At 45.1% G+C, this 144,179-nt stretch overlaps 1 protein-coding gene and 1 non-coding gene across 4 annotated transcripts; one reads left to right on the top strand and one right to left on the bottom strand.

The window, feature by feature from the left end:
• Positions 1-49,675: 49,675 nt before the first annotated feature.
• Positions 49,676-124,925, bottom strand: MAP3K9 (mitogen-activated protein kinase kinase kinase 9). Of its 3 annotated transcripts, XM_041759422.1 has the most exons (13): positions 124,169-124,925; positions 123,484-123,623; positions 117,245-117,658; positions 81,036-81,216; positions 71,843-71,991; positions 70,736-70,911; positions 66,201-66,441; positions 64,664-64,786; positions 63,107-63,260; positions 60,619-60,687; positions 59,073-59,185; positions 57,299-58,102; positions 49,676-55,934 (listed from the first exon to the last, which is right to left on the bottom strand). In XM_041759422.1, the coding sequence occupies exons 1-13, from the start codon at positions 124,633-124,635 to the stop codon at positions 55,450-55,452; spliced, it is 3,516 nt and encodes a 1,171-aa protein (XP_041615356.1). In that variant the 5' UTR covers positions 124,636-124,925; the 3' UTR covers positions 49,676-55,449. The 3 variants fall into 3 exon arrangements, with proteins under 3 accessions (XP_041615356.1, XP_041615357.1, XP_041615358.1); XM_041759423.1 differs by lacking the exon at positions 123,484-123,623 and having other exon boundaries at positions 124,169-124,704; XM_041759424.1 differs by lacking the exons at positions 60,619-60,687; positions 123,484-123,623 and having other exon boundaries at positions 124,169-124,704.
• Positions 124,926-140,040: 15,115 nt separating this feature from the next.
• On the top strand, positions 140,041-140,147 carry LOC121493959. The gene has a single exon (XR_005988609.1). It is a non-coding gene; the product is annotated as a U6 spliceosomal RNA (small nuclear RNA).
• Positions 140,148-144,179: the final 4,032 nt, after the last annotated feature.

Genomic DNA, 144,179 nt, shown 5'->3' with positions numbered 1-144,179 from the left:
ACAGCTGATCTGCAGCTGCTCTGATGAAGGTGCCCCTGCATCTTGTTCCTAATACCTACTTGCCCTCTCCACCCAGCCCAGGGCTGGCCACATAGCCAGGGAAAATGCATTCAGCCCATCAGGCATGACAGAGTTCAAATTACCAAGTCAGCATGAAAAGTCCCACTCTAAATGGACTGAAATTGGATTCTATTAAAAACCACACTCAGTGAGGCCCTTGGCTATTAATATTTGTGAAGACATGGAGGAGGGGGAGGGGGAGGAGGCCCCTGCAAAAGGTTGGGGATCTCAGCTGTTCAATTGAATTGCTTGTCTGGAAGCAAGCCTGCAGCTGAAAGCAGTATGCCCTGTTTTCAGCATCTCACAGCAGATTAGGGCTGGGAAGAATCTTAAAGCTCACTAGTTTAACCTTTCATCTTACAGCTGAGGGATCAAGTCCCAAGAAGGTAAGTATTCAAGGTCGCACAGCTCGTCAGTAACAAAGCCAGAACTGGAACGAGGTGAGTTTACTGACAACAAATGTAATATTCTGTCCCCGGAGCCAAAATATGCTTAAACAACACCTATCTTTAAAAAAAAAAAAAAAGATTCTGTAAAATTATTCTCTTCTAGAGAAAGAAGGAACAGAGCACCCATTCACATTCATTTATTCATTGCCTCACTTGGTATTCATCATTCCACTCACTACATTATAGGTGGTTCAAAGGTTAACAAAGTATTTTCTCTGCTTGAGAAGCTCAGAGTCTGTAGAGAAGGAAGAAAAATAAACAGGAAACTGCAAATCTGTGTAATAAATGCTACAAAACACCAAGGGCATAGAAGGAAGAGGCATCTATATCAACCCTGGAAGATCAGTGAAGACTTTCCCAAGTGGGTACCAATTGGTAGAGCAGAATAGGTGAGAGATGAGTGAATGTCAAGGTCAATGGCAAGGCTCTGCTACTCCTTTTCTTGGATGTAACATAAAAGGATTTGAGACAGTCATCGTGACCTACCTATCTTTTCTTACCCCTTTCCTAGTTTTTCAAGCCTGGGCTCAGGCAATGTCACTTTTACCATTTATGTAGGCCCAAGGGCTGAGAAGTCACAGAAGACCTTGCAGGTTATACCCGATTAAATCCCCTCTGTGTGGAACAAGGACAAGTGACTACACATGTTGTCTCTGATTGCAGTCAGAAGTTCTTTAAGACTAGTGATTTCCATAATAGGCAAAAATTCTACACAAAGTTTCACAAATGTAGCTCCAGAGGCATAGCATCATGAATGCCTTGGATATATACCATTGTTTTGTGTTCCTTTGTTTTCTCTGATCTCAGCCTCTTTATTCTAGAACAGCACTATCTATCTGAAATAAAATGTGAGCCACCTACATAATTTTAAATTTTTTAGCAGCCACATTTAAAAAAGTAAAAGTAGGCAGAAAAATTACTTTTAATAATATATTCTAAAAAAATAAAGTCAAGAAAATAACCAGAAAGAATAAAATACTCAGGAATAAATTTAGCAAAAGAAGTACAGAGCTTAAACTCTGAAGACCACAGAACATTGATGAAAGAAATTAAAGACTTAACTGAGTGGAAAGATAGCCCATATTCACAAACTGGAAGATTTGGTATTGCTAAGATGTTAACCTCCCAAACTGATCTATAGATCAACACAATCTGTATTAATATCCCAACTGACCTCTTCACAGAAATTTACAAACTGATCTTAAACTGCATACAGAAATTCAAGGGACCCAGAATAGCCAAAACAATCTTAAAAAGGAAGAGCAAAGTTGGAGGACCCACAATTCCCAAAAGCTTACAAGAAAGCTATAGTAATCAAGATAGTGTGGTGTTAGCATATAGACAATAGATCAATGGGATAGAAATGATGGTCAAGAAATAAGCTCTCACATTTATGGCAGATTGATTTTCAACAAGGATACTAAGATATTTCAGTGGAGGAAAAAAGTCTTTTCAACAAATGGTGCTGAGACAATGGGATAGCCACACGCCAAAGAATGAATTTGGATCATTACCTTACATTATACACACAAAGAATTTACTCAAATGGATTAAAGACTAAATGTAAGAACTAAAACTTTAAAACTCTTAGAAGAGAACATAGGTGTAAATCTTTGTGATCTTGGGTTAGGTGATGTTTCTTTGGATATGAAACCAAAAGCACAAGCACAATTTTTTTATTTTTAAAAGAAAAAATAGACAAAATGAACTTTTTAATCTATTAAAAATTTTCCTTTTGAGCTTCAAAGGACACCATCAAGCAAAATGACAAGCCACAACATGGGAGCATCTCCCACCTTTTGCAATCATATATCTGATATTTGTATCTAGACTATACGAAGAACTATTACAAATCAATAATAAAAAGACAAATAGCCCAATTTAAAAATGGGCAAACATCTGAATAGACATTTGTCTAAAGGAAATATACCAATGGCCACTAAGCACATTGACACATACTCAACATCATTAGCCACTAGAGAAATGCAAATCAAAATCACAAGATACCACTTCATGCCCACTAGGAGGGCTATTATCAAAAAAGACAGATAAGTGCTGGTGAGGATGTAGGGAAATTGGAATCCTCATACACTGCTGTTGGTAATAGACTGATGGCAGTACCTCGAATGGTTGAATATAGTGTTATCCTATGACCTGGTAATTTCACTCCCAGATATATACTCAAGAGAACTGAATACACATATCCACACAAAAACTACACAATGATGTTCATAACAGTATTATTCATAATAGCTAAACAATGGAAAGAATCCAAATGTTCACCAACTAATGAATGTATACATAAAATATGGTACATCCGTAGAACCAAATTAGGTACTGATGCATGTCATGACATGGATTAACCTTGTGAACATTATGCTAAGTGAAAAGAAGCTAGTCACATCCACATATTGTAGGATCCCATTTATATGAAATTTCCTGAAAAGGCAAATCTAGAGACAGAAGGTAGATTAGGGGTTGCCTAGAGCCAGGAAATTGGGGGTAGTGGTGGGAAGATGAGGGCTGATGGCTAAAGGGTACAGGGTTTCATGTTGAAATGTAACGAAAATGTTCTAAAATCAATTGTGGTAATGGATACACAACTGTGAATATAAAAGCCATTGATGTGTACATTTTAAATGAGTGAATCATATCAATAAAACTATTAAAATAATATATAATTACCATTTAAATGAGTGAATTATATCAATAAAACTATTAAAATAATATATCATTACCATTACATAAATCATTACCATCTATGTCGATTCTATATAATCGACACAGAAATTATTCATGATATATTTTACATTCTCTTTTCATAATCCAATGTGTCATTTACACAAACAGTGCTTCTCCATTTACACTAGCTGCATTGTTGATTATCCAAAAGTTGCATGTGGCTAGTGGTGACTATAATGCACAGCAAAGTTGTAGAGTTTCAAGAAATATCCTATCTGATCAGTCACCAGATTAACCTTCCAGTTCTTTGAACCCTGCTTCTTCATGGGGTTTCTATGTCCCCACCCCTAGATCTTCCACAGCTACTGTCACTGAACCAAGGCAGAGGAGCAAAGATTGCAGGATTGCAGGAGGGAGAGGGCCAGGGGAGCAGAGGGTTCAGTCATCTGCTCCCTGGGCCTCTACTTCTGACCCCATGGTGGTCATATACCCTTTGTCCTGTGGGTCAAGTCCTGTCCTATGGGTTCAACTTCAGACTCTAACACCTATTAGATGTGTGTCTCATTTCTGAAACTGGGGATAATAATAGTACCACTCTCATATGGTTATCATGAAGATTAAAAGTGGTCATGTATATAAACTGCTATGGATGATGTCTGGTACAAATTAAGCATTGTTTAGTATTAACTAATTATTGAATAATAATAATAGTGAAGAGGAGGAGGAGAACAGGAATAATAAGAAGAAAATTATTCTCTTGGTGGGGAAGGGAAATTACTATCCTTAATTTTGTCTCTAGGTTTTAGCGGAGTACCTGGCACACAGCAGATACTAACAGATATAACATACGCACAGGAAGCCATATCTCTCTACACCAGAAGCTATGGTATCCCCAACAGTAGATTCTCTGCTTAAGGACTGGAAAGGAAGTTCTATATCAAAGAGCCCATTCTATTTTTAGGTAGTAATACTTGTTAGAATCTACTTTCTTATATTGGACTAGAACCTGTCTTCCAGTAAATTCCATCCACAACCTGCATGTAGCACTCTTTGGAGCCAGCCAGGCCTTCTCTTCAACATGACATTCCTCTATCTGGATTCTCCTTAAAGTCTTCTATTTTCTGGCCTCTATGTTCCAGTTCCTTCAACAATTCTTCCCTCACAGGTTTTCCAGCACTAGCCCTTGTTTTTCCATCTATTCCTTTTCCTCCTAAAATGTGACACACAGAACCATACCTGCCAGCAAAGAAAACAGGGGACCCACATTGTCTCTGTGCATCTCTACTGCAAAGGTGCCTAGCATTTTTATCAGATTATTTCACAGCTGGCTTGTAGTATACGTGTGTATCAGTGTCCATTCATACCACTGATTTCAAAATTTTTATTATTGAGTTATAATTCTGTAACTTATAAAATGCACAGATCTCAATTGTCAGTTGACACATCTTAAACATGAATACATTCCTTCAACTAATACAACAATCATAATACAGAACATTGCCTTCATCCTAAAAGTTCTCTCATGCCCCTTTCCCATCAGTCTCCTTCCTGAAACCCTAGAAGTAACTACTGTTCTGATTTTAGCCCCATAGATAAGTTTTGCAAAACAAAACTTGTTCTTGAAATTCATATAAATGGAATAATACAGTACTGTAACATTGTATTTTTATCTTAATGCACAGTTTTATTCCTATTAAATTTAATCACATTGATTTCAGTCTGTCCTTTATAGTTTGTGCTGAATGTTTTCATCTGGGTTCTGTTACCCATATCTGCTAATTTCCCCAATGTTGTGCCATCTACAGGTTTGACAACAATTCCTTCTGTCCTTAATCCAACATAAACATAAGAACAACGATGTAGAGTGTAGCAGCACTCAACTAGAAACCTCCTTTTGGTTTTCAAGCTTAGGAGATGGAAAGCATTGTGGAAGCATTGGCCAACAAGAGGCATGGGGAGATGATCCATGGTGATGGGAGGACTGGGTTCTGCTTGGAATGCATTGAAAGAGGGAGGTGGCAACAAGACATTCCAGCGGGATGTGTGCTGGGAAGGGGCAGAGCTGCCTGGGAAGGTCTGATCCGGGTCACATGCATAACTCTGAGCACAGACGCCGAGGGAGGAAAAGAGCTCACAGGGAGGAGATCCCAGGGCCAGGTCAGTCACCTGGGGTTAGAGAGCCAGGATGTGTTCCATGGTCGCCTCAGGGGTCCTGGCTAATGTTATTGGTAGGTCTAGTTTTATGTTTTGTTTTATTTGTTTTGTTAAGCTCTCAGTGGAGTCTGGCAGCTTACAAGGAAAATTATTTTCTTAGACTTAGAATCTGCTGAAATTGCTAAAACCACAGGGAGCTCTTCGTCTCTCCTCTCATTCCCTCAGCTCCAAAGCAGTAAGTGAGGCTTTGGGTCCAGGCTGCGTGTGGGCTGAGGGCCTGGGCTGAGGGCCAGGGCTGGGGCTGGGACTAGGGGAAGGACACTGGAACATGGTGGTTCTTCTCATCTTTCAGCCAGGGGACAACTCTGCCACAATAAAGTTCACCTTACCAAAATGTTACTTGCATGTTTACTTTTTGATTACTTTGGATTCAGCACAATAGGGCTCCTGTTTCTTTGACACATACACGTGGGATTGGAAATGCAGATAAACAAAGACCTGTGACAGAGGAGACCTGACCCTCCCTGGATCTGCCTTCACTGGCTGCCAGACCCTGAGTCTGCGGCAGGCCTCCACTACCTCATCCTCATCTATAAATGGGTGGAAGTGGGTCAAAAATCTCTCTGGGTCTCAGAATCACCCAGCCAGCATTTTTTAAAAAAAATACAGATGGAGAGGTTCAGGAAATTACATTTCTTTAAAAGCTAAAATTCTTTACTGGTACATAGACTGATATTTGGGAATCACTGAATTGTGTTAATATTCTATAAATATGTAGTAGGGTGTCTTTGCTGACTCCAAACAGAATTGGTCCTTTCTGATCCATGTGCTTATTTCCTGTATTTGCTTGAATTAATAAGCTTGTTAATCAAAGATAGGAAAGGCTTTTTTTTTTTTTTTTGAGAGAGAACATCAAGGGGTAGAAATAAAGACACTGGGGTGTCTGACCATCAGGCATGGTAGACATTTCTATAATAAGGGAATGAAGAGACTAAAAAGGCATTGCCCGTGCTCCTATTTGGCACATGATTCAATGTAAGGAAGGTACTGATACCTCGTTGCCAGTGGACTGGACTGTGTAACCTCTGAGGCAACCCAGGGCTCTCAGGTACCATCAGAACTGAGCCTGAGTTTGTAGAAGGGAAACATTCCTTAGCTTCCTTCATTTCCCTTCCATTCCTTGTGACCACAGCTACCTCTGGAGTTACTAATTCGGCTGTCCTGGCCTAGGTCTCATCATGCACTTGCTTAGGTTTCTATCAGCTTCTAGTTTTGTTCTGAGACCCAAAAAAAGAAAGCAGAAAAGGAGCTGAGAGCTGTTTAATGGGCTCTTTTGGTCAATCATGTTGATCATTTTGCTGGTGAGAAACTGAGGCACAGAGCAGTGATGGGTCCAAGGAACTATGATGGACACAGCAAGAGCATTGCCAACCTGGCCTTTGCTCCTTCAGGGATTCACTGCACAGAGACCTCAAGGTCTCCCTTCAGGGTTACTACAGGTTGCTTGAATTGATTTCCTGCATCCACTGGCAGGTGGCAATAGGTGAATTTCAAATAAGACTATTTATAGAAGTTACCCATTAGGGAATGTCTCGTGAATCCACTAATAGAGAAATTATGTTTTGTGATTTTAAAAAAAGCTTGTACTGAATATTGCTGATGTTAACTTGTGTATATAAGCCAAGGCAGGCTTATATACACAAGTTTGTATTTGATATGTCAAAGGCTTATTGGTGATGTGGTTCCCCTCTTACCATATATACAAAGACTTTATTTAAAGATGAGCCCACTAAAGTATAAAGCCGATTTAAATTTAGAATGGAATCTGGTTCTTAGCCTCACGTGATGTCATTCTATCCTGGAACAAAGAGTTTAAAAATCCCAGCAGCTCACATATCCTACTGTGGGGACAGCCTGGGACTGAGCTGGGTGGTTGTCAGCACCAGAACACTAGTGCTTCTCATGCTGTCATATGCCCAACAAATTACCTGGGAATCTTCACAGATTCTGATTTAGTAGGTCTGGAGCACGGCCCAAGATTTTGCCTTTCTAACAAGATTCCAGGTGATGCTATGCAGCTGATGTGTGGACCACACTCTGAGTAGGGAGAGAACAGAGAACTCACTGCTAAGTAGAGGCAGCCAGTCTGCAGAGTCAAATAGTTCCCAACTCTGTATTCAGAGACCTCCACTGACCATATCTTTATCTAGCCATGTATTATTTATAAATAAACCACTATATTCTTAAGTGTTACTGAGACTTTAGGGTATTCCCACCACCCCAAACATCTTGAGAATCAGGATAAGAACTCCATGCCCCACCTCTGCCTCCAACCCCCTCTGCTAACCCCTAAGTCCTTCTTTGCACAGGCACCCCAATCCATCCCTTATAATTCATTCTTTCAAGCCTATTCACTCCTCATTTTTCTCCCTGCAAAACAATCCCATCCTATATTGAGCATCTTCAGCACATGAGAAATTGGCTAGAGTGATCTCCAAGAACCCTAGGCTCCCCTTACCGAGTCACCCTGCTACCCTCCATAGGACCACTTTACGGCCCCCTCCTCTACTCTCTTCAGGAGCTTCTGTCTCTCTTTGTTCTCTATTCTCTTTTCCTTCCGCTTTGAAAGTGGCTTTTAGAGAAAGATCTGAAAACACTTACTAGTGATTCCACATCCATTGGTTTTTTGAGGCAGTTTGCATTTTAAGCCTTATCATTTAACCAAGGGAGAAAAGTCTCAGGGAACTTAGGTCCAAAAGATTAATGCTTGTTCATTAGGCCCCAGCTGGAAAGGGAAGTGGGAAGGGCATTCTGGGCAGGAGGACCTATTCTTGCATGTCATCGTTACTCATTAAATGTCTGTGGATGAAACACTGAGGAGGAGAAGGGCACATTTAGGTCCACTGGGATCAGAGGGAGATCTCCCTGCAAAAACCCTAGCCTCCCCTCCTGAGTCTTTTTGTCCATATCTAAGAGAAAGAGCAGGACAAAAAAGGCTTCATATGTGGTGTCTTCCTTCTTCACCTGGACCTATAGATTGATTTTTCCTTAAATGATATTCTAAAAGTAAAGTAATGCTTACACCAGATACTACTTAAAGAAGAGGAAATCTATGACTTTCAACCAAAAGGCACTTATATCAACAGAACTAGTTGGTGTAGGTTCCCTTAGCCTCCCACCAGTTCATTCAGTTACTTGGGCCTCTATACAGTTTCTCCTTTTAGGATTGCTGTATAGTCATTTGGAGTCTGGCTTCTAACCTCTGGGCATTATCAAGAATGGGAATCAGATTTACAGCTGGGGAGGGCACACAACACAATGTGTGACCTGGCAGTTCCCTCCATTTTCTTTCTGTAGCTCATTTTTCTTGCCTTCACTCTCTAACTCCTTAGCTTCTCTGAGTTACGGGGACCTGTGCTGCTCCTCCAAGAGAGAAGCAAGCAATAAGATAGTAGCAAAGTCAGCTCTGAGGCGAATTTGAGATAGCTTGAGGGATCCAGGATTAGTTTATGCCTTTGCACCTCTGAGTAGAAGTATATTAGACTAGAATAGAAGATAGAAGTGTGAAGAATGGGAACCTGGGGATGCCCTAGGACCATATGTATGGGCCAAGGAATAAGGGCCCAGACAAACAGTCAGTTCCCTTCTTATCATCTTCAGAAACATCTCCTGAAACATTTCCCTATTATCTCTTGGATTGGGAACCAGAGATGCTTCACCAGTAAGAGCCTATGTATAAGAACAAAGGGCAAGATGAATGTGTTAGCACAGATGTTTAGAAGGAAAAGTCTGAACAAGGGTGGGATAAGAGCATCACAAATATTTGAACCAAGTCTTTGAACCAGTAGAGCATCTTTCCAGATAAACAAAAGAAAGGTTCTCATCCACAGAATGTTTGGACAGTGACCAAAGAACTAGCTATTCTAGGGGCACTTGGATGACTTGGTAGGTTGAATGGCCAACTCTTGATTTTGGCTCAGGTCATCATCTTAGGGTCATGAGATTGAGCCCCTGTTGGGTTCTTTGCTCCCTGGAGACTCTGCTTGAGATTATCTCCCTCTCCCTCTGCTCTGCCCCCTCTCAAATAGATAAATAAAATCTTTTTAAAAAGAGAAAAGGAATATGGGCTTTCACATCACTGGCTTGAAGGAATAGCTCCAATGCTGGCTTAAAGATAGCTGGCAGGTCCTGTGTTACCACAGAATAGAGATTCCCCCTCTGTCCAAAGTGAGGAGAGCTCAAATTCTTTTTCTACAACCCCTGCTGGTGGCCCCCAACAAAGCTAATGAGGGAAGGGTGACACCCAAGATGTGGATAAGTCTGCATCTTGGCAATTGAAAGTTGCCCTTTTGTCACCTAGATGTCATGTGTATAGCCCTGGAGCCTACAGAGAAGTTTCATTTGCTTTCTGAAAGACAACTCACAAGAAACATGAGAATAAAGAAACTAAACTCTGCAGATGTCACCTTCTCTCACCCCTCATTTCTGCTGACTCACTCCTTCTCCCTTCAGAGATGAGCATCATTAGCTCAGGCTCCCCAAGTGAGGCCCATTGACAGGAGGGTGATGAGATTTCCAGGTCATAGCCTGGTTACCTAGCTTAAAGGCATCTTTTCTGTCATCAGGCCATTTTGCAAAAACGTCATTCACCTATCTCTCTTGAATCATAGTAGGTTAAAGTTAAATGAGTGGAGACTCCGAAGAAGCCAAATCTGGAAAAGTAAATATCTCAGATAAACAAAATACTTTCATTGCACAAATTTCACAGGCCTTTAGAGCTTAAAAGGAGCTCATCTAATTGAACCCCCTTATAAAGAGACTTGAGGCCCATAGCGAGAGGATTGGGACTCAAATCCAGTTCTTTGGAGTCCAAGTTCAGTTCTTTGTAATGGTGCTAGTTCTTCCATGTCTTGATAAATTGGCAATTTGTTTCCTGGAATGGAAACTCAGTCTTGGGATCCCCAAATGTGTACCTCAAAACTAAGAAGGGAAAGACTTTTGGGCTTCACTGTCAGGTCACTAAAGAAAGAGAGCTGCCACCACTGTAAAGATTCTTCACATCTCCTCTTTGGGGACTTGGATTTAGAGCTTCCAGTCCCCAGGAGCCATGGCTGTGACCTTAGAGGTCTTAGAAAATCTTCTATGGGGGCAGCCCCGGTGGCGCAGCAGTTTAGCGCCGCCTGCAGCCCAGGGCATGATCCTGGAGACCCTGGATCAAGTCCCTCGTCGGGCTCTCTGCATAGAGCCTGCTTCTCCCTCTGCCTGTGTCTCTGCCTCTCTCTCTCTCTCTCTCTCTCTCTCTCTCTGTGTGTGTCTCTATGAATAAATAAATAAAATCTAAAAAAAAAAAAAAAAAAAAGAAAGAAAGAAAGTCTTCTATGCCTCAGGTCTCCATGGAAAGGGGTGACCTTTGAACATGTCTGCAGTGACATGGATTGGAAGGATTTGCTGGCAGGAAGAAGGACCATGTGCCAAGTTATGTTTTGGGGCCCAGAATTGGAATTTATGTCACTGCTAGTAGAACAAAGCAGTAGTTAAGCTGAGAAAATCCTATCAGTGCTACTTGCAAAATATATTTGGAATCTGACCACTTCTTTCCACTCCTACTATGACCATTCCAGTCTAAAATATGAACTCTACTACCCTAGCAAAACTCTAACTAGACTCCCTACTTTTGTCCTTGACCTCCTCAGTCTATTCCAAAATTATTCTGTTAAAACTTGAGTCTGAGCATGTCATTCCTCTGCTTAAAGCCCTCCAATGGCTTCCCTCTTACCCAGAATAAAAGCTGAAATCCTTACTATGAACTATGTGATCCTACAAGAGCTGGTCCTGTAATACTCTGATTGCATCGCTACAACTCTCCATCTGTTCCAGTGACACTGGCCTCCCTGTGATTCCTTCATGGTCCTTTGCACTGGCTGTTCCCTCTATCTGGGATCCTCTCCCCTATCCCATAACATGGATAGCCCTATCACTTCTTTCAAGGTCTTTAATCAAAAGACACCTTTCAGTGAGGCCCTCCCTGACTACCTCCATTTCAAATGTCAATACTCACCCCACTTGCCTGACATTTCACATACTTCTTTCACATTTTATTCTCTTCTCTTTAGCAGTGGCCTGTAACATATGACGTATTTTACTTATCTATCTTACTTATTGTCTTCTTTTCTCACTAGAACACAAATACCTTGAAGGATGCTGCTAGACCTCCAGCAACCAGAACAGTACCTAGCGCACAGTACGTATTCAACTGATGTCAGTTAAATGAGAGAAGGAATGAAAACATGTTTTGAGAGCATAAGCCCCTGATATGGTAGCGCTGACTTACCCTCCAGCTGGGAATTAGGAGTCAGGCCTCCTCAAACAAGAACATTCAAGCATCCTTTTCCCTAGATTTTTACAACTCTGTCTCCCCAAATAGAAGATGAATGGAGACACAGTCCCCATACTCAAAACCCTCCCCTTGCCTATGCCTTCTGCACATCCTTTTCCACACAGGACCAGCCCAGCTCAGAAACCCACCTGCCAAGTCCAGAGAACCTTACCATGAATAAGAGCAATTGTTCATTGAATAACAAAACTTACCATGTATTAATTGTGATGCTAAGTGTTTTTGGTAGAGTATTTAATTTTTATGAAATCGGTAATGTTATTCCCATTTTTACATGACAAAATTGATGCTAAGAGACCACAACCCTATTTTTTTCTCTTTTCTGAGAACCTTCCATCTACCCACAAGGGTGGGCTTCTGCTGGCATGTTGTTATCAGGCACACACTAGCAACTCCTCAGGCCAGGGGCCAGGGTAGAAACTTGACCCCAGTGGGGTAGTTTTGTTTTCCCAGGAAATGTGTACTTGGATATAGAGATGTTTGTCCTCACTGTCAGGCTTCCCAAAAGGTAGGGCTGGGACATGTACCATGACGGCCAATTAAGAAAGAAGAAGGAGGGGTGCCTGGCTGACTCAGTCGGTGGAGCATGCGACTCTTGATCTCAGGGTTGGTAAGTTCAAGCCCTTTGTAGGGTGTAGAGGTTACTTAAAAATAAAATGTTGAAAAGAAGAAGAAGGAGGAGGTGGATGTGGGGGTGGTATGGAAGGGGAGGAGGCGGAGAAGGAAGAATCAGCAGGAGCAGAGAATTTTGCAACTCCAGAGAAGAAGGAAAGAGAGGTCATGCCATGGTCCCACGGTGGCTCTTCCACTAGCACTCAGGTTTTCTGGGAATTTGTCCTATTCTTCCAACTGAGCACTCCATTTCAATTAAGACAAACCAACTGGTTTTCAATTATTCATAACCAAAGGGACTTGATTCAGAGAAGTTAAGTAACTTCCCTGATGCTACAGAGTTCCAGAAGGATGCAGCTAGATCTCCAAAGCCTGCACATTTCTATAAGTGCCAAACCATCCAGACCTTGCCTTCCTCCCAGAGGGAGGGAAGGGCAGATCTAGGGCACTCCCTACAAGATCACAGCGTCCTTGTCCCTTCTTTCATACCCGATGCATTTGACCAAAGAAATTGAGGTCACAGTAACCTCCAGGGCAGCCTAAACGAGAAAGGAAGTCACTCAATAATAAGAATGTGTAGGAAGTAGAGAAGGGCAGCACCAGTTTGGTGGGTAGGGATAGGGCATCATGGCTACGTTTGTTTTTGCCAAGTCTCAGGTCTTTGAGGGAACAGGTGGAGTCCTGGCCTTCCCTCCATGAGCCCCAGTGAAGCCAATGGCTAGGAGGCCAGAGGGCAGGAGGGAGCATTGGAACAGCTGAGCTTTTGGAGCAGGGACTTTGGCCGTGAGGCCTCTGGACCCAAATCCCTCATCAAGGGATTGCATTTAGACTTGCCCCAAATACACAATCAAGCCAGGTGAGGCACAAAGGAAAGTGGGTCAAAAGCTTCTCTGGGCAGATCCATTAGAGGTAGCTACTCTCTCAGAGCCACTTGAAGCCTGCAGTTCCTGGAGCTCTGTTTATTGACTCTGTTTATTTCTCTAATTTGTCAAGTACTGTCTGCAAGCTTGAGCTTGCCTCCTAAGTGCTCAGCTTCTATCCCGCCTCACGGGCTTCCCCAATTTGATTAGCATACTCTGCACTCCATCTTTTGAGTCATTAATGAAAACACTGATGAATACTGGACACAAGTCAGACCCCTGGGAGGCCTCTCCTGGGCTGCAGGATCCTCTTGTCTAGCCAACCACCAGGCAGGGATGACCCCTCTTTTTAGAGAGTCTTTGTCCACTATTTGAGACTTTCTGTCTCCTCTCTTCATTCACTCATCGTTCAATCACTCATTTGCTAGTAGTGCTAGGGCTAGAGACTTACCACGATTCCTGGCAAGTGCAGATTCATGGAAAATGCTTAACAAATGCCATTTATTACTTCTGGGAGGTGCTGTGGGGAAAATGAAGATGCACCGACAGACCAGAGCCCACAATAGGAATGGGAATAAGAGTCACAGCTGTCACTCAGGAAACAATTGCCGGTGCTGAGCTGAGTATCCTACAGATGTCATTCCACCTGTGCTGTGTGCCGACCACCTTTGGGAGGCAGGTGTTGGTAACGGTGAGGAGTAAGGATCCTGAAGTCAAAGTTTTTATTCTGGCTCTTCCACTTACTGGCTAAAACCTTCTTAGCTTTAGATTCTTCCTCTGTAAACTAGTACCCCACGGGGTTGTTATAAGGATTTAAATTATTAAGGTGCTTGGAGCACTGCCCAGCACATAAGCATTCGATAAATGCTCACCATGGCTATTATTTCAAGCAAGACAAGTACTGATATGAAGTACTACTATCTGTTTTTCCCTCATACAAATATCATGAGAAAGGCAAAGTCATTTGCCCAAAGCCCTGGTGCTGTAATAGAACTGGGTCCAATCCCAAGTCTGTCCAATGCCAGATCCTGCTTGCTTTATTATGATACCCCTAGAAAGAAAATGCGCATAAGTAACTATTTGACAAGATAGAAGAGCAAATGATGTGAAGCACAGAGTATTTCATGGCACACAGTAGTTTGCAGATAAATGCTACCAAATAATGATATTATAATGCCATCCTGAAGTTTCAGAAAAAGATATTTTAGGGTGTCAAAGGGAAGAGAAATCATTTCTGAACAAGGAAATAGTTGGAGCCTTTCATGAAGATGGTGCCATTTGGACAGCCTTAGCAGATGGGTATGAGTTGGACACAGTAAGAAAAGAGAAGGGCATCCCATGTTGAGGAGAGTGGAAGAACAGAGGTGCCTGGGTGGCACAGTTGGTTAAGCATCCAAATCTTTTTTTTTTTTTCAAGATTTTATTTATTTATTTGACAGAGAGAGCACAAGTAGGGGGAGCTGCAGGCAAAGTGAGAAAGAGAAGCAGACTCTCCATTGAGCAGGGAGCCCAATACAGGGCTTGATCACAGGACCCTGAGATCATAACCTGAGCCGAAGGCAGACACTTAACCGACTGAGCCACCCAGTGCCCCAGTATCCAGCTCTTGATTTCAGCTCAGATCATGATCTCAGGGTGATGAGATTGAATTCATGCTGGGTGTGGATCCTACTTGAGATTCTCTCTCTCCCTTTCCCTTCCCCCATGTGCATGGGCATGTTTGCTGTCTCTCTCTCTCTGTCGAAGAAAAAAGGAAAGTAGAAGAGCAAAAGCAATTAAGATAAGGATGGTTAGGGTATGTTTGAAAAAAATAGCAAGAATTCCATTTAGATAGTGCATGGCATATAAGAGGAAATATTTGGGGATGAACTAGAAAGAGAGGAGACACACCAGCTTTGATAAATGAGACTGTGACCAAAAAAGTGACCAAAATAGATTTCTCACACTATGAGAGCCTCTGGAAACTCACACTAAGGGAAGAACCACAGGAAGGATTTGGGGATGTGGAATGGGATTTCTTTAATATCCAGGCATGAGTAGCTTCTAGAACTCCTGTGCAATAGGGTGTGTGTTTGAGGTAGAGGTGAGGCAGGGCTGACATTCAGCCAACACCTGTGCATAGATACACATTCGTTAAAATATTAAAGTGCTTTGAACCTTGAGGACATTGTGCTAGGCAAAATAAGCTGGTCACAAAAGGACTAATACTGTATATTCCACCCCTATAAAGTATCTAAAGTAATTAAAACCCTACAAATAGAAAGCAGAAAGGTGGTTGCCAAGGGCTAAGGGGAGGGAAAAGGAGGAATTAGTATTTAGTGGCTATAGAGTTTCAGTTTTGCAAAATGAGAAAGTTCTAGAGATCTGTTATACAACAATGTGAATATACTTAAAACTATTGAATGGTACTCTTAAAAAAAGGTTGAGATGGTAAAGTTAATGTTACATGTTTTTATAGTAAAGTGAAAAAAAAAAGTGAATACTTCCCACCCCCACCCCATATATAATAAAAGTAAGTGCTTTTATTGGCACTTTTTTATGGCATTGCCCTGAGACACTCAAGGCCCCTTACCCTGGCCCCCCGAACCTTCCTGACGTGCTATGAAAGGACTAATAAGTGGCACTCTTGAAAATCACCCCTGAGGCTAGGGGACTTGGCTTGAAGATGCTTTTCCATCACATTTTTTTAAGATGGAAAAACAAAGTGATTGTATCGGTGAGTGGGGGAGGTGAGCAGGGCGGTTGCTGGGAGGGTTGAAAAGCCAGCAGGCCCGACCATGACACAGTGGCCTCAGGTATTCCTCAGGACAAGATCCCTGCAGAAGACAGTCAGCATTGCCTGGAACTCCCTTCCTGCTGAGTCATGGGGCGGAAGGCCGTGTGATTTGGGAGTCTGGAGGTACCAACCCCATATAAGTCCCTTCCTGAGCCCAGGGAGACCACAAGGGTCCTTATCAGGCTATTGGGCACTGTCATCACGCAGGCACACATGTCTGTTTGCCTCAAGGGCCCATAGTTTCCCTGTTGCTCCCAGCATTGGATACCCCCGATCCCTCCCTTAGCTTCGCAATGCTGCGGAAGGTGCCAGAAAAAACAATCCTAAAGAGTTGGTTCTTGGCAGCTTTGGCTCAGTCATTTCTCTTCCTAATGAACCCGTGGAGAGCCGGTTCTGTTGGACATTATCGCTCCTTGCTTTACCCCCAGTGCATCATGGGCAAGGCAGTTCTGCTCCCTCTGAAGCATGAGGTAGGAGGGAGCTAGAAGCTGCGGCCTGCTCCCCACCCTGCTGCAACTTTTCTTCTTTGCCCTAAACATCATGGCTCTCAGCCCTACAATTCAATATGATCACTCCTGCTCCCCAAAGTCCCCTTCCCTGTCCCCAGCCCTTCACAAGAAAGAGCCGAAAGCAGGGAGCAAGGGATCTGAGGCAGGGTCTCTGACTGGGGAGGGCCCAGGGGATGACTCCGGCGGTCAGATGTGAGTGGTGCTCCAGGATGAGTGTGGGGACCTAGTGCTCCTCTTCCTTGGGAAGGTCTCACCCTTGACCCAGGTGCTGTGGGAAGGGGCTTCTAGACCTTCACCATCGGCCCTCCTGCGGGGTGATGATATTGTTCATCAAAGCCAGAGCCTGCCATATGGAAAAAAACTTAGAAGACACAGAAGACAACCTGAACTCATTCCCCCTCCAGGGTGGCTGCCATCAGAGGCTTTTTCAAGGGGCCTCTCCCAGGAGAAGAAAGGAGAGACAAGGGAGAAAGGTGGTGGGAGTGGGTTGTGACAATTAAAATGACCTTTACTGGCTCATCAGCCCCCACATGCGATGGCTCCCATCCACTCATCCCCAGTGGGTTCCTGGGAAACTTCTCCATTTTAGCCATTCCAGTCTCCCTACTGCAGTGGCAGGTGCTCCCTGTTCTGACCACTGCTGGCCCGATGCTCACCAGCAGTCCGGTGATTGTTGGAATGATGACATCCTGCCACTTGCCATTCCTTCCCTTCACTCACTCCTCTTCTCCACAACATCTGCCAAGTCTCAGGCCCACTGTGCTGGCAGGGGATCTGGCTCAGCCCATCCTGGCCATCACCAGTGCTGGCCCGGCCACTCCCGTGGCCCGGTCACCCCACGATGGGCCTGGATCCAGCTTACCAGGGCTGGAAGGGGGCCTGTCCTCCATGCAGAACTGTTACTGAGCTACAGAACATTAAACCTATGTTGATAGCAACCTAAGATAGCAACATCGAATTCTTGTAAAACTTCCCCGGCTCCAGGCACTGTCCAAAGTATTTAGCCGCATTTATTTAGCCACATTTATTGAGCTCTTGCAACCCCTCGGCTTAGCTCTGACCTCTGGATTGAAGAATCCAGAACATGAAAGTTTAGTAACATACACAAAGCTGCATGTGAGGAGCAGAGCCTGGGTTCCAGCCCAGGCGGGAGGGCATTCCCATCCAGCTCCCATCATGCTTCTGGGGGGGCTGCCCTTGGTTCAGCCCAGGTGCATTCCTCGCCCCTAGGCCCCCTCTGCTGTCTCTCCTTCCGCACCCCTGGTTTCCTCTCCTCCTCACTCCCACTCTGCACCTTTGCCAGGAGAGCCAGGTTGGGGAACAACAGGGAGATGAGGACACTCTCGGCTCGCGTAACAGATTCCAGCGAGGGGCATTCCTCCCCACTCCTGTCTTCCCTGTTTCCCCAGCGTACACGCACTTGGCCCCCCGCACATCCTGTACTCCATGATAGAGGAGTGTGGGGTGGGACAGGGCCTGCTCATTTCACCCCAGGAGGCCAACCCTCCTCTCAAGTCTAGGACAAAAAAAAGACAAACCGGAAGATGCCCCTGGGTGCTGGCCCCTCTGTCTGGATGACTGGCCCATGCAACCTGTGACTTTGGGTGGGAGGCCTGAAAGTAATGGCCAGGCGGGGCCAGGCAGTGACAGATAGGGGGCTACGTGATCAGGCTCACCAAAAATGCCAGAAATGCTGAGGCGTTAGGAAACCAGAGATAAGCGAACAGAGCCAGACCACCTCATTTGTCTTAAACATCAGAGACAGAGTTGTTCAAAGGCTGAAGTAATCATGGTGCTATCAGTGGTGACGTCAAGAAGATTTCAGTCCCCTGGTCAGTTTTCTGTAAAAGATCTCAGAGACAACTCATTCGGAACCTCTCTCACTCTAGACAGCTTTCTTTCTGCTCTCACCTTCACTTCATAAGCCATCATCTCACAGGACGCCTGGGTGGCTCAGGGGTTGACTGTCTCCCTTTGGCTCAGGGTGTGATCTCGGAGTCCCAGGATGGGGTCCCACCTCGGGCTCCCTGCGAGGAGCCTGCTCCTCCCTCTGCCTGTGTCTCTGCCTCTCTCTCTGTGTCTTTCATGAAGAAATAAATAAAATCTTTAAAAAATAAATAAATAAACTATCACTTCACCCTTTTGTGTCCACAAGATTCATTCTTCGACCCCATGAGAAAAGAACCCTGCAAAGAAAGCATTCTGTTCATCATGGCAGCCTTCTTTTTGACCAAGTTCTTCCAAAGGTGGAAGCCCTCTCCACAGGGCTCCCCAAGTCCTGGGGGAGAGAGGGCCAGGGAAGCAGACCCAGAGACCAAACACTAAAGCTTCTGCCAGGCAATGCCAGCCCCCTGACCCTGACGCAGGCAGCAGGCTGCCAGGACAGGCACAGGCCAGGCGTGAGGAAAAGGAGGAAGGCCACCCCAAGTCCCTCGGAATATCTTGTCAGCAGGCCAGTTGTTTTTGGAAAACACTGCAGAGAAAACAGCAAAAATGAGACAAAGGATTTCCTTCTTCGTCTGGCATGTCAGAAATTCCCTCGGGGGTCTTTCAGGAGCCTTGTGTCTGTCCTTGTAACAATCCTAGACACTGGTCAAAAATTTTAATCCACCCTGCAAACAGGAAACGGTGAAGGAAGCAAGATTGAAAAGAAGAGTCAGAATCTGGCCCTGTCGCTGCGGGAGCTTGCCGGGTCTTGTCAAGGGGGATAAGCTGAGGAAATACAGATCTTTCTGCCTTGCACTGGATGGGGGGTGGAGCTTAGAACTGGGGTCAGAGGACAACAGAGTACCCTGCTAGAGAAAGGGGTTAGCAGGAAGGAAGATAGAGAGAAGCAGAGGCGGATGGGTGGGGGAAGACTGTAGGGAAAAGAAAGGAAGGAGGGTGAGATGAGGAGGAGAGGGGGAGCTGGGGAAGGAAGGAGGAGGGGGCGCGGAGAGGGGGAGGGCAGGGCAGATAGAAGTGGAATCAGCTAGTCCCACTTCGCTTCTTCCCCTCTCCCGTTCTCTAGATACTTCTGGTCAGCAGGTTCTGACACTGACACTTAGGTGGTCTTCCCTCTGTCAGCCCCGCTCTAGCCCCTCAAGCCCTACCCCTCTCCTGGACCAGGTCAGTGGTGCCTACTGGTCTCCTCAGCTTCTGTTTCTCCTAGCTCAGGTTTTCGGTTTCATTAGTTTCTCCAACTCATCTTTTTACTACTCTAGGTTTACCCTCCCCCAAATAATGTTTCCAGGCCATTCTTCAACTACCATATCAGCTTTTCATAAACCCCTCTTCAACTCCCACCCCATAGTTTGGTGTAATGGAAAGAACATGAGCCTTTTGTTAGAATAGACCTCAGGGGTTCTCACCCTCAGCACTATTAACGTTTGGGGCAAGTAATTCTTTATTTGGAGGGGGGCTGTCTTGTGCATTGTTGGATCAGCATTCCTCCTACCCAGTAACACATCTCTACCCACCCCCACCAGCACCACTTGTGACAACCAAACATTTCTCCAGCCAAATGTCTCCTGAGGGACAAAATTGCCTCTGGTTAAGAACCATTGACCCACATTCAAATCCTGACTCCGTCACCTAGTGATTGTATTCCCCTAGGTAAGTGACAACACTTCTCTGAATCTTAGTTTCCTTGACATTAACTGAGGGCTAATAATACCTACTTTACAGAGCCATCATAAGAATTATAAAATAACTTGAACACAAAACACATACTTAACACAATACCCAGTGCATGATAAGCGCTCAGTGAATATTTGTTCCTTTTTTCATGCAAAGACTTTGGAAATTACCACTGTATATAATATACACCAGAGGACCCGCCACCATTTAGTGCCATCCTGTACGTATTAATTAGAATATCTCTTTGTCATAAGGAATAAAATTATGGTTGATTAAGCTAGACAGGAATAGCTCTCAAGTAACAGGCCAAATAAAAGCAGTCCATGGCTGATACAGTAGCCACGTGTTGTCAATACCCAAGGGAGAAGGAAAGAAGGGTGACAGGAACATACCTCTTCCTTATATGGACACAACTGGAAGTTGTCCACATCGCTTCCACTCACGTTCTCTTGGCAACAACCTATTCACATGACCACACCTAAAATGCCAAGGAAATGTCTCTGGCTAGGTGGCCAAGTGACCAGCTGAAACTACTTTTACCAGGGATAAAAGAACAGATATCAGGAGGACATACAAGCAGTGCTGGCCTTTGCATATCACCCCATCTTCCACAATTCTACTCAAGGAGCCACGCCTTCAGTCAGCCTGAACAGCCTGAACAGCCTGAACTGTCTCTCTCACCACCTCTCATTCTCCTCTCCACCCCTTTGCTAGTCTTGTCCCCCTAGAGAGGCTTCCCACCCCTTTTCCCTGCCAATTCCCAATCTTATATGTCCTTCAAAGCTGAGTTCGATCCCACTTCTTCCTCAAGACCTTTCCTGGTTACCTCAGCCCAGAGCAACGTACTCGCTTCTCTAACCTTGTACAGTGTTTGTTAACAACCGAATTACCCAAACCCAGGGGTTATACTATACTAATCTCCACGCTTCTTCTTTTCCTAAAAAAGTGCTAAGTTCCTTGAGGCCCCTAGGCCGTGTTGTTTGCTTTTTAAAATGCCCACATAAAGCATAACGTAACCCTATATTAGTTGCTAGGGCTGCCATAAAGAAGTACCACAGACAGGGTGGCTTAAACAACAAAAATCTATTTTCTAATAATCCTAGAGTCTGGAATTCTGACAAGGAGATGTCAGCAGGGTTAGTTCCCTTGAAGCCTCTCTCCTTGGCTTGTAGATGGCTGTCTTCCACCATGTCTTCTCGTGGTCTTCTTGCTGTGAATGTGTCTCAATCTCTTCTTATAAGGACATCAGTCATATTGGATTAGAGCTGACACTTGCAATCTCATTTTACTTTAGTTACCCCTTTAAATATCTTATCTCCAAATAGTTACATTCTGAGGTACTAGGGGTTAGGACTCTAATATGTCTTTTTGGGGGACACAATTCAGCCCATAGCATCCACGCTATAGATGCTCAGGAAATGAATTCCTGTGCCTAGGACTTCTCTATCATCTTTGACAGATTTTGCTTTCCGATCCAAGGTCAACCATGGTCGAGAAGCAGACAATCCTCCTGCTGACCTATCGTCAGAAGTTCAATAGTAGCCTAATGCTATGTCGCGGCACCTGTCGCTCCCTTCGTTTCATCTCATCGTGCAAGCTTTTTATCATCTCACATCATTACAAAAAGATGGATGAGTACAGTGCAATTAGATATTTTGAGAGAGAGATCACATTCACATAACTTTTTTTCACTTAACTTTCATTACAGTATATTGTTCTAATTGTTCTATTTAGTTATTGTTGTTAATCTCTTATTGTGCCTAATTTATCAATTTAACTTTATCATAGGTGTGCGTGCATAGAAAAAACACACTTTATATAGGGATCAGTACTATTCATGGTTTCAGACATCCCCTGGGGTGTCTGGGAGCATAACCCTCATGGATGGGGGTGGCAGTTTCCTGTATTCTCTTTGGCTTTTATGATTTCACTTGTTTTTATTTCTCCTTTTCAGGCCACTCTTTCTCCACTTCTTTATGAGTTGCTCTACCTCTACCAACCTTTAAAAAGCTCATATTTGTTGGCATTCTTTCCTCCCAGCTCTTAACTCTTTCAATGGTGATCTCATGTGCTCCATTGCTGCCATCATCATTTGCCTTCTGATGGTTCTCAAATCTGTAGCTTCCACTAAGACCGCTTCTGGACAATTTGTTCAAAGCACCAACACTTCTATTTGCACATCCTACTGGTACCATCCAAGTTTACTTTGGATGTCCCAAAGTAAACTATTTATCAATACCCTCCATCTTCTCCACCTTGGTACACGCTCCTCCCCAACATGCGCACGTGAGTGCACACACTCATTCTTCCTTCTCTTAAGATCTTTATCTCAGCAAACTATGTCACCATGTTCCCAAGACTAAACTTTCTCTCCCTCTTCTATCCAATCCCAAACTCCCACCAGGTTTTACCTTCTGGATACTTCTTTCCATCCACTCTTCTAACAGTTTGATGACGTAACAAAAGGCAAGCTGAGAGCAAACCACAAGCTACCACTCCAAATCCCCCCTGCCCTCCCCACCCCCCCACTCCCTGTGGGATATGTGGCACTCCTGGCTGCACCAAAACAAAGGAAAGGGAAAAACAACCGGTTAGCTGATAGAGATCACAGTCATGCAGGGCAGGAGTCTCCATCAGTTTGCAACTGTCTTAATGATTTACAAGAAAAAAGCCATCCCCAGGAACCTATAAACTTAACATCACCCTCCCCTCCATGGGATAGAAAATCTTCTATAATCAGTCACTACTCACGATCCCAGTGCAGCTCTTTCTCCACTCTGGTCCTGTCCCCGTGCTTTAATAAAACCACTGTTTAGCACCAAGACATCTCAAGAATTCTTTTTTGGCCATTGACTCCAAACCCCAACACCTCAAACCACATCAAGTTGACTTTGGAGCACTGTCATGTCTCAGTGAAAGAAATAACCTTCTTTCTAATCCCTCTACCTTTAATGCACTCTCTTCTCTTCAACCAAAGTGATTTTCTAAGACAAATAATGATATCATGCCCCTGATGAAAACCTTTTAAGGACTTACCACTGGCCTTAGACAAAATTCCAAATTCCTTAGTCTGGCAAAAGAATTCTTCATGCTCTGGGACCTTCTGTATTCAGCTTCATCCCTCACTTGTCCTCCTATACACTGCTAGATTACATTACTTTATTATATCACATTACTTACAGTTTCTCAAATAGTTCTACGCTCTCTCTCAGCCTCTGGCTTTCACATGTGTGTTTCACTCTGTCTTAACTACTTTCTCCTCTTGTCCTCACTAATTCTTATTCACATTTCAGGTCTCAGTTCAGACATACTTTCTCTGAGAAGCCTGATCTTCATCTGAGAATCAACTTCTCTGTCTTCCTTCCCAGGAACCAATTTCCTTCCCCAACCTACAAACACATTAACACCCTCCCTGGCAGAGTTTTTTTCCTATTTCCTAACCCCAGAACTTCTCTTGTACCTTGTTCATAGCTTTATTAAGGGATTTATCATGCTATAATCTACTTTTACACTCCTTTTCTCCCCCCATAGTGAATGCAAACTCCTTGAGGACACAGGCTGTGTCTGATCTCTGTGCTAGAGATTTGTTTGTCCTTCTCTGCTCTACTGTGAACCCCAAGAGGCTGGCCCATCCCAACTACATCAATGGAATACATGGAGAGAATAGAGAGAGATGAATGAAGAGAATAGAGGGAGATGAAGGTGTTTTTTCACCAGTTAGATGAGTCCCTCAACCAAAGGTCATGCAACTCCTGCCAAGGGGCCCTAACCACACAGCTCTTTCCTGGATTCTGGGAGTTTACTCTTATCCCTATAGCCCAGGGCTAATCATCTCTTCCTTATGTTACCAACTCCAGGGTACTACACTATCCCTTGTTTTTCTATACTCTGTCCTCACTCTTGAAAATAGTCTTTTTATTAAACTCTTCACAAATTACCAGTTACCCAAGTTAAGTTTGCCACAGCCTGGATAATTTACTCTTTGAACCGCTGGCAGTGTCTAGCACTTAAATGTTGAATAAATGAATGAATGAAATGAGGAAAATAACCCTAGCCATTGGCTAACTCAGCTTACTAGCTTTCATCCCCATTTCATAAGGACAGGGGCAAATCCATAGTTTAGAAGTTGAAACTGAAGTGAGGCAACAGTGTCAGGGTCGGCAAATTAAGGGGGTCACCAGGGTTACTTTGGCAAGAAGTGTGGTGGGAAATTGGGGTTGTTGGACAGATGCCCTCTTAGACAAGTAGTCCCCAAACTCTTCTGCAGAATTTCCAGAAGGCGGAGCAGATCCCCTGAGTGACCATTCCCACAAGAGAAGTCCTTTTACTGTAGTGACTCTGTCCCTGGTTGGGTGGGAAAGCTCTCAAATCTTCCTTATCTGTCTTTTGGTCTGGCCCCTAGAGAAGTGCTTAGAACACCATTGGAAATACTGTCTCCTATGTCCTCCTACTCAAATCCAGCAGCCTGAAACTCAACCTCAAGAGGTGTGGGAGGGGCCAGGCCAATAATCATCAAGGCTGGAGAGACTGCATTATTGAGAGTGAGGTCGAGGCCTGGGGGCAGGATCCCTGAGATGATTCATACACCACAGAACCCTGTGGTGTCCTCCCACGGTCCAAGGCTATTACAGCTAAGAGAGACCTCAGTGCTCATCACAACAATAGAAGCAGGTTGCCAGGGAGAGGTGATTGCCCAAGATCACACAGTTAAAGGAGGTACCAGAATCTAGGTCCCCTAGAGAACAAAATATTGTCAATACACAACATTGCCTCCTTTTTTAGTTTTTTTTTCTTTTTTTTCTTTTTTTTTTTAGTTTTACATATTTATTTAAATTCCAGTCAGTTAACATACAGTGTGATATTAGTTTTAGGTATACAATTAAATGATTTATTACATACAATACCCAGTGCTCAATACAAGTGCCCTCCATCACCCACTTAACCCATCAACCACTTAACCCATCCACACCTCATCCCTCCAGCAAGCCTCAGTTTGTTCTCTATAGTTAAGAGTCTGTTTCTTGGTTTACTTCTCTCTTTTTTCCCCTGTGTTCATTTGTTTTGTTTCTTAACTTCCATATAGGGGTGAAATCACATGGTATTTGTCTTTCTCTATTTCATTTAGCATAATACTCTCTAGCTCCATTCACATTGTTGCAAATGGCAAGATATCAATTTTTTATGCTGAGTAATATTTCATGGTATATATATACACCATATCTCCTTTATCCATTCATCTGTTGGTGGTCATTTGGGCTCTTTCTATAGTTTGGCTATTGTTGATAATGCTACTATAAATAGTGGAGTGCTTGAGTCCCTTTGAATCAGTCTTTTTTTATCCTTTGGGTAAATACCTAGTAGTGCAGTTGCTGGGTAGTAGGGTAGCTGTATTTTTAACTTTTTGAGGAACCTCCATATGGTTTTCCAGAGTGACTGCATCAGTTTGCATTTCCACCAACAGTGTAAGAGGGTTCTCCTTTCTCTGCATCCTTGCCAACATCTGTTGTTTCCTGTGTTAATTTTAACAATTCTGACAGGTATGAGGTGATATCTCATTGCAGTTTTGATTTGTATTTCCCTTCTGTGATATTGAGCATTTTTTCATGTGTCTGTTGGCCATCTGTATGTCTTGTTTGGAAAAATGTCTGTTCATGTCTTCTGCCCATTTTTTAACTGGATTATTTGTTTTTGGGGTGTTGATAAGTTCTTTATATATTTTGGATACTAACCCTTTATCAGATATGTCATTTGCAAATATCTTTTCCCATTCTGAAGATTGCCTTTTAGTTTTGCTGATTATGTCCTTTGCTGTCCAGAAGCTTTTTATCTTCATGTAGTCCCAATAGTTCATTTTTGCTTCTATTCCCCTTGCCTCAGAAGATGAATCTAGTAAGAAGTTGCTATACCAATGTCAAAGAGGTTACTGTCTGTGTTCTCCTCTAGGACTTTGATGGTTTCCTGTCTCATATTTAGGTCTTTAATCTATTTTGAATTTATTTTTGTGTAAGGTGGAAGAAAGTGGTCCAGTTTCCCTCTGTTGCATGCGCCGTCCAATTTTCCCAACACCATTTGTTGAACAGAATGTCTTTTTTCCATTGGAAATTCTTCCCTGCTTTGTTGAAGATTAGTTGGCCATATAGTTGTGGATCAATTTCTGGGTTTTCTATTCTGTTCCATTGATCTATGTGTCTGTTTTTATGTCAGTACCATATTGCCTTGATCACTATAACTTTGTAGTATATCTTGAAGTCAGGAATTGTTATGCCTCTGGCTTTGCTTTTCTTTTTCAACATTGCTTTGGCTATTCGAGGTCTTTGTGGTTCCACACAAACTTTAGGATTGTTTGTTCCAACTCTGTGAAATATGTTGATGGTATTTTGATAGAGATTGCACTGAATGTGTAGATACTTTGGGTAGCATAGACATTTTAACAATATTTGTTCTTCCAAGTAATTTTTGGAATGGAATGTTTTTCCATTTCTTTGTGTCTTCAATTTTTTTCATAAGTGTTCTATAGTTTTCAGAATACAGATCCTTTACTTCTTTTTTTAAAGATTTTTTAAAAGATTTTTATTTATTTATTCACGAGAGACACACACACACACACAGAGAGAGAGAGAGAGAGAGAGGCAGAGACACAGGCAGAGGGAGAAGCAGGCTCCATGCAGGGAGCCTGACGTGGGACTTGATCCTGGGTCTCCAGGATCATGCCCTGGGCTGCAGGCAGCACTAAACCGCTGAGCCACTGGGGCTGCCCAGATCCTTTACTTCTTTTTTTTTTTTTTTTAATTTTAAGATTTATTTATTTTTTTTACATTTTTATTTATTTATGATAGTCACACACAGAGAGAGAGCGATAGAGGCAGAGACATAGGCAGAGGGAGAAGCAAGCTCCATGCACCAGGAGCCCGACATGGGATTCGATCCTGGGTCTCCAGGATTGCGCCCTGGGCCAAAGGCAGGCGCCAAACCACTGCGCCACCCAGGGATCCCTAGATTTTCCTTTACTTCTTTGATAAGGTTTATTCCTAAGTATCTTATGGTTTTTGGTGCAATTTTAAATGGGATCAATCCTTTGATTTCTCTTTCTGCTGCTTCATTATTGGTGTATGGAAGATGGAACAGATTTTTATTTATTTATTTTTTTGTTTTGTTTTGTTTTGTTTTTTGGAACAGATTTTTAAACATTGATTTTGTATTTACTGAATTTGTGTAACAGTTCTAGCCATTTTTTGGTGTAGTCTATATACTTAGAGAACCATGTCATCCGTGAATACTGAAAGTTTGACTTCTTCCTTGCCGATTTGGATGTCTTTTATTTCCTTTTATTTTAGTGCTGAGGCTAGGACTTCTAGTACTATGTTTACTGCGTTAACCAACAGTATCACATTGTTTCCTGACGACAAGGGAAGCTTCCGAGATGTCAGTCTTCAGTGGAAAGGACAGATTCATACACACACACAAAAAAGGCAGACAACAAGTCTCACTCACTGAGTGATTTGGAGATGAAAACTAGTGCTGATTGAGCCATGGCTATGTACCAGGCCCTGTGCACTATGTTGGCAAGGTTAAGAGTCCTGGCTTGGGGCTCAGACACATGTGGACCTGAATCTTGTGTGGCCCTGGGTAGGTAACACAACTTCTTTAAGCCTCAGGTTCAACTTCTGTAAAATGAAGATAAAACAAAATACCTCACAGGATTGGGGAGAAGGATTAGATAAAATAATCCATATATAATAGTAAGCACTTGGAACTTTTAAGAACTGGCACTGAATAAGAGGCAATTTGTGCTGGTTATTATTTTTATCTACAACAGTTGTCTTATTTAACCCCTCACACCTTCCTTTTAGGAGAGGAAAGACATAGTCTCAGAGACGTAGGTTACTAGCTCAAATTTATGTATTCATGCAAATTCATTATGCTCCTGCCAATCACCAGACACTGTTCTAGACACGGGCATATCACAGTGAACAAAGCTGAAGGAGTTTCTGGATCTGAAACAAAGGTGGAGCTTCTGTTGTAGCTGGGAAAGACAGACAATAAACAAAAGTCTAAGGGAAGTGCACGCTCTGCTAGGGAGTCATAAGTGCTATGGAAAAACAAAGAGAGGAAGGAGATAAGATAAGGGCATGGGAAGATTGCAATTTTAGAGATTGGCCATGGAAGGCCTCTACCTGATGACATTGACTACAGTCTTAAAGAAGGCAGGATATAGGCATGTGGATCTCTGGGGGAAGAATTCCAAGGCAAGGAAGTGTAAGTGCAAAGGCCCTGAGGCAGATACCAAGTATTAGAGGGACCACGCTGGGTAGTGCTCAGAAACGGAGGAGCACAGGGAGGAGCAGTAGGAGATGAAGCTATAAAACACTGTAAATCATGGTGTGGGATGTTGGGAACTGAACCCAGAACTGATTTCCAAACTCATGCTCAGACATACCCACTGCCTTGCTGGTCCCCATAACAGGCTCCCTAGATGATAGGCTGGTATGATTGCAGGGGTGTGTGTGGGGAGTCAGGTTGATTCTGTTCTTTCCAGAAAGGGCTTTGTGTAGTCCAACATCAGCCACCAGGAAGGGAGTGAAGGATTCCATTTCCAACTCAGTATTGTATCTCTATCTTCAGAACCAAACATCAGAATATAAGTTTCAGTAAGTACCTGAACTTAAAAAGAAGTAGGACAGAATGTTTGAGATCAGGGCTCCCAAGACATCTAGGACATGGTCACCTTAAGCAGAAAGCACAAATGCTCTTCAATCCCAAAGAATCTCAGCTACTTTACCTTTATTCACCTCAAATAAGAAGTCGCAGAGAATCTCCTCCTTCACTGGCCTGAGGAACAGACAAGTGGGACTCCTTTAAAGCCTCCATCTGCAGTAGCAGCAAGGTCCAAATGGACAGAGTGTGGGAGGTGGGGGGAGGCCAGGAGGCCAGGTCTGACTCCTGGTCACTCTCAGGAGTGCCTTCCTCTTCCATCCTAGGAATAGGACCTCCATCTGCCCCCCTCCTCTGCCCCAGGAACTTGCTAGAAAGGATCAAAGAGAACCTCTTGAAAGGGCTGGCTCCCACTCCAGGTAATTGCCAGGTAAGCACGCAGTACCTTCCTGATGTGATGGGCCTGTGCTGGCACAGCTGAACAGAGGACAGTGGTCACCTTGAGGAGGGGGCAGGAACTCTTGCAGGCCATCACAGCCCACTGGGAAGGTTGCCTTTGCCATGGTGACATGGTCCCCCACGACATGAAAAGTGACAATTTTCTACCATTTCACAAAGCAGTTCAATTACCTGGCTAATACCTTCCTCTTCTTTCTCCATCAGAGCTCTGCAGCAGAGTCAGCATGCAGGACCTGTGTTAGAGGGTGCGAATTCATGGCCACAGAGAGGAGACTGCTCTGTCGTTATAGAGGGTGTCAGGGTTACACCGGAGAGGACCTCGTGCCAGTCCAGTGCCAGTTCGGTCCCGATCACTTTCTGGTAGCACCCACCAGCACAGCAACCTTGAGCAAGTCAGTTTACCACTCTGGCCCTCAGATTTCTCATAGATAAAGTGGGAAGATAAAGGCCAGGCTCACACTCAGCTCTAAAATTCTGTGATTTTAATTGAAGAAGAGATTACATGGGGCCTTTGCAATGAATGGGATGGCTCACGATGGAGTGGAGATGACCCACCTTTGTTTCAGATCCAGAAACTCCTTCAGCTGAGAGCATCATTGCCGCAGGCCAGTCTGAGGCCTAGATGGGAATGTTCACACCGACAGCAAAGCAAAAAACAAAAACATTAAGAGGGCTGGTCCTTTTTACTTGGAGTTGGGAGCTCTGAGGAAAAACATCAAATAGGGCTAAGGACACACACACACACACACACACACACACACTCAGCCTCTGAATTTTAATATCAGAAGATCACTCTCATAAGCTGCATCAACAACTTGGCATCCCAGTTGGTGCCAACTAAGCCCTCTCGCTTAATTACATGCCTAGAGCACTACAATTTAAAATCCTGGCAACCACGTTCTCTGCAATTAAAAACAAACCAACAGACAGGCTCCTAATATTTTGTTAGAATTTGTCCTTGCTGGTCTCCCACTTCCTTGGTAACACTAATGCTTGTCACCAAACAGTCCCCTATTCCCTAATGCCTGTCCATCACTCTCCAACTTCTGCCAAGAGCCCCTTGGTCAGGTGCCATTCACACCAACAGTTTTGCTCACTTCCACCCGGAGCTTCCAAGTCACTGTGCTACCATTTTTCCCAGCGGAGAAACACAAGATTCCTGGATTGCTCTGTGGATGCTGAGTGGATTTTGCATCATCGGTGGCTTTGAAAGTTGAAAGTGAGACTTTGGGTTCCAGCCTTGATTACTTTTCATTCATAAATCAGCTCTGCTTCTCCTGCCTTTCTAGGTTGATGAGCAGAAATTGGTGCCTAAGAGACATATCAGCCAGAATAACAGGGGACAGGGAATCTTGAACCCGGTGCACTCACTTTTGTATATCATCCCAAACAGATGTTAGCCCCAACTACACATTTTTAAAAATATTTTATTTATTTATTTGAGAGAAAGAGAGCATGCATCCACACGTGCGTGGGATGGGAGGGGGGAAGGGTAGAGGGAGAGGGAGCAGCAGACTCCGCACTGAGCAGGGTGTCTTACATTGGTCTCCATTCCAGGACCCTGAGATAATGACCTGAGCCAAAGGCAGACGCTTAACCAGCTGAGCCACCCAGGTGCTCAACCCCCCACAACGCATTCGTATGAGAGCTGCAAGCCACTATATGGTCAGGGTTGAACTCCCCCCCCCCCCTCCCCCCCGCCTAGCAAATGCTACCACTTTGCCCAGAGCAAAGGAGGCACCACAGAAAAGCTCAGGGATGGAACTTCCACATTATTTATCAGTAAGACCTGGGTGTTGTACTTCAGAGATGGTGAATATTTGTCTCCCTCTCTTCACTTCCAGGGTCCCATCCCAGTCAGTTAAGTGTCTGACTCTTGGTTTCAGCTCAGGTCATGATCTCAGGATCATGTGAGATAGAGCCCCACATCAGGCTCCACACTCAGCTTGGAGTCAGCTTGAAATTCTCTCTCCCTCTGCCCCTTCCCTTCTCACTCTCTCTCTTAATAAATAAATTAAATCTGAAAAAAAAATAGCACCCTACCCACTCTTTCTGAGCAGATTAACGCCCATCTCCATCTTCATGTGGAAAATTGACCATTCAGCTTGGCTGATGGTATTGATAGTTTTGCTAGGGAAAAAGTTGAGTGGACTACTAAACATTTTTTTAAGACTTTATTTATTTACTCATGAGAGACAGAGAGAGAGAGAGAGAGAGAGAGAGGCAGAGACACAGGCCGAGGGAGAAGCAGGCTCCATGCAGGGAGCCCAACGTGGGACTCCATCCTGTGACTCCAGGATCCTGTCCTGGGCCAAAGGTGGCGCCACCAGGGCATCCTGGACTATGAAACACTTTTAAAAGTTTGTGGTGGTGGTGACATGACAATGTCAAGATTTCTTCAGTATTGACTTGTTTTCTCAAACAAATCCACCCAAGGGTAGGAACCATGTCTGGTTCAGCCTCTATTGCAGACCTGGCACCCGGCCTGGTGCCTAGCACCCAGGGAGCAAGCTCTAAACTATGTAGAAATGAGTCAATGAATGAATGAGTGAATGAATGTCAGAGGGCACATGTAAACCCCAGCCTAGAGGGGAAGGAGTCGATACCACATTACACCCACTTCTCTAGCAACTGATAAACGCATTCAGAAAGCCAGCCCAAAGCTGAAGGTCTGGCTCCTTTCGTGGTGACCCTTAAAAGAGCATTGCCACTAAACACGTCACCTCTGGAAGAGATTTCTATCCTTTGTCAGCTATTTCACACTGCCCTTGAAAGAAACATAAATTTGGCTTCAAGTTTTCCCAAGGCCCATTTATAGTTCCTTATAAACAAAGCCCAGACATTTATACTGTTTTGTCACCAGAGGCCAGCTAAGTCCCTCAGAGGTGACCTTCTCTCCACCCTCACCCCAACTACCACCTCCTCTTCCACTCCGGCCTTCCAAAGGCCTATGGGAAGGAGCGGCAGGCTATGAGGTTCCACAGAGCACTCCTTGCTGGAATGAATCTGCCTAAATTTCACTCTTAAACCCCAGAGATTAATGTTATCTTATTAGCAACACAAAATGGAAAAGACTGAGCTCTTTCAGTTTAATCTGCTTAGTTTCCCCGGGCTGCAGGGAGCTTCTCCAAGGAATGTGCTTGGCTTTTGTTAGAAGACATTAAAAAAAAAAAAAAAAAAAAGGTCCAACGTATTATTTGGCATAAATCTGCCTATCTAATTTAGATTGTGAAAACCCACTGATTAAGTCCTGGGCCTGTCACTCTTTTTCCTATGGAGTGTACAAATATCATTGCTATTAGGAAAGTTCTTACTATGAAACTCACTACTGCAAATCCCACTTTAATTCCCTCTCCCTCTCCGCACCCCCACCTCCTCTTTATTCCCATTAGCGCCATCTGGTGGTGATTCAAATCCTCTCGTACTTTCAGACCCCAAAGAGTGCCTGCACATGGTCATTCATTGTACCCACAATATTTATCTAATTTGAAAGTAAAACCAAGAAAAAGGGTTTTTTTTTAGATTTTATTTATTTACTCATTAGACGGAGAGAGAGAGAGAGAGGCAGAGACACAGGCAGAGGGAGAAGCAGGTTCCATGCAGGGAGCCCAACGTGGGACTCAATCCCACTCTCCAGGGTCACTCCCTGGGCCAAAGGCAGATGCTTAACCCCTGAGCCACCAGGGCTGCCCAAGAAAAAGGTTTTAATCTGCTGATTCGTTTCAAAATGAAAATAATTATTTTGTTAAGTGTTTCACATAAATAACATATTTTAATGAAAAGTTACCATGTTTCCCAAAACAAAAAAAAAATTCTATGAACGCAGCATCAGTATTGACATTTTTGCACATCTCTTTAATGGCTGGCTTCATAAAAGACAGCCAAATTCTATATCTGCTTTTGCATTCATCTGTTGAAATATCTTGTTTTGGTTGAAACATTATGAAGAAAATCTGGCCTCAGACAGATATGCAGTTGGAAAAAGAAGGGGTGTTTTAATAGCTTTTTAAGATACTTGTCAGTATTCTCTTTTGATACTATACCAACACTCAACAAGTTATGTTTTTTTAAAGGTTAATTGGAATGTGGAATCTGAAATCATATCTATGAACTTTTGTACGATGCTATATTAAAATCCATTGGTCTAGGGGTGCCTGGGTGGCTCAATCAGTTGAGCATCTGCCTTCTACTCAGGGATCAAGTTCCACATTGGGCTCACTGCTCAGCGGGGAGTCTGCTTCTCCCTCTCCCTCACCCTCTTCTCCCCACCCCCCTACTCTCTTATCCTCTCTCTGTCAAATAAATACAATCTTTTTTCCCCCATCCTTTAATTCATAGCATGTTTTTGAAACCTGGTATATGTTTTGCACACATGCCACCCCTCAATCCAGACAGCACATTTCAAGTACTCAGGAGCCCCTTGTGATAAGGTGGCTGCCACACTGGCCAGCACAAGTCCCCATCCCCCTTTCTACCATTCTCCTGGGAAAATCCAACTCATCTTGCACAAGATGTGATGAGCACTGAGTGTTATACACAACTGATGAATTATTGAACACTACCTCTGAAACTCATGATGCACTATATGTTGGCTAATTGAATTTAAATAAAAACAATTTTTTAATGAAAATCCAACTCATCTCCCAAGATGAAACTTAACCACAGCCTCTTCTACGTGGCCTTCAGTCTCCTCAGCCGTTGGGGTATCCTACCTTTGGGTTTCTGCAGCACTTTTTTCATGAGATCAGAAGTCAGTAGCTTTCAGCACATTATATCACAATAACAATCTGTGTATCTATCTGCGCTCCCCTCTCCTGTGTGCTTCTCAGTCCTAGTTGTGTCCTATTTATCTGTATATTCCCCACAACTTCACACAGTGCAGTTCTGATCAGAGTGGGGTCCACAGACCAGCCATCACCTGGGAGCTTATCAGTATATGGAATGTGTGTTTTAACAAGCTCTCCAGATGGTTCATATGCATGCTACATTTGGGGAAGCTCAGATCTGGTGAAGTGGTTTTCAGCCCCACTTGCATTTTATTTTTTTTATTTTTATTTTTTTATTGGAGTTCAATTTGCCAACATATAGCATAACACCCAGTGCTCATCCCGTCAAGTGCTCCCCTCAGTGCCCAACACCCAGTCACCCCATCTGCCTGCCCACCTCCCCTTCCACTACCCCTTGTTTGTTTCTCAGAGTTAGGAGTCTCTCGTGTTCCATCACCCTCTCTGATATTTCCCACTCATTTTCTCTCCTTTCCTTTTATTCCCTTTCACTAATTTTTATATTCCCCAAATGAATGAGACCATATAATGTTTGTCCTTCGACTGACTTATTTCACTCAGCATAATACCCTCCAGTTCCATCCACGTTGAAGCAAATGGTGGGTATTTGTCATTTCTAATGGCTGAGGAATATTCCATTGTATACATAGACCACATCTTCTTTATCCATTCATCTTTAAATTCAATTTTTTTAAATTTTTTAAATTTATTTATGTATGATAGTCACAGAGAGAGAGAGAGAGAGAGGCAGGGACACAGGCAGAGGGAGAAGCAAGCTCCATGCACCAGGAGCCCGACATGGGATTCGATCCTGGGTCTCCAGGATTCGCGCCCTGGGCCAAAGGCAGGCGCCAAACCACTGCGCCACCCAGGGATCCCTAGATTTTCCTTTACTTCTTTGATAAGGTTTATTCCTAAGTATCTTATGGTTTTTGGTGCAATTTTAAATGGGATCAATCCTTTGATTTCTCTTTCTGCTGCTTCATTATTGGTGTATGGAAGATGGAACAGATTTTTATTTATTTATTTTTTTGTTTTGTTTTGTTTTGTTTTTTGGAACAGATTTTTAAACATTGATTTTGTATTTACTGAATTTGTGTAACAGTTCTAGCCATTTTTTGGTGTAGTCTATATACTTAGAGAACCATGTCATCCGTGAATACTGAAAGTTTGACTTCTTCCTTGCCGATTTGGATGTCTTTTATTTCCTTTTATTTTAGTGCTGAGGCTAGGACTTCTAGTACTATGTTTACTGCGTTAACCAACAGTATCACATTGTTTCCTGACGACAAGGGAAGCTTCCGAGATGTCAGTCTTCAGTGGAAAGGACAGATTCATACACACACACAAAAAAGGCAGACAACAAGTCTCACTCACTGAGTGATTTGGAGATGAAAACTAGTGCTGATTGAGCCATGGCTATGTACCAGGCCCTGTGCACTATGTTGGCAAGGTTAAGAGTCCTGGCTTGGGGCTCAGACACATGTGGACCTGAATCTTGTGTGGCCCTGGGTAGGTAACACAACTTCTTTAAGCCTCAGGTTCAACTTCTGTAAAATGAAGATAAAACAAAATACCTCACAGGATTGGGGAGAAGGATTAGATAAAATAATCCATATATAATAGTAAGCACTTGGAACTTTTAAGAACTGGCACTGAATAAGAGGCAATTTGTGCTGGTTATTATTTTTATCTACAACAGTTGTCTTATTTAACCCCTCACACCTTCCTTTTAGGAGAGGAAAGACATAGTCTCAGAGACGTAGGTTACTAGCTCAAATTTATGTATTCATGCAAATTCATTATGCTCCTGCCAATCACCAGACACTGTTCTAGACACGGGCATATCACAGTGAACAAAGCTGAAGGAGTTTCTGGATCTGAAACAAAGGTGGAGCTTCTGTTGTAGCTGGGAAAGACAGACAATAAACAAAAGTCTAAGGGAAGTGCACGCTCTGCTAGGGAGTCATAAGTGCTATGGAAAAACAAAGAGAGGAAGGAGATAAGATAAGGGCATGGGAAGATTGCAATTTTAGAGATTGGCCATGGAAGGCCTCTACCTGATGACATTGACTACAGTCTTAAAGAAGGCAGGATATAGGCATGTGGATCTCTGGGGGAAGAATTCCAAGGCAAGGAAGTGTAAGTGCAAAGGCCCTGAGGCAGATACCAAGTATTAGAGGGACCACGCTGGGTAGTGCTCAGAAACGGAGGAGCACAGGGAGGAGCAGTAGGAGATGAAGCTATAAAACACTGTAAATCATGGTGTGGGATGTTGGGAACTGAACCCAGAACTGATTTCCAAACTCATGCTCAGACATACCCACTGCCTTGCTGGTCCCCATAACAGGCTCCCTAGATGATAGGCTGGTATGATTGCAGGGGTGTGTGTGGGGAGTCAGGTTGATTCTGTTCTTTCCAGAAAGGGCTTTGTGTAGTCCAACATCAGCCACCAGGAAGGGAGTGAAGGATTCCATTTCCAACTCAGTATTGTATCTCTATCTTCAGAACCAAACATCAGAATATAAGTTTCAGTAAGTACCTGAACTTAAAAAGAAGTAGGACAGAATGTTTGAGATCAGGGCTCCCAAGACATCTAGGACATGGTCACCTTAAGCAGAAAGCACAAATGCTCTTCAATCCCAAAGAATCTCAGCTACTTTACCTTTATTCACCTCAAATAAGAAGTCGCAGAGAATCTCCTCCTTCACTGGCCTGAGGAACAGACAAGTGGGACTCCTTTAAAGCCTCCATCTGCAGTAGCAGCAAGGTCCAAATGGACAGAGTGTGGGAGGTGGGGGGAGGCCAGGAGGCCAGGTCTGACTCCTGGTCACTCTCAGGAGTGCCTTCCTCTTCCATCCTAGGAATAGGACCTCCATCTGCCCCCCTCCTCTGCCCCAGGAACTTGCTAGAAAGGATCAAAGAGAACCTCTTGAAAGGGCTGGCTCCCACTCCAGGTAATTGCCAGGTAAGCACGCAGTACCTTCCTGATGTGATGGGCCTGTGCTGGCACAGCTGAACAGAGGACAGTGGTCACCTTGAGGAGGGGGCAGGAACTCTTGCAGGCCATCACAGCCCACTGGGAAGGTTGCCTTTGCCATGGTGACATGGTCCCCCACGACATGAAAAGTGACAATTTTCTACCATTTCACAAAGCAGTTCAATTACCTGGCTAATACCTTCCTCTTCTTTCTCCATCAGAGCTCTGCAGCAGAGTCAGCATGCAGGACCTGTGTTAGAGGGTGCGAATTCATGGCCACAGAGAGGAGACTGCTCTGTCGTTATAGAGGGTGTCAGGGTTACACCGGAGAGGACCTCGTGCCAGTCCAGTGCCAGTTCGGTCCCGATCACTTTCTGGTAGCACCCACCAGCACAGCAACCTTGAGCAAGTCAGTTTACCACTCTGGCCCTCAGATTTCTCATAGATAAAGTGGGAAGATAAAGGCCAGGCTCACACTCAGCTCTAAAATTCTGTGATTTTAATTGAAGAAGAGATTACATGGGGCCTTTGCAATGAATGGGATGGCTCACGATGGAGTGGAGATGACCCACCTTTGTTTCAGATCCAGAAACTCCTTCAGCTGAGAGCATCATTGCCGCAGGCCAGTCTGAGGCCTAGATGGGAATGTTCACACCGACAGCAAAGCAAAAAACAAAAACATTAAGAGGGCTGGTCCTTTTTACTTGGAGTTGGGAGCTCTGAGGAAAAACATCAAATAGGGCTAAGGACACACACACACACACACACACACACACACTCAGCCTCTGAATTTTAATATCAGAAGATCACTCTCATAAGCTGCATCAACAACTTGGCATCCCAGTTGGTGCCAACTAAGCCCTCTCGCTTAATTACATGCCTAGAGCACTACAATTTAAAATCCTGGCAACCACGTTCTCTGCAATTAAAAACAAACCAACAGACAGGCTCCTAATATTTTGTTAGAATTTGTCCTTGCTGGTCTCCCACTTCCTTGGTAACACTAATGCTTGTCACCAAACAGTCCCCTATTCCCTAATGCCTGTCCATCACTCTCCAACTTCTGCCAAGAGCCCCTTGGTCAGGTGCCATTCACACCAACAGTTTTGCTCACTTCCACCCGGAGCTTCCAAGTCACTGTGCTACCATTTTTCCCAGCGGAGAAACACAAGATTCCTGGATTGCTCTGTGGATGCTGAGTGGATTTTGCATCATCGGTGGCTTTGAAAGTTGAAAGTGAGACTTTGGGTTCCAGCCTTGATTACTTTTCATTCATAAATCAGCTCTGCTTCTCCTGCCTTTCTAGGTTGATGAGCAGAAATTGGTGCCTAAGAGACATATCAGCCAGAATAACAGGGGACAGGGAATCTTGAACCCGGTGCACTCACTTTTGTATATCATCCCAAACAGATGTTAGCCCCAACTACACATTTTTAAAAATATTTTATTTATTTATTTGAGAGAAAGAGAGCATGCATCCACACGTGCGTGGGATGGGAGGGGGGAAGGGTAGAGGGAGAGGGAGCAGCAGACTCCGCACTGAGCAGGGTGTCTTACATTGGTCTCCATTCCAGGACCCTGAGATAATGACCTGAGCCAAAGGCAGACGCTTAACCAGCTGAGCCACCCAGGTGCTCAACCCCCCACAACGCATTCGTATGAGAGCTGCAAGCCACTATATGGTCAGGGTTGAACTCCCCCCCCCCCCCTCCCCCCCGCCTAGCAAATGCTACCACTTTGCCCAGAGCAAAGGAGGCACCACAGAAAAGCTCAGGGATGGAACTTCCACATTATTTATCAGTAAGACCTGGGTGTTGTACTTCAGAGATGGTGAATATTTGTCTCCCTCTCTTCACTTCCAGGGTCCCATCCCAGTCAGTTAAGTGTCTGACTCTTGGTTTCAGCTCAGGTCATGATCTCAGGATCATGTGAGATAGAGCCCCACATCAGGCTCCACACTCAGCTTGGAGTCAGCTTGAAATTCTCTCTCCCTCTGCCCCTTCCCTTCTCACTCTCTCTCTTAATAAATAAATTAAATCTGAAAAAAAAATAGCACCCTACCCACTCTTTCTGAGCAGATTAACGCCCATCTCCATCTTCATGTGGAAAATTGACCATTCAGCTTGGCTGATGGTATTGATAGTTTTGCTAGGGAAAAAGTTGAGTGGACTACTAAACATTTTTTTAAGACTTTATTTATTTACTCATGAGAGACAGAGAGAGAGAGAGAGAGAGAGAGAGGCAGAGACACAGGCCGAGGGAGAAGCAGGCTCCATGCAGGGAGCCCAACGTGGGACTCCATCCTGTGACTCCAGGATCCTGTCCTGGGCCAAAGGTGGCGCCACCAGGGCATCCTGGACTATGAAACACTTTTAAAAGTTTGTGGTGGTGGTGACATGACAATGTCAAGATTTCTTCAGTATTGACTTGTTTTCTCAAACAAATCCACCCAAGGGTAGGAACCATGTCTGGTTCAGCCTCTATTGCAGACCTGGCACCCGGCCTGGTGCCTAGCACCCAGGGAGCAAGCTCTAAACTATGTAGAAATGAGTCAATGAATGAATGAGTGAATGAATGTCAGAGGGCACATGTAAACCCCAGCCTAGAGGGGAAGGAGTCGATACCACATTACACCCACTTCTCTAGCAACTGATAAACGCATTCAGAAAGCCAGCCCAAAGCTGAAGGTCTGGCTCCTTTCGTGGTGACCCTTAAAAGAGCATTGCCACTAAACACGTCACCTCTGGAAGAGATTTCTATCCTTTGTCAGCTATTTCACACTGCCCTTGAAAGAAACATAAATTTGGCTTCAAGTTTTCCCAAGGCCCATTTATAGTTCCTTATAAACAAAGCCCAGACATTTATACTGTTTTGTCACCAGAGGCCAGCTAAGTCCCTCAGAGGTGACCTTCTCTCCACCCTCACCCCAACTACCACCTCCTCTTCCACTCCGGCCTTCCAAAGGCCTATGGGAAGGAGCGGCAGGCTATGAGGTTCCACAGAGCACTCCTTGCTGGAATGAATCTGCCTAAATTTCACTCTTAAACCCCAGAGATTAATGTTATCTTATTAGCAACACAAAATGGAAAAGACTGAGCTCTTTCAGTTTAATCTGCTTAGTTTCCCCAGGCTGCAGGGAGCTTCTCCAAGGAATGTGCTTGGCTTTTGTTAGAAGACATTAAAAAAAAAAAAAAAAAAAAGGTCCAACGTATTATTTGGCATAAATCTGCCTATCTAATTTAGATTGTGAAAACCCACTGATTAAGTCCTGGGCCTGTCACTCTTTTTCCTATGGAGTGTACAAATATCATTGCTATTAGGAAAGTTCTTACTATGAAACTCACTACTGCAAATCCCACTTTAATTCCCTCTCCCTCTCCGCACCCCCACCTCCTCTTTATTCCCATTAGCGCCATCTGGTGGTGATTCAAATCCTCTCGTACTTTCAGACCCCAAAGAGTGCCTGCACATGGTCATTCATTGTACCCACAATATTTATCTAATTTGAAAGTAAAACCAAGAAAAAGGGTTTTTTTTTAGATTTTATTTATTTACTCATTAGACGGAGAGAGAGAGAGAGAGGCAGAGACACAGGCAGAGGGAGAAGCAGGTTCCATGCAGGGAGCCCAACGTGGGACTCAATCCCACTCTCCAGGGTCACTCCCTGGGCCAAAGGCAGATGCTTAACCCCTGAGCCACCAGGGCTGCCCAAGAAAAAGGTTTTAATCTGCTGATTCGTTTCAAAATGAAAATAATTATTTTGTTAAGTGTTTCACATAAATAACATATTTTAATGAAAAGTTACCATGTTTCCCAAAACAAAAAAAAAATTCTATGAACGCAGCATCAGTATTGACATTTTTGCACATCTCTTTAATGGCTGGCTTCATAAAAGACAGCCAAATTCTATATCTGCTTTTGCATTCATCTGTTGAAATATCTTGTTTTGGTTGAAACATTATGAAGAAAATCTGGCCTCAGACAGATATGCAGTTGGAAAAAGAAGGGGTGTTTTAATAGCTTTTTAAGATACTTGTCAGTATTCTCTTTTGATACTATACCAACACTCAACAAGTTATGTTTTTTTAAAGGTTAATTGGAATGTGGAATCTGAAATCATATCTATGAACTTTTGTACGATGCTATATTAAAATCCATTGGTCTAGGGGTGCCTGGGTGGCTCAATCAGTTGAGCATCTGCCTTCTACTCAGGGATCAAGTTCCACATTGGGCTCACTGCTCAGCGGGGAGTCTGCTTCTCCCTCTCCCTCACCCTCTTCTCCCCACCCCCCTACTCTCTTATCCTCTCTCTGTCAAATAAATACAATCTTTTTTCCCCCATCCTTTAATTCATAGCATGTTTTTGAAACCTGGTATATGTTTTGCACACATGCCACCCCTCAATCCAGACAGCACATTTCAAGTACTCAGGAGCCCCTTGTGATAAGGTGGCTGCCACACTGGCCAGCACAAGTCCCCATCCCCCTTTCTACCATTCTCCTGGGAAAATCCAACTCATCTTGCACAAGATGTGATGAGCACTGAGTGTTATACACAACTGATGAATTATTGAACACTACCTCTGAAACTCATGATGCACTATATGTTGGCTAATTGAATTTAAATAAAAACAATTTTTTAATGAAAATCCAACTCATCTCCCAAGATGAAACTTAACCACAGCCTCTTCTACGTGGCCTTCAGTCTCCTCAGCCGTTGGGGTATCCTACCTTTGGGTTTCTGCAGCACTTTTTTCATGAGATCAGAAGTCAGTAGCTTTCAGCACATTATATCACAATAACAATCTGTGTATCTATCTGCGCTCCCCTCTCCTGTGTGCTTCTCAGTCCTAGTTGTGTCCTATTTATCTGTATATTCCCCACAACTTCACACAGTGCAGTTCTGATCAGAGTGGGGTCCACAGACCAGCCATCACCTGGGAGCTTATCAGTATATGGAATGTGTGTTTTAACAAGCTCTCCAGATGGTTCATATGCATGCTACATTTGGGGAAGCTCAGATCTGGTGAAGTGGTTTTCAGCCCCACTTGCATTTTATTTTTTTTATTTTTATTTTTTTATTGGAGTTCAATTTGCCAACATATAGCATAACACCCAGTGCTCATCCCGTCAAGTGCTCCCCTCAGTGCCCAACACCCAGTCACCCCATCTGCCTGCCCACCTCCCCTTCCACTACCCCTTGTTTGTTTCTCAGAGTTAGGAGTCTCTCGTGTTCCATCACCCTCTCTGATATTTCCCACTCATTTTCTCTCCTTTCCTTTTATTCCCTTTCACTAATTTTTATATTCCCCAAATGAATGAGACCATATAATGTTTGTCCTTCGACTGACTTATTTCACTCAGCATAATACCCTCCAGTTCCATCCACGTTGAAGCAAATGGTGGGTATTTGTCATTTCTAATGGCTGAGGAATATTCCATTGTATACATAGACCACATCTTCTTTATCCATTCATCTTTAAATTCAATTTTTTTAAATTTTTTAAATTTATTTATGTATGATAGTCACAGAGAGAGAGAGAGAGAGAGGCAGGGACACAGGCAGAGGGAGAAGCAGGCTCCGTGCACCGGGAGCCCGATGTGGGATTCAATCCCGGGTCTCCAGGATCGCGCCCTGGGCCAAAGGCAGGCGCCAAACCGCTGCGCCACCCAGGGATCCCTATCCATTCATCTTTAGATGGACACCGAGGCTCCTTCCACAGTTTGGCTATTGGGGACATTGCTGCTAGAAACATCGGGGTGCAGGTGTCCTGATGTTTCACTGCATCTGTACCTTTGGGGTAAATCCCCAACAGTGCAATTGCTGGGTCGTAGGGCAGGTCTATTTTTAACTCTTTGAGGAACCTCCACACAGTTTTCCAGAGTGGCTGCACCAGTTCACATTCCCACCAACAGTGCAGGAGGGTTCCCCTTTCTCCGCATCCTCTCAAACATTTGTGGTTTCCTGCCTTGTTAATTTTCCCCATTCTCACTGGTGTGAGGTGGTATCTCACTGTGGTTTTGATTTGTATTTCCCTGATGGCCAGTGATGCAGAGCATTTTCTCATGTGCTTGTTGGCCATGTCTATGTCTTCCTCTGTGAGATTTCTCTTCATGTCTTTTGACCATTTCATGATTGGATTGTTTCTTTGCTGTTGAGTTTAATAAGTTCTTTATAGATCTTGGAAACTAGCCCTTTATCTGATATGTCATTTGCAAATATCTTCTCCCATTCTGTAGGTTGTCTTTAGTTTTGTTGACTGTTTCTTTGGCTGTGCAGAAGCTTCTTACCTTGATGAAGTCCCAATAATTCATTTTTGCTTTTGTTTCCCTTGCCTTCATAGATGTATCTTGCAAGAAGTTCCTGTGGCCAAGTTCAAAAAGGGTGTTGCCTGTGTTCTCCTCTAGGATTTTGATGGATTCTTGTCTCACATTTAGATCTTTCATCTATTTTGAGTTTATCTTTGTGTATGGTGCAAGGGAGTGGTCTAGTTTCATTCTTCTGCATGTGGATGTCCAATCTTTCCAGCGCCTTTTATTGAAGAAACTGTCTTTTTTTCCAGTGGATGGCTTTTCCTGTTTTGTCAAATATCAGTTGACCATAGAGTTGAGGGTCCACTTCTGGGTTCTCTATTCTGTTCCATTGATCTATGTGTCTGTTTTTGTGCCAGTACCACACTGTCTTGATGACCACGGCTTTGTAGTACAACCTGAAATCTGGCATTGTGATGCCCCCAGCTCTGGTTTTCTTTTTTAATATTCCCCTGGCTATTCAGGGTCTTTTCTGATTCCACACAAATCTTAAGATGATTTGTTCCAACTCTCTGAAGAAAGTCCATGGTATTTTGATAGGGATTGCATTAAATGTGTAAATTGCCCTGGGCAGCACTGACATCTTCACAATATTAATTCTTCCAATCCATGAGCATGGAATATTTTTCCATCTCTTTGTGTCTTCCTCAATTTCTTTCAGAAGTGCTCTGTAGTTTTTAGGGTATATATGCTTTACCTCTTTGGTTACGTTTATTCCTAGGTATCTTATGCTTTGGGGTGCAATTGTAAATGGGATTGACTCCTTAATTTCTCTTGCTTCAGTCTCATTGTTAGTGTATAGAAATGCCACTGACTTCTGGGCATTGATTGATTTTGTATCCTGCCACCCTGCCGAATTGCTGTAGGAGTTCTAGCAATCTTGGGGTGGAGTCTTTTGGGTTTTCTACACACAGTATCATGTCATCTGCAAAGAGGGAGAGTTTGACTTCTTCTTTGCCAATTTGAATGCCTTTTATTTCTTTTTGTTGCCTGATTGCTGAGGCTAGGACTTCTAGTGCTATGTTGAATAGCAGTGGTGAGAGTGGACATCCCTGTCTTGTTCCTGATCTTAGGGGAAAGGCTCCCAGTGTTTCCCCATTGAGAATGATATTTGCTGTGGGCTTTTCGTCGATGGCTTTTAAGATGTTGAGGAATGTTCCCTCTATCCCTACACTCTGAAGAGTTTTGATCAGGAATGGATGCTGTATTGTGTCAAATGCTTTCTCTGCGTCTATTGAGAGGATCATATGGTTCTTGTTTTTTCTCTTGTTGATATGCTCTATCACACTGATTGCTTTACGAGTGTTGAACCAGCTTTGCATCCCGGGGATTTAAAAAAATCCTATAGCCTTGGGCAGCCTGGGTGGCTCATCGGTTTAGCCCCGCCTTCAGCCCTGGGCCTGGTCCTGGAGACCTGGGATCGAGTCCCACATCAGGCTCCTTGTGTGGAGCCTGCTTCTCCCTCTGCCTGTCTCTGCATCTCTCTCTCTTTCTGTGTCTCTCATGAATAAATAAATAAAATCTTTAAAAAAAAATCCTCTGATCTTAAAAAAAGGTCCAAGATACATCAAAGGATTTTATTTTATTTTTTAAAGATTTTATTTATTCATGAGAGACACAGAGAGACGGAGACATAGGCAGAGGGAGAAGCAGGCTCCCTGTGGGGAGCCTGATGTGGGACTTGATCCCAGGACCCTGGGATCACGACCTGAGCCAAAGACAGTTGCTCAATCACTCAGCCACCAAGGTGCCCCAATCTTGGACTTTGAATAGATTTTTGATGCATGATTTTATGCCATTGTCCTATGGAAAATATCAGTTTATGAGTTATGGAGAACTTGCAAATGTTGACATATTTCATTATAGAACATCAAAATCACATTCATTAATATCACTACACTACTGATCTCACCAGAAAAGGCTTTAAATGTGGGGAAGCTGTCAAGCTCATGACAGACTCAAGTTTTCCAAAATCCTACTTTTCACTTGAAAGCTTGAATTTTGTCATTGGGAACAAATAGTGTCGTCTGTTTTCCTTGAAGTAACAGTCTCACTTCATTCATTTTCGGGAAAGTATCTGCCAAGTCATCAAGCCCAAATAACCATAGTTTGCTTGACAATCAATCTTTCGAGTAAAAACAGTGTTCCATGAAAAAATGGCAACTTGTTCAGCTGGCAACTCAATCACATATGTGCTTTCCCTCGAGACAACCCTGGGATTTCCATCTGCTGCAGAAGGCCCTTATGTGAACTTTACATTTCATCACATGGGATTTAAAAAATGTGTACTCATGAATCAAGATGCAAATAAATTAATAATGTTTCCTGTATTATCAAGAACATTGTTCAGTGAAACTGGCATTTCCGTTCTTGTGAGTGCATGGTGGTGAAGGGTACAAGTACAGTCTAGTTTGGCGTTCCTGCCATGACACGTGCTTAGGTGCCAGGAGTTTTATGCACCACTGTTTGGCACTCCTGGTGCAGGTATCAACACAGCAAAAGGATAACAGTTAATATCACTGGAGAAATAGTTTTGACCTTGCAGACCCCCAGGGGTCTATAGACTTGAAAATCCATAGACTTTGAAAATTGTTGCTCTACCTCTCAATATGTGCTGCCAGAGGAAGGAGGGAAGGGCTGTTATAGCCTGTCATTAATATCACTTGCCGAGAGATGGGGGTCAAGACCCCTGTGCCCCAAACCCTTCACCCCATGTGTTATTCCCCACTGCCACGCCCTTTTCTGGTTCTCCACAGAAAGCCTCCTTAAAGATCCACGGTCCCCCTCATGCTGGGGCCAACTAAACAGCTCAGGGGATCCCAGCTGGAAGCACCCACTCTACCTCCCATCTCTGCTAAAGTTTATTACCTAAGCCCAACACTTAGGATAAAGACAAGGCTACAAGAACTAAGTGCCTTGTGAGGTGAGGAATGCTAGAGAAGCTATCTGGCAGAGAATAAAAAGCCCCTTCACAGGGACTGCAAGAATCATCCTTGGGATCCCCGCCACCATCACCACCCAGGGGCTGAATCTTACTCCTCTCTGGCCTCAGCTTAGACCCCGCTTCCTCCCTCCGCCCCCCACAAACCCTGTGTGTACTCCCCCGGTGCCCTTCTTGTGGCCTCACTTGATTTTCTCCACTACAGCGTACATTCCTAAAAGGCAACAGCCCTTTTCTGTCTCATTCATCCACTCTCAGAGTTTAAAGTACAGGGGGGCTGTGTTTATGCACTCTTTTTTTTGGTGGACGCCCTCAGATGGGGCAAGCCTCTCCAGCCACCACTGCCCCCTACCACATCCTGTCTTCTCAAGAACACATCCCTCATCGACCTGTCTGGGCCCCAACAGGACTGGAATTTGCCTGTCACATTGAATTGCCACCCAGAGTAGGCCCTCAGTCAGCATGGGTTGGAAGGGTGATTCTTCTCTTTCCAGGCTGGGTAAAGCACAGAGCATGATGGGAGTTGGCACCTCTTTAACAGGCCACTGCTCTCTGACCATGGCCCCCAGGACTGCCTTTGTCTTAGGAGCCCTGCTGTGTGCAGTGCATGCCAGCATTTTCTGTCTCACCAGGGAGAGTGTGGTGTTCTGGAGGGCAGGGTCCCGTCTGTCTTTCTACTCTTTCCCTCCATCCCTGGCCTAATGCACTCTTGCCTCTCCCACCCCAAATCCAACCACTTCATCAGGTTACAGTCAGCCTAGACACCTGGGTAGGTAACAGAGCATCTGCTCATAAAGAAGGTAATGCTCTCTCCAGCAGGAGGCCTCAGTTCCTGGAAGATTAAATCTTATGGGAAACAGGGAAGGGTACAGTCTGAGGGTGAGGAAGAGCTAGGGGCAGGGAAATTATGCTAGGCTGGTACCAGATTGTGAAGGACCCTCAAAGCCATGTTAAAGAATACGGATCTCTTGCTACAGACATTGGGGTGTCCCAACCCTCTCCTTTTCCCTTGATCACAAAGAAGCCTCCAGTGCCTGCCTTTGAGACTCTGCAGGGGCTCTCCTGATTGGGTGGCCACAATGTGACCAGTGTCTGAGAGGAGGAGCAGGGCTGAGCAGCAGACAACCCCTGACTCCACCCACCTTTGCCAAAACACGTTCTCCAACTTGAGCTGGTCAGACTAGATTGGGTGGGAACCGCAGGGATCAGAGGATTAGCACATGGGTCCCAGCCTTGAATGAAGCACATTCCACAGTCAAGTAAACAGGGTGCGGTGTACCCAACCCCAGCCCAGCTCCTTGTGCTGAGGTCTGTGTGCTGTGTGGGTGTGTTGCAAATGTAACACACTGTGCGCCTGCCCAGGACCCGATATTCTTAACAAGCTGTGCCCTCTAGGAGACCTCCGTGGTACTTCCTTCCAGAATTTCCTCTGTTCCTGTCTCCTCACTAGGATCTGCTTGCATTCTGCAGATGACTCACCCTTTCAGCATCATCTCTCAAACTGGAGGAAGAAATGAGAAAAGGGGTCAGGGGAGATTCCATTGAGACCTGGAAGCTTGTCCTGATCCTGACCCTGGTCTGGAGTCACCTTGCTGCATTACTCAGGGCAGGGAGCAGCCTTCAAGCAAGTGTGGCCTAGGCTTCTGGAACATCTGCAGGAGAACCTGGTATCATGGGAAAATACCCCAAACTACTGAATTCACCTTTTTTTCTTTCTTGCCGAATGTAGAAGTAACATATATTCAATGTAAGAAAAAGTCTTAAAAATTCCAAAAGTAAGGAACACTTTATTTTTTAAGATTTATTTATTTAAGAGAGAGAGAGAGAGTGGGAGGGGGCAGGAGGAGCAGAAGGAGAGGGAGACAAGCAGACTCCTCACTGAGCGGGGAGCCCAATGTGGGGCTCGATCTCATGACCCTAAGATCATAACCTGAGCCAAAATCAAGAGTCAGAGGCTTAAATGACTGAGCCACCCAGACATCCCTCATCTGACTCATCTTGTGATACAAGTGCAGATGTTAGAATCAGAAAGATCCCAGCTCCACTGTTTCATAATTGTGTGGCCTTGGGCATATTACTTGACTCTGATCCTCATTTGCCTCAATATATAATGAAGATAAAATGGGGTCTACTCTTAAAGATGTTGAGATGTTGTGAATAAGATAACATAGGTCAAGTCTTAACAGTGCTGGGCATACTGTAGCTAGTGTTTATTACTGAATTTGATTTCTGGGCCCATGTTATGGAATTAATGCCACACGGCCAAACGGCTTTCCAGAAACATGGAGCAATTCACATGACTGCACACGGCATATGGCACCTTTCATGGCATCTTCTCTAGCAAGGAGTTTGGATTTTTTCATCTTAGCCCAATCTGCTTTCTAAAGGTTACATGGGCCTGGACAAACTCACCTTGAAGTCCAACCAAAGGTCATCTTTCTTCTCAGTCTCAGCATCCAGCATAGAACTGAACTTGTCACCCCTCCTGGGTTGCAGAGGATGAAGCTAAGCCATATGGCATGAGATACAGAGTCACAGCATTAAAGCATGAGAGTGTCAATATAGAAGTTTCAGAAGGCGTCTTCCACATGCAGCTGAATGAAATAGGAGACTAAGGAACGGAGAATAGCCTCCAACAGGCGTCTTTCCATCTGCTTTCACCCTCAGCTCCATCTAACATATACTCCCAGAAGTGAAGGCACAAAGGCTGCTTGGTGGTCAACTTGTTCCAGAAGAGGTTCAGAGCAGTGAAGTGACTTGCCCAAGGGCACACAACTAGCAAGTGCCACTGAGAGCATCAAGACTACACGGAAACCTAAGATTCTCCTCACAGTCAGCAAATCTTGTCTACAAGTGTACAACTCGATTTGTGTTTGCCCTCTTAGCTCCACTTACAACTTCACCAGGAACATCAGGGTGGATGATGATAGGAGTAGAAGACAGCACAGGCTTGCTGGGGGTTCTGAAAGCCCAAATCTGTAGCCTGTGCAAAAGTCAGTTGTGAGAAGAGACAGGACCATCTGGGCAGGTGACGTTTGGTGCCATGGGCCAGAAGGGCTCCTGTGGTCCAGCTGGGGGCTCCAGGGCCTGAAGGGGGGCTCCTCCCTTTTCTGCACCATAGTTTTTTTCTTTTTAAGATTTTATTTATTCATTCATGAGAAAGAGAGAGAGAGAGAGAGAGGCAGAGACACAGGCAGAGGAAGAAGCAGGCTCCATGCAGGGAACCTGACATGGGACTTGATCCCAGGCCTCCAGGGTCACACCCTGGGCTGAAGGTGGCGCTAAACCACTGAGTCACCCAGGCTGCCCTGCACCATAGTTTTTATTTTTCTCTACGTATGGAAATCCCCCAGAAAGAGCCAGTTACTTGGACATTGTGTTTAATGAGAAAGAGGGGAAAGGGTATGCTTTCAAAGCACTCAACAAACCAGAAGTCATTGTTGTAACAGTTTTATTCAAGTCTGTGTGTGCTCTGGTGGTGGGACCAGGCTGAATCAGCATTACACTGTAATACGGTAAGAGGTTTAGCCATTGAACCAAGCCTGCTTGGCATCCCTAGTTAACAATTTACAGTACCTTGAAAAAAAAAAAAAGCCAAAGAAAAGAACCTGGTAAGTTTTCTTCAGGACTTTTCTATTTTTAAATATTGTTGACAAATTACAATAACTTAAATCCCAAAGCAAAATGGGAATTCAAGGACACAGGGTCAGGACATATGGACAAGACACTGGAGCAGGGAAGGCCTAGGGATAAAGACCAATAGCTCATTACAGAGAAAAAAAACGAACACATATGTGAACTTTCACTTTACCTGGACTCAAAGGCTCTAACAAGGAGAAAAATCCCAAAGAAAGCATTTCTGCAAACCAAGTAAAACCTTTTTCCTTAAACCTCCAGAAGATAGTTTAAATCTGTGTGCAAGCATGTGAGTGTGTGAGCGAGCGGGCGTGCGTGTCTGTGTGTGTGTTTAGGATGGACAGTGAGGAAAACTAGAGAAAGTTGACGAGTTCATCACCTCCCCTCTTTGCTCCAAATGGGTGCCAAGGGCATGCAACTCAATACAATGGCTCTTCTCTACCCCAGCTGCGGTGGTGAGCTAAAGACCCAGGGCAAGGCTACAGGCAGGGGTTGCATGGAGAGCCACAGGCAGTAAGAATCAGGATGACCAGTCCTCCTGGCTCCAAAGTAAGGAAACCTTCAGAACAACGAATGCTAGGGCTCCCTGAGCAGCCTAGGGAGGCCAGGGTGCTTCCAGGGCCCAAGACCAGAAACGAACAAAGGAGGGGGGTGCCGTTAGTATCTCATCAGGATAAATGGAAAATAGTTAACAGTCTAAGGAGTTGAGTAGAGGCTCACCTGGCCTGCACAGCCAACCAGGAAGGAGCCCAGAGCTGGGTCAGGTTAATTAGGCACCTGAATCCTGTTACTTAGCCAGGACTCCAGTCTCTGCATCCTGCCTTCATATGCCAGTGCTTGAGATGGCAAATGTCCAGGTGAAGCCAGGAAGGTGCTAGGGCCTGAGGACTCCCAGAAGCAGCAGTGGGTTTTCCTTTCTAATGTGGATTTTCACTAATTAGGATTCCTAATCTAAGAAAGCAATGGTTTGTCTGAAAGAAGAGAGCATTGGGAATGTGTTCCTAGGAATAAATGCAGCTTGACAAGAAGTCATCCTCATGCCTGAAGTCAAGGAGAGAGGCAGGTGGCCTTGTAGGTTGAACCATAGGAAACTGCCAATATTCGACTGGTTTTGACTTAACAACCACACACACACACACACACACACACACACACACACACACACACTTTTCTCCACAAAGGGAAGCCATCTAGCAAGGTGAGGCTCATCAGTGCTGGACCTTGGGTTCCAGGATCATCATACATTTTAAAGTTAAAGGGCTTCGTGCTTCAGGTAGGGAAGATAGCATCCTCAGTTCCTGGTTGGGCTCAGAGGTTCAGAGAGGGGAAGAAACATTTGTAACTTCATACAACTAGTATGTAGGCAGCTCAGGTCACCACTTTCCTGCCACTCCCACCACCATGGTCGCTTATGGTCACAATGTGCTTCAAGCCGCTCTCACCTCTGACCCAGGTCCACAGTCTCTGGCAAAACTTTCAGGAAAAGCCTGGCACTCAGAAAGGGCAACATCTGCTGCTTCCCTCGGATCCTTCAAGAGGCAATGGAGTGTTTCTAACCTGCCTGAAGGTGGGCCCTCACATACCTGGGTCAAAAGCATAGGCTTGATTTGAACTCACGAGGAAGAGGTCAAGGCTCCCTGAAATGTACCACTCACAGCCATCCGGCATTCAGAGTCCGCTGTTCTGTGCTTTTGTTAAAAGCGAGCTTGAAGAGTCACTGATGCTCAGGAGGTGTCTCCCTCCTTGTGGGGGGACAGGGAGTGGGGAGGTGCCCTCCAGTGTGGGGACTGAAGAACAAGAGCGTTGACACAAGCCACACCTAGGTGCCCTAGGGGTGTCTTATGGTGTCCCTGAGCATCCGTGGTCTGAGGGAAAGGGGCCCTTGTCAGGAACCTCACACCAGGACATGTGTCTCAAGGGCCAGCAGACCTTCTCACCAAAATTCTTCCAGGAATTGGCCTGATTCCAGTCTCTAAACAAAGCAGACTCTGGGAATGACTCCTAAAAAATGTGAGACCCCAAAATGTCATCCTGGTGCCGCCTCCATGCTTCCCCATCTCCTGGTTCCTCCTTCCTAAGACACTAGTGGTGAGGACCAGCCTGATAAGGTAGGTGCGGGAAAGGATGCTTATGAACACCAGGTGCTACATAAATGCAGAAATGCATGTGCCTGACCACAGCCCCCATGAGTCCTGCTAAGCCAACCCCAAATCACTACTCTTCCAGAAACCAAAGGAAGAAACGGTAGGCAAATCTCTTAGAGGCAAAAGTGGTGAGAACCACACTGTCAATTCATCCAAACGGCCAGCAGGGAGCCGCGTGCTTCACTGACCTGCTCTGATACATGTTCTCGTTGCCCTTGACAGGGAAGCAGGTAATGGTTGCTTTTACAGGAAGGAAACCTGAGAGGAGCTAAAAGAGGAGTCCGAGGCCAGAGAGCAAAGCAGAAGGTGGAATAGGGCCATCCTGTTCAGGTCTCAAGAGCTTGGTGCCCGCCTCAGCAGCCAGTCCAAGCAGCTTTTCAATTTCTCTTCCCTTGAATTTCTTCCTCTTTAAGCATTTCCTTTTCTCCACCAGCAAGTGTATCAAAAGGACAATGATGCCATTTTGTAAAGGTCACACTATTCTGAGTTGACAAATTGTAAGATATCATCACTGCCACCTTCATCATTACTACCAGACCCTTATGATTCTAAAGGATGTGGAGTGAAGAGCATCCACCAAATCCTCTTAGAAATAACGTACGGGGATGATGGGGATATCCACTCAGCCCCTGGCAGTGGCTTGGATCCCCAAGGGGGTAAACAGAGGATAATCCTGTTTAGAATCAGTAGAAGGAGACGAAGGTTCCAGGAGGAAGAGCAGAGAGCAGTATCTTCCAGGTAGTGAGCACCTGCCGAGAGCAAAGGGACTGTTCCCAAGGGAAGAGGAGGGAAGAGACCAGGAGAGAAATGCTGGCTGACACCAATGTAGGACCTGATCCCAGCTTCAAGGCTTGCTCCTGATCATGACCACAGAGACCAGGGAGCAGAAGTGCATAGGAAGCAACTCAAAGCCATTACCATACAGGATCCTTATCCAACCAAGCCTCACTTCACAGAGGCAGAGAGTGTGGCTGGCAGGGGCCCACCAGAGCCGGGGTTTGGGGCAGCTGAGGAAGATCTCTTGTTTTCCTGCAAGCTCACAGAAGCAGCTTCACTAACTCCGCTTCTGCCTCTTGCAGGTGCAATTTTACCCTTAGCCGACCCAGGCTTCCCTTGTCTTCCCTCTGGATGGAAGAGTAAGAAATGGGTTCAACCTCTCAATGCCAAGTGGCCACGATTCAGCACACACTACGACAGTTATACTACCGCTTCCAAAAAAAGGCCGCAGCCTAAAAAAATAACAAAAAGTAGAAAACGGTGAACTGCATCAGAGCACAGAGCACCATCCAGAGCCAGCACAGTTTGGATTGGGCTGAATGTGGAGCCATTCAGTGGAGCCAACGGTTTTCAGATGTGTTAGTGACTTAGGAACTGGGGCTATGGAGAGGCGAGGGAAGGGCACAGAACAGACCATCTGCCCTCTCCCCATCAAGAGTGAAAGGGAGTCACTTGGTTGGCTGGAACTGTGGATAGGATTCACATTGTTTCCCCTTCTAGCCAAGGGGTGAGGGGATGAAGGCAAAAATAATCTCTTACAGTCTTCACTGAACAAAGCAAAGGAGAGATGAGACACAATAGCAAAGTCCCAGGCAACGACAAACTAAGAGTGCCTCCCACCCAAGATGGGCGAGGGGATGCTTGAACCAAAGTGCCAGTGAGCTCATAAAACAAGGAGCAATTGAAAACCAAGGTCACCCCTTTATTCATTCCCAGGTTGGGACTTTATCAGTTACAGAGAGAGAGAGAGAGAGAGAGTGAGCAGTGACCATACGTATCACCGGAGCCAGCTCTATTGCTCTCCCCATTCCAGCATCCAGGCAGCAAACACAGGGAGCCTGCAAGTGGTCCTACAACATCCCCAGGGAAATACTCCACAATACAGGACACTGAAGCAACATTTGGAGAGTTTGTAGGCTAGAGGAGCATGACCTAAGGCTCTGCTCCCAAACAAGTTTATGTGTGTCCCACACAAAGACTGAGGAGGCCTCAGGGTAAGTGGAAGAGTGAAGGTACACAGGAGAAAGCTCCAGAAGCAATTCAACATTCAAGTTAAAGAAACAAATTCCAGAAAACTCAGGATTGGCCTCTGCTCTCCTTCCTACCCTGCTGAGGGTCCAGAGCCCAGCATCAGGGGCCACCTGCACACAGAGGCAAGAGGCAAGAGGCCACGGTCAGTAGGCAGTGCCCAGGGCTCAAACCTTACATGTCAGGGGCTTACAAACATCATCGCCTCACCATATCCATTTGCGGCAGGTACCACTAAGGCTCCGTTTTGCCTCAAGGGCATCCCACAATGGATGGCCTGGCTGAGAAATCCCCACAGTTCTAGCTCCCAGTGTCCGGGAGCCGCCCACCCCAACACCACCAGTATGCTATTTTGGTGCAGTGCAAAGTCTCTAGCAACCAAATACATAACCCAAAGTCCACCAATTGTAGGGATTGGAGGGGAAAGACCAAGGGGAGGGCATAACACATAAAGATCGGGTAACAAAATGGACAAACACAGGGACTTCGTCTCTGGCTTCAGAACTCGCACCAGTAAGTGAGTCTCCCAAGAAACGATCCCTGGGATGAGCACGTTGGTAGCAGAAACTGGTCTGGCCATGTCCAGACCCCAGGTAGGAGATGGGTGCCACCAACGGGTGCTGGTTTCTGCCTTTATTTGCATGTTTCCAAAAGGAACCAGGACAGACTCTGTTACCCTCTTGGCTGCAACTCGACTGTTTTTCCTAACCCCTTCTCCCCCTCCCCAGCTCTCACTGAGGCAGGTCCCCATGAGGCTCAAATAAATAAAGGGGGGGGGGCGGGGCACCTGGAAGTGCAAGCAGGGATGTGCCAGGTCCAGCAACAGATGCATCCCACACCGGGGCACCTTGCCTTCTGTCCTCCAGCTGGCATGTAAGGGCTTAGGACACAGAAAAGCTCCTATCTCCCATGAATGGGATTCTGATTCATGGGTGTTGGGGAAGAACGTGGAAGAGGAGCAAAATCAATCACGGGACATCCAATACTGGTGTTTGGGAAGGCTGAACGCAGGGCTAACGAAAGGACTCCAGGACAGGCTCTGGGCTTACCCAGGGGGCTGAGGAGAGGGAGCAGCAGACAGATTTGGCTGAGTGACCCTGCAGAGTCACCCTAAAGGCGAGGAAGACTGTGGAGGGTGGGGGACATGCACGCACCCCACCCTCCCCTACACAGCCAGAGCCGGTGGCCACAGCCCCTTCCGGGGCACATGGGTGGAAAGGCCCTGCAGGGCAGGGGACCCTCTGAAGCGGTCCTGCTTCCACCCCTCCCATCTTCAAAGTGCATTATCAGTGCAAGAAGTAGGGCTGGATTTCAGGGGGTCCAACTCTGAGAAAGGGCTGTGCCAGCCAGCTCCCCCTATCTCCTCCTGCTTTCCCCCTTGCCCGCCCCCGACCCTTTTCACGCTAGGACCAGAACTCTTGCTGAATCTCATAAGGGGCAGGCCTGTGTGTGTTCAGTTCAGCTCTGCACAGCGGAACAGTGCTGTCCTGACTCTGGCCTTCTGCGTCCAGATCCAGAAGCGTCCGCTCGGCAGGGGGCAGCGGTCCTGCCTGGAACGGGAGCAGGGCTGGAAGTCCAGGCCGTTCCTCCACAGTGCTGCTGCTGCTAGCAAAGCACGAGTCCAGGTTGCTGGGCGTTTCGGTGCTGGAGCTGTTGGCCGGGGAGGCGCTGCGGGCGTGGCTGGGAGACACAAACCACCAAGGGTCCAGTCGTTGCCGGTTGGCAGAGGGACGTGGCCGAGGCAGAAACTCTAGGGTCTTGGGTCTCTCCAAGGTGGAGTCTTGCTGTGTGTTCCAGCGCCTTGGGGTTGGGGGAAAGACCACATTGGGGTCAGGCAGACGGGGGAATTCACCTGGGTCTCGGCTGGGGCTGGGGGTTTTCAACGTTCCTGGTCAAGGAGACAAAGGGAGAGGCATCAGATGACGGCACCACATTGCTGAGCCAGATATACGCTGCCCCCTCCCCGCATTTGCCACACCCCTGTTCATTGGGCTAAACTGAGTGACAAATACTTAATGAGCACCTACTACGTGCAGTGCAGTGTGCTGGGATGCCCTGGGGATACAGTAGTGAACTAGAAGGCCATGAGCACTGTATCTGATAATAAAATAATAATGTGACATATGGGGGTCACATCTATAGTGAAAAAAACTTAAGGCACAACTACGACCCACAGGCCACCCTGTGTTTGTTAATAAAGTTTTATGGTAACACAGCCACACCTATTGCCTGCTCTCCCACTAGAGCAGCAGTGTAGAGTAGTTACCATAGAGACCAGACGACCCACGAAGCCTAAAATATTTACTATCTGGCCCTTTACCAAGAAAGTTTGCTGACACATGACTTAAGGAAGGGTCTGTTCATTCCCAGTTTATTCAGGGAATAAACATGTAAGGCAAGAACAAATCTAAGTATCACAAATCTGAAGATGACTTATAAGGTCTCTTCCCAAAGAGGACACATATCTCAGGACAACAACAAAAATCTAAAGAGGGGCGGAGCACGCTGGAAGGAAAAATACAATGTCATTTATACTCAAATATCACTGAAATCTCAATTGCCATCTCGTTGTCTTCTACTGGGTGAGAGGGGTTTCAGAGTCAGACTTAGGTCTCTAGAGAGCAAGGGCTGGTGGTGGAAAGACCTAGGACATGTATGCCCAGGTGGCTCCGTGTCAGATGGAGAAGGCAAGCCTATGCCCAGGCACAGCCTTGTAGCTGGACACCTCTCCACGTCCAGGGAGCCAGGCATGAGTAAGGGATGAGTGATGCAGGGCAGGATGCGCAAGAGGAAGTGTGCCCGTGAGTATGTGTGTACTAACACTGTAATGACAGGCAAGGGCGCCCAGCCACGTGGCACCGAATACCCTTCCTAGGTACTGTATGGCATTCCTTCTAGTAAGTTCAGTCTCCACTTCAGGGAACAGCCCAAGCCAGGCTCCTGCCCCTCCTGTACCCTGAAAGCACTTTCACCGTGTACTGTAAGACCCAGGGCCTGAACATCCCCCAGGCGCCCTGGGTCCCATTCTTCCTAGAACCTGCCTGCTTGTCTTCCTTCACTCCTCAGCAAAGGCCCCGTGAGGCACAGGACAGAGAGAAGGCAGCCAGCCTGGCCACCTCTCCAACCACATAGCAGCACGTCCTCCCGGGGGGGGGGCCGAGTCAGAGGACAAATGGCATCCAGTCTGATATCGCCACTCCAGGGGGAGGCACAAGGGCACGAAAGAGAAAAGAGGAGGAGGACAGCACCCACCTGCTCCAGGGCTGGGGCTCAACCCATTGCTGGAGGGGCTCCTGCTGGCTAGGAGAGCCGCTGGCTTGAGGGCCCCATCCGAGGGAGTCCGCCGGTGACCGCTGGGCTGCGTGGGGGCTGTAAGGGTGACGTGGGTAGGGGTCAGGGACTGGTTAGGGTCTCGCTTGAAGCGTTCCACTCGGACGTTGACCAGGGGGTTGTGGGTGCAAGGGGTCAGGGGCGGGGCCTCGACCGGACTGACAGGCATCTCGTACACTACGATCTCGTCGCTGTCAGAACGCAGCAGGGAGCGGGTGGAGTTGCACTCAGAGATGGAGGAGAGAGAAAGCAGCGTGAGGGAGGCAGAGGGGTCTCCTAGCAACAGCATGGGCTCCTCCTTCTTGAAGAGCTTCCGGGATGGGGGGCTGGTGCTCCGACGAGGACGGCTGGCCCTCTGAAAAAGACCCTCGCGCCTCTTCTTCTCCTCCCGGGCTGGTGGCTCAGGCTCCTCCGGGGGAAGCAGCTGGCACTTGCCAGCTTCCAGCAGGTCAAACCCTAGGCCTGTGGCTGCGAGAACAGCCCCGCAGCCAAGCAGAGCCACCTCACAACGGCGGTGGTGGGTGCCGCCCCGCTTGAGGCTGTTGGTTGGCGTCAGCTGAGGGGTACTGGTGGCTGAGTTGACTGGGGTGGGCTCCTCGTGGACTCCATCGCTGGAGGGGCCCTCCCCATCCTCTCCACGAGGGAATGGGATACAGAGGTAGGACTGGTTGGGTGAATGCTGTAGACGACAATCCCCACTCCTTGGGCCTTCGCTGTCCTCATCCTCTGTGAAGATGAGAGGTAGGGAGGGGAAACAGGAAATGGAGATGAAGCAACCTAGGTAAGAATCTCGTCCTTCTCCTCAACTCTGGGCCTCCTGGCGGATTGTCAAGAACACAAGGTCAAATAGTCTCTCGGGTGGGATAGGGGATCGGGCATTGAACCCACAGGGCTTTCCTCCTCCACACTCAACTGTGACTGACATGAGGAAATCACTCTCCATTCCAGAGCTTCTCGTCCTGTTTTCAGAAAAGGAAATCTGCTACTTTTCTACTTTTTTCATAGGGATCCTCAACATAAGAGGTACAGTGTGAATGTCCTGGAATAATGGGTAGAACAGAAACATTCCTAATTTGTTTGTACCATCACATTGGAGGGGACCTTGAATTTCTAGAATGATGGCCTAGAGACCTGTCTCAGGACCAGGGTCTTGCAAGGGACTGGAATCTCCTCCATAGGTGAAGGTGCATCTACTCCATAAACTGACCTACTATGATGTTGGAAATCTTCAGAGAGAAGAGGACTTGCTTGCTGAGAGAGAGCCTGGAGAAGACCTTACCTGTTCAGCAATCACAGGCGACTGGAAAGCTTCCTTAGAGAAAGACATAGTGTCTTCTACCACCATGTCCTGTTTTGCAGACTCCCCACATTAAGATACAAAGGAAAGAGCCCCAGCAAAGGGAAGTGCCTGATTCAAGGTTTCACTGTCCCCATTGCCCTATAGACTATAAATGGCTCCTTGTGAGAGGAGGCCAAGGGCAGGCCCATGGCAGCAGGAAGAAACTATGATTTGGGAAGGTTAAAAAAAAATGGGAGTAGAGAGACCAAAGAGGAAATAGGGTGGGGGCCTGGGAGTTGGGTAAAAAAGGAGACAACCTCCCTGAAGTGGTAGTAGGGGTCCTCACAAAGAGTCCCAGAAGCTTGGCCAAAATTTCCCTAAGGGAATGGAGAGAGTCAGGACAAAGGCAATGCTTACCTATCTCCATAAGGCTGGTGAACCCCGGCAGTGCTGGGCTACTCCTGGGGCCCTTCCCCAGGTTGGGGGCACTGGACGACCACTGTTTGTATCCATCTACCAGGGACTTGAGGCTGAATAGGAGTAAATGAGGAAACTGTTAGAACAGGTCACTTCCCTTACTCTCCCCTTACTTCCACAGGGCTGTGGAAATGTCTTCCCCTGTGTGCTTAATCCTACCAAAGCCCAAGAGCCTTGGGGTACCAGCAATGAACATTACTGAGTCCCCTAGCATGATAAACAGAAGTGCACATGCTCTAGGAAAAGAAAAGCAGTGCCATGAACCCACCCCTTCACATGCTGCTATGGAGCTGTGGAAAGATCTAGCAGGCAGGCTGTCAAGAGGAGGGGAAAAAATGAGGACTGCCCAGCACTGGCCAGGGTCTTGCCCAAGCCCATCTTACAGGAGAGGTCATCATTCCAGGACACTATATACAGCACACTGCTGACATCAGGGACCCTGTAATGCCAGGCAAACCATGGGCAGACAAGCTAGCAGAGATGGGCCAGGCTATTCCAGTCACACCGTTTCTCAACTCCTTCTAAGCTCATGGCATGCTCAGCCAACTTTCAAAGCCACTTTTTGAAAACAAAAATCAGCCAACAAAGCTGCATCAACCCAGTGCACTTTGGGACAGACCTATGTGGGGAGTACATAGGCTATACTCGAGCCTTTGGTTTGTCTGGGAATGAAGAGGGAAATTCAAGGAGCTTGCTTTCAAATCCCTGTGATGAGCTCACACCCCCAAGCCAGTAACTCTAAGGATCCTGACTGGGTACCCCACAAATCCCCTCATACAAATGGGGGAATCAGAGGCCCAGAAGCACTGGTCTCTTCTTTAATGGACAATAACAAGGGAAGACTGAGGAATCTGTGGGTTATGGTTGCCTTGGAAATACCAGGATTATAATCAGAGGTGGCTTTCATTTTAGGGCCAGAAAAAGCTATTCAAACAAAGCCCACTCTTCCCAGTCCATCCTGAGGGAGAGAGAAGGACCAACTTTTCCTCTCACTTCAGATCGCCGTTTCAAGTGCTATCGGAAATGCCAGCGAATTCAAGTACATTCCAGCACCAGTGGTTCAACCAAAATACACAGCCAGAGATAAGCATGCTACTGGAACCCACAGCCTGGGACTTCTAACTGATAATCTTATCACTTCTAACTGATATCACTTATCACAGCTCTGGGTTCATGGGAATCCAGATTAGCAAAATCAAAGCCAGTGCTGCAGATCAAAGGATAAATAGCCCTGTATTGTCTCCCTATAACTAAGGGTGCCAGGAGAATCCCAACAACAGGGGTGGTCAGGGAAATGAGGAAAGGGAAAGTCAGATCAACACAGGAAGTTCCCAGGGTGCACGATGGTACCGCTTTGAAGAAAAACAAGTCAGCACAGCCTTGGCACTAATGAGGCTCAATTCTACAGGGAGTGCTGTGAGAACAAGGAAATGGAAAGGAGACTTATTACAAACACATTCGATGGAAGGGTGAAGATTAGACTCACCCCAGGTGGAAATGTGGAGATTCTGATGGGGTACTTAAACCATTAGCTTTCTCGCGTCTCTGAGGGGATCTTCAATGGATAAAGAAAATCAGTAGGAGGCAACAGTGGGCACATCCAACTCAGCCTCTCCCACATGGGAGCCCTCAATGCTGGTCCAGCTCTGCCACCAGCTGCCCTCCTCTTGCCTGGTCAGCAAAGCCCATACCATGAAGGAATCTTAATGAGGTGGCCCTGCGTGTGCTACCGCAGGCCCAGGACCTGCCCATCTGTGGGACGGAGGTCCCTGAGCAGCCACAGCATAACTGCAGAGGCCGCGTAGATCCACAGATGCCCAAGATGTCTACGAGCCAGCACGTATGTTTCCTATAAGATATATGCTATTTTTTAAAAGGATGGAGATGCCAAATCCACTTAACATTATTGAATTCAATATGGCTTTTTGTTGTTACATATTTTCTTCCATTGAGAGTGACTAAAATTAGAAATATTATACAGAGATTCTCAAAACTTTCTCATGTTAAAGAGGTCTTCACTCGAGAATGAATAGAATATACTTTATCTCTTCAATAGAAATTAAGAATCATAAAAAATTAAGTCATATTTTGAACTGCTTCAACAGTTTTGAGGACAAATCTATGCAAGGGGGAAGAAAATGCCAAAGTTAGTATTCTGGAGCATGAAATACAGTTAATTTACTAGCAAGACAAAAAATATCTATAAATGAAACAGAACCATAGAAACTACTGGGATCCACAGCCAACCTGGTCAGTCCTATCAGGAATCATACGAACATCAGAAATATCAAGAGATTCAGGGTAATTGAGTTTCTCAGACCCACCCCAGGGCTCAGAGGAATTCAAATTGAGGAGCTCTTTTCCCTACAGAACCCACTACAGCAGAGCAGTTGACCATCCCCAGAGGGCTCAGTCACTGAACTCTTGTAGAGCTTAGGCAGCTTGCCCTACATATCTAAATTTCCTAATTTCTCTTTCTTTCTCTTTCTCTTCTTTCTTTGTCTTTCTCTCTCTTCCTTCCTTTTCCCTTCCTTCCTCTTTCTCTCTCCCTTCCTTTTTTTCTTTCCTCTTTCTGTCTTCCTTCCTTTCTGTCTGCCTTCTTTCCTTCCTTCCCTCCCTCCTTTTCTCCCCCCTATTCCAAGGCATCTAGTGATTTCTAAAGCCTGGCTTCAAAGAGTCAACCCTTTACGCACCAAACAATTTTCACCTCAGCTCAGATCTGACATGAGAAAACAGATTTTGGACAGGAAATCTTCTTAGCATTCAAAGGAATAACCAGAACCAGGTACAGGTTCAGACACAAGTTCAGGATAATGACTGAAAAGGGAGAGAGGGGTTGATGCTTACTTTCACACTTAGAACAGTCAAGAAACACGATTCTAGATTCTAAGACCAAGAATAAGAATTATAAACCACTACACTCATACCTTCCGGTATGAAACAGAGACTGCATGAGAAGCATGGAAGAAGCATCGGAGCAGATACGTACACACGCTTCCTAGGAGCCAGTTAGTCCCGTACGCGCTTCCCGAAGATGAACTTAATTAATCCTCACAACAACTCCACTGGGTGGGTGCTGATATGAGCCCCCATTTTATAGACAAGAAGACATAAGTCCATATAGCAAGGCTTGGTGGGGCCAGGATTCACACCCGGGGCATCTGGGGTCAGTGATGACCATCGCCACTACTAATGACACTGCAAGGGACTGGCCTCCAAAGAACCGAGACTTGAGAAAAATTTAACTTGTGAGCCACAGGAATAATGCAAGCATATCTAAGACACAAAGCTGGGTCTTGTGCTTTGCCCAGAGGGGGTGCTCACACCTCAACTCAGTGTGGCTATGAGGTAGGGGCCTAAAAGAAGTCCTGGTGGCCCTGGGTTACATCTGAGGACACTCACTACCAGATTATCATCTGCCCCTGCTTCAGGATAAGCTTCCAAGTCAATAGAGTCCTGAACCCTCTGCTCTTGCTTCTCTTTGCTCAGAGCAGATGTGTCAGAAGAGCCACGTCTAAGTAGAACACCCAGCAGAACTCTTCACATTGGTTACTGTTTGGTCTACTTGCTACTCTGGGTCAGACGCCTCTAGGGGTTGGCAAACTATAACTGAGGGGCTAACTCCTGTCCACCACTTGTGTTTACAGAGTTTTACTGAATGAACATAGCCATGCTCTTCATTTAGGGATTGCCCGCAGTCTACGGCTGCTTTTCGAGCGGAGGAGCTGCAAGAGATAATATGACCCGAAAGCCTAAAATATTTGTTATCTGGACCTTTATAGAAAAAGTATGCTGAGCCTTGTTGGAGAAGGTTCCAGGGAATGAGGACTGGAAAACTGTTGCAAAGATCAAGAAGTCTGTCATTTCTCAGAAAGCAATGAAACACACCACAGAAGAAAAGGATGTCACATTGTAGTTTTAAAGGGGTATACCCATCTTTAAGTGGAAAGAATCTCCCCCATTCTGGCTCTTACCCTTCATCGCCTGAGGCAAGCTCCTTCTGACCAAGTGTACTTGGCCCCCACGTCCGTCCTTTCTTCTTGGGGGCCCTCTTCTCCTCCTCCTCCCCTTCCTCTTTCGGGATGACTGAGCTCCGGCCCCAGGTTTTGCTGCTTTCACCTGGTGTCACTGTGAATAACAAAAGTTGGATGGGATCTGGAAAAAAGATAGACAGAGTCCCCCCAAAACTAGCCTCCACCTCATCAGACAGACATAGACACACACATATGGAGTTGCAGGGAAGAAGTCATGCCTCCTCAAAAACTCTGTGCCCAAGTGGAGCCTTCAACTCCTTAGCCACCAATCACTTAGCACTCTCAAAGTACCAAACACGGAAAAACTTCTCAGAGTCTCGTAAGACCAGTGCAAAGCTGGAGCTTAGGCCAGCCAGACATCCAAAGTTCCAAACACACCTGACTTAAGGAATTCAAATCCAAAGACATCCAGAGTTCCAAACACACCTGACTTAAGGAATTCGTTTTGTTGGGTGGAATTGGATTGGGGGTGGGTAGGTAAGGAGGTAGGTCGGAGAGAAAAAAGATAAGGGTTAGGTAAGGGAGACTTAGAAGTGCAGACAGGAATTTTGGTGAGAAAGGAAGACAATGAGGATCTCAAGACTATGGAGAGGGAAGTCAGGAGTAGGAGGAGAAGGGGAAGGAACAGGCCTAGAGGAATACAACAGATAAGAGAGGAGGAACATCCTTCTGACATTGCTACCTTACAACAAACATTGAAACCAAATGCTTCAGAGGCTATCCTTACTTAGTGAATGAGCAGATGGTTCCAGACACCAAAAATCAGGGAGCTGAGGGGACTGAGGGAAAATACAGAGCATATGGAGGCTGCCATTGCTTTCAGCCAACTGCGGCCACATGAGAAGTGGGAATCCACTGATATGAATGGACTTTTCTAGGATAGCCAGTTTCTGTATTTAAATAAAATCTCTCTCTCTAAGTTAGAGAAGTTCATACACACACACACACACACACACACACACACGTGTGTGTGTATGTAAATTCTTTTTAATAAACACTGTGGTAAAAATAAAATTGGTCCAGACTTGGCCTCCCACAAAGTATTTATCAAGTTTCCTTAGGACCTACACTTTGAAAACACCCTTCCCTGGGAAGCAGGAACAAAAGAAAAACAATGATGCCCCAAATATGGCAGAGAGCATACAAGGTCCCCAGGCCAGGGTACCAACCAACCCAGGCCAGGCACCAGGGCATCGACATCGCACACCAGTTTCCATATTGCTTTGTAGGTGACATAAGATCCTGTCAATACCCACAATCCCCTCTGCTGGTATCTAAGAGTAGAAAGTAGAGGAGGCGGTAGTACAAAGCTCATGGGGAGAGACAAGGAGGAGGGCTAAGGGTTTGCGTACATATGTGCATGTATATACACATTGTCGAGGAGAGGTGGCAGTAGTTATGGATGGAGCAAGCCTGGGCCAGTCGGTGGCTGGACAGAGCAGGGGACAGATGCCCCTGGTGTGTTCTGGCCCCAAGTAATTTGGGAAACAGTCTCACACTGGATGGCTCGAAGGCGAGGAATGATGGTGGGGCTCGCAGGAGGACTGGAGCGGCTGTTGATGAGACTCTTCCTTTTATCCATGGTGGGGGAGGCCTGAATCGTGAACTTGTGCTGGAAATCTGCTCGGGGAGAGACAGATACGTGCATGTGTCAGAATTTTCCCATAATCCAATTCCTATGAGAAAAGGGTCATTTCCTAGTAAGCTTGAGGGACAGGCCCCAGTTTCCTAAGTTCGCCTAGGAAATATTCTCTTTCAGAATCCTCTCTTTCTCCCCAACGACGACAGGACAGTAAGATGAACATATAAAGAGAAGGAAAATTCACTGCCTGAGTGAACCTCATCTATCGTGTATGTAGGTGTAGCAATTACAGATTTACAATCGTTTTTTTTTAAGGTCATGAGACTTGCTGATTATTCTAGGAAATCCAACTTAAGACTCTGTTTCTTACAATCTATTCGGATATGCTCAGGGACTAAAGTAGGGAGATAGATGCTTCTCGCTCAGGGCAGGCAAAGCAGAGTAAGGACAAATCCTTGGTGGGAACCTTGGGAAGTGAGTGTGATGGGGCGAATAGTCCAAACTGTGATGTTTTCCAAAAGCATTTATGGTGTGGCATAAAGAAGGTAAACCTTGCAGTTCCGGGTCTCTAAGCTCCCGGGTCCTCAACTATTAAGAGGTAAAATAAACAGCTGAGTGTTGGCACCTAGGTCTCCCAATGAGACATGATCTCCCTAATGTGGCAGCTACTGTTTCCCTATGGGCTTCCCCAGAGCACAGCAGCATGCCACCACACACAACATGCTCCACGGAGGCTCAAAGACTGTGTTGCCTGGCCAGGAAAAATGTGCAACAAGGACACTAGTAAACATGTCCCACACATTCATTCGCTCAATTTTACTGAATGAATTCCCCTGTCTGTACTGAAGCCATCATCCATCCCAGTGCTTAAAAACATCCTGTTGTCCCTATGATACTGTTTTCCCTTGGTTTCCTTACATTTCTACTGAGTTTACTTCCCAGGACCTTATAGACTTAGGACACAATAAACACACACTCGAGCACTCACTGCCCTCCATGGGCCCGTGACATCCCACAAAGATTCTAATTCAGAGTTTCCTATTACTTTGCATTTTCCCAAGGCTGAAACATACTACAAATGTATCTTTATTCACCCAATGTGCTTCTGAAGGGTTGTGTATAAATCACATTCTTACAAGTGAATCCTAAACTCAACTGCACACCGAAAACTAATTATTTAAAGAAACCCAGAGATGAGTTATTCTGTAGCGCCCTGAGTTCTCTGTGTGAGTCACCACGCCACCAGCGCTCAAGACCGTGCCGGCCTGTCAGGTCCACCAGTCGCCGCTCTATCTTCCTTCCCATTCTGTGCTTGGTCACCTGGAGTGGGGAGGCTTTGCCACAGGCCAGTCTCCCTGGATGGAATGGCCCACTTTGAACCCATTCCCCCCAGGTCCCCCGCCACACAACCCTGCCCTGCTCCCACCTCCCAGCAGGTCCCCAGCCACTGACCGGAAGGGAGGCTGATGCGGTTCCCATCCTTGAGCTTCAGCCGGCTCTTCCTGAACTTGCCCTTGCGCTTCTTCACCCGGGGCTTCTCCTGGCACAGCTGGTGGATGATGATGTTGAGCTCTCGCTCCAGGATGTCGATCTCCCGCTCAGCCAGCTCCTGCTCGCGGCGCCGCAGCAGCTCCTCCTGGGTCTTCTGCTGGAGCGCGGCCCGTGTCAGTTCCTCCTCCCAGGTGCGGAGCTCCTGCAGGGGCAGGAGCATCGGAGGGAAGAGTGGGTGCTCAGCGCAGGCGGGCGAGGAAGCAAAGGGCCCCCGAGAGCCAGTCTCCCATAATGCCCCATACTCTCGGTCCCAGGCAGACGTGCGGGCCTCACAGCTGCTCAACGAACACCTGACCACCCCAGATGCTGGGCAGGGGCAGGCTCAGCACAGCCACCCTGAGGACGTAGCTATGGAGGCCTTGGACACAGGGGCTGATGGGTTAGTTGCTCTTTAATTAAGGATTAAAACTGCCTGTGATGGGAAAAAATGGGAGTTTGGGTAGAAAATATAATCGTTTATTTAAATTTTACAGACTTGGTTCTATTTTGATTTTTTCCATTATATAAAGGATGTTTTTTAAACCAGAGCCAACTTAAAAAAATAAATAAAATAAAAATAAAAAAAAAACAGAGCCAACTTAATGAGATCTACCTTAAAATGTGCCCACTCTAAATGACTTGCCCTCCAGCTATCACCTAACATTCAAATAGATATATTTCCAAAGTGATTATTCAAAAGGTAGTGCGGCATGTCCTCTCAACCTCTGTTCAGTTGGTGAATAGAATCCACTGAGGCATGTTATTTGAATTCTCATCTTGAAGGAAAACCACGTGCTCTGGAAGGATCATGATAGCATAGCAAAGAGAAGAGAAAACATTTCCCCAAGTCTTTGCCAGGTGCTTGCTCTAGTACTGCTGCTATATCAGATGGGCAGGACTTCTTCCCTGCCTCCCCTTTTTCCTTCAGCATGAATTTATATATGTACCCAGCACTGAGTTCCTGAGATGAGGCCAGGGAGGGGGGAGGCATATGGAATCAGGAAATAGGAAGGAGAACAGAACATGTACATACAGTTGTCAAATCTGGAATCTAAACCATCAGCACTGGTTGCCCAGGGCGTAAGACAGAAGTGGGGTGAGATAAAGCACTAAAACTTTAAAAAGTGGGGCATTTCTTCAATAAAGTAGCCAGAGCAACACTTCTATGGTTGAAACTTAAAATTTGGGCAGTCTGGGTGGCTCAGTGGTTTAGCGCCGCCTTCAGCCCAGGGCATCATTCTGGAAACCCAGGATCAAGTCCCACTTTGGGCTCCCTGCATGGAGCCTACTTCTCCCTCTGCCTGTGTCTCTGCCTCTCTCTCTGTCTCTCATGAATAAATGAATTTTTTTTTTTTAAAGAAACTTAACAGACAAATAAACTGCAATCCAAAAAAAAAAAAAAAAGAAACTTAAAATTTCTGCATGGAATGCTCCACCATAAGAAGTCATTCTGGGGCAGCCCGGGTGGCTTAGCGGTTTAGCGCCGCCTTCAGCCCAGGGTGTGATCCTGGAGACCCGGTATCGAGTCCCACATCGGGTTCCCAGCATGGGGCCTGCTTCTCCCTCTGCCTGTGTCTCTGCCTCTCTCTCTCTCTGTCTTTGATGAATAAATAAATAAAATCTTTAAAAAAAAAAAGAAAAAAGAAGTCATTCTGCACTGAAACAAAACACTGTAGAATGTGAGCTTAGGGCTAGAAAAAAATATGTGAGAACATATTAGGGAAGTTGAGTAGTGGGTAGAGAACAGAAAAGACAACAGAGACAAGAGGGGAATAAAATATTCTGATATTAGGAACTTCTCATTCAACTTGCCTTCCATTCTCAAGAGAGTACCAAAATATCAAAATTGATAAGAATTTAAAATTAGAGGGCAGCCCGGGTGGCTCAGCGGTTTAGCACCTGCCTTTGGCTCAGGGTGTGATCCTGAAGTCCTGGGATTGAGTCCTACATTGGGCTCCCTCATGGAGCCTGCTTCTCCCTCTGCCTGTGTCTCTGCTTCTCTCTCTCTAGATTTCAAGAATAAATAAATAAAATCTTTAAAAAAATAGAAAAATAATTGATAATAAAAAGTGATAGAGGGGAAAAGTGAGAAAAGGATTGGCACCTTGAAAATGGTCTTGGGAGTGCCTGGTGCCTCAGTTGGTTAAGTGTCTGACCCTTGGTTTTGGCTCAGGTCATAATCTCAGGGTTGTGAGATTGAGCCCTGCCACAGGTTCTGCACTATGGAACCTGCTTGGGATTCTCTCTCTCCCTCTCCTCTCTAAAAAAACAAGAAAAGAAAAGAAAAATTGTCTTATACATGATGGGTGCTCAGTGTCAATGTATGAATGAAAGAGAAAGAAGGAGGGGGAGATAGAAGTCAATTTTATAAATGCAATCCTTTATGGGAACCCAGATTCATCATACATGTCTGAGAGATGAACCTGAACTTTTGAACTTCTCCTTCTTTGATGAAATAAGCCCCAAACAGATTCACTGCTGTATGCCCCTACACTCCCTTGGCTTTCCTTGTCCCACTACATTGTTTTCACCATTAGGAGAACAAAAACATGCAAGATTCAGAAAAATCATTCCTAGCTGGTTGATTATGCTGCTAGGTGGGGAAGTTAAAGAGCTCAAGCTAATTTCAGACTTTCTAAGTCTTCCTCTCCTGCATGCTCTTATCTAGGGAAAGTTTGCATTATAGCCCCTTCCTTTGAGGGAACTCAGACCCCAGTCTAGGGACAAATCCACGATGGATTTGTCGTGTCGATGGATCGTCACTGTACCTGGAAGCAATAAATTCGACAAGCTGAGAATGAGCTGAATCAAATGGGAAATCAGGATGTTTATGGAGTATTTGCCAATGGCACTATGTATCTGTAAGACTCTCAAACATGATGAGCCTCCTTCTTAGTAAAACACCCATTTGGGGATTAGCTTCCTAGTGCACAAATCACATCACTTGCATATAATGATTTAATAGGACTTTGAACTTAATGAACTTTCCCCAGAGAGAAAGTTCAACTAGCCCAACTAGGAGTCTTCTAATGGACAGGCATCATAGCACAGCGGTTGAGGGCAAGATCTCTGAAACAAACTGCCTGAATCATGAACTGGGGAAAGTTAACATGGGAATCACATGTAACATGGAGTTAATAGCACTGACATCACATGGCTGTATTACATAAGAAAATTATTATCTTATGTAAGATTATATAAAAATTATATAAATTGCTCTATAACAGAGCATGGCACATAGTACATGCTCTATGAATTTTAGCTATTATGAGAATGGATTTGGCTTTTCCTAGTAACTACCTACTGACAAAAATCCAACTTTCATTTTTCTTACTGTCAGGTATCCTTATAATTTCGTTGATCAAAAGAAAGAAAACCAAGAATCAAGTGATTCAACAATCTAAAGGACCAGCAACTCTAGGTTTCTTCTAGTGGGAATAGCATTAGTAACAGGAACACTCTGTTCTTCTTCTTCTTTTTTTTTTTTTTTTTAGATATTTATTTATTTACTTACTTACTGCACATGCACATTAGCAGGGAGGGGGCAGAGGGAGAGGAACAAGCAGACTCCCTGCTGAGTGTGGAGCCCACCATGGGGCTCAATCCTAGGACCCTGAGATCATGACCTGAGCCAAAGTCAGATGCTAAACTGACTGAGCCTGGAACTCCATGAATACCCTTTTTTAATCATTCTGCCCAATGGTAAGTACCGGTCCCCTCCCCTCCAGGTCCTAAAAGATTTGTCGTAAGCTCACTCCAATCTCCTGCAGAACGCCACTGACTTGCCAAATAGTACCAGGTTTAGGACTGCTATGTGGCATAAAAATAGGTTAATTCTTCAAATCAGCTCTAGAAATGATCTTTAAGCCATTTATTTAGGCAAACAATGATATTGGAGAGAAGATGGTTGTGGAATCAGAAGACCCAGGCTGAAGATTCTGTTCCTCCACATACTGGGTCATGGCCAGTATGTGGAGGAACACAGTTAGAAAAGTCACTGACAGTAAGAGATGAGATGAGATGAGAAAGACAGTAAGACCTCTCCTACATGCTGGTGGCAGGGGCCATAAGACTCCTGGATAAAAAGGACATTAACCCCCACTCTGGAAGTCCATGACAGAACCAAGAAACATTTCTAGAACCCTCTCCTATTTTCTACTGGTACCTGCCCAGTGGTGCTCTTCCTCTGGCTTGAACCATGTAGATAATCTGTATGGAGAACTCTGGACTCATGAAACCCCTACTTGGTCCTGCCAAATCCCAGAAAGAAAGAAAAAGTCTCTACTACTTCTGGTCACACCTGAGGCCTGGAGAACACCTTCCATGTAAAGTCAGGAAGAAAAAGCTACTCTGTTACCTCAAAATAAGCAGGGAGGTGGTTGTGTCAGACTCTGTCCAGAGGCCCCAGGGGGGAAGGCCCAGTGATTCAACTCCCATCCTTTTTTTGTTTTGTTTACCTTCTCTTTGGCCCTGAGTTGGTCAAACATCTCCTGAATCTCATGTTTCCAGTCATCCTGCAGGCAGTGGAAGGAGTCCTTGGGCATCTCAAAGAAGCCAGACTCCTCTATGGTAGTTAGCTGGTCCAGGATATTTGTGAAAGATGGTCGCGAATGAGGGTCAGGATTCCAGCAGTCTGCGTGGAACAAGTGAATAGAAAGAAAACATGAGTGGACAGAGACAAGCGTAAGACTTAGAAAAGTACATGACCTCCTTTACCAGAAAACTGCCTCTTATTTTTCCCTCCAGGAACAGAAACACTGGGATTTAGGTAACCGCACATAGGGCTTGGGAAGTAAAGCAAATTGCCCAACCTCCCAATCATAAAAAATGTGGAAATAAAATGTGGAAATAAAATGCATCAGTTCTGCCCCCATCCGCCTCTGCCTACTGAATTAGCATCAGAAAAGCAACTCCAAAGAATTTGCTGGCATGAGGCTCGACAACCATGATTTATCACGATTTATCACGTTCCTACACGATTCCAGAAGTGACAGTAGGTGACTAGACTCCGGATCTCACCTTCCTACAAATAAATGAGCCAGTCTTCCCCACCTCAATGGGATGATGAGAAGGCAAGGATAAAAAGCACTGGACTAGACTGGGCAGGAAAAGTGAACTTTATTCTCAGCTCAGACAATAGCTAGTGGAGTGCACTTTGCCTCTCTCAGGTTGGATTTCTCACTTAGGAAATTATAGGGTTTGACCAGATGTCTTCTAGAGTTCCTTTCTTCTCGGACGTTCTTCATTTATATATGTAATATACTCAAAGGTCCTGAAAATAAAAGCTGCTGTATCTTCTCATTATGTATTAAATAATAAAATATTTCAGTTAAGTTCTACAAGTCACTGGAGATGGACAGAAGGGGCGTCCGTGATATCAATGTAGCAGGGTGGTGACATCAACCTAAAGTAACTCTTCCAACCACCCACAGGATTCCTCCTTGAGTGACTAATACTTCATCTCCTCTTTCTGTAACTAACCCAGCAGAACTGTCTGAAATCTACCCAAGTGCTGCTAAGAAGGCAAACTTTCTCTGGTTTTGCTCCAGTCAGGGGTCGCTTACCTTCCATGAGTTTGGCAAAAGGTTCTGGGCATGTAGAAGGAATGGGAAGGGCGAGCTTGTTCATGGCCACTCCATAAGCCACGGCTAAGCCATCAATTCCTCGGAAGGGCACCTCACCAGTCAAGAGTTCCCAAAGCAGCACTCCATAGCTGAGGAGAGAAAGAAGACAGAAGCAATCTCAGATTGCCACAGATGATCTTAATGACAGAGCTCATGAGGCCTTTCTGAGCTACCCACACTCTCTCTGGCATGGAGGGAGACCAACAAAGTATACACACTAATGGACAGGAAGCCATGAGGGCTATCCACTAAAAAGCAAAAGCTCTGGAGTCAGGCACATTTAGTTTCAAAGTCTTGTTCCTCAAATTCCTCATCTATAAAGTGCAAATAACACCACCAGTCTCACAAGGATGCTATGAAATTCACTGAGCTACTCTAAGGGTTTAAATCAGCGCTCGCCAGCCATAGCTATTCTGTTGTTATTGCTAACATAATACTCTGGAAGAAGGAGCAGCTTCCCAAGAATACATTTTTTCCTGTTTTAAGGAAATTTCCATGTTAGTCACAGGTACATTTTCTCAGCTTTTGAAAAGCAGAGAGCTGACCACCTATAACAAACAGGTTTTGCTCCTGTGACAGGTTTCTTTAAATGCTCACTAGTTTGGATAGATTCCTGCTGCTGGTTGGTTAACAGAGACCTCTGCCTAATTCAGAGGGGCAAGTCATACAAGGGTTGCCTACATGGGAAGAGAGGAGCAGTATGTCAGCTGTGAGGACCTAAGTTTCCTCCCAACTTTCAAATCCACATGAAGAATTTCCTTTCACATGTCCTATGAGTCAGAGAATGGAGCACAAAGCTTAGAATAATTATTCTATGAATTCACAATCAGAATAAGGCAAAATCATGTCATGTTCAATCCTTCCAGGAATAAGAGTATCCCAGGATAAGCAACCATAAAGTCATGAACAGTCAGAAGAGTCCCTCTCATTATTTTTTCAACACAAACCTCGACTTTTTAAAAATACTCATCAGTGGCTTACAACAAACCAAGTCATGCTATTTTAAAAAACATGGCTCAGTTGGTGAAACATGAAACTCTTAAATCTCGGGGTCATGAGTTTGAGTACCATGTTAGGCAGAGAAATTAATTTAAAAAAAAAGTAAGCCCGGTATCTATTTCATCATGCTGCTTTGTATGCACAAGGTGCTAAGACACTTATAAACATCATCTTAAAACCCTACCATAAACCTGCAAGATAAATATCACCATTTTGCAGATGATGAAAGAAAGTTTCAGCTAAGTTTAGCAGCAGCATATATTTAGGGGCATACATGGTGGACCCTGAACCACCATGGTCCAGGTCTCAATTCCTTCTCTCTAGAATCCCCTTTTATCATTACTCTGCTTGGTAAACTCCAATCGTCTTTCAAGATCAAATTCAAATGCATCGCCATTCATTATTCATTATTCATTCATTTTACACATCTACTAAAAATTTACTATGCATCAAGCTCAATGCTGGGCACTGGGATACAGGATAAGATCTTGTCCATGAAGAGACTAATGAGAGGAATAGAAAAGAGGTCAATTAGAATACAGAGATGAGTCACACCACAGATACCATAAGTGTACAAAGAGACCAGGATGGGCTCCTGGCCACCTACACAAGACCAGGATGAAGGCAGGAGACAGCTAAACCCTGCCTGCTAGGTAAAGGGATACAGGGATCTAGAGACAGGAGTCAGCAGGTATGAGGTAGACTTGCCCTCAAAGACTTGCCCTCAAAGACTCCCAAGTGGCCAAAGAAGAGCCACGTGCCAACCAATGCACCAGGGCATCCCAGAAGATTCCTACAGATGTACCCCCAGGACTCTCATTTTCAGTTATCTGCTCCTGGCATTACTACCAACCTCCACTCTGGCCACAAAAATCCAAGGTCCCAAAGACCTCTCTTCCCCCTATGTGAAGATGACTGGTGTCTACACCCTAACTACCTGGAAAGACAGTAGAATGTTTAAAATATCTAAACAGGTGTCCTGTTTGTGTACTTGCATCTGCTCGGCTGATGGTGTCTACAGAGATGTCTCAGGCCCTGGAAGAGGGAGGAGTCAGGGAACCCACCCCTCTCAGTTTCAAGGAGGGGCAGCTCTGCTCCCACCTGGCTGGCTTCTGGTTCATCTGCATTTCATTCCATCTGAAAAGCCCCACAACTAAGAGAACCAGGTCAAATGCTGCTCAAGAAAGATTCAGACAGACTTGAATTAAATGTCTGCTTTACCACTTATGGTGGTACATCTCTGCGTAAGGAAGCTCCTCTGCTTTCTTCACCTACACAACAAAGACAGCACTTCTACCTCACAGAATAATGGCAAGGGATAAATAACATGACTACTACTTCTCCAGAAGCTTCCATGTAGGGTTAGTGACCACCACTGTGTGTTTCCCCTTGGGAAGGGCCTGAAACAGGAATGCCTCTGGTAGGCTTCAGGGAAAGTCCACAGTGTCGGCTGAGAGCCTTGCTGAGGGACGCCAGCATTCAGGCAAGGAGGCTTTCTGGGAACGAGTGAACCAGTTAGTTTTCCTCTGCCAATGTTCCTCTTTATTTCTGTAACCGAAGGTGGTAATATAAATGAATCCCTGGCATTCCTTTGGCAGGAATACAGTCCAAGAAAGGAAATAAAGAATTACGTGTTGGATGGGTCTGCGCCTCAGGGAGAGGTGGGCAGAAGAAGTCCACGTGATTTACCACGGGTTTGGTCCACTCTGATGCCCTCCCAGGGTTGAGAGAAGGTCAAGAGGCCCTTTCAAGACCATGTACAAGCAGCCTGGAAGCACCAGCTCAGCTGAAATTCTGCCTCAGGACCCCCCCCCCCCTCCCTGCAGAGGGCCACCACCTCCCACAGTGCTGTCAGTGATTTCCCAGGAGTCCTTGCAACCTCGCCCTGAACCCTGGGGCATACCCTGTGTCAATAATTAACCACCTCCAGGGATATGAAAATCCTTTCCACCATTTGGTGGGGTCACAGGTTGGAAAGAGGTGTTCTATGTTTTCAAAGTGAGAAAAAGCATCAAAGTGGATAGCAGCCTGACCAAAGGCACACTGACTGTTTAATAATCTTTGGCAAAAGGGCGCCTGAGTGGCACGGTGGGTTGAACATCTGACTCTTCATTTTGGTTCCTGAGATGGAGCCCCATGCTCAGCATGGAGTCCGCTTAAGACTCTATCTCCTTCTTCCTCTGCTTCTTCTCCCCGCACTCTCTCTCTGAAATAAATAAATAAATCTTAAAAAAAAAAAAACCTTTGGCAAAGACAGCTGAACTACCACATGAGAAAACACTCTGTAAATTGTAAAGTAACATAAAACTCTTTTTCTTGTTAACTAGACCTCATTCGAAATGATGATCTATTTACTAATATATATAATACATACATGAATATATTGACACAATAAATAATTATCAATATAGTAATATGCACATGCTATATTATATTCCAAAAGCAGCTTATGAAACAGAATGATCCCATTTTAAGGGATGAACAGAAATAAATGCACCAAAATATTAATAGAAGTTATCTTTAGAAGTGGGTAATGGGTGATTTCTTTTTCCCTTTTTTTTCTTTTTGTTTAACCATATTTTCTAATTTTTTCTATGGTAAACATATTTTACTTCTATAATTTTACAAACTTAAAATGCCTCCACTTCATCCCCACATACCAGGCAAGAAGTCATTACAGGAGACCACTAACTACTGTGTTCCCTACACAGCACAACCAAAGGGAAAAGTTTTGTCAACTATTCTTCCTGAAATGGTCTAAATCCAAGCAGATTAGGAAACATATGAAGTTGAAGATCTGGGCCTTACCATCATATCTTCCATCACAGCATGTGGAAAAGGCCCAGAGAACTACACTCAAAAAGCAGTAAGACAAATTCAGCTGGCCTTGGGAGCCCAGCAAAAGCAGAGGCCCAGAGGCCCCAGTCCCCAAGGAGTTGCAGCAAGGGTGGGAGATGGACACAGGCTCAGCCTGGCACAGAGTTAGTATTCAACAAACATTTCCTAAATCAATTAATTAATTAATTATAAGTCAATTTGGGAATGAGTTTTTTCCAACTTCCTAGGCATACTTGAGCCCTTCTTCCATACTAAGAGTTTTAGCTGGATACATAGTTATCCAGCTAGAGCCTACATTTGTCTCTCTTCTTTGGAGCTAGGTGTGTCCACATCACCAAGAGCATGCAGTGGGGTGTGTACAGTAAGAGATGTGCACAACTTCTGGGTTGTCTCCAAACTAAATACATGCTACTTGCCATGGATAAACTCTTTTTCTTCCCTTCTGCATAATATAATGCTGAAGTAACAGTCACTCAGATGTAACCATTCAGACAAGAACAATGTACTGAGAGACCCAGAAAGAACCTGGGTTTCTTTTTCTCTATCTTGAGAGAGAGAGAGAGAGAGAGAGAAAGAGTGAGTGTGCATAAGGAGGGGAGGAGCAGAGGGAGAGGGAGAGAGAGAGAGAATCCTACACAGGCTCCACACTGAGTGCAGAGCCTAATGCAGGGCTCGATCTCACAACCCTGAAATCATGACCTGAGCATAAACCAAGAGTCGGATGCTTAACAGACTGAGCCACCCAGACTGAGCCACCCAGACGCCCCAAGAACCTGGGTTTCTAAATGATCTCACGGGGCACAGCTACCCCAAAGCCTGGACTACTCTCTGAAAAAGAAATACACTTTTACCTTACTTAAGCCACTGAATTTGTAGGTCTCTTTGTCAAAGTAGCTTAGCTTAATTAATATATTAACTATTCTCATTAGCCTATAGTCAAGCAATGAAAGTGTTAGATTGAAGCATATGAACCTGCTATTTCTGTTGGTCAAAAACACTGGAATATCATTACACAGTTCAACCTAATGAAATCTGGTCAGATATTTTAAGGCAAGAAAACTCTTTTCCTCATAATAGCTATTTTACCCTGTAAGTAATGTGTAGGAAAATAAGACACAATATACAAAAGGTACAAAACATCACTAAAATAAATAGAAAAAGGCCTAAATAAATAAGAAGATATCCCATGTTCGTGGATTAGAAGACTTAATATTGTTAAAACGGCAATACCTCCCAAAGTGATCTACAGATTTAAAACAATTCTTACCAAAATCTCAGCTGCCTATTTTGGAAAAACGGACAAAATGCTCCTAAAATTAATTTGGGAAATGCAAGGCACCCAGAATGGCCAAAATAATCTTGAAGAACAACAACAAAGTTGGAGGACTCCTACACCCATTTACAAAACTTACTACAAAGCTACAGTAATTAAAACAGAGTGGTACTGGCCTAAGGATAGACACATAGAGCAATGGAGTATAATTCAGAATCCAGAAATAAACCCTTACATTTGTGGTAAATTACTTTTTGACAACAGTGACAATTCAACTAAGAAAGAATAGCCTTTTCAACAAATGATGCTGAGACTAGATACAGGAGTCTTATCCATGGGAGATACATTTCAAGACCCTCAGTGGATGCCTGAAACTGCAGGTAGCACAGAGTCCTATATGTGTTTTTTCCTATATATACATATGTATGATAAAGTATAATTTATAAATTAAGTATAGTAAGGGATGAACAATAACAAAAATAAAATGGAATAATTATAATGATCTACTATAATGAAAGTTATATAAATATGCTCTCTCTCAAAATTTTATTGTTCTATACTCACCCTTCTTCTTGTAATGATGTGAGATGATAAAACGGCCTACGTGATGAGATGAAGTGAGGTGAATGATACAGACATTGTGACACAGCATAAGGTATTCTGATGATAGATCTGGCTTTCCATACCATGATTGACCATGAGTAAAGGAAACCATAAAAAAGTGAAACCTCTAATATAAGGAGGGACTACTGCAGTCACAGGCAAAAGAATGAAGTTAAACCCCTTACATCACACCCACACCACACACAAAAATTAACTCAAAATAGAACACAGACCTAAATGTAAAGCTAAGAATTTTATAACACTTAGAAGATAATAGGTATAAATATTCATAATGTTGGGCATGGTTTCTTAAATATGACACCAAAAACACAAGCAACCAGAGGAAAAAAAAAAGGTAAATTGGACCTCATCAAAATTAAAAATGTTTGTGTTTCAAAGAATAACATCAAGAAGGTAAAAAGAAAGAAACCCACAGAAAGGGAGAAAATATTTACAGATCATGTATATGGTAAGGGACTTGTATTAAGGATATATAAAGAACTCTTTCGACTTAAATTAAGACAAATATCCCAATTTTTTTCTTTTTTTTTTTTTAAATATCCCAATTTTAAAATTGGAAAAGGATTTGAATAGACATTTATACAGAAAAAGATATACAAATGGCCAATAAGCACATGAAAAGATGCTCAACATCAGTAATCATTAGGGAAATAAAACCGAAACTCCCAAAACTATAATGAGAAAGCCACTTCATATTTCACAGGATAGTAATAATTAAAAAGACATACAATAAGTGTTGAGAGGATACAGAGAAACTGGAACCTTCCTACGTTGCTAATGAAAGTGGGAAATGATATAGCTATGGTAAAAAACAGTTTGGTGGTTCCCCCAAAAGTTAAATATCCCATGACTTGGCAAATCCACTCCTACGTATACACTCAAGAGAACTGAAAATATGTTGACAAAAACTTGTACAAAAATGATCACAACTGGGCAGCCCAGGTGGCTCAGCGGTTTAGTGTCGCCTTCAGCCCAGGGCATGATCCTGGAGACCCAGGATCAAGTCCCACATCAGGTTTCCTGCATGGAGCCTGCTTCTCCCTCTCTCTCACTCCCATGGAGTGTCTCTGCCCCTCTCTCTCTCTCTCTCTCTCTCTCTCTCTCTCTCTCTCTCTGTGTTTCTCATGAATAAATAAATAAAATCTTTAAAAAAAATGATCACAACAGCATTATTCACAATTGCCAAAAAGTGGAAACAACTCAAATGTCCAGCAACTTATGAATGAATAAACAAATTTCCATGCAGTTCTGACTCATGCTACAACATGGATAAACCTTGAAAACACGGTAACAGTAGCCAGTCACAAAGACCACATACTGTATGATTACATGTGTATGAAATTTCTATAATAGGCAAAAACAGAGATAGACAGTAAATTAGTAATTGCCGAGGGCAGGGGGAGTGACTGCTAATAGGCATTGGGTTTCTTTTTGGTGTGATAAAAATATTCTGGAAATTGATAGCAGTTGTGGTGGTTTGAATGGTAGCTCTAAAATGATACACCCATGTCCTAATATTCAGAATCCTTATGTGAACAGAATCTCCCCTAAAGTCTTTGGAGCGAGTGTAGCCCTGCTGATACCAATTTCAGGCCTCCAGATTACAAATGTCTATTGTTGAAAGCCATCAGGTCTGTGGTAATTTGTTACAGCAACTCTAGCAAACTAATAACAATGGTGACTGGTACAAATTTGCTAAACTTACCAAAAACCACTGACTTAAACATTTTAAAGGGCAAACTTTGTAATATGGTATAATATCTCAAGAAAGCCATTATTTAAAATACACACACTTGGGATGCCTGGGTGGCTCAGTCAGGTAAGCACCTGACTCTTGATTTCAGCTCAGGTCATCATCTCAGGGTGGTGAGATTGAGCCCTGTGTCAGGCTCCACACTCAGCACAGAGTCCACTTGGGATTCTTTCCACCTTCCTCTCCCTCTCCCTCTGCTATTCCCCCCGCTCATGCTCCCTCTCTCTCATAAATAAATAAATAAATAAATAAATAAATAAATAAATAAATAAATAAAATATAAAAAAATTAAATACATACTCTCATCATATACACACACAAGCTCACTTTATAACTCATCAGGAAGAAACAACTTCATAGACTAAGTGCAATGACAACCTACAGTCCTTTCTTTTGGTATACCATGGTGATGTTACTACCTCATAGCCAAGGGGATGCATACCCTGTAGAAGCTCATCCTCCCATCAGCAAGGACAAGATTTCTTTCTATCTAACTATCTACTATCTATCTATTTATGGACAAGATTTTTAGAACCATGTCCTTATGACCTATGGTGCTGACATTTACTAGGGGTGTGGTTCATCTAATCTGTGTCTCTGCAGCTCTGAGTACATGCTTGAGACCCATCTTTTCCAATTTCTGTATCAATATTCAACAGAAGAGTCCTGACTAGAAGGTTAACCAGACAACTAGAAAAGATCACTTCTAACCCACCAAAACAAGAGATAGGACAAATAATACTCATCAGCTAAAGAGCTTACAGTGAGAACAAGTCCAGCAGTAACAGCCACAGTTGCTAAGGCAGCCAGGATGACCTTGGGGAACGTTCCCAGGAATGATTGGATGCCCTCACCACCCTACAGGCAGAGACAGGAATGCACATTGCTCGTGGGATCTGCTGGTCTTTACTACACAGCAATTGCCAACACACAGGGGTGGTACCAGCCACAGCACTAAAGGGACATTAGGTAGATGAAGGCATTAGAAATGGTCCCATGAAATATCAGAAAGGGAGACAGAACATGAGAGACTCCTAACTCTGGGAAACGAACTAGGGGTGGTGGAAGGGGAGGTGGGCGGGGAGTAGGGGGTGACTGGGTGACGGGCACTGAGGGGGGCACTTGATGGGATGAGCACTGGGTGTTATTCTATATGTTGGCAAATTGAACACCAATAAAAAAATAAATTTATATATAAAAAAAAGAATCATACAGTTTCACTCATGGGGAATATAAGAAATAGTGAAAGGGATTATAAGGGAAAGGAGGGGAACAATTAGAGAAGGAGACAAACCATGAGGGACTCCTAACTCTGGGAAACAAAGGGTTGCAGAAGGGGATGTGGGCAGGGTTTGGGGTAACTGGGTGATGGGCAACGAGGAGGGCACTTGATGGGATGAGCATTGGGTATTATGCTATATGTTGGCAAATTGAACTTCAATAAAAACAAATGAAAAAAAGAATAATTAAAAAAAAAAAAAAGAAACGGTCCCATGGCAACCTGGGAATTACTATAGACTGTTCTGAAGGGGTCACTTAGACCAGTGTGGGGTGCCTGGGAGTCTACCTCAATTCTCCGAGTCCTGAAACGTGTGTGCAGCCAAAACAGACCTGGGGAGCACTGCCCCTGCACCTCTGCACCTTACCTCCACACATCACTGCCTTTGGAAAACATGGAGGCACGAATGACCTCCGGTGCCATCCAAGCATATGTCCCTGCAGCGCTCATCTTTGTGGTCCGGTGCCATTCTCGAGCCAGGCCAAAATCAGTGATCTTCAGAATCTTGTTGCTCAGGTCTCCATTCTCCACCTTCTGGAGGATCAATACTGGGCAAGGAAAGGACACAGAAGAGACAGGAAAGTCTGCATCAATCACAAGAAGACCACTGAATACAGAGCCCTCCTGCAAGACTCCCGTCCTCTCCCTCAGGCTGCCCGTGCAGCTACAGTAGTCTGAAGGTAGCAACCATCATTTCTGGTAAGATGCACCTACAATGCACCCATTTTTGTGCCAAGTCTTTTTGATAGGTATTATCTTTAACTCACAACAACCTTATGAGGTAGGTACCATTGCCATATCCTTTTTATAAGACGAGAAAACTGAGATAAAGCACCCATGAGTCAGCTAGGAGTGAAACACAGCGGCCGGACTGAAGAGCCTGCTCAGCCTGCTCTCCTAACCCTCACAGCGCACGGCCCATTCACGCCTATGGAAGGAGCCGTGAGGTCACAGCTGACCCTTCGGAGGAGAGGCTACTTGGGCTTCCTGTCTGCCTGGGCACCCCTGGCCCAGCACTCTCAGACCACAAGGAATGGTGGGTTTTCAAGGTTTCAGGACAGTGCCTGGATAGTTTCCACTTTACTTAAGCCTATAGGAAAACATGTCTTTTGGGCACAGAGATTTCTCCTTAATTTGGGAACTCGCCCCCAGTCATTGAGAACTGGTTGTCAAGTTGGAGAAGTCAGAGGGCACACACATGTTCACACCCATGAGTCTCTCTGTGGATATGGCCCAAGAGGAAAGAACTGGTGCGCTGAGCCAGTTATCCTCTGGGGCTGTCTCCCAAGTTCTAACGCCGAAGCACCACAGTGTAGAGCCATCTTGGCTCTCCAGGACGGTAGCAGAGGCAGCCACCCCCCCCCCCCCCTCACAGGACGGTTCCAGAGACTGGTCCCCTTGCAGGAGCCAGCCTTCTTAAAAAGAGCAAAAATGCTAGCTGATTAATGTGCTGTAAGCAAAGCCAAGGAACTGTGAGCAGACAGTGGACGTGTGCAAACCTAGGATGGTTCTGAAGGTGTATGCAAGCACAACCTCTTATGTGCTGGACACTGAACTGCCTGGAATTCAGAGCTCTATACTCAGGATTTCAGAGAAGGAAGAAGCAGTCTCTCCCCACCCCTGCTGTTCAAGTCCAAATGGGGAGGGTGGGGAAAGGAATCCATTGAATATAGAATAACAACTAAAAAAAAGGTTGACTCAGTTCCTCCAGCCACTCTGTCTAGGTAAACAATGAAAAAAATTAGTTCTGAGCCCTACGTGTCCTGGGTTACACCCTACCTGGGTTGATTCTCCCCTGACTCCCACTGAGGGGTTCTTACGGCTTTACCTTTACCTCTCTGAGAGGTGTTTGCAATTTAAGATTCTCGGAGAGCTCAAACTCTTCCAATATTTAAAGAAAGGAACTGTGATGGTGGTACTTTGGGTACCAAGGAGGAGCTTGGGGGTGCCTTTTAGGGCAACAGCCTTACACAGGTCCCTCAAGTCACACACTGTACATTTCTCCTCCTGCCCCCAGTCTGTAAATATCCACTGAACTGTTACACATTGGAAGGATGTAGACCAAAGATCTCCGTGTCCTACGTGCTTCTCAGAAAATCAGCAGTAAAGAGGGATTACAAGGAGCTATAGAGCTGGAAGCACAAAAGAAAATAATGCCAGCCACTCCCTAGATCTAATGGACTTGGTCTCCTTCCTCCACACCCTCTTCGACTCCCCTGATGCACCCCTCCCTGCTCTGAGCTGACCGGATCTAAAAAAAAAAAAATTGCCATCTCATTGAATAACAAAAATCTTTCCAGATTCTTCTGTGCCCCTCTCCCCATCTCAGCAGAGACAACACACAAGTATGCATGCAAATTGCTGGGCCAGTGGCACTACGGAAACCCACCGTTCCCTGTAAAGAGGCAACCACCAGCTGCTGACCATTTCTAAGCCGCCCAAAGAATCAGAGCAAGCCCATCCCCTTATACAGCCCATGGGGTCTGGTCTTGTCACCCCTGACTCCAGGTGCTGGGACCAGGTGAGTGGGAGGACGGATAACAGTTTCATGATTCATATGGAACCAGCTGAGCTTCCACAGGTTCTGGAAGGGGAAGCAAAGAAGTTTAGGTTCTATTATAGGAAATGGATTTTTAGAAAATGAACGGCACCATGAAGATAATGTTTTAAATATATGAGTCTGTCAGATGGGTAAGAGGGCGGCAGAATGATGGAGATGGGGCAAGAATCAGCCCAGGAAAGATATGCCTGAATACGAATGGCATTGGGGCAGATCCAGCCCAGTTCCACCTAATCCCCACCAACCCTGCTGCCTTACATCCAGCAGACTTCAAAAAAGCATCCCCATATGGTGGACCCTGGGAGGCATCGAAGTTAGAAATCCCTGGCATTGAGATCCTGACCTCAGCAAAGAGGAGAGGCTGTAATCGGAAGGAAGCCAGCTAGCAATCCCGGCTACCTCTCTCTATTTCTAGTTCCAAAACATTTCTCCTCACCCCCAAAAGGAAATCCATACTCATAAGCAAACATTCCCCATCTCCCGTCCACCCAGCCCCTAGCAGCCACCAATGTGCTATCTCCATGGATTTACCTATGGTGGATACTCTATGTGAATGGAATTATGTGATAGATGACACACCTAGTTATTTCGTTAGTGTAATGTTCTCAAGATTCATCCAGATTGGGGTGCCTGGGTGGCTCAGTGGTTGAGCGCCTGCCTTTGGCTCAGGTCATGATCCCAGAGTCCTGGGATCAAGTCCCACATCAGGCTCCCTGCATGGAGCCTGACTCTCCCTCTGCTTGTGTCTCTGCCTCTCTCTGTGTGTGTCTCTCATGAATAAATAAAATCTTTAATAAATAAATAAAAATTAAAAAAAAGATTCATCCAGATTATAGCTTGTACCCGCACGGTACTCCTTCCTATAGCTGACTAATATTCCATTGTATGTATATACCACAATTTGTTTATCTATCAGTCCTCAACAGACTTTTGAGCTGTTTTCACCTTTTGATTACTATGACGTAGTGTCACTATGCACACATAGGTACATCTATTTGTTTCCGGGCCTGTTTTCAGGTTTGGGATATGTACCTAGGAGTGGAATTACTAGGTTATTATGATAATTCTATGTTTGCTGTTTTCCACAGCAGCTGCACCATTTTGCATCCCCATCAGCAATGTGTGAGGGCTCCAATTTCACCACATCCTCAACACACTTATTTTCCTTTTTATTTTTTTAAAATTATAACCATCCTAGCGGATGTGGAGAAGTATCTCACTGTGGTTTTGACTTGCATTTCCCTAATGACTAATGATGCTGAGCCTCCTTTCATGTGCTTGTTTGCCATTTGTATATCTTCTTTCAAGAAATGAATTTTGACTTATAAGACTTTTTTATATACATTCTGGGTACCAAACCCTTAATCAAATATATGATTTGCAAATATTTTTCCCCTTTCTATAGGCTGTCTTTTCACTTACCTGACAGTGTCCGTAAAAGCTTTTAACTTAGAGGAAGTCCACCTTATCTGCTTTTTATGTTGTTGGTCATGCTTTTAGTGTAACAGCAAGGATTCCACTGCCAAATCCAAGTTCATTAAGATTTACCTCTCAGTTTTCAGAGTTTTACGGGTTCAGCTCATTGACCCATTCTTAGTTCATTTTTGTGTACCACAAAAGGGGTATTCAGCTTCATTTGTTTGCATGTGAATATATCCAATTGTCCCATTTGCTAAAGAAAAGGGGTTTTACCCTTAAAAACAGGATAGAGTAGTTCCCTCCTGGTACACTTTCCCCAGGGAGAGAGAGGTTATCATCACAGCAGCTTTCGGTCCTGCACCACTGCAGTTAGACCATTCTGAGCTTCCACCACTGACAAACAGCTACAGCAAAAACAAACTATTGTGCTTTACTTATTAGAAAACTTCACAATGCTTTATCAAAATCTAATGAAGCCTGTCCAAGTGTATTGTGAAAACCTCACCTCTCGTGGCTAGCGCAGTGGAACACATGCTGGCAACAAATCCAAGCCCCAGTCAATGGGGGGCTGGCCAGGTAAGGGAGACAGAGAGGAATGGATGCATCTGAACGAAAAGCCTGGTGACTAACCAGATATAGAGGCTTGAAGGAGACGCAGGAGGTTCCCAGTCGTCCAGACATAGGAGACAAGGAGAATGGTGGCACCCCTGATTGAAGCTGGGAGGCAACGCCCTTTGAGGAAGCCAAGTTCAATTTGGGACATAATGGGTCTAGGGTGACAGTAACCAGAGTCAGCATGAATCAGAAAAAAAAAAAAAAAAAAAAAAAAAAAAGCAGACAATTTAAATCCCAGCCTTGACACTCTACATGTGACCCTGAACAAGGTTCATAAACTCTGCACTTCTATAAAATAGGATAAAGATTAAAAGCAATGTAGTAACAAAGCACCTAGCAGAGTGCTTGACACAGAAACAGGGACTCAGGACACTATAGCTATTATTTTTATTGCGATGATTAAGTATCTCCTATGGAAGTAGAAGCCATGGGACAGCATTAAGGTGCTGAGGACACCACTGGGAGGCCTGGGAGTTCCTGACAAACGATAACCATGCAATAATTTTCTGCTTTATAAATCAATGGTATGGTTGATAAATTAATAATGCTAGCTATCCATTATTGGTCACATGGTGCTGTTTGTATAACGTATGTAAAGAGCTTTACGTACATCACCTTAGTTAATCCTTAAATCAACCCCATGAAGTAGGCGCAAATATTTTCTCCCTAGCTTGCCCATGCTGAAACAGATACAGCACGGTTAAGTCAGCCGCCCACAGTCAGAGAGGGATGGAGATGGGCTCCAAAGCCAGACTCTTCTTCATGTGCTGTGCCATCCATAGTCTATAGTCATAGTCTTCTTCATGTGCTGTGCCATCCTATAGTCTTTCAGGCTTATTTCAACTTCAGCCAGATTCCTAGATAGTCACTGGTTAACCAGTCTTCACTGCTCCCCCTTCTCCTGAATTAATCGTTCAGCACCTAAAACCACTACTACACAATTTAACACTATCTACTTCTTTTACGTCATTCCCAAGAGCTGCACGCCTAGGTGTCTCATCATCTATTCTGAGGGACAGGACTCCTCAAGGGCAAAAAAAACCCATTCTCCTTCTAGGAACCCATGCTGTTCTCCCTCCAGCAACCAGCACAGAACTAGCCTCTCTGAAAGGACGGACCTCTCACTGGTCACTTATTTCACCGAAGAAGTATCTTGTGCATCTTCTCAGACTACCCACTTCCCCATCCTTTGGGTGCCGGAGGTGAAGGGTGGGGAGGGCATCCCCCTCGCCCCACCAGTGTACCATCCATCCCTGAGACATGAAGGGGAGCCAGAGTGTACCAAGCAAGGTAATTAGATTGGCGAAGAGGGATGCCGCGGCTGGGGTCTGCTGGCAAATAACACACGGAGATGCTGCCAAGTTGGGTGGGGAAGACAAGGAAAGATAAGTTAGTGATTCTGCCCATAAGGGCCTTCGGGACATACTGCATGGAAAGATACAAGACAAAACTGAATATTAGGTCAAGACAAAGTGTACATCAATAAGGGCCTATGTTTTGCTGCAATCAGGATGATAAGCAGTTTTCCAAACCTCAGTAACCTACGGATATTATTCACGATTATTTTCAGATCAGGAGACCACCTAAATGCCGCTTACTTAATACTTTTCTTTATGTTCACTTTTTAAAAATTACTACAAGAAATTGTATATTATTATAAATGAAAAACAAATATTCTAATATCAGTTGACCTGTACAAATAAATAAAATGTAAGAAATAGCTGTTACTAAGTTTCAGTATATCCTGTTACAGGTCAAACTCTCAGCCTTAGGCCTTCTGTCTATTAGAGAGAAACAATTAGAAATGTTGAGAGGAATAAAGGAAAACTAGCACCAAAATGAAGGTCAAACCTTCACGAATATAGAAAGGTGGGGTGATTTCTACAGGATTCAGGGATTCAGTGCGTATTTCATACAGACCATCATAAAGGCCAGCTCCTGTTAGGTTATCAGGGGGAGAAATGAGTCAGGCACGGGTGGCCACAGAGGGCTCAGAGTCTGACCTAATATCATTTAGCTGGAGGCCAGGCTCTCAAAACTTGGCATAACTGAGGAGACACTCCCATATGTCGTAATGGTAAATTTAGCTTTGGTTGATGACTTATCATTTTGAGATTTCTTATTTATTATTCATCTCCATTAGCACAAGGGGCTCTGATTTGCTAAACGTTCACCTTGGCGCCAAGAATCCCGTCCCCAGACCTTCATTTGGTTTGAATGAATCAGTACCATCTCTCCCAAATTAAGCAATTGGTCTAACTCTGTTCTGGGGGTTGTGTTTTGCTTCGTTTAGTCTTTTTTTTTTTTTTCCAATTTATTGTCAAATGTGTATACACATAGAAGAGTGTACAGAACACGTAGGCATGGTTTAAAGAAAAGGAGATGAAAACTCCTGTGACCCAATCTAGTCCCTTAGAAGCTCCGTGTGTCCTCCCCACCATCTCCCTTTTCCGACTTCTGTCATTCATTCCTTTATTTCGTTTTATAATTTTACCACCTATGTATATACCCCAAAATAAGACATTGTTTAGTTTTGAAAAAGTGAGTGGCAAGTACAAACAGAGCATGTGTACTAGTTTTCTAGAGCTACCATAAAATGATTACCACAAATTTGGTGGCTTAAAACAACAGAAATATATTCTCTCTCAGTTCCAGAGGCTAGAATTTGAGTCCAAAACCAAGGTGTCAGCAGGGCTATGCTCCCTCCAAAGGCTTGAGGGAAAGAAGAATCCTCTCCTGCCTCTTCTAGCTGCTGGTGGCTGCCAGCAATTCTTGGTGTCCTTGGCTTAGTGCAGTATTAAATCCAACGTCTTCATCTGGCTGTGTGCCTTCCCTGCGTCTGTCTCTGTGTCTTCCCATGGCCTTCTCATCTGTGTGTCTGTATCCCTCTTCACATACAGAAACATGTCATTGGATTAGAGCCAGCCTTCCTCTAGCGTGGCCTCATCTTGACTACATACATCTACAAAGACTCAACTTCCAAATAAGGTCACCTACACAGGCATAAGCTCCTCTGTATCTTCTGGTTCTAAATTCACTTTGGCCAACCTCTGATTCTCGGGTTGGGCAAAGAAAACACCCGTCTATCTGGTAAGCAGGGCAAGGAGGAGGGCATAGGAGCTTCATCAGCACATGAGCAAGACAGCCAAGTGTAGATAAGAATCTGGACCAGGCTTCCCCAGGCAGTCAGTGCTTAGTAACACCACCAGCAGGCAGGTCAACAGTGACAGCCCTGAGTCACACTTGGGAGGTGTCAACTGCCCAACCTTTAGGTCTGCTGCGCAGCACACTCTCCTGGAGTCCCCCTCTGCAGTCCACAGGGGTGTCCCCTCATCCCTCTCCTGTGTTAATCTCTGTGGCCTGCACCCCACTCTCTCTCTTTGCTGGCTTCTTCTCTTATTCTGCTGGCATGCATTCTCCAGTAGCGCCTTAGAGAGAATGCATGGAAGGTTTTTTTATGCTGTTGTTGGAAAGTGTCTATTTCCTATCCCTATACTTGGTATAAAAATGATTAGAGATTTCTCTCCATGATTTTGAAGCCATGATGCATCACTTTCTTGTTTCCAACACTGCTGTTAAGAAGCCTAAAGCCATTTTGCTTCCTGATGCAAAGTAGTGATAATGTCTTTCTCCTCTGGGAAATAGCTACTCTCTTCTTAATCCCTTATGGTCTGAAATCTCAGAGGGATGTGGCTTGAGACGGGAACTTAGTAGGTACTCTGAAATCTGTACATTCATGTCTTTCAGTTAAAGTGAATTTTCTTTTTTTTTTTTTTTAAAGCGAATTTTCTTGAAGTATTTTACTGTTAATGTCCTTGTCTGTATCTCTCTGTTTTCTCTCTGCAGAACCTCTGTTATTCAGATATTGGGCTTCCTAGACTGGTCCTCCAATTTTCAATCTTTTCTCCTCTATTTTTCCCATCTTTTTTTCTTTTTGCTCTTCTATTGGAGATGTTATCACTTTACCTTTAAACCCTTCTATTGGGTTTTTCATTTCCTTATCACAGTCTTAATTGCTAAGGGAGCTCTTTTCCCTCTCTCAATTTTATTTATTTTTTGTGTGAGTGGCTAGCATAAAGACATCTGTGTAATAGCCATTTTTTTGTAATACGGGTACAATATCTCTTCTTCTGAGTGTATCAGTGATGGTTCTTTTTTAATTCTTTTTTCTTCTCCTAGTGCCATTTGCTTCAGCTGCTTCTCCTGTGTGTGCTTTGGCCTCTGATGCTCTTTTGCTCAGACTTACAGCAACCCTTGGTTGTCCATGACTGAGAACCATATAGTGCTTTGGTTTTAAGAAGTCCTTATCTTTTACAGTATGTACTGAAATACCAAAAATATGAAACAATGCTATAGATTTCCTTCAAAACAATCAAGGCTGAGGAATGAGTGGGATGACAGAAAAAAAGACGGTTTCCCACAAGTTGGCCAGTATGGAAATTGCTGAGTGCATGGGCGGTTGTTACTGATTCTCCTTGCTTCTAAGTCTTCCATTGTAAGCAGGCAGGGAAAGGTATGAGGAACCCAAAGCTGACCAGACCTCTCAGCACATAGGAGGGATCCACCAGCTTCAAACTTCACTGTGGGAGATCCAGGTAACTCTAGGCAGGAATATCTGAAGGTCACTTCTCTTGAGCTGGCCGTGTGCTCTCAGGGTGTTCCTCCTCCAAACAGCCTAGGAAAAGGGAGTCCTGGGTGCTCCCTCGGTGTGCTGGGGAGCCGGTCACGAGTGGGGGCGGCCCAAGGGGTCTCGGAATGTAGCTTTCAGTCTGTAAACACACACATCATCCCTCCTTTTCTGTATAAAGCACCCATACCCTCCATTGTGCTTGGTGGCCCTGTCCAGAAACTGTCTACCCCTTCCAAAAGGCAAGGTGGCCAGGCGGCTGCACCAAGCGAAGAAGAAAGGTCCATGGGGCTCAAATGCACTTCATATCACTGCCACCTAATCTTTTTTATTTGAGGATTCCACTTCGCCCCAGCTCCAGAGGTGCCCGGTACTGCCACTTGCTAGACATTTGAGGAGTCTGTGATATACATGGATTGATTGGTACTTTGCTTTCCTTGCTGTTAGCTTAAAATGATCTTTCTTAAATGTCCTAAGGCAGCAAGTTACCGTTCATCCACCTGTTCTCCAGCTTCCCAAATGTGGCTGCTGTTCCTCCTCTCCTGTTGGCCTTGTGAGTTCCTGCAGTTTTCACCAGGTTTTGAGCATGAGTACCAGCACGCGCAGTACATGGATGTGTTCGATCTGCCATCCTCGCCCAGGATCCCGCCTTTGGTCTTGTTTGTTTTCTTGGTATAGGGAGAAGGAATCTTGTAGAGTCCGTACCCAAAGGTACCTTGCAAGGCACCCGCCTTTGGCTTCACTCTTCCAGCTCTCCCATTATGCAAAACTCTGGACTCCTGTTTGTTCCTGCCAAAGCTCAGGCCAACCACCAGATCTATGCCACGGCATCCCCTCTCTCCCACCTTAGCAAGAACAATCTCTGAGCTGCAACAAGGCAGCAATGGTTGAGTACCCAGAATGTCTCACAGTTCTGGCTCTACCACATTGCGATCTGCACTAGGGCCGTTCCCCTACTTCCGACATTCTCTGAGTCTGTAATACCCTGAAAGGCAGTGTCAGGCTTTTCTGGGGCCAGCCAAGCTCTACCACCCATCTGAGTTGAATAACAGCTAAGCTCAAGGGCAAAGAGGAGCCAGCCAGGATGACTCTGCCCCACAGAAAAGCCCCATTCACTAGACAGAGCCAGGCCCTAGGGCACCTGAGTCAGCACTAGAGACATTTACTTCCTGAAGCCCGTTGTCTCCAGTGGAGGAAGGAAGAAGATTTCAGGCTCCAGCCCCACCCAGCAGCCCAGAGTGCCAACAGGTCGGTGGCTAAGCAGGGCAGCCTCCCTGTCATGCAGGCACAGCAAGAGCCAACTGAAAGAGCTTGCTTCATGGACCACTACCGTGCAGTAGGAGCATGGCCAACATGCATCTCCTGGCCTTTCCTGGCCCCTTGGCCCTCAGCCCACTCGGTCCCTCCAGGCAGGGCCAAGGGAGGCCAGACTTGCTTACCAAGGCAAATGATTCACCATCTAGACTCCCCGACTCCCCGCCTCAGCAGGTGCGGTGCAGCCTGGAGACAGCCAGGAGATGCAGCAGCCGAGGCCCCAGCCAGTTCAGCAATGTCAGCAGAGTTCCATCGAGTTCCACTGGTACAACCAGCAAAGCTATGCTTCCCGGCAACACTCCACACAGGCAGCTAGTAGTCTCCGTCAGAAGAAGCTGAGAGAACGGAGTCCTTGGGGATTAAGGATCTACCCTCTCTTGGTACGGAAGAGGAAACCAACAGAAACAGAAGAGGAAACCACTGGATGTATGAAAGCTCTCCTGGTGCAGCTAAAGAACGCTTGGCACAGTGACCTCTTCCTGTGACCTGGAGCTAGAACACAACCAAACCATGGTAGCCTCTCTTTCTATGCCTCTAACCCGAGGAGGCATAATAGGTGCTTGGTAAGTATTTTTCTTGATTGAATCAATAAATGAATACAAATCATCCCTAAAGGTTTCTGATCGAATCCGTTTAGACAATGCTCCCCAAACCTGTTTGAGGGCTGGCTACATCAGGATCACCAAAAGAGCTACAGCAGTGATTCTCAACCTCTTGAAATAGGTCCCTTAGGCTTTAAAGCAAATGCTATTATGATGGTAGATGGACTTTTAGCGTTGATTAAGAAAACACTAATCAGAGCTAAGTTTATGGGGGCTTCAATATGTGCTGTGCACTGGGCTAAGTGATTTACATCCACAATCTTAATTCTCTCAGTAAATCAGAAAAGTACTTTCAGATGTGGAAATTGAAATTCAGAGAGGCTGGTCCACAGATGGTAGGAGGCAGAGCCAGGACATAACCCAGGTCTGAATGAAATTACATCCAGTGCCCCGACCACCCCACCCTGTTAAAACACCCACCGAGAAAAACACTTTTAATCCAATCTGTACTATATCAACATGACAGCAACTACATTTGAAAAACAGAGATATGCATATTCATACTCTCTGCAAACACACTTAGATTCAAAAAGACCTTGCAGCAGCTCCCTCCCCAGATGTCTGCAGCCCACCCCTGGGAACCAGTGATCTCAATGATATGACCGGAAGCCCCCTACGCAGAAAGCAGAAGGCTACCGCCCTTAAGTAAAAGATCCACCTGTCGGCCACCATCTCATATTCAAGCAGGTGTCCCAAGAACCTCCAACTCCAGAGGAGTGAAGGGGAGACAAGTCTCCAAAGAAGGGTTAAAACAGAAGGACAGAGTCAGCAGCATTCCATGAGAAAGAGAAAACAAACTGAAAACACAGCAGAAAAGAACTGCTACATTAGCAATCCTGGCAACATATCATGGAAGGACTAACAAGGGATTAATGATAGGAAAGGGGCCTGAAAGCTGTGACCCAGACTGCTAGTCGCCCTTCCAGTGGCTATCCTCCCTCATAGTAACAGAACCCTCAAGTGCACAGTGGGCACCTGGCCACATGTAACATTAACTATACTTCCCATTCTCCCTGTTCGAAAGCACAGCCAGGTGGCTCAGAGGTATCAAGTAGCTGTCTTCTGTAACCTGTCTTAAAAGTTCTCAGCTCAGGGCCTCTGGCACCTCTTCACCACCCCCTACATTGTGCTGCCTGGAACATAGATCTAACAGCTGCAGATCTAGCTACCATCTTGGACCCTGAGGATAATACCATACCCCAAAGTTGGCAGCGTTGTGAATGGGAAGGAGTCTGGAGCTTGTGGAACAGAGAGATCATGCTAACCATGGACTGTCTCCCGCCAGACTTTGACGTACAAGAAAAAAAAAGACTTCTCATTTCAGCCACTGTGACTTTGGGTATCTTTTTTCTCATTAGTTTACCTAACCTAACAGACACAAAGTTTAATTCCACTATTACAAAATCTCTTAGGGAAAACAGACATATTAAAATTGAAAATCTAAACCAAAAGCGACATTCCAGTCAATAAAATTTCCATATGACACAGCCAAAGATTTGGACAGCCTCTCCAAGCTTCTATAAAATGAATCGACTTGACACGTTTCAGCTGCATGTTTTTTAAAGAGTATGTCATGTTCTATAATAAGTGTTGAGTTAAATCTTTTTTTTTTTTTAAAGAGCCCTCTGTAAAGAGAGCCCATATGCACTGTGCTAAGTACAGAGTGTTCAAATATAAATTAAACTAGCACCTCTCCTCAAGAAGATCACTAGCCAGGAGGAAGACTCGGGGAGTAAGAAAAGATAGAGCAGAAGACCTTTGTTTTCTATTATGAACCTTGTGATATGATTTGGCTTTTTAATTGATACTGTACATGTACTTTGAAATATATATATATATAAAAGATGTAGTAGGCAATTTAATAATACATGACTGTATTTTAATAAAGCACCAGTATACAAAAATACATAGTTTGATCAGATTTTTTTTAAAGAATGTGTTGTTTATCACATAGAAAAATGCCCAAAGGATATATATCTAAATGCTAACTGTGGTGATCTCTGGGATTTGAGGTGATAAGTTTCTCTTATACTCATTCATCTATATTGTCAAAATTGTCTACATTAAACAGGTATTTCTTGTTAGTATTTTAAAAATTAAGTCATTAAAAACATAAAAGCAGTAGCTAGGATTCCTTGCATTATTATGGAATCCCAGGTATGATACTGGGAACGTCACCTGTGTCACTTCATCTACTGTCACAGCAACACTGCAAGGTGGGTAGCATGCTCATTTCACAGATGAGAAAGGTGGGACTCGAAGGGGACTTTTCCACATGTAGGAAGAGAAACAGCCAGGATCTGAGTCCTGCTCTAGCTTCTGTGCCCATGCTCCACTATACCATGCTGCCTCCTGCACTCGGGGCTCAAACGTCTAGTAATTACATCTCTACAGTGCTGCTCTCTCTTATGCCACCGTGTAGAACCTGCATCTTCATTTTATTTGTTTTGGGGCAGTCTCATATCATAAATTAATTGGGCAGGAAATCTCACCTAATCCTGTGTCTTGTATAAAGAAAGAGCCACTGAGTGGTTTTCTCATAGCACTGTTAAGTTGATGGCTATGTCTTAGTGGCAGGGAGAGACGAGGAGGGACACCTGCATTGAGAACAAGAGAGAACTGGCAGAGAAGCCATCAAAGTAGGAGTCAAATCTAATTCTACCTGTAAGTAACCAACTAGAACCACTAGGACCCTGGGGTCTCAGACTCAAGCCAGACCACCTGAGTAGTGCTCTAACATCCTTCTAGGGAAGAGAACCAGCTTTTTATATTTAAATAAGAGTGCTTTAGAAGACTATAGATCTGGGAAGCTTGCAGACACCCAAACCAAGGCAGCTTTGGCAAGGAGTGGCGGCAAAAGCTTGCTGATGGGCAGCATCTCACCAGACATAATTTAGGCCCAATGTGTGTTAAAAGCACCATTGCTGAGGAGGTACATTAGCTTGGGGGTAGGCAGAAAGATGTTGGTGGGCAGTACAAGTAACCCTCCTATACCAGGTCTGAAACCACTTTAGAAGTTGTTACGTTTTGCTCTGAGTGGTGCAGGCTGGACTCTTCAAACTTGGTATAGCATTGGTCCCCTTCAAGTCACACCCCCCCCCATGTGATACATCAGTGAAGTCAGTGGGGAAAGCTGACTTCATGTTAAATGTTCAAACATGGGGCATCTGGGTGTCTCAGTGGTTGAGTGTCTGCTCAGGTCGTGATCCTGGGGTCCTGGGATCGAGTCCCATATCAGGCTCCCCACAAGAAGCCTGTGTCTCCCTCTACCTATGTCTCTGCCTCTCTTTGTGTCTCTCATGAATGAATGAATGAATAAATAAATAAATAAATAAAATCTAAATGAATGAATGAATGTCCAAACATATGAGGATAAGAACTAATAAAGCAGAGGAATTCTGGGACCTTAAGTCCCACTGTTTCCACTGAACCTTTACCATCAAAACAGCTGTTCAGTGGAGCCCAACACAGAATGTTCTTAATCCAGGGTCTCTGCTTTGACTTACAGAACCCTCCCACTGGCCCTTCAGACACTAGGCTGTAAGAACCATGAAGTACCCTAGACTGACCGTCTCTAATCTCCCATCCATCTCCAGGGCCCCATCAGTTGGTCCAGTGCCTATGTCCTACCCCTTCCATTCCACAGTGGAATCTGTTCCGTTCCTGTTCCCACCCATACCACATCACCATCCTCATCTCTTTTTCCTTTTTTTTTTTTAAAAAAAGATTTTATTTGTTTGAGAGAGACAGTGAGTGAGAGAGCACAAGCCGGGGGGGGGGGGGAGGTAGGCAGCAGAGGGGGAAGGAGAAGCAGACTCCTCGCTGAGCAGGGAGTCTGATGCGAGGCTCAATCCCAGGACCCTGTGACCATGACCTGATCTGAAGGCAGATGCTTAACCAACTGAGCCATCCAGATGCCCCTCTTTTTCCTTTTCTAAAATGTGTGTCTTACCAGGCTAGTATAAAGGGCGTCCAGCGAGAGAGAAGAAAGGTCAAGGTTCATAGATCAGAAATGCTCAACTTCAAAAGCTCTATACCTCAGCTCCCCCATTCACCAAGAACCACAGTCAACCATGGGAGAAATGTTGCTCACTGCCAATTTACCCATAGGAAGGACCATTCTCTATATCCCAAATTGGAGGGAAGGGTTATTTTAGAGAGGAGCATTCTCCTTGTTCCATCATAGCCCAGGGGCCAGAAAGTCTACCCTGTAAGACTAGCCTGGTACTATTAACAGCTGTCAAGATGCCAGGTAGAGTTCTGAGGAACAAGGGTCAGCCCTTCACCAGAGGGTCCCATGCCCCAGCAGGTCAACTCTTACAATGCTGGGCTTGGCCCACAAACCACGAGGCCCCACCCTGCCTGACTGTAGCACCCACCTTCCTCTCTGGGAAGAAGGCACTCCATCATGAGTGGAAAAGGATCAGGGGTTAGTTAAAGTCTCTCAAATACAACTAACATCCAGGATCAGAATTGTCACCAGGAGAGAATGCAGGTTGTTACTTAAGAGAGCAAGACTCCTCCCTGTTAACATTGCTGCCTGAGAATCTACTGACTTGTACCAGTTAAAGATATCAGCTGCTCTGGGTACAGGAAAAGGTCAGCAGTCTGCTAGACAGGTGAGAGGGACAGGGAGAGAGAGGGAGAGGGAGAAGGTGGGTAGGGGAAGGAGAGGGAGTGGGAGGGAGAAGGAGAAATAAAGAGATGCTCCTATAAAGGAAACCAGGATGGAACTTCTCTCATTTTCACATCCCCACTCTGGCCATAAGTCTACCCTTCCAACCACTACTGTCACCATCACTGCTGGTATCTATGAAGCACTAACTACACACCAGGCACTGTGCTAAGCATTTTACATGTACTATCTCAATCAAAGCCTCACAAAATGGGTACTGTTTCATCACTTTTACAGATGAAGACACTGCCGCCAGGTGAAGTGAGGATATTCCTCAGAGTTACACAGCCAGGAAGTGGCACAGCTGGAATGATTAGCTTCCACTCCCATGCTTTTTTTTTTTTTTTTAAGATTTATTTACTTACCTTAGGGGAGGGAGGGAGAGCACACAAACAGGCAGAGGGGCAGAAGGAGAGGGAGAGAAATCCTCAAGCAGACTCCACACTGAATACAAAGCCTGACATGGAACTTGATCCCAGGACCCTGAGATCATAACTAGAACTTAAATCAAGAGTTGAACACAGCCAACTGGGTTACCGAGGCGCCCTTCACTCCCATGCTCTTAATGATGATCTTAGTCTATCCCACATGCCCATCTTGCTCAAGCATCTACCGTAGAGAATTACAGAAACAAGAGAGGAAGAAACTCCTTGGAAAGGTTCACAGAATACATAAGGCTACCTGAGCTGTAAGCTATAAAGAGACAGGGTAGGTCCAAGGGAAAGGATCAGGAGAAGACCGTTCTCAGTAGGAGTGAATCACAGGGTTTCAGACCAAAGGGAAAAAGCCCTGACACACCTAGGAAAGAGCGTATAGTCCCTTGCAGCTGGAGCAGAAACTTCATGAAGGGAGAAGATGGAATGTCAGTGAAGGGCTGGGGCTGGACTGGAAACGGCAGGCCAGAAAGCAAGAGACAGGCAGCAGTGACACAACAGTAACCTTTATGATTCCCCAGGGGAGGCGGTGAAGAATGAACCACGGTATTGGGATGAGGAAGATGGGGCAGCAAGATGGAGTCATTAATCCCATGAACAGGGAGAAGGAGCAGCCAATGAGCTCTGGGAAATCTCCCTGGCTTCACATCACTCATTTGCTCTGCTGGGTACCTGTATGTCATTACTCTCCCAGGAAGGTACGAGCGAGCATTCAGGAAGTACAGGGGTCTTCAGAGGTGCCATTCCCCCTACCTCTGTGCCAACATGCACCCACCAACTCCTGGCTTCCAGGAAGAACCAAAGCTTTCTCATCCCCTTCCAGCTCCCCATAACCACCTGGGAACAAAATTCCTTCACCTCCAGGTACAGTCACCAACTCACATATTACCAACTGCCACTGTCTGGACCACATGCAGATCCACAGTCCTGACGTGCTGAGACCAGACACCATCTGCCAAAGCAGCCTGGTCCTGCATTCATCTGGGACAATGGACAAGCCCTAGATATCAGTGCACTAAGCTCCACGATCTCAGCCAAGGGCATGCAGCAGAGAGGTTAGGGAATGACTCGGGCTAAGAATGAGGCCAGAGAGGACGGCATCGGTCAGTGGGATTCCTGGGGCCGGCTAGTGTGTTGCTCTGGAGGGCCAGTCCTCAGGTGCCCGGACTCTAAGCACAGCATTGAGACAGGCTGGTTAGCAGGGCTGTGGCCCCAAGTGGGGCCTTGATTCAAACCTGGAGAACATCCAGGGCTTGGGCCGCACCCCACTCTGGCTGGCCTTCTGGGAACCCGTGCCACAGGGAAGAGGGGAAAGATGCATATGCAGAAACCAGCACCCGGGCAGCAACTGGAAGCACTGGCCTTCCCCATGCTGTGCCCACGTCTGTGCCTGCGACAGGAATTGACAGTGTGAGGGCGGGATGTCTGCTGCTCTGTAGGGCCAGAGGACAGAGGGGACATGATAGAGAACTCATATTTATAGACAGACAGTGGCTTGGTCTCAAGAGACACAGTACAATTCATCAGCCTGTTTCAAGCTATTTTTCAGTGACCCCTTTATCAGCCCCAGCTTTCCACAGGAAGCCCACTTTCATCTCTTCTTTGGATGCAGGCTGCCCTTCCCACCTCTCCCCTTGCTGCTGAGGAAAGGTCTTCCTACAGCCAAGCTTCTTGTGATTAAAACAGACAAACTGGTGTGTTTGCAGGATTCCTCGCTCTCTCCAACATCTCCAAATCCGACAGTCTCAACTTGGGCACCTCCGGCAGTTGCCATCAGACGCAAAGTAAGCTCAGATAACACAGCTGGGACTCTGGCCCCAAGCTCGTCCAGACACAGATGTCACCAGCAGGAATCCGACAGGCAGAGGCATAGAGTTTGCGCGGCTGTTCTCCTCATTAGAGAACCTCTCTGCAAACGGTCCATGCGGGGCCCACGCGGACTGGGTAGGGCTGCCAGGTCTCTGTCGTGACTCAGAAACACCCGGCCACAAACTGAATAAAAAAGAATCCAAAGAGCAGCAGCACATCAGGCCTTTGATGAACCTGTCAATGAAAAGTCGTTCTTCTTTCTTGGCACGTGGGCCCGGGGTGTTGCTGCTGCCCCACTTCTCCAAGACCCAGTGTCCCCAAGCTCTGCCTCCAGAGTTCCCCTGGCAGGTGGGGCAGGTTTCATTTTCAAAATGGCACACCACCTCCTATTTTACATGCTTTCCTCCAACGGGATCTGGACACTCCTCCCAGGAAAAGGCAGGTCTCTGTCCCCTCTGCATCTCTGCGGGTCTGAGACTCACGGTAACTACTAGAACGCAGTGTAAGTGACACTGTGTGACATCTAAGCCAGACCAGAAAAGATGGTGCAGCCTCTGCCTTGTTCATTGCAACATCTGTGCTTGAAGCCCTGAGCCACTGTGTATGAAGGCCAACTTGGAGGGGTTACACCACCACCAGCGGCATTAGCCTTCGAGTCCTCCCAGCCCAAGCACCAGACTCATGTGTGAATGAGACTTCCTGATGATGCCTGCCTCCATCTGTGGCCTCACCTAGAGCCTCCAAATTGTCCCAGCTGAGGCTCCAGACACTGAGAAGCAGGAACAATCTATTCCTGCTAAGCCTTTTCCAAACTCCCAACCCTGTTTCCAGGAGAGTAATGAAATGGTTCTTGTTACGGATGGTTTGTTCTGAAGCAACAGTAATGGAAACAGTTGGTGGCACACTTGTGAGTCTATTCTCATATCTGCTGCTAGCAGAGAAGCAGCTGTTCTTGGAAACAGTATTCTTAAAAAAAGAAAAGCTCCCATTTATTGAGCATTTACTTTGTACCAGGCATTATGCTAAGGGCTTATGTGCATAATTTCATTTCACGCTCATTACAATGCTATGAGTAAAAACAAGGATTATCCTCATTTTACAGAAGAGGAAATGGGCTCAGAGGTCAAGGACCTTGCCCAAAGCCAGATCTACCTGATTTGGAGCTCTGCTCCCCAGCTGTTTGGAGACAGGAGTTGTTTCTATGTGGAAGACTCAGATACTTAGGGGCATGGCTTTCCTGTTCAATCGTCCCGGAGTGGGAAATTCCTAAAGAACCCAGGTGATGGGGGTGCCCAGGTGGCTTAGTCAGGTACTAACTACCTGCCTTTGGCTCAGGTCATGATCTCAGGGTCCTGGGATTAACCCCCATGTCGGTTCTCCGCTCAGTGGGGAGTTTGCTTCTCTCTCTCCCTCTGCCTTTCCCTTTGCTTCTGCTGTCTCTCTTTCTCTCTCAAATAAATCAGTAAAATCATAAAAGAAAAGAAAAAGAACCCAGGTGACAGAGGCACAGCACTGATAAACACTTAACCATGGCTAAACTGGGGCAGTCCCCTCCCCTAGAAAGTCACTGCCATGGCCCGCCACCCTATTACCAATTCCCTTGAACCCCACTCCTTCTTTAAGACTAACTCCACCATCAACACCTGCCAGAAAACTGCCTTCTCTGGACACCATCTCATGTCACACCTTGGCACACTATTCCATACTGCATCACGCTGTTCTGGTTGTTTGGGCGTGTTTACACAGTATGGCTCCAGAGGATGGAAAGAATGTGGTGGAAGTGACGTCTATGTTACGTATGTAATAAAGTGATGTGCTGTATTTCCTATGGCATGTGCGTCATCATGGGCACGTCAGTTTCTCATGAGGACCTGTAGGTTGAGAATCATAACCCACACACAATGCAAACACCCTAGGCTCTGTAGCCTGTGCTTCACCCAGGGCACTACAGAGGAGAAACGATTTTAGGATGGAAGAAGCAGCAGCAGGACCCACCACAGATACCCGTTGCCATCACCTTAAAGGTAAGGAAGTCCAGCCACAAAAGCTCAAAACGATGGGAGTTGCCATTTTGAACCCCAAGTCCTTAATAGTCCTGGAAAGCTAAGAAACACACATTAAAGTTTCCTATGAGTCACTCCCCAACCTCTCATCTAGGAGGAGGGAGAGGCCAATCCCAAGGAATGCCTCGGGCTAAGGCTGGCTTTGTTCTGACTCACGGTCTTCCTGTCTACGCTAAGGCTGCCTTTCTGAGTACCTTCCTTCCACCTCCATGCCCACTAGGATGGGTGAGATGAGTTTTGTGCCTGTACCTTCCTGGCCTACCTCCAAAGATGACTCTATAAACCCTATCCACCATGTGATGGAGTTGAGGATCTTACCATGGTCAGTAAACTCAAAACCACACAGAGTTTCAACGTGGTACACCTCACCTTCTAGAGGAGAACCAGTCTTTTGTTTCCTTCCCTGCTACCTGGAAAGGTATGACCAGAGGGAACAGGAGGCACACTGAGGACAAAGCACAAGCTGATACCTCACAAATCCTCCTCTGCCCCATGGGATATGTGTGACATTCCTCAAGCACTCCTGGCTCCCTTAAAATTAAGAGAAGGGAAAAACAAATGGTTAACTGATATAGGTCACAGTCCTCCAAGACAGGAGTCTCCATCCAGTGTACCAATGTCTTAGTGATTTACAGGGGAAAAGCATTCTTATCAGTAGCCTAACTTTCAGAGACTCATAATTCAATTTCCTGGAGGCTTAACATCACCCTCCCCTCCATGAGTGATGTGGGAACCAGAGGCTGAAGGGAGAGTAATCAAAATTACATTCCTTTATTACCTGCAGCCCACTGACAAGGACCTAAGGTAGGTGGAATATAACATTCTTCCAAGAAGCTCCCAACTGTCTTAATGTTAGTGCCTTACTAGGAGGATAAACACTTACAATAGCCAGGCTTCCAGTATCCTGTAAATCTTCCTCAGTAGATGGAAATCCTTTTGGACACCTCCCTTTGTCCTTACCTCCCCCAGCTCTCAAGTATATAATCAGCCATTTCTCACAGTCTCTGGGGCTCTTTCTGCCCATGGGTCCTGTCCTTGTGCTTTAATCAAATCACCCTTCTTGCACCAAAGATGTCTCAAGAATTCTTTCTTGCCGTTGGCTCTGGACCTCACCAACATTCCAAAACTACATCCAGCAGGCATAATGGGCATAACCAGAAACTATTGGGAAAAAGCTCGAATGCTTCTTTCCTGCCCTCTCGAAACCTCCCATGAGGAAAGGTCCTGGAATACATTCCTTTTCCTGGGCAGGGACATTCTTACTCTTCCTACAAGGTCATTATCAGTGACTTTCCGGTTCCCAGCTGCTATTCCAACATACTACATATAAAATCAAGCACCAAAAAAGCTAACAAGGAACCTGAAATTTGCCAAATTCATGGTCCGTATGACCTGGAACCTTGCATATAAAGCCAGCCTTGTATGTAATGATCACAGGGCAGAAAAGTGTCCAACGGGGGCAGAGGAGTGGCAGCATCCAAAAGTAAATCAAAATTAGTTGGACTCTAGTTAATTTGTCAGGCATCAGAGGGTTCATATGCTCCACAGAAACACTTGTGCCCTCCCATCCACTGCCCCCACATAAGGAAATTCATCAATTCCCTGCTTAAAATGCCTTTCTAAAAAGCATTTCTGTCAGAATGAATTTACACAATTCCAGTCCAGCTCCCTCCACTATCCTCCCATCACAATACCTCGAAAATACTGGTGACAACAAAGTCAAAACTCTTCATGAGACTGGAGAAGGAACAGCTGGGAAGCTTCACTCATGTTTGGGTGCTGTTCCACAAGCAATCAATTCAACTCAGAGCATTAAGGGATAAAGGATGGAAAGTTAAATTTCTCCTTCACGATATTAATCTAAAAATAGAAGCGGGCACTACTAGCATGCCTAGCTGTCCTCCACGGGGAATGCAATTGCCATGCTGGTCCAACACAGTCCACCTGGTTACAAACTTGGCTGTAGAAGCAACACCCCAGGAGGGCCTGCTCACCTCCAAGAGGACAGGAGGCTAAAAGCCAAAGGATCCCAAAAAAACCACACAAGGCTCTAATATCAACAAATATGGCCAAACCCTTTTTGAACATTTACATTACTTTTCTAAAAATTTTTAAATTCCAAGGGGTGCCTGAGTGGCTCAGTTGATTGGGCATCTGACTCTTGGTTTCTGTTGGGGTCGTGATCTCAGGGTCATGGGATCAAGCCCTGCACCAAGCTCCAGGCTCTGTGTTCCAAGTTCAGTGCAGAGTCTGCTTGGGATTCTCTCTCTCTCTCCTCTCCCTCTGCCCCTTGCCATACTCCTGTGCACTCTCTAAAATAAAATTTAAAAAAATTTTTAAATTCCATAAATAAGCATCTGTGAATTTATCTGAAATCTATCTATATTTCCCTTGTTTAAACGAAAGCAAAACCACAATATTAACATAAGCAAAAACAAGAGTCAAATAATGTGGAAACTTCTGTTACAGTCCAATTTTTGGACAGCTGTATATAAGCCTAATATTGGTCGACAAGGAACACTAACAAAAGCAAAGCTGAGGCTACCAAATGATGGATAAGATTCACATTGTGCTTCTGGGGGGGCCCTGGGGAAAGAGGAAATGAGATAGTAGCCCGCAGCTCCTGTGCATTTGAGGACCACTAGGTCCAGGGGTGCCAGGCCCCTGGGTTGGAACAGTAAAGGATTCCCTCCCTGCAATTCCAGATATGGGGATGATCTGCCTCACAAAGGCCCCAAGACCAGGTTTAAAGCCAGGGCCAGCCCCAGCACACCTGGACTCTGGTGAGTCACAGGGTCCATCCTACAGAGCAAGCTACTAGAAGTGGGTCTCCTATTCTGCAATCTGCTCTGAAAGAACAGAGAAGACAGACCACCACACGAGTGCTGGAGAGCCTGGACTTGAGGTCAGGGCTGCTATTCTCTAGCTATGTGTTCTTGGGCAATGCATTAAACTTATCTGAGCCTCAGTTTCCTCTACTGCAAAATGGGGCTATCACCACCTCTACCTGGAATGCCTTAGATAGATACTGCTCCAAATAAATTCTATAGCACCAAACACAAAATATGATTATTCTTCATCCCATTTCTAGGACTACTGCTGGTGCAGGGGAGTGGAGGGCCATTTATTGCTGTCAGCATGAATAATAAGCTAAGGGAAAAATCAGATGTCACTAAGAATCTTAAGTCATTGGAGAAAAGCTTATTTTGGAAAAATTTTAGTTGATTTTTCACTACCATCCATGGGACTTGATGTCATCAGCTGCCATGCACTTGCAAAAGACAGGCTAATTTATGATTAATTTTATGATTTTGAACAAGAGAGGGGAACTGACAATGACAGAGATTGTTACTGATCCTCCATGGGATTCCTATTCCTAAGCACAGAGAGCCAAGCCAGGAGCTGATTACTTAAGAAAAAAAAAAAAGGATTTTCAATCTGATTTTAAAATGGGCAGAAGACCCTCTTTCCCAAAGAAGACAAATACCCAACAAACCCATGAAAAGAAGCTCAATATCACTAATCATCAGAGAAATGCAAATAAAAACCACGATAAGGCATTACCTCACATCTGCTAGGATAGCTATTGGTGAGGATGTAAAGAAAAGGGAATCTTTGTGTGCTGTTGGTAGAAATGTAAATTGTTGCAGCCACTATGGGGAACAGAATGGAGGTTCCTCAAAAAAATGAAAAGCAGCCCTACTTCTGGGTACATATCCAAAGGAAATGAAATCACTATTTCCAAGAGGTATCTGCACCCCCCATGTTCACTGCTGTCTTATCCACAAAAACCAAGATATAGTAACAATCCAAGTGTCTATCCATAGCCAAATGGATAAAGAGGATGTGCCACATACACACATATAATGGAGTATTAGTCATAAAAAAAAAAAAGAAAATCCTGCCATTTGTGACAACATGGATGGACCTTGAGGGCATTATACAAAATGAAATAAGTCAGAGAAAGATACAAACTATATGATCTCACTTATGTGGGGAATCTAAAAAAAAAGGCAAACTCATAGAAACAGAGCAGAATGAGAGCTGTGAGGGGTTAAAGGGTAGGGGAAATGGAGAGATGCTGGCCAAAGGGTACAAACTCCCTGTTAGAAGATGAATAAGTTCTGGGTATCTAACGTACAGCATGGTGAAAATGGTGAGCAATACCCTACTGGGGAGCCTGGCTGGCCCATTCAGTGGAGCACGTGACTCTTGATCTCAGGGTTGTGAGTTTGAGCCCCATGTTGGGTGTAGAGATTTCTTAAAAATAAAATCTTAGGGAGGCCTGGGTGGCTCAGCAGTTTAGCGCCTACCTTCAGCCCAGGGAGTGATCCTGAAGTCCCAGGATCGAGTCCCACATCAGGCTCCCTGCTTCTCCCTCTGCCTGTGTCTCTGCCTCTCCCTCTCTCATGAATAAATAAATAAATTTTTTAAATAATAAATAAATAAATAAAATAAAATCTTAAGGGCACTGGGTAGCTCAGTAGTTGAGCATCTTGCCTTTGGCTCAGGTCATGATCTTGGGGTCCTGGGACTGAGTCTCACATCAGGCTTCCCATGGGGAGCCTCCTTCTGCCTCTCCCTAGGTCTCTGCCTCTCTCTCTCTGTGTCTCTTATGAATAAATAAAATCTTTAAAATAAACAAATAAATTTTAAAAATCTTTTTAAAAAATACTGTATTATACACTTAAAAACTGCTAAGAAGAGTAAATCTTAAATGTTCTCACCACACCAAAAGATGGTAATTATGTGAGGTGATGGATGTGTTAACCAAGCCTACTGTGGTGACTATTTCGCAATATATATGCAGATGAAATCATCACACTGTATACCTTAAACTTACACAATGTTACATGTCCAATTATATCTCATTGCAAGTGAGGGGAAGGGTGGGGAGTCTTCACAGTTTTTTCTTCCTGAAAACTGAAACACCTGGCAGAGCCTAAACACTGGTCTCTTCTACAGAACCCAGGGAAGAAATGATTGAGTTCATGTGAGTGGGCAGGATCCTCCATGGGATGATGCAGACTGGGCTGCTCAGCGGTGACCTCTGGGGCTATAAGCAAAGCATCCTCGATTCCCCGGAGGGTGTGGAAATTCTTATCCCGCTGTCCTCTACAATACTCGGGACCTAGCTGGAAAACGTGGCAGGATAACAGGCCCCACTGTCAGGGGCCACGGGTGCCTGAAGGAAAGGACACATGGTCACAATAACCAGGCATTCCCAACAGCCTGACTTTAGGCAAATTACTCACTGTCCCCTGGTCACAGCTCTAAGATTCCTTTAAGCTCTAATCTTATCAATAAACACAAAAGGGAGTTATGAATGACTGGAAACTGAAGACTCTCAGCTAAGTCCTTTTCTCCTTCTTCTTGGATTCTGAAGGTTAACAGAATGCAGAAACAAACAAAAATAAAATATATCCAGATGGCCTGTACTCAAAGACTGAAGTGGCAGGAGATGAGGTATACAGACAGGAATAGGCAAATCGCATAGAAAGAAAGAGCAGTCGCATCTGCACTGTGCAATCTGGGGTAACTCTTTTTCTCTTTTCAATAATACTTTTTCCTGTTACATTGCCTTATCAGGGATATCAGGTTGTAAACAGTCACAAGGATCTTGAGAGAAAGGTCTGAGTTACAAGATCCGTCACTGCCAGGGCCCCACAGCCCCATCGGTATGGCTCAGGTCCTATGGTAGACAGATAGGTACAGAATCAGAACCTCTACAGCTGGGCAATTCCAGAGGCAAATGTTAGGCTTCTGACTATCTGAGCTCCAAGGAACACCTTCCAGCTTGTTCCGTAGAAGAGTTTGAGTCTACCCAGAAAGGGACTAGGGATAGAAAAGGCAAGATTTCAGGGCACCGGGGTGGCTGTCAGTTAAGCATCTGACTCTTGATTTAGCTAAGGCCATGATCTCAGGGTGGTGAGGTAGAGCCCTGGCTTGGGCTCCACGCTGAGTGTGGAGCCTGCTTAAGATTCTCTCTCTCCCTCTCTCTCTGCCCCACCTCTCCTCTCTAAAAAAATAACAAGAAGAAGAAGAAGAAGAAAAAAAAAACAAGATTTCATAGCAACAATGGAATTGCTGCCAAACATTGGGACTTCTATACGCAAAGTCCCATTTGTGTATGATTTGTGAGAGAGGGGAAGGAGAGAGCAGAAGAAAATGGATGAAAGAGAAACAACACTACCTCTGTTGTCCAGAATTCTACTGGGATTCCTGTGTTTCTATAGAAAAAAAATTATCAAAGGAGAAACAACAACCCCATGCCTTAATTTCCCTTGCTTCTAAGAAGTAAAAGTAGAGTTTAGGGTAAGAAGGAGATTGACTTTTCTTTGTATTTCAATGTTGAACTAATTTTTACCTTCTGTATATATCCCATTTTGAATTTTAAATATCTATAGAGCAACTGGAGAGAATTGTCAGTGAAAACACTGACAATGCAAGAACAAGACAATTTATAGTCAAAGGTACAAGATCACAAGCTGTTGATATAAAGACTAAGGGAATAAATGCAGCCTCTGGAATTACAATAATTATGATCAATATACAGAGCAGTTACCATGTGCCAGACGGTGCTAAGAGCTTCATCTAGATTATTTCGCTGAATCCTCACCTCTACCCTACAAAATGAGATGGGTGGAATTATAATTATTCCCATTTAACATTAACAAAAACTAAAGCACAAAGAGTTTATCATTTGTGCAAGGTCCCAGCTAGCAAGTAATAGAGCCAAGACACAAACCATGTCTCACCCAGAGCTCACATGGGCTCATCTCCAAACAAAGAGAGGGTTTCCATGCTAAACATGGGCTCTAAAGTAGAGTTTGGGCATTGTTTAGATAACATCCTGGGTAGCGGGGAGAGGTTAATGCATGGGAACCGGCACAGTGCTGGAATCTGTGATGACCACACCCCCAAACATTTCCTGAGTACCTACTAAGTGCTGTGCCCAACCAGATGTGGAACAGCTATAAGCAATTAAGCTACTGCACAGAGATGGTAAAAGGACAATTATGCTCCGTTCTCCTGCCAAAGGAAGACCACACCAAAAAATGGTCTCTTCAGCCCACCCTGAATATTCCAGTCTTTAGCAACAAGAATGCTAAGTTGGTCTGGGGAAGCCAGGAGGGGGTGTGCAGAAACCATTCCCTTTGACCTTGGCTGTAGACTGGTGCAGTGGAGAAAAGGGAAATATACTGCCTTCCTCCTGGGGCAAAAGCATTTTAATTATCAGCTGAGAGGCCAGCAGAGCCATAAAACTGGCCAGCTGTCCCATTCAATCAGGCCAAAGGCCATAACAAGACAAGGCAGCATTTCTCAGGGGGCCAAAGCCCTGAGTTAAGGCAGGTTCCAGAGGGAGGGAGAGACACCGGCCTTTGCCACCAGAAGCCCAGACACAGTTGGAAGAGGCTGAGAGGTATCGATCCCCTTCTGTGGCTTCAGCTGAAATAAATCTGCCTTGATCAGTGGGAGCAGTAAAACTCCCCCTGGCTGACCTGAGGAAAGGGCTGCTCCGGGTTGCCTAAAATCCTCATGCTACTTTAAAAAGGGAAACCCACTATATGCTCTGTGCACCTAAAATAACAAGGAAGAGAAGGAAGTTTCTCCTATCCTTGGAAAGAGGAAAAAGTGCAGCCCCGTTACAGAATGTGGTCCCTGTGTGACACACGACACACGACACACGCTGTTTCATGCCATCTTAAAGAGACACTGCTCTTTTCTGTATTGCCCACGTTGCACAGATGGGGATCCTGAAGCTCCAAGATGCTAGCCACAAGCTGAATGTCAGGGCTCAAGAAGTAGCTTTAATCCAAGTCTCTCTGACTCCCAAGCCAGCGTTCCTTCCATTAGCCCACAGTGATTCCCAAAACCAAGCTTAAGGGGAAATGCTTTCTTCTCAGATCAAAATTTCCAAGTTTCCTACAGAGAGCACAAATCCTAGGGATGAGCAAGACTCAGCCTTAACATGTCTCATTTCTAGGCCTCACTGCGGCGCTCCAGCAGCTGCACCTGCAACTCTGTTGGGGAGGGGCACAGAAGCACTCAAACACTAAGTGGTCCTGAGCCCCCTCTGAAAAGGCCTTACCCTGATTCAGAGAAATGGGTGGGAAGACAATAGCAAAGTTCTGAGCCAGCAGGATGCCCCTCATTCACCCCCAAAGACAGAAATGGCATTTGATTAACAGTGTCCTGCTTCCAGGATGAAGGCTGCCCTTGGTTACTCGTGAGTCTCCCTTATGATTCATGTGACCGGAGCATCTTGTCTCAGCAAGGCCATCTGTCATGCTCTGGGCAGCAAAGGGGGAGGGGTGCACCTGTGAGCTCCCATCAACTGTTTTCTTCCTAAGCCACTTGGAGAATATTCCTGCCATCGGGAGCTTCGCCCCTGCAACAAGCAGCTACAAAGCAGGGAACCCCGGGCATATGATAGCCTGACACACAGACGGACCACAGAGTCACCCCCCCAGACACACACATTTGCCTTTTAAGTCACAGAATGTCAGTCCTGGAAAGGACCTCAGAGATCATCTCACCCAAACCTTTTATTTCACATACAAGGAATCTGAGGATCAGGGAGTACAAGATGTGCCCAGGGCAACCCGGCCCATCAGTGCCAAGGGCGGCACGTGGGCCAGTGTTCCTTCTACTGCACCAATTCTCCTCCTCCCCAGATGCCCAGTTTATAGAAGTTCTCTATAACGGTGTTGATCCATAACCTTCTCAGAGTCTTAGATTAGTCAAGGTAACAACCCTGTCTCCCAAAATGAACCTACACACATTCTGTATAGATTCCAAGGGTTTCAAGGGCACTATGTTAATAGCCCTTCCCTAATAAGAGAAACGAGTATGGCTCTACATGGAGCTGATGGGGGAATTGCAGGGGATTCCAAGGTAAAGGGATGAGCAACCTGGGGAAGAGGCTACGTTTCCTTCCTGACTCAAGACCACTCACGTCACCTGCTTGCATCTCCCTTTCTCCAGCCACATCTAACCTTGAGCTACCTCACAGGAATGAAGTAAAACACCAAGTTAGGAATTGAAATTTTTCTAAGAGACAGGGAAAAAAGGAGAGACAGGCAGGTTATTGTCTCCTTAGAGGTCCTACAACACAAACCTTGACCCTGAGCAATGACAGTGCCATAGACCAGCTGCAGAAGGTGGAGGTCACTACTGGCTTGTTGCCTAGAGAGAGATGTGGAAAAAAGAAGACCTCATAATTTGACATTCAAGGCAACAGCAGCTCAAATCAGAGGAAACAGATAAAGGGAAAGACACGAAGGAATCATCTGGAATCAGAGCTCACCCAGCTTTAGAAACCCTTCTTGTGGCGTTATAACTTAGGGGCAGAGCATTTGACTGTAGAAGCCCTTCTTGCCCTGAACCTGCCACCTCATGGAGGCTGTTTTCTCCAAGATAATAGCTCAAGGTCCAGACCAAGATCCTTCATTTTCTGCATCAACTGCAACACAGGCTTTACAGGTGTCTAAATATTGCCCAGTGTCCCATGCCACCTCCTACACCACTAAGCTGCAGAGAAGCCCCCAGAGCCACCACAGATGAAAGCACCCCAAAGCAAGCCTGGGGAAAGGATGGCAAATCTTCCACAAAGAGAACAATTTCCCTCCTGATCCTTCTCAGTGGCCCCTCAGCCCCAGCAACCACAGGAAAGGACCTTGGGAATGTCAAGGGTATCATCTGCCTCCTGAAGGGAGCCATGCACTCACTGAACATTTGAGTCTGCTAGTCTACCCGCCTGGACCGTCCTGGCCCTACCTCCCCTCACTGCTTTGTTTTGTTCCCTTTTGCTCCCTCAGGAGGTTCTTAGGCATGTCCCTATATTGTCATTCTCATGGTGCCAACACCTCCCCTCCACAGCATGCACTCAGTCCTCACTTAGGTCATTCCCTATGACCCAACGGGGAGCTTGTTAAGGGCAAGGCAAGTGTCTGTTATTGCCTACTATTATATTCTCAACACCAACCACTCAAATTATGGAAGAACCATCTCTGTGCAGGAGATGGCCATGCCCAAGGGAAAAGGGGAAAGCAAGATTCCTGGGCAAATTTGAAGAACTGAGAGCTGCAACTTGACCTCCAGGTCAGACCTCCTGGCCTCACCAAGTTTGATTGTTGCTTCATTTCAGCTTTATTTACTTATGTATTTATTTTGATTTGCAGAACATGCCTCTGTGTTCATGCAAAATGCTACCCAACAACTGAACAGAATCATCTGGAGTACATGCCTGGAGGCTGCTGGCTAACCTTAGGGACTGCCTCCTCCAATCAAAATGATCCAATTCATTGAGCGCTTGTATGTTTCTGCCAGGAAAAATCCTCAGAACATGTCCATTACCCTCCAACTTCGAAAAAAGGAACTTGTAGCAAAGAACCACAAAGACCAAAAATGGGAAGGAAAATGGGGAGAGAGATCCAGCAGTACCTAAGCCAGGTTCTGTTGGAAGTATCTCATTTGGGGATACATTCCTGAGACATAAAAAGGTATTTTACACACTTCTTAAAAAGGCCTAGGAACTGGGTTCTCTATCCAATACTTTGCTGCTTCCCAGATCCACCCTGGGAATGTTTCTTAGTTTATTTTATTGTCCTATAGGAAAAACTGCTGCTATGGCTACTCTTCATCCTTTTCTAGGAAAGCCCTTCCTGCCATATTGCTCTTGGCCGGGATCCCTGTGTCCTACATGCTTCTTCTATTAATTCATTCTTGCACATAGGAATGTGCTCCACATCAGTGTATAGGAAGAAGTACACCAGAGAGTGGAATCCGGTGGGTCACAACATTCCACAGCACATTCTCGGCCTGGAGAAATCCTACCCAGGGACCACAATCAGGGTCTGTGGCCAGTGTCCAGTCCAGGTATAACCCAGGGCTTAGAATGTTATCAACAGCCTTTGATCAAGGGCAAGATGGAAGCTGTGTCCTCCTTACACTTCCAAGAAAGCACAGCTTCCGCTTCTTTATCTTGTGAATTCTTGAGAGAAGGTTGCAAAGGGCACAAAGGAGGGAGGGATACTCTTCAGCCTTTAGTTGGCAAGAGGGGCAGCAAATCAAATCAACAATGCTAGAAGGGGGATTGTGAGGAGCATGGTGGGGAATTCACAGGGTGGGAACACCAGGAGCCCTGAGGTTGGGTGGAGCAGACTGGCAGTGAGTGTAGGCAGCAGGGGCAGTGGCCTGCTCCAGCAGCACCTGGCAGCCCACAGCTGGCTGTGGTGGACACACTGCCAGTGAGTTCCTTGGGGCTGGCATCTGAGGAGGGTGCAGAGAAGAGGGCAGAGGCACTGGAGGTTGGTAACAAGTAGACTCTGAAAATACCATCCTTGGCACCCACAACATTAGTGAACTCAGACATCAGGAAGGGGGCAGGGGCCTGGAGATTGTACAGGGGACGAAAAGCCATGTCCAGGCAAAGTCCCAGAGAATGTGGGACATCCTCTGACAAGAGAAGGGGAGGTTTCACATTTTGAGATCCTGTAATACAGCAGACCAGTTCAAGGGATACTTTCTCTATTCACTCATTTACATGTTCATGCACGTACCTGGAAGCTGAAGACACCAAATCTATTTGGAGGCACCAGGTGACTACTTAGCAATGACCACGGTGATGGGCTATTGGGAGGAAGCAGCCAGGTTTGAGCTGAGCACAGGAAAATGGGTCAGGTCTGGATGGGCAGAGACGAGGCAAGAGCATTCCTGGTGTGGCCAGTTTACCACTCACCTCTGGTGTTCAGCTATGAAACTAAGAGTGAGTCAATCACACCTTAATGAAATGTGGATGCTATGGCTCTGCGAGTAGGGGAATATTATTTCTAATTCCATAAAACCAAAGCACTACAGGGCCACAGGAAATAATGCCATGAAAGGCCCCAGCCGCCCAATGGCAGTGTGCTGGCAACACTGGTGATCAGGAACACATATGGAGGGGTCAGACCTGGCCACAAAGTCTGCTCTTAGGACCCCAGCAGCGAGCCCCTAGAGAAATGCCTGACCCCTTCTGAGCCTCAGTCTCCTCATTTGTAAAATAAATATAAAATAAAGACACAGTCTAAACGGTTGCTGTGGAAATGAAAAGAAAATCTACATGAAATACTTTGTGCCAAAAAAAGAATAAGAAAATAAAGAAATAAAGAAATACTGTGTGCCTGTGGTACCTGGGTGGCTCAGTGGTTGAGCATCTGCCTTTGGCTCAGGTCAGGATCCTGAGGTCCTGGGATCAAGTCCCTCATCGGGCTCCCTATGGGGAGCCCACTTCTCCCTCTGCCTATGTCTCTGCCTCTCTGTGTCTCTCATAAATAAATAAATGAAATCTTTAAAAAAAAAATGCTTTGTGCCTAACCTAAAGAAAGCACTCAATAAGCATCAGTTGTATTATTATTAGTAGTAGTAGTATTACCATTATTGTTGCTACATATGGGTTTGGTTTAGTTAATGGAGCATATCTAATTAGTGGAATACTGTGCAACTTTTAAATATCTTGTGGTGGAGGAATATTTATTCACACAGCGAGTCACAATATGTTGATAAGTCAGGGAGCACAAAGCATGCTACAAGCAACATGGTTATTATGATTTCCTGTGCACAGTTCTGGGTAAAAACAAATATCGATAAATGCAAAAACTGGAGAAACAGGCTGCTTTTACCTCTATGTTTTTTCTACATTTTCTAAGAAAAGGAAAGAAGTTATTTAGTAATAAAAGCAATAACACAACCTTCACTCTAGGCAAGGCTTTTCATTTTCCAAAGCTTTTTCATATGACCTCATTTTTATACTAATTTAACTTTTAACGACCGTTATCGAACTGTTATTCTTCCAAATGTCTTTAAGCCAAAATCCTGAAATCCATCTACCTACCCCTCCAAAAGGACAATCTTTCCACTAAAAGACCATCTTTCATTGACACCTTTGCTAACAATCACAGGTAGCTGGCTTCCCTCCAAATGACAGAGCAGAGACATAAATACATTTTTAGAACCAGGGCTTTTTGTACGTAGTTTTTAAAGTGACTTTTGAGTTAATGATGCAATGTGGTAAAGTAGTATGAACCATTAGCTAAATCGGAGGTCTGAGCCACACGTCCCAAGGCCTGGTTAACCTTATTTCGCTGTATGATGCCAAACATCTGAAATAAACAGTTCTTCCCAGTGCATGTCCCGCATGGTAAGACTGCCAGCTGCTTCCCCCACCAGCCCTGCTCTCCCTCTTCCTTGGTAATAGACCCTGATTATTAGCTGGGCTCACTGCCACCCATATTAAAGTCCTGCATCTCCCAGCCTCCTCCGCGCCAGCCATGGCTATATGATTACCTTCTGGCCAATTAATGCAAGCAGATGTGTTTCGCTGGACTTCTGGGAGGATCATGGGAGCCAACTCAGCTCCAGGAGCACTGTGCTTCTGTTTTTGTGCTTCTGCTTTTCCTCCTCCTTCAGGCCTGTTACTTGGACCAAGTAACTGGCATTTCAGCAGCCATCTTAGACCATAAGGCAAGCCTGAGGATGCAAGCCATGTACCGGGATGGAGTGAAAAATAGGAGCCTGGATCCCTGATGACACTGTGATGTCCTAAACCCTGCAGACTTCTTTTCAAAGACAAATGAATGTACACCTTGTTTTAGCCACTGTTATTTTGGTTTTTAGGTTAGGTGCAGTCAAACCTAAACTTATTGAGGACTATATATCAACATTGGACGCTGTATGGGTTCCACTGCCAGTTAACAGCATGTGACTTTTTTAAGTAAGTGACCAGGATAACAAAGCATTTTAATTAATCACCTTTCCATCGAGCCTTTCATAACAGTTAGATTTTTATCACCAACTACTTTCTTTTTTTTCCACAACGACAGCCCCCACACATACATACTCTTCTCCCTAGTAGGTCTAAGTCAACTAAAACATATGATTCACAAAATCTGCCCTCACGTGACAGAGACCAAAATCCAATTCTCTGGAACCCTTAAACAACAACAACAACAACAACAAGAGAAACAGACCAGCATCCCCAGGTCTGCAAAACACAGAGAAGCCGTGACTCTCCAACTGGCAGGTAAAAACTAGCACATTTCTAAAATGATTTTCCCAGTCATGTGCACAGAGCAATGGGGTAAAAACAACAGTGTCATCAAGACTCATATTGGACTCATACAATCCCAGGCAAAGAGCCACCATAGACAAATGTCAAGGCACTATCCCAGCTTCCATGTGAGATTTATAGCAGGCATCAATATCAGCACCAACCACACGGCCCAATGGACTATGCACATTTCTGAGCATACGTTACCCTGATAGGATCAAGGGTCATCCTGTACCCTGTGTTAAGTCTGACTCCCGCCATAACACAGTGCACCAGGGGGCTCCTCCCCGGCGATCCTAAAGCCCAGCAAATACAAAGAAAGAACAGAGTTTTGTCTCCTGAATGACAGAATTACACTGAGGTCTCTTGCCATCTCCTGCAGCCAGCAGAACTTTGACAAGTTAACTTTTCCTTCACAAGAGCCTAGACTTCCAAATGTAAATCTCACAGAAGGTAAAACCTTGTGTTGACAGCTTGAAATTACATTCAAATTTGAAATTTCCTGGAAGAAATGATTGGTTTTTACAATTCCATCATCCTAGCTCAAGTTCTTAAAAGGGCTCAATAGGTAAGATGAGAGCACTTTGTCTCCTTCTTCCAGCATGATAAATATACAAGAAAATTCAGCTCCTACGTCACATTTTCTACCAATACATCTACTTATTCTTACTCCATCATCCAAAGCAGTATCTAGGCAGAAATGTGAAAGGGCCACCAAAAGTTTTAATTTAATATGTTTGAAGAACAGAATCTGGGAGGAAGGAGGAGAATAATCATATTTTATGGAACTTAAATCCATCATATGCATTATATATAACGTTCCATCTTTTGCAAAGATGAACTTTTATTAAGGGAGAAGAGGGCTCAAGTAGAAGAGATAAGTAAGAAAGGCCATTTTAAAGTAACTTGGAAAGTATATTTTGTGTGTGTGTGTGTGTGTCTGTATAGTATATATATATATACCCACATTTAAATACATAGATAAATATTTACTTTAAAAATGTCTGGAAAGGGCAGCCCGGGTGGCTCAGCAGTTTAGTGCTTGCCTTCGGCCTGTGGCGTGATCCTGGAGACCCAGGATCGAGTCCCATGTCAGGCTCCCTGCATGGAGCCTGTTTCTCCCTCTGCCTGTGTCTCTGCCTCTCTCTCTCTCTCTCTCTGTGTCTTTCATGAATGGATGAATAAAATCTTTAAAAAAAAAAAATGTCTGGAAGGATATGCTAAATGTAATAGTTATACTCTCCGAAGGAGAACATTATTGGTTACCTTTCTTTTTTTTGTTTATCTGCGCTTCCTAATTTTTGTACCACAAAAACATCTACTCCACAAAAACATCTACTACTTAAATAATTTTAAAACGTATTTTTTAAAGTAAGCAGATTCACAGTAGTATCGACAGAAAAATAAACCACATCTGGAACAGCTCAAAACAAAACAAAGTCTGAAGGATTTCTGGGCTCAACACTTAAGGAGACAGAGAGCAAAGTTCCTGCAACCAACACCATCTCCCAAAACCCTAATGCCCTCTTCTCCACACAGGATGCTTAAAATGATTTTAAGCATACCCTATTTAACAAATGCTATCCTCTGTACCACACAGTGCAGGCAAGAGAGAGCACAAATGACCACACAAAAGCCGCACAGCACAGCACCTGCAGAGTCCTCCAAGGAAAGAGACTGGTTTCCACCAACTCACTATGTAATTATGCCTAACACTTGCTTTACAATCTAGTTTATGGATTCTGGATGTTTAATAAACAGTTACTTCTCAGTTCCCTGCTATTAAACACTAAGTAGTTACTACAATTAATAACACCCAGAGGCTATCAGGAGTCTATAATATGACCAGCCAGGTCATGCTCTCCCAGTGGACACTGTTACCTGAATCAGTCCCACAGCTTAAACCACATGCCTCCTCCTCTTCCTTAGCGCCCCTTCTCTGGCAGGTACCTCAAGTTGGGGTAGTCAGGTAGAATGCAAATAGGTATTAGAGCTACCTGTTGTTCCAGCAAAGAAGAAAACCCGTTTTGTAATCACAGACACACTTCCCTAAAGTGGAAAAACATATCTACCTATATATATGTGGATATATATTGCACAGCATAGCAGAATTATACACTGCCAACCTTGCCTGTTAATATGAGCTCAGAATTATTGCAAACCCCACAGCTGCCTCATTCTTCTCTTTCTAAACCAATTTTTCCTGGCATTCATTCCACCCATACCTCTCAACTCAAGGATGGAATGGTTTTAAGCAAGGAGTCTCACTGCCCACTGTGATTCCATTAGGAATCCACTCCCACTGTAGCCATGGGCTGGGTATAAAAGTGCTCTTGAGCCCTCCAGCCCCATCTCTTCATACTCACTGTTACTGGACTTAAGGTCGCGGTGGATGATGGGGACAATTGCCTCATCATGTAAGTAGTTCATGCCTCTGGCAATCTGCACAGCCCAGTTCACCAGGATGTCTGGGGGAATCCTTTTCCCAGATAACACTCTATTCAAGGGCCCTCCACGTGCAAACTCCATGACCAAGCAGAGGTTGGGTTCCTTCAGACACACCCCCCTAAGGGCAATGATGTTGGGGTGCTTCAGCATGGCGAAGAGCTTGGCCTCCTGGCGAACATTCTCTATAGTCTGGCTGATGTCCTCATCGGGGTCATGGCGAGCTGCTTTCACGGCAACCTCATCCCCTATCCAGAAAGCACGATAGACCTTCCCAAAGCCCCCGATGCCAATAATCTCTTCCAGGGTTAGCTCCGCAAAATCAATCTCTAACACTGAGAAAGAGAAGAAAAAAAGAAGTCAAAAACATTCTGAAAACACCACTGAATCACCCATTTACCTGGATGGGTAAACACAACAAGTTATCTGTTCACTTGGCTTTTTTGTCTTCCCCTATAAGGTAAGGTCCATCAAGGCAAGAAATGTGTTTAACCTATTTTATGTTGCATTATTCTTAATGACTAGCACATAAGTGGGTATGCAATAAATATTCATGTAATAATTTCTACATGGACCATCATGCAGAATGTTGTACCATGACAAACCATTTTAACTAAAGGGAACATAGAGGAAGATCATTTTTATGAGATTTATTCATTTTACTGTGTACTAGATGGTGAGAAGCATACAATCCAGTGTCAAGGCAGACACCTAACAACCAAACCATAGGTGAAAAGAGCCTTCGTAGCTGTATGATCAGATTAGGAAAACCACCAACTCCCACTGCAGGACAGGATTAAGAGGGTGAGTGGGAAGGGATTCTCAGGGAAGGCAACACTGGTAATGTGCCCTAAAGAAGACAGGGAGAGTGCCCTGCTGGCTCAGGTGGTAAAGCATGAAACTCTGGATCTCAGGGTTGTGAGTTCCAGCCCCGTGTTGGGTGTAGAGATTACTTAAAAATAAAGTCTAAAAAAAAAAAAAAAAAAAAGAATGAGTGGGAGGAATCTTATCAGGCAGCAAAGAGCAAGGTGGAAAAGGACAATCCAGGCAAAGGGAAGGTCATGAGCAGGAACACAGGGCATGAGAGTATATGGCATATTAAGAACTTCATGAAGTCCAGGGTGGCTGGATCATATGCACTAGGATAGGAAATGAAGCTCAAGGTCTTGTTGGGATCAGCTAGGTTGTGAAATGTTTTTGAAGTCATTCTGAGTGGCTTGAACTTCACACTGTGAATGTTAGGACTCATGTATTTTTAAGTAGGGGAGTGTTATTAGACTGATTTAGAAAGGACATCCATTCTGGCAGCCATCTAACCTGGAGGACAGGGAGCCTACTGCAAAAGGAACTACTAAGGAGGCCATTTGAGTAACTCAGGCATGCAGGCACCGGGGTCTGAATATCAGTAGCAGTGAAGACGGACAGTATGGAGTAAATTGGGAGGATATTTTCAAAACGGGCCTGGTGACTAAGATGTGCAGGAAAGGAGCCTCCCTGGGGACATCTTACTCTAGAAGTCACCTGCTCCACAGCTCCATCCCTGATGTTCCCAAGGACCACACCCAACCACTCATCTCCTTTCCAATGCAGAGTATGAACCTAGGGTACCTGATTATATCTTCAGCTCTGTTTGGAAAGGCTTCCATGGAAAGATAATAATAGCTACCAGTGATTATAAATCTCGGGCTAGATAAGGTGTTGCTAAATGAGTAAAGTGTTATTTTATGTTTCTCTCATGAAAACCCTGGGCTCTGTCTTCTCAGTCTCTTTGTCTTTACCTGGCTGACTCATACTCAACCCTCAGGTCTCAGCTTAAACAAAATCTCCTAGAGGACCTTTTCCTAACCCCTGCCTAAATGAGGTCAGGCCCCCACCAAACACGTCCCTAACAGTCTCTGCCTGGCAAGACCCAACAAGGTTTAATTACTTGTTCAGTGCCTGCCTTCCTGCTAGATTGTGTGATCCACAAGAGCAGATTCTTTCTGCTTTATTCACCACTGTACTCATCCTACCGAACATTCAGCAGGTAAACAACAGTCAAGTAAAATGGGGGGGGGGGGGCCTATCTCAGTAGGAAAAAAACCTCAGAAACAGAAAATAGTCACTTTGCTTTCAAAAAAAAAAAAACTAAGAAAACAAAGATATATTTCTGAACTTTTGGCAAGACCAAAAAGGAACTGCCCACTGCTGGCTGTTCTCTTCCTTCCTCAGCCAGCTACAGGATGCCTCCAACCTCCACTGACGTGCTGACAGTGCTCAAAACTCTATTCTTGCTTAACTAGAGTATTTCTGTCCTATCTAGAGCTCATATTCATTTGTATTTTACAATGCAACTGGCAGTCTGCACAAAAGAATACAAAAAGATATACCCCCAAAGTTCCAATTGTTCAAGCTTTTCATCTCATCTGGCACTCCTCTTAAAGAATAAATGTTATGGCTGGTCCTCCAGACTAACAATCAACATCCATCTAAAACCTTCCAGCGTATCTTTCACTACAGAGGCCAGAAAGCTAAGAACTACATTTCCCAGACTCCCTGACTGCTATAGGTCTGCTTCTGCCAACTACATGCACATGATATGTAAGAAAGAAGTGAGAAGAAGTTAGACACCATTTTCTTGCTGCTTCTCCTGGCAAGCATGGCTGTGGAGAAGTGGGATTTTTCTGCATATCAGTGTCCAATCATTAGCTCTGGGCAGATGTAGAAAGGAATGCTGCAGGGCCAAGTGGTTACCTAATCTCTGGACACCAGGATGTTCTTGAAATCGACAGCTTCAATGTCAACTCCTGATTCTGCACGTTCCCAATTAGAGAAGTAGTAGCTTGCTACATGGGCCAGATCTGCAATGTTCTGGGAGTTGTTCCCATAGGTCCGGCTAAGAACCCCTTCTTCCTGCCCTTCCAACAATTCTGTAAGCACCTAATTTCCTGTGCTAAACCACTTTTTGCTTAAAATAGCTTAAGTGTTTCTGGGTCCTAAAACAAATCCTGATTAGTAATTCTTGTCTTATCTATATCAATGAGAAAAACAATGTGGATATTAAAGAGCGATAAGAAACCCCCTGAGGAAATATGTAAGTTATGTTAAGAGTCTCCTTGGTCATAAGAGGAAGAAACATTCACTTTTTCTAACAGCTTTTTACCCTGATGATCTGTCTCTTTAACAAGTTTCCATTCACAGGGGAAATACCCAACTGAAGATCTGAATTTTCCTTAAGGGAATTAAGTGTTGTATTTTCTCTTACACCCTTCCTTCATTCCTCTGGTCTGAAGCATAGTTGTGAACACACAGGACGTGTTAAATATTTAAATGTAGAAGGATTTAAAAGAAGGGTTTCTGAACCTGGGTGCTGAAGGGACAGCTCCTCAGACGGCATTTCAGAGAAGACAGAAAACCTCTGTGTGGAAGGGAAAGCATTAATCTCTCTCTGGGTAGAAAGAAACTCTCAGGTTCTTGCTAACTAGGTATGGAAATATTATGACCAACCTTCAAGAAAAATATAGAACACAGCTTGCAAGCAGATAGAAGACAGAATAGCGGGGCCTAGAGGGAGGGTACTTCCTTCCCTGTGAAGAAGTCCTTTTGGGTAGGAACTACACCTTCAGTTCTCTCTTCAGAGAGAATGTGGGGCCCTCCTCCTTTCGCATTCCAGTCCAGACCTGGTTTTAAATAAGAATCAGGCCAAGTCACATTTAACACACTTTTCAGTTTCTGTGGATGGATATTTCCAAGAATATCAGGAACAGAACCTTATTTCTTTCATTTTTGCAATCAAGATGTTACTCTCTCTCAATTGTATTCTTGAAAACTAAACATATAGGCATGCTCTGGTGGGTTTGGGGCAAGTGAATGGTACACACCTTACTCATTTAAAAATCCCAAGTACACCTGAAAATCTATCCTTATATTTCTAGTGGATGCAAGGGAAAAAAAATGAAAATTAGTAATAATCTTAATCAATGCCCTCCTTTAAAATAGATACAATTCTCCTACAAGAGAAACTTTTTTTTTTTTTTAATGCCTAGGACTATCTCCCAAGATGATAAATTTGGAACTGTATGTTTTTCCTCTTTCACTAAAAAAAAGATGAGTGAGCTCCTAGGTTATTTATATTTGTCAGCCCCATGGAGAGCTAAACTTTCATATCTACATTGGAGGGGATAAAGGCACTAAATAATAGATGATTTCTAATAAATCTATTATATTTTTGTCAATAGATTTGGTAATTTCCTCCTCTTCTGTTTTGAGTAAAGTTTGAAACAAAATTTTCTATTTGAAAAGCAATATTTAAAACTAAAACTGTACATTCTTACTTAACTGAGTGTCTGCTATTCATAATCTATGTCACAATTCATGCCTCCAGAGAAGTTCAAAAGGCTAACTATGGAAAAGCTGTCAGTGGGCTTGATTTCATTCTAGGTCTTTGGAGACAAGGTTGTCAATCATTTTATTTTCCGAGGGACACTAACTGAACTGGTGGACACAGGATACCCATCAGAGCACCTGTTAGCATTTCCCACGTTCATCTTTATCAAACCATTGTACCCATTACAATTGGTATTTACATCACCAATCTCCCCTAGGGGTGACTTTTTAAGTAACTCCTTATCTTATCATTTCTTTATCTCCTGATATTTTTTTAAGTTTTATTTATTTAAATAACCTCTACATCCCATGTAGCGCTTGAACTCATGACCCTGAGCTCAAGAGTCACAGGCTCTACCAGCTGACACCCCTATCAAGGCACCCCTATCTCCTGGTATTTCATACAGTATCTACCTTTTGCTAGGCACTCACATTGGCTTTTGAATGGAATTAAATTTTCTGAATTACCAAGAGTTAATTCCATTCAAGTTTAGAACTCCTGATGAGACCAAATAAAATAACTTACCAGGGCCTTCAAATGTCATGTTCTTCAAGTCAATTCTTTTAATAAGCACAAAGTACTTCCTACCTTCTCACTGTCTGAGTTCTAGATACAGGAAACTAGTCTATCTAGAGAAGGAGCTGCTAATGTAGCACACTGTGGAAAAGTCTGGTGTTCTGCAGATGAGTTTGTCCAGCCCAAGTCATATTCACTCCTGACTGTCTGACAGCTGGGGGCACAAAGATGGAAGAAACAGAATTCCTGCTCATGAACCTCATATAGCTCTCCTACTTTGACATTAGCTGTATAAAAATAAAAAAAAATCACAGAACGGCACCCATAAAGAAACTCAAACCTCTAATTTATGTGTTAAAAAAAAAAATGGACTATGTCTAATACGCCAGGCCATTCTTCCAATATCTCTTCCAATATATAAGACCAAGTTCATCTTCATTCAGCACTATTTCAGACACTACCTTAGAACCCTTACTTAGCCTTCATCTTTCCAGTACTAGAGCCAAAAAGATTTGACACCCAAAAACCACTTAAAATCATCTGTCTCCTCCAGGCATTATAAAGATCCAAATGTAGAAACAGGAACTTTTACAGTGAATGAGAGGGAGACAGAAACAAAGGGGAACTAAGGATCTGAACATCAGTTTGATAGTCCAACACCAATAAAAAAAGGAGAATAGAAAAATAAGGAAAGAGGTTATGATATTCCTACTACGTGATGGTATTTAAAGAAAACATCTTAAATAAAGTAAAAGAATTGTTCAGGTGAAACTAAGTTATAGGACCAAAAGATAAGTGTTACGAATGAAATTTAAACTAAATGCCTGAAGTTGGCCCCTGGTAACAATTCTTTTAAACTAACTAAAAAGCAAAGTATGCAAAATATGGAATAAACAACAATATGTATTAACAACTTTTAGCAAGGAAGAAATTATGGAAATCATCAAATATAAAACAGTGTAAACTGCACAAGAAGACATTTACATCGTCTAAAACCACCTAGCAGAACTGATTAAGGCATTCCAATGGCAATATAACTCCTTTGGAAAAAAAAAAAAAAAAAAGGAAACTTCATTGCAGGGTGTAGAACAGGGGGCTCCTGGGAAATTGGTGAAAACCAGGACGCTGGAAGAAAGGCTCTTGGAGGGACCCGTGGGTATGGTCCCCCTGAGATTTGGCAAACACCAAATATAGGCAAGGATCTAGGGTGAGAAGAGAGGAGAAAATGTATTATCTGAACAGCCTGGGTGTCAAGGGACTGGGATTTAGCCACTGTACCTTGTGCTCCTGATCTCTCAAGGGGGAAAGGCATACTTTTCCCTCTCCGAGCATTTCTCCACTCATCACCTGCTTCTGCACACATTCGCACCCTTCTCAGCACATCATTCAGTGAGACTCCTAAAGGTACAACTTCTGAGCTACAAGATGCGATCCAGGACATCAACACGACATTGCAAAGACACTTGAGCCTTGAATTCACACGGGCTTCCGGGACTCGAGGGCCAGCCCCGCCAGCCCTGCGGAAGACACCCCCGTCGGCCTCAAAGCAAATGCCTTGAAGGGGCGGGGACAGGCGGGAGAAGAGGTCGGGAAGGTCTCCGATCTGGGGACTAGGGTTATGACAGGAACCACCAGCTTGCCTGAAACCCTTCCAGAGGTGGGGAGGCCGGGAGGGCGCAATGGGGCGAGTCTTACCCCGGAGCTTCGGGAGGTGTACGGCAGAAGCCGCGGCCCAGGTGGTCAGATGAAGGTTAGGAGCCCAAGCGCCCGAGGCTCCAGCGAGGCCTGCGGCGTCTCCACCGTACCCGGCCGCGCCGGCCGCCCGAGCGCGCACCCCCACCCTCGGGGGAGCTCTCCCCACCGGCTCCCATCGCCCCGGGCCTCCGGCCCCCTCCCCCCCTGCCCTCCCCCGCCCTGCCCTGCCCTGCCCTGCCCTCCCGCCCCGCGGCCGGCCTTCGCTCACACTGAATGGGCGGGTAGCAACTGGGGTCCTCGCCGCCGTGCTGGCAGCGGCCGGAGAAGGCGCTGCGCGGGGTCACGTAGTTGCTGGGGAAGATGCCCACCCGCTGGTTCAGCTGCCCGGTCCACCAGCCCTCGTCGCCGGACACCTGCGAGTCCTTGGACAGCACCTCCACCACGTCGCCCAGCCGCAGGGTCAGCTCGTCCTCGCCCGCCGCCTCGTACTCGAACACGGCCGTCCAGTAGGGCAGCGGGGCCTCGGAACCCAGCTCCCCCCGGGCCGCCGCCGCCTCCTCCTCCTCCTCCTCCTCCTCCTCGGCCGCGGCCCCCGCTCCGTCCTCCCCCGGCGGGGCGGCAGCGGCGGCGCTCGCCAGGCAGCCGAGAAGCGCTCTGGAGGGCTCCATGGAGCGGCCGATCCATAGGGTGCGGGGCTGCCGCCGCCCGCAGGAGCCGCCGCTGCCTATTGTTCATGCGGCTCCGCAGAGCTGGGGGACCCCCCTCCCCCGACGGCGGCCGCAGGTAGGGCCCGGGCTGGCGGGGCGGGCAGAGCCGGCTCGCTGGGGCTGGGGCTGGCGCTGGGGCTGGCGCTGGGGCTGGCGCTGGCGCTGGGGCTGGCGCGGCGGCGGGCGCACCGGGCGGGAGAGCTCACCGCGGCATGGGGGCGCGGCGGCCCGGAGCCCCCGCCCTCGCGCTCGCCCCCTGGGGGCGGCCCGGCCACCTCCGCCCGGGCACCTGCTCGCGCAGCCAGCGCCCGCCGCCGCCCGCCGGCCGCCGCCCGCCGCTCCCCGCGCCGCGCGCCCCGCTCCCGCCGCGCCCCGCCCCCAGCGCCGCCCGCACGCCCGGGACCACCTGACGCGGGCCTGGCTCCGCCCCAGCCCTGCGGACCCGAGGGGCGGGGCCGCCCGCCCTGCCGCCCTCCCATTGGCCGCCGCCGCCGCCGCCGCCCGCAGGTTCCTCGCGCCGCGGCGGGGGCTGCCCCGCCCCCTCCGCCCCGCGCGCCTACGTGTCTGGGCCCCCCCTCCCCCGGGCCCGCCGCTTTTGCGGGCTCCCATTCTCACCCCCAGGTCGACCCGTTTCTCTCTCCCATTGGCTCCTGGCAGCTCCGACCATTGGTCCGTGGTACCTGTCCGTTTCCTGCGAGAGTTCGACACCTCCTGGCAGGAGGAGGCCGCGGCCTCATTGGGTGCAGGAGAAGGGATGGGTGGAGCCTAAAAGGTGAGGCCGAGCCTCCATTCACACCGAAAAGGCAGGAGGAGGCCGCGCCCTTTGTTTGCCGCGGTAGGGCCGGGGCCCGCTTGGACAGCACCTGTGCCCCGGACCCTGAAGTGAGCTTTTGATAGGGAGCAGAGGAAAAGCGAGCTGGCTTGTACCTCCCCGGCCAGAGCCCTTTCTTCTCCAGCTCCCTCTTACAGTTGGATTCTCCGCGCTCTTGGACGTGCCTCTGCTCCAGTCCACGCAGGTGGATCAGCTCCTGCTCCCAGCCCCACTCCCACCCAGGAAGCCTTTCATCTCCATAAGACCTTTAGGCCCATTGGAATGTTCTTTAGAAGCATTCTTAAAACTACAGTTGTCGCCTTTCCAGATAGTTCGCCCGTTGCTGGGCTGCTATAAATCTCTTTTTATAGGAGATTCCCATAGTGTCACTTTTCAGAACTCAGAGGAAAGGAGAGACCACTTGACTGAGGCTTCAAATTGAGTCTGGAAAGCTCAGTTTGAAAGCTGTCATTGAAGGGGCCTTGGTCCCTCTGAACAGACTCCGTTTTCTACAGTTTGAGTTTCTTTTGCTTGAATGAATTGCACCTCAGATTATGGTGACCTCTAGAAATCAGACTAAGAACCGAAGTTGAGGGATGCCTGGATGGCTCGGTGGTTAAGTGTCTGCCTTTGGCTCAGGTCATGATCCTGAGATGGAGTCCCGCAACGGGGAGCCTGCTTCTTCCTCTGCCTCTCTCCCTATGTGTCTCATGAATAAATAAATAAAATCTTTTAAAAATAAAATAAGGTTAAAAATAAAAACTATTTCCTTAAAAAAGAAAAAAAAAGAACCAAAGTAGAATATACATATGAGCCAATGCCATGGCTCACAGTTCACGATCAAGGGCCAATATTTTCCTACATCCTTTTGTTATCCTCATTTCTCAAACATTTAAGAATGAGTAGGTGGCCTCTAATATTTCTTCTTTGCCTTAATCCTGTCATAGTAATGTAGATTTCCAAAGAGGAAGTTTTCTGACATTTCAAAACAAGTCAATGATGAAAGATCTAACCTAATCTCTACCAAACTGTGTTACCTTTTCCCCTTCAGTGGTAGGAATACATATGATTTGGTTAGCAAGAGTTAGTGCTTTCCTGAGTATTTTCTGTTTTAGTTTGAGGTTGATCATTAGACAAACTGGGGACAGGCAATTTGTAAAGATAATTGGGGCTGGCATCTTCAATCCTGCCCCCCACCAGCTGCTTGATCTTGGGCAAGTGCTTACACTGTAGTTCAATCTACTTCTCTTCTCGGAGAGTGGACTGAAGATCTGTGTTCTTAAAGGCCCCATATTGTGTGATTTGCATAAAAGTATGGCTACAATGTATACCTAGGCATCCCACACATTTGGAGTCTTGGGGAGGTAAGAGTACTATTCTGAAGAGCATCCTGTGTAGGTCTTGAGAAAAGACTTCTGAGTAAATGCCCTAAAACTAATATTCAGATTCTTACTGTACATATGATCAGTAAACTAGAAAATATATGGATGAGTCTTTGAGTGATTCTCTAGGTTTTTTGTTCAATCTAGCACTATTCCACCCCCAAGCAGAAGAGCAGGGAGGTGGAGTAAAGGTACTCCGTTTTAAAAAAAGATCATAAAAAAAAAGGATTTTCTTTAAAGATTTTATTTATTGGGCAGCCCAGGTGGCTCAGCGGTTTAGCACCACCTTCAGCCCAGGGCATGTTCCTGGAGACCCAGAATCTAGTCCCACGTCAGGCTCCCTGCATGGAGCCTGCTACTCCCTCTGCCTGTGTCTCTGCCTGTGTGTGTGTGTGTGTGTGTGTGTGTGTGTGTGTGTCATGAATAAATAAATGTTTAAAAAAAAAAGATTTTATTTATTTATTTATTTTATTTATTTATTCATTTATTTATTTGAGAGGGAGAGCATTAGCAGTAGGGGGCGCTGAGGGAGAGGAGAGGGACAAGTAGACCCCCTCCTGGGCAGGAAGCCAACTGAGCTGGAACCCAGGACCCTGGGATCATGACCTGAGCCAAATGCTGATGCTTAACTGACTAAGCCACCCAGGTGCCCTGTGGGGGAAAAAAAGATATTCATAAAATTTTAATTTGGAGGAAAAAAGAAATTTTTCCTAGATACACACACAGAAGAAACAGAAACAAAGGGACGCCTGAGTGCCTCAGCGGGTGAGTGTCTGCCTTTGGCTCAGGGAATGATCCCTGTCCCAGGATCGAGTCCCACATCGGGCTCCCTGAGAGGAGCCTGCCTCTCCCTCTGCCTATATCTCTGCCTCTCTCTGTGTGTCTCTCATGAATAAATAAATAAAATCTTTTAAAAAAAAAGCCAAACAGAAACAAAAAACTAGAAAGGTAGAGAGTTGTCAATGGTAGCTCTCTTTCAAGTGGTAGGATCATTCATTTGGGGAATATAAAAATTAGTGAAAGGGAATAAAGGGAAAGGAGAGAAAATGAGTGAAAATATCAGTGAGCGTGACAAAACATGAGAGACACCTAACTCTGGGAAATGAACAAGGTGTAGTGGAAAGGGAGGTGGGCGGGGGTTTGGGGTGACTGGGTGATGGGCACTGAGGGGGGCATTTGGTGGGATGAGCACTGGGTGTTATGCTAAATGTTGGCAAACTGAACTCCAATAAAAAAATTTTTTTAGGGCAGCCCTGGTGGTACAGCGGTTTAGCGCCGCCTGCAGCCCAGGGTGTGATCCTGGAGACCCCGGATCGAGTCCCACGTCGGGCTCTCTGCATGGAGCCTGTTTCTCCTTCTGCCTGTGTCTCTGCCTCTCTGTGTGTGTGTGTGTCTCTCATGAATAAATAAAATATTTTAAAAAAAAATTTTTTTTTAAATAAAAAAACAAAACAAAAAAGTAGTAGGATTATGAGTATGCAGTTTTTATTGTCACTTTGCTTATTGGTAATTCTGTGTGTTTCTCTGTAGCTTTTTTGATCTCCACTCCTCTCCCACCCAGAGAAGAAGAGGAAAAATAAATATCCTTGATCCCTTTGTAGGAAAAGTCTAATTCTTCATATAATGTAAATCTTTAATAACCATAGCATGTGTTTAGGACTTATGAAGAGTCAATTCATCAAACATTTCAAGAAGTCATTCAGTAAATATTTGTCCCATGGATAAGTACTAGGAATTCAAATGAGGGAAAATCCTTTGGGCTAAAGTTGTCTAGCAGGGTTTCATGGAGACAGAACCAAAGCCTGCCCTGAGGGGTTCCAGGTGGAGAAGGGAAGAATCTGCACCAAGGGAAAAAGGGAGAGTATGGGCACAGCCACCAAGCTGGGATGGAATGAGTAGGCTCGTCTGAATGGAATGAAGCAAGAGGCGGAATTGAAAATAGATTGAGACCAGATGCTAGAGGGCCTTGAAATGGCTTGAATCATATCATACTAATAGTTATGTAGTTGATTATTTGTAATTATTTAATGCTGAGTTTGTTCACTATAAGGGTAGAAACCTGTCTGGTTCTCTACAATTCTCCCAGCACCTAGAGAGTGCCTAGCACATAACTGGCTCTCAGTACACATTTGTGACTGAATGGCTAACTTGAATACCAAGCTAAGAATCCTGGCTTTTGTTTAGCAGATAAAAGGTTATCATGGAAAGCTTTTGCACAGGGCTGTGAGGGGATGAAATGTCTCTGTAACCTAGGACTAGAAGAGATGAGGAATGCAGAAGGTGCTTACTTACATTGGTCATTAAAGGATGTATGTCCCTTGCTGTGTGGAGACTAGAAAATGTGCATGTGGAAACTGACATGATAGACAGCAGTGACAGAAATACCAGCCTGCAAAGAGGAGAGTACAGAAAGGGGGTCGTGGAATATGAAATTGACTAAATAAAAGAAGGCCAGATTGCAAAAAGACTTTGAAAGGCTGATGGAATTACCAAGATTTTACTGCTATTAAGTTTTCCAGGGATCCCTGGGTGGCGCAGCGGTTTGGCGCCTGCCTTTGGCCCAGGGCGCGATCCTGGAGACCCGGGATCGAGTCCCACATCGGGCTCCCTGTGCATGGAGCCTGCTTCTCCCTCTGCCTGTGTCTCTGCCTCTCTCTCTCTCTCTCTCTCTGTGACTATCATAAATAAATAAAAAAAAAATACCTTTAAAAAAAAAAAAGTTTTCCAGCAGAGGTTGACAAATATCACCCTAAAAATGACCATCTTATCCACACTGAAGAATATAGCATCAGTGGTGCACTTGGCAGTAGACTTGTGCCAGATCATGATTTATCCTGGCTCATTCATTCAAAACTCTGCAGGGCACCTGGGTAGCTCAGTGGTTGAGCATCTGCCTTTGGCTCAGGTCATGATCCTGGGGTCCTGGGATCGAGTCCCACATGGTGCTCCCCACAGGGAGCCTGCTTCCCCCTCTGCCTGTGTCTCTGCCTTTCTGTGTCTCTCATGAATAAATAAAATCTTTAAAAAATAAAATCTCTGCAACTTTGGGGGCGCCTGGGTGATGTAGTCGTTTGAGTGTCCGACTCCTGGTTTCAGCTCAGGTCAGGATCTCTGGGTCGTGAGCTGAGCTCCATATTGGGCTCCTCACTCAGCACAGAGTCTGCTTAAGACTCTCTCCTTGGGACACCTGGGTGGCTCAGCGATTGAGCATCTGCCTTCATCCCAGGGCATGATCCTGGAGTCCTGGGATCAAGTCCTGCGGCAGGCTCCCAGCAAGGAGCCTGCCTCTCCCTCTGCCTGTCTCTGCCTATCTCTGTGTGTCTCATGAATAGATAAAAATCTTAAAAAAAAAAAAAAAAGACTCTCTCTCTTTCTCCCTCTGCCCCTCCCACTTGTGTTCTTTCCTTAAAATTAATAAATCTAGGGCAGCCCGGGTGGCTCAGTGGTTTAGTGCCTGCCTTCGGCCCGGGGCGTGATCCTGGACACCCGGAATCGAGTCCTGCGTCGGGCTCTCTCCATGGAATCTGCTTCATCCTCTGCCTGTGTCTCTGCCTCTCTAATAAATAAATTAATTTATTAAAAAATTTAATAAATCTAAAAAAAAAACCAAACCAATTCAACTGTGCAACTCTGGGCAAAGTGCCTGTCTGAACCTCAGTTTCTTCACTGTTGAATAGGTATAGCAATAGAAACTCCTTTTTCTAGAGTTTTATAGGATTCAATGAGATAAGTCATCCAGAAGCTCTTAGCATGCTGCATAGCACCCACTAAATAGTCAACATATTGCCTCTCTCCACTGCTCCTCACTGTCAGAAACACCCTTCATCAAGCCCTAGAAAGCTGCAGAGGCTTCCTCACCAGGAGGTTAACTATGGTTTTTCCCTCTAGAAAAGAGAAAGGAGGGAAAGGAAAGAAGAGAGAAGGAAAGAAGCAAGGGAGAAAAGAAGGGAGTTAGCATGGAGGCAAGGAGGAAACAACGAGAAGGACAAAGAAAAAGAATGATGGTCGAATCTGGATCCTTGGAATCTCACAGACGTGGAATCCATTCTTGCTGTTTGCAGTTAGGCAAGGCAACCTCCCCTCCCCCGGTGTTCCAGATCCCTCCTTAGGAAACTGAGGATAATAGTACTTATCTTACCGGGCTCCTGGAATGATTACATGACACAATGTCTATTATGGGCTCAGCACAGAGTCTACTGAAGAGTAGTTATCATTATTATTACTTGAGCCTAAAATATGATTTGGTAAATGAATGTCCTGCTTTCATCAGTTCTGGAAAATAAAGTAGTCCCATCCCCCCCTTATCCTGCATTTCACCTTCTGCAGTTTTAGCCACCCATAGCCAACAAGAGCAGATGATCCTCCTCCTGGTGTATCATCAGGAGGTCAATAGTAGCGTAATTCTCCATCAAAATGCTGACATCCGTCACCTCACTTCGTCTCACCAAGGAGGCTGTTTAATCACCTCATGTCATTGCAAGAAGCAGAAGGGTGAGTGCAGTAAAATGAGATGTTTTGAAAAAGTGAGAAAGCGTATTCATGTAACTTCTATTACAGTATCTTGTTATAATGGTTCTATTTTATTATTACTTATTGTACATCTTACTGTGCCTAATTTATACATTGAACTTTATCACAGGTATGTACATATAGAAAAAAAATAGTATATACAGGCATCCATGGCATCCTGTAGCATATCCCAGCAGACAAAGGGAGGGACTCTTGTTTTTTTTTTTTTTAATTTATTTTAATTAATTAATTAATTTTTTTTAAGATTTTAAAATTTTATTTATTCATGAGAGACACAGAGAGAGAGAGAGAGGCAGAGACACAGGCAGAGGGAGAAGCAGGTTCCATGCAGGGAGCCCAACACAGGACTCCATCCCAGGTCTCCAGGATCATGCCCTAGGCCAAAGGCGATGCTAAACCACTGAGCCACCCAGGCTGCCCAGGGATGGACTCTTGTATTAATGTCAGTACTTCAGTGCTAAAATCCGTCAGGTAGACATGGAGCTTTTCTGAGTCAGCCTACCCCCCTCACTTCTCTCCATTCAAGGAGAGGAACCCTAGTTCCTGCCTCCTAAACTCCATTTGCATTAGATATGATTTTCAGTGTTTTGGGAAAGGTGTGTGCTGGGGCTGCTGGGACAAACATTTCAAAGCAACACTCAGGTTCCTATCCGGGATCAACCAGTGCCTTCAGACAAGGCGTTTCATTTCTCAGTCTCTGTTTCATTCTTTGTTATATAAAATGAGTAGGAAGTGAGGATCCAATGAAGGAATAACAACTCCTAGCAGGACCTAATGCACACTCAGTAAATTGTGAATGTTTTTATCTCAGTCAATAGTATTATAATTCTTGTCTTGTGATGAGAGTTAATGGGGCTTGAAACTTGAAAATGGTAAGAAATTATCCTCCTTTCTCCTATGAAATCTTGATTCAGAAGACAACTCTATTAAATAAGGCAGCTGTTTAAAACATCATGCCTCTGGAGAGCGAGTTGTAGTGTAACAATGATCAGAGCCTTGACTCAAGGAATGAAGGTCAAACAGAATTCTGCTTCATTCAGCCTAGTGGGACAGCCCTCTGTGAAATCACACCTCTCACGACTATGCTGTGGCTCTGCAAGAATTCCACTCAAGTATTCTTTTTTTTTTTTTTTTCAAGTATTCTTTATTTTATTTTATTTACTTGGGAGAGAGAGAGCAAGCATGGGGAGAGGGGTGTGCAGAGGGAGAAGCAGATTCCTCACTGAGCAGGGAGCCTATCTGGGCTCCATCCCAGGAACCTGAGATCATGACCTGAGCCAAAGGCAGACGCTTAACTGACTGAGCCACACAGGTGCCCTCCACTTGAGCATTTCAGTCAAGTGCCCCAAGTAATCAAAACAAGAGAAAAATTAAAGAGAAAAATCATCCCTATGACTGGGGTTTTTGAAGAACATGTAATGACAGGGAAAATGATCACATAAAGTTAAAAAAAAAAGAAAGAAAACTGTTGTAATCTTGAAGTAATTTTAAAATAAATTTAATTCATCAAGAGGAAGAATCATATACATAATATATTCCCGATTTTATGGAAAATATATTTGCATGATTATTGAAAGAAATACATCAAAATGTGAACAATTATCTCTAGTCTGGATGATGCGATTAGGAATGATTTTTTTTTAATCTTTGTCCTGTATTCGGTATTTCCTACCATTAAAATGTACTCATTTGCTAATCAAAGAAGTGTGTTATTGATGATGATGATGAAAAATCTTAATGATGTGGAAATGTGCTTAGTATAATGATAAATGAAAAATTAGTGAAAAAAAAACCCTTTATACTGTTAAAAACAAGATAACAGGGACACCTGGGTGGCTCAGCAGTTGAGCATCTGCCTTTGGCTCAGGGCGTGATCCTGGAGTCCTGGGATGGAGTCCCGCATTGGGCTCCCTGCATGGAGCCTACTTCTCCCTCTGCCTCTCTCTCTCTCTCTCTCTCTCTGTGTCTCTCATGAATAAATAAATAAAATGTTAAAAAAAAAAAACAAGATAACAAACCCCAAATGGTGTCACTTATGCTAAGCCCCATGTCACCAAATTGAGATTTATTTACAGTTTCAGCCTCTCCCAGAAATGGAGTCTCAATATGGTTAATCAGGAATCACCTAGTCAGTGCTAGTGAGGTTCATCTACCCGTTAGACCCCTGCCATGCCCTAAAGGAAAGTGATTTTGCCATAACCAATCCACTTGTTGCCCAATTAACTTCCTGTTTCTGCTCCTTCTGCCTATAAGAGTCTTTCATTTTGTACAGCTCCTCGGAGCTCTTTTCTACCTGCTAGGTGGGATGCTGCCCAGTTCAGGAATTGTTGCATAAAGCCAATAGATCTTTAAAATTTACCCAGTTGAATTGTGTTTTTTAACAACACAACATGATCACAAATGTGCGTGTGTGCGTGCGCTTGGGTAGTATCAAAACCTTAGTTATTTCTGAGCTGAGTGGTGGAACATGGGTATTTTGTAATTAGAATAAAGAATCACAAAATCATTCGTATTTGTTGTCACCAAAAGTAAATTTCAAGCCAAAAGCATTATTGTTAGTTGGAGAGGTGGTAGAGGAGGGGAAAAACTAGAATGTAATGATATTAATGACAACGGCTACTATGAATGTAGGGCTGACTATGTGTCATGCGCTGTTCACAATCTGTTTTATTTGTCAAAGTCTTTAACAGCTTTTTTTAAAAACACTTTATTTATTTATTCATGAGAGACAGAGAGAGAGGGGCAGAGACACAGGCAGAGGGAGAAGCAGGCTCCATGCCAGAAGCCCAAGGTGGGACTTGATCCTGGTTTCCCAGGATCATGGCCTGGGCCAAAGGCAGGCGCTAAACCACTGAGCCACCCCGGGATCCCCTAATGGCTGTTTCAAGTAAAAACTAAGAGGTCCTACCTAGGATAAACAGTCCAGTTCTTCCCTAGCCTTCCTGCCTCCTGGAGGGAACATTCTTGATTACGTGCAGACAGACATATGACTACTTACCTTTAGAACTAATGTAGTATATAGCTGGGGTCTCACCTAGCACTGGCATTGACTTTTTTGTTTTCCAGCTTTTCATCTTGGTCTTTAAATCACGCTGGTGACAAAGATGTAGCTGAAATTTCCACTCAGTGTTTTTGCTTTTGAGATTTATGCCTTTTTATCTGAAAAAAAATCAACGTAATGATTTTTGTTGTTTTTGCAACAAACCAGAGATGTGATGAATGAGCAGCTCTCACAGGTGTCCACGAAAAATATTTTTACAATAGGCTGCTGTTTGGGTCACAGACTAGGCTCGTCAACGCCCTCTTAGAGACACTGGTAGGCAACTGCGCCACCGTGTGGTATCGAGGGGTATGGAGGCACATTTCTTTCTTTTTTTTTTTTTATGACTTTCCTAGTTTTACACTGTAAGTGCCGAAAGTAACTTTAGTGGCCACTGGGTGGGGCTCTTTCTATTTGTTGTGGAAACTGAGACCCAGACAAGTGTTCCCATCAACCCGGGTCTTGAATCCAAATCTTCAGGCCCTCTTCAGACCCTTTCTTGCCTCACAGCTGCTTCCAGTTCTAGGTGTGTCAGCTGTGGGGAAGCTTAGTGCAAAAACTCGGCTTTACATCCAAGGAAACCGAAACTTAGAGGGGCTAAATGATTTGCTGGCGGATCCACACAGCTCATATTGTGTCCCTCCATTCATTTACTCACCAAATATTTAGACATGTGTCTACTATATGTCAGGCTCTGTTCAAGACACTGAAAACACAATAGTGAGCAAAGTAGACAAAAATCCCTTCATACATCATCTACCAAGGGAGACAGACAAGATAAGCAAGTAAAATGAATAATATAATATTTAAAGAGGGCTCAATGCTAACATGAGAAAAAGGCAGAATGCTGTTTAGGGGGAGAGAGAGGTGAACTACTGGAAGAGGTCACATTTCAGAGTGGCCAGAGCAGGGCTCTTTCCCAAGATGACTTTTGAAATAAAGATCTGAAGGAATTGAGGAAACCAGCCTTACAGATATGGGGGGAGGACATTCAGGTAGAGGAGACAACCTAGCGGGAATGAGAGTTCCAGGCAAGAAGGAGGTAGAAGTCATGGAGGCGGTGCGGGGAACAGACCATGTGGGGCTTTCAGGTCAAAGAAGGATTTGGGCTTTTACTTTGAGTGACATGGAAGCCACTTGGGAGTTTTCATCAGGCGAGTGGTGTGGTTGGACTTTAGGATGGAAACTCTTGGGCTGCCAGGCTCACAATGAGCTGAAGAACACAAGGGTAGAGACAGACAAGGAGGCTCTCTGGTGACTGTGGTAAGAGCTAATAGCAGGTCGGGCAAGGGAGGTAACAATGGATATGGTAAAATGTAGCCCCAATTTTAAAATATATTTCACAGTAGAGCAAGAAGCTTTGCTGATGGATCAGGAGTATGAAAGAGAGGAGACAGGGGTGACACCGAGGTTTTTGGCCTGAGCAACTAGAAGCGTAGTGTTACCATTCCTGGAGATTGGAGGGAGCCCCTCAGCAGCTTACTATTAGACCCGCTTAGTGTGAGATTGCCAGCCCACACCACGGTGTCAGGTCCGCGGTTGATTATGTAGATCTGGAGTTCAGCCAAGGACCATTAAGTTGTAACAGTCAGTGAAAACATCACCTCCATAAGGTGACTAAGGGCACCATAATGACTAGAAAACATCCAGGCCCAAATGATTAATACTTCCTGTTTTAGCATTGGGCTTTCCCAACTTCTACCCAAAGAAACCTTTGAAATTAGCTCTGCCTTGCACACAGGAAGCTATTTACCTTTTGCTCACAGACATGAGACTTGAGTCCCCTGACACTGGTTAGGCCTTTTGGAGGATGGATGAGTGTTTCCTAGGTTATGGAATGGAGCCTGTATGAGGTCAGAGGGCAGCCTGCCAGGCCTGCAGAACACCAGGGAAACTATCCTAAGCTTTCTGTCTTACTAAAGGGAAAGGAGATCCAACCTGAGGCCTTCTCTTCTTTGCTTCCTTGGATTTTTTGATACCCAGGTCAGGTGCAATTGCTTGCAGCTGTGTGGTCTCTTTATTATTTTATTACCTGCACTTGCCATCCTGCACAATAGCTCTGTACATGATGAAACTGACATTCCTTCTTTTGCATCATGTCCTCTCTTGGGGACAAGGACAAGGGAGGGCAGAGTGACTGAGCACTTACTGAGTTTAGGAACTGATCCATATGCCCTCAATCAGTATACAAAGACAATGCCACCGACCTACCAACTATGACACTGATTGTAACAACTGACCTTCAAACAATGGTTTACAGTTCCAAAGGCACTTTTGCATAAGAGCACTGGTGCGCGATTAAAAGTATAGACTCTGAAGCCAGACTGCTTGGGTTCGAATCCCACTTCTGCTATGACTTGCTGTTGGTCTAAGACAATTAAACTATGTGTTAAGCCTCAGTTTTGACTGCAAAAAAAATCAGGATAAAAAAAATCGTAACCCCTAAAGTGTTTTAAGAGCTTCACTGAGGTATAATTAATGTATGAAGAACTGGATATGTTTGATGGGTACGATTTGATGATCATGTAGGTCTGCAATCCTCTGAGGTCTAAAGTGATTTTAAGGATTGAGTTGATACATGGGCAGCACTAAAATCAATGCCTGGGACATAGGGAGCCCTTAATCAAGGCAGAAGTGATATTACCTTCTGGGGCCCTCAAAAAAAATCCTATAAGGTGGATATTCTTTTTAGCCAACTTTACTAATAAGGAAACTGAGGCTCAGAGAGGCTATTCCATGTGGTAATACAGCAGGACATAGCACAAGCACTAGACCAAGTCGTGAGGATTCCCAAGCTTTCCCACTAGGAATCTAATTCCTTAGGGGTTGACACGTGGGGCAGCCCACTCACCCTTCACCCTCCCCTTCCCTTTCTTCTTCCCAAAGTCAGAGGCTGAGCCCAGGTGTCCAAGCCCAGGGCCAGGCTGAACCCCTGCCGCCACGTAAGATGCAGCATAGCCTCCACCTCAGAGGATCCCTAGTCCAGAGGTTCTCACCCAGCTGGAGGACTGACTGGGGACGTCTGTTTGGGCCCCAGGGAGAGTGCAGAGGCAGTCGGGTTTCCACTCAGTCCCATACCTGGTTTCCACTCAGTCCCATACCTACCTGAGAACTAGCAGCCTTGGGAGGCACCTTTCTGCGCCAGCGCTGGGGGGTTATCCTTGGCCTCTGGACATTTAAATTCCCATGCTCCGCTTCTGAGCCTCTGGCACATCATGAGTAGAAGCTCTCTCCCAGGGTGAAATGGAACAATTTCCCCATTGAGAAGTGGGCTGGATGTGGAGGAACAGAAAACCTCCCAGGGGCTTGGCCTGAGCTTAGGTTTTGGCTTGAGCAACCTGGCATCTTGTTTTTCCTCTCTCTCTTAATCCTCCCTTCCTTCCTACCTGCCTACATTCCTCCCTTCCTCCCTCCCTCCCTCCTACCTGTTGTCCACCCTTCCTCCCTCCCTGCCTTTAAAGAGAATGGTGCTCTGTGCTCTGCGGCCTGCTCCCCATGGGCAGAATTGCGACAGACATCCTAAGTGAGCACTAGAGATCTCAGAGATCTGGCTACTCCGACCTGAGGCCACCTGCTTACTAAACTGGGTGAGCTGGGTTCAGAATGGTCACTTTGCACAATTCAGGTGTCTTTGGTGTGGGGCATGGATTTGGCTAGGTGTGACTGTTCTGCTCCTAATTTAAGCCACTAGTTGTAAATATAGGTCTTGGTGCCTATTAATAACCCGCAGTCAGCACACTTGTCTCCTGTTCCTCCAATTACTGCAACTGTGCCCCCCTCTCTCCACTGCCTCCCTCCGCAGCTCTGCAAGCACAGGCTGAGCCATCCGTGTACCTCGTGAGCCATGGCTGAGCCTGTGCATGCCGTCCACTTTGTCTCCCTTCCTCTCTTCTGGGGCCAGGACACCAAGTCACTAATGTGGCTAGGTGAAAAGGAAAGGAAATAGGAAAATAAAATAATAGCAGTTCACTCTGATAAACCTTGAAACCCTTAAAATTATAGCCCTGGGCTATCCTTGGCTTGCTGTCCTTGGCTATGAAAATAGTGGTCCTGGTTCTTAGCACTCCCGAGGTCAGAGGTTTGGATAAGGAGCCTTTCCACTCGGTAGGATTGCTAGCTTTTGTCTATGAGATTTCCAGTGCCCCATTCAGTTTGCTCCCTCCCATCAGCTTCTCCTTTTTATAACCTGTGGCCAAGAAAGGAGTCGAAATATGTAAATAAGGAATACCGCAAATATTACCTGAAAATGGGGGTTTGAAACTTGAAAGTCACCAAAGAAAAGAAGCATCTTGATAGAGGAGACCAAGAACTCTAGGACAAACTGTCATGAGTTCTGTGTCCCTAGTTACCAACTAGAGCCCCTCTTGTCCACAGCTGCCTCTTCCAAAAAACAAGGATAGCAATCTACACCTGCCTCGGTGCAGAGGATGACACCAGATTGTTTCTCAAGATCTCTCCCAGTTCTGATGAAACAAAACTGAACAGAGGAGTGGAAGCTACCAGTAAGCTGGGCAAGAGGAATCAAGAGCCTGTGGTGTCCAAGAGCCTTCTTGGTTGGTACCCATGAAAGCAGATTGCCAAGTGTGGCATCTGCAGAAGAAATGTGAGATCCTAACAGTGTCTGACAGTAGTAATATCAGCCTCGGGCCCTTTGGTAATTCCATCCCAGGTAATCATACTGCTATAATCCTACCACCTCCTGCAGACATCACTTCCTCCGCCTAGCAAATTCCTTTAACACCTAGCACAAAGCTTCACACACTAGGAACCCTTTCCTAGATATCCTGAAGACACACAGGAGGCTTTCTCTCTGGGTCCCGTAGGACAGACCCACATTTGGAGCCCCCAGTGCTTTGCACTGCCATCTGCTGCCCATCCTGGACCATCAGAAAGACTTGGCCTCTTTACCTTTGTGGGGCGCAATTTCTGTATGTCCTCCTTGAAGGGAGAGACATAATAGTACTTATATAGTGACCTTCCATCTATAAAGGGCTTTCCCCTACATATTCTTGTTGAGCCCTCACACAGCCCTGGGAGGATGACACAAAGAGGTGAAGTGACTTGCCCCGGTCATTTGGTGAGTGGCAGAGCTAGAAGATCTAGATCAGTTCAGGAACCATAAAACCCTTGTAGGTGTCCCTGACTGCTTCTCGTCATGTAGTAGAAAGCTTCCCAAAATAGTAATGTCCCCCTCAGCTTCTTTCTCCTTTCTTTCCCATCAAGTTCAAGTGTCAGACAATGAAGATAGCTGAGTCAAGTCCCAAGGGAATGAAAGTGGTAATATCCTGCCTTCTTTACTTGCTTGTCTACCTCCTCTGGCAAAGACCCTTTCTGGAGGCATCTAATGTCAGGGCCTGGGCCCTCTGTCTTAAAGTATGATCTTTATGAGCTGTGTCGCAGACCCTCTTGCTCAGCCGGCAACCTGGTATAAGCCACAGCATAACTGGGGGCTCTTGAGGGCTCATCTATATTGAAATACTGTGCAACTAAATTTTTTCACCTGTAAAAATAGGAATTCAACTGAGCAAGCATCACTTAGATGCCACCATGTACAGAGCCCAGAGCTAGGTACTGGGGATAGAGATGCAAGGATACATAGGGTATGGTCTCTGTCCTCAGTAAATGTAAAGTCAAGTGGGAAAGACAAGAATTGAAAAAAAAGACAACACAGTGCTCACTTCGGCAGCACATATACTAAAATTGGAACGATACAGAGAAGATTAGCATGGTCCCTGCACAAGGATGACACACAAATTCGTGAAGCATTCCATACTAAAAAAAATAAAAAATAAAAAAATAAAAGAAAAACAGACACTACAGCAGAGTGAAATAAAGTAAGATATGAAAGAAAGGCTATTACCTGATGTGCTTACCTCACACAGGCCTAGAATCAAGTATTCTGAAGACACCATACAAATATAAGCAAATATTACACTATCTGGCTTCTGTAGGAGACACCAGTTGGGTCGTCTGTTCACATCCCCTTTCTTTTCCAAGAACTCCTAGAGCCAAATTCATGATGTAATGGCACTCCCTTCCCATCCCACCTCCTCTAAGCACCACCAGCCATTTTACTTGATTGAATTAGGAGCAGACCCCTTGCCCCAGGTAGGCCATGTAGAGTCCCTGTTCTGGGTTTGGAATGGGAATGAAGGTCAGTCAGTCACAGTCACCTGGGGCTTTGAGAAGAGGAGATACAAGTTCTGGAGGCATGGACCACTATCTTCTGACAAGGTAGCTTGAAAGTTAAAGAATGCCAAGCCGCCACATTTGGGTGGAAGCGTGGAGCAGAGGCTCGGAGAGCAGGGAAGACAAGAGGCAGAGGCTCCCTGATATTCAGGACAAGGTTCAAATCTGTCCCTGCCCACCGGAATGATAGCCCAGCAAGGAGCATCTTTCACTAAAGATAGCTCTGATGGGCTTCAATCACTTGCAGCTGAAAGGTTCATAATTAAGCAGTTTCTAAACAAATTCAGCTCAGGCTAGTGTTGAACAGAAGTCCTCCCCTAGCCTATGTAAGAGTTGTGTCATTCATTCATTCATTCATTCAGCCAATCAGTTAATGAATATTATTGAATGCCAACCATTACAAGCCTCATAAGAAGAAAAAAAAAGTTGGCTGTACCCTCTATGATATAAACTACTGCTGGATGTCAGCCTTCTGACCAGCCAGCCCTCAAAGCTCCTGAAATTACCCAGGTGTGCCATGGGAACACACTGGTGTTAACTGAACTTGCTGTTTTTGCAATTATCCCTTGGAAATTTTGAAGCATTAGACACTATGATGTTTGTCTGCACCTCCCCACTCTCCCTTATGGTAGCATCTGTCAGACCCCACTCCTGCCACACACACACACACACACACACACACACACACACACACCTTTGGGGGGCTTTTCCATCCTGGCCCATGCTCTGCAGGTGAGGTTGCTAATTACAGGATCCTTCCCTCTGATCACAGGATGGACATGGGACCTAAGCTAGGCAATCAGAATCTCTTCCTGGAAAATCTGGATTTTGAGCTGAGACAAATACAGAGGCTCATCTCATAGCAGCACCACATAGAAAAGATCCCCAGGTACCCTGCTGAGCTCAGGGCAGCCGGTGTCCTGCTCTCAATTGTTCAGTTGTCCCTTTAAAGCTGTAGCCTCTCCAGTACCCATCACTCAAAAAATAAAAATCTTTTGAACTAAATTAGCCGATCAGGTATTTATAACCAGAGTCCTGACACATCTCCTTTTCGGACAAAAAGCCCATGGGTGAGTGAAGAAAAGACAAGAAAAGGTCAGGAGAGAGAGGACGGTTGCATCGTGTCCTGTACCCAAGCCTATATCCCAAGCCTAGATCCAATTTTTAAGACTCTTTAATGAATCTATATTTACCATGAGTTTTTTTTATTTATGGAAATATACACGTGTCATTTGGCTGAAGGCTCAAACTTATTTCAGGAAAGCAAGTCTGTCATTTCTCCAAAGCCCCTGTTAGCTCCTTCCACACCTGTTCCCCATTCTGCTAAACCACCTATTGCTCATTTCCAAAGCAAAGAATAAGGACCCAGATTCCAGAGTAGGATACAAGTGATACTTGAAGAGACAGGTCTGTGATTTTTGTCATAAATGCTCTTTTTTTAGTAGGCTGCACTTCTAGTATCGAGCCCAATACAGGACCTGGACTCACAACCCTGAGATCAAGACCTGAGCTGAGATCAAGACCTGAACTGAGATCAAGAGTCAGATGCTCAACTGACTAAGCCACCCAGGTTCCACTCCTCCCTTTTTTTAAAGTCTATTTATTTAGTAATCTCTACTCCCAATGTGGGGTTCAAACTCAAGACCCCAAGATCAAGAGTTGTGTGCTTTTCTGACTGAGCCCACCAGGCATGTCACAAGTGTTCTTAATGGACATTCTGTATTCTTTCAGTCAACACAGATCCCTTATGAAATACATTCCATATCTCATAAAGTTGTCTCCCAAAATAAGACTCATAGAATCCCTAATAATAGATCACTAATCCAACCCTGTTATTTTACAGATTGGTAAGCTTGGGTGCAGGGAAAGTAAGTGGCATACTCACCAGCACAGTAGCAAATCTGAGAAAACCTGAGAGAACTCAGGTTTTATTAGCACCACACCAGAGTCTTTTCCACCACTTCATGCCTTCTTCCACAGTGCAATTCACTTTCTTTTTCTTTTCTTTAAGGATAAGACTGTTCTTAATCTTAAAAAAAAAAAAAGAATTATTAATCTCTTTATATAAATGTTTCATTGGGCAATAAATACTTGACAAAGAATCTGGATACAGAAACCCTAGAGAATTTGCTTCCACTACCACCTGAGATCTGTAAATTATGTGAATTATGACAGTAAGGATACAGAATCCAAATAACAATTTAAACATGTCCAAGTCTTAATTAAATATAATGTATACAAAGTAAGTTACCCAGTACCTATGTATGTTGTATGTATATATGTAAACTCCTCCAAGCGACTCAATTACATGGTAGACTTAGAACTAAGGAAAGAAAATGACAAGGAGTTTGACTGGCAGGAGGTGTTTACAGGGACTTCTCAGTGGTGGTGAGTTCTCCATCACAGGAGGTCCAGCAGAGGCTGGGCAAACAACCATTTGTCAGGGATAGAGCACTCCAACAATTTCATAAGCACCAGAACCTTCCAAAGAACTTTTTTTTATAAAGATTTTATTTATTTATTCATGACAGAGAGAGAGAGAGAGAGACAGAGAAAGAGAGAGAGAGAGACAGAGAGAGAGAGAGGCAGAGACACAGGCAGAGGGAGAAGCAGGCTCCATGCAGGGAACCTGATGTAGGACTGGATCCCGGGACTCCAGGATCAGGCCCTGGGCTGAAGGCGGCGCTAAATTGCTGAGCCACCTGGGCTGCCCTCCAAGAGCTTCTTTAAACAGAAATTGCTGCGCCCCACCCCAGAGTTTCTGATTCAAGAAGTCTGGGATGGAGCTTGACATTTGGCATTTCTACTCAGTACCCAGGTAACACTGCTGCTGCTCATCCAGGACCACACTTTGAGAGTCACTGTGATAGAAGGAATTTGAAAGTAATGGAGGTGAGCCACTTCACTGCAGTTGAGCTATACAGAACAAGGTCCCATTACTCTTTAATGTCCAATCAGACAGCTTGAGTCCAGTTTTGCCATGCGAGCTACCTTTGGTGATAGCTCTAAATCCTATGCATTCTGTGCTCACCTTGAGGCTGAAGGACACCTAGAGGGCTCCTAGTTGCTGGTTTTTTAGGATCAGCTGCCAGAGATGTGGTGTCAAACTCACACCTGGGACATGATATTCCTCTGAAAACAGCATCACAGGCAACGGAAAGAGCCATTGATGGTCTTGTGACAGAACACTGGTCCTCACTCACTGCCAGTGACTTACAGAAGCAAGAGAATCTAGCCATTGCTGCCTGTGGGACCACTACTAAAAGAAGGACATTTTGGGGGTGCCTGGGTGGCTCAGTCAGTTAAGTGCCAGACTCTTGATTTTGGCACAGGCCATGATCTCAGGGTCATGAGATCGAGCCCTAAGCCTTGGGTTGGGCTCCACGCCCAGTGTGGGGATTCTTTCTCTCTCCTCCTTTTGCCTCTTCCCCTCCCCTGCCTCCTCTCAAAAACAAAAAACAAAACAAAACAAAAAACAAAGAAGAAACCACACACAAAAAAACCCAGAAAAGATAAAAAGACATTTTGCAAAGCCCTACACCATCTTTGCCTATACCTATGAGAGCACATAACCAACATTTATTGACCTTTCACCCTGCATCAAGTATTGTTCTAAGCAA

The sequence above is a fragment of the Vulpes lagopus genome, chromosome 6 (genome assembly GCF_018345385.1).
Source record: "Vulpes lagopus strain Blue_001 chromosome 6, ASM1834538v1, whole genome shotgun sequence".
In the NCBI taxonomy this organism is placed as follows: Eukaryota; Metazoa; Chordata; class Mammalia; order Carnivora; family Canidae; genus Vulpes; species Vulpes lagopus.
Note: the sequence above shows the minus strand (reverse complement) of the source record. Positions and strands in the feature narration are given on the sequence as shown.

Excerpts from the sequence above, each read along its gene's own strand:
- MAP3K9 (XM_041759422.1), bottom strand. The coding sequence starts at position 124,635 with ATGAACAATAGGCAGCGGCGGCTCCTGCGGGCGGCGGCAGCCCCGCAC. Across the intron at positions 123,624-124,168 it reads TTGCTACCCGCCCATTCAGT|CTCAGAAGTTGTACCTTTAG; the intron begins GTGAGCGAAGGC and ends CGCATCTTGTAG. Across the intron at positions 81,217-117,244 it reads CGACCTTAAGTCCAGTAACA|TATTGATCCTCCAGAAGGTG; the intron begins GTGAGTATGAAG and ends TTCCTTGCCCAG.